The 144,179-nt window shown below is 36.1% G+C and overlaps 3 protein-coding genes across 3 annotated transcripts; 1 reads left to right on the plus strand and 2 right to left on the minus strand.

The window, feature by feature from the left end:
• The first annotated feature begins 26,690 nt into the window (after positions 1-26,690).
• Positions 26,691-103,709, plus strand: LOC131039541 (exosome complex exonuclease RRP46 homolog). Its single transcript, XM_057972326.2, has 11 exons — positions 26,691-26,902; positions 30,041-30,169; positions 30,307-30,423; positions 44,718-44,818; positions 101,657-101,677; positions 102,004-102,076; positions 102,201-102,268; positions 102,639-102,771; positions 102,889-102,977; positions 103,133-103,184; positions 103,320-103,709. Exons 2-10 carry the CDS (start codon positions 30,046-30,048, stop codon positions 103,160-103,162), a joined length of 756 nt encoding a protein of 251 aa, XP_057828309.1. The 5' UTR covers positions 26,691-26,902; positions 30,041-30,045; the 3' UTR covers positions 103,163-103,184; positions 103,320-103,709.
• A 22,771-nt stretch (positions 103,710-126,480) lies between these two features.
• On the minus strand, positions 126,481-127,787 carry LOC131039551 (xyloglucan endotransglucosylase/hydrolase 2). Its single transcript, XM_057972338.2, has 4 exons — positions 127,519-127,787; positions 127,332-127,432; positions 127,026-127,219; positions 126,481-126,906 (listed from the first exon to the last, which is right to left on the minus strand). The coding sequence occupies exons 1-4, from the start codon at positions 127,712-127,714 to the stop codon at positions 126,558-126,560; spliced, it is 840 nt and encodes a 279-aa protein (XP_057828321.2). The 5' UTR covers positions 127,715-127,787; the 3' UTR covers positions 126,481-126,557.
• A 4,107-nt stretch (positions 127,788-131,894) lies between these two features.
• On the minus strand, positions 131,895-133,191 carry LOC131039550 (xyloglucan endotransglucosylase/hydrolase 2). The gene is made up of 4 exons (XM_057972337.2): positions 132,951-133,191; positions 132,764-132,864; positions 132,440-132,633; positions 131,895-132,320 (listed from the first exon to the last, which is right to left on the minus strand). The coding sequence occupies exons 1-4, from the start codon at positions 133,144-133,146 to the stop codon at positions 131,972-131,974; spliced, it is 840 nt and encodes a 279-aa protein (XP_057828320.1). The 5' UTR covers positions 133,147-133,191; the 3' UTR covers positions 131,895-131,971.
• Positions 133,192-144,179: the final 10,988 nt, after the last annotated feature.

The following is a 144,179-nucleotide window of genomic DNA, read 5'->3' on the forward strand; positions in this document are numbered from 1 at the left end:
AGGGTGATCAACAATCATATAAAAATATACATAAAGTACCAACTAGAGATAACTACTTCTATGTATACTCATTACCTAGTTGGCATTTCAAGCGATCAAGCGTCACAATCTAGAGTGGTGAACTCAAGGTCCTAGTGTGGAAACTAGAGCTCTAATACCAAAATGTAGGGACCCACTAGTCCTAACCTTAGAGAAACTAACATAATTGATTCATAATTAGATCTAATTAAATTTCCAATGCAAGATTTTGGTTATATATTATGCATTTAAACATACAAATAACAATTACCATTAATATGAGTGCATCCATAGAAAAGAATGATATAAAGTAAAATTCATAAGTTATGAATAAGGGATGACAACATAGATAAATACGAATGAGTTAAAATAAAGATAACCACATGTTAATGAAATATGACAAGCATCTGATCCAAGTGTCATGCTTTCGAAGAAACTCATCAAAGATATCCTAGATCTCAAAAAATTAGCAATGAACAAAATGAGGAGAAAGGCCCAAGCAAGTAAAATGGTTACCCAGAAAGCTTGCCAAACTTTGGCACAATAATTAATCTGCCCACTACCAGTGCGTGCCAAGTAGAAAAGGAGGGCAATATTTCTAGAATCAGTTCTTGTAATAGATGCCTCCTTACTCATTGTCCTTAAGGGAAATAATCTTGCCTCAAATTCTATCATGGAAAATTAGCATGTTGAATTCAGTTTTCACCCTATCTTCCTTGGTCCATGTCACTTGTCTCGCAATACTAAAACCTTTACTAGCAAGGTAATCAAGCACAACATTTGATTCCCTATAAATATGGGAAATAACACATTTCTCAAAATATTTTATGATATCCCTTGTAGGAACACAATGGACCACTGATAGGGGGGTGAATCAGTGGTAATCAATAAAATAATTTTCCTTCTAAATATCTAACCAACTATAACATTAATTACAAAACCATGAGCAGAAATGTTTAGCAGATCAATACACACACATAAAGGCACATCACATAACACCAGATGTATGAGGAAAACCCAATGTGGGAAAAACCTTAGTGAGAATAGTTGTTGGAGTCTACTGCTCCAATCCAGCCTCACAATGAAACCACTGGTTACATTTTTTATGGGCACCAACCCAAGAAGATCTAGCCCCTACAATTTATGGGCTACAACCCAAAGGAGCACCAACCCCTAGCTCTAAGAACCCACTCAAAGATTACAATGAGTACAAATAACAAATACAAGTTAGATACCTTGTTGCAAATAAGGTTTTGTAACACCTTACTAATCTGTTCTTGAGATTGATTGACTCACTTTTGTCCTCGAGTCTTTATGCCTCAATCTCATCTCTCTGCCCTCTATCTGTCTCTGCTATTGTTCTCTTCTCTCTACTCCTTCTCCTCTTTTCTCTCCTTTTATTTCTCTTTATGCCTTTTCTCAATCTCTTATTGCCTCTAGCTGTTTTAGCTCTTTGCACTTTGATCATTGCTTTGTCCTCTTCATTGTCTCTTCCTTCTACCTTGCTATTTTGTCTTCTCTAGCTCTACACTTTTTATATCAGGTCTCTTTTGCTCTCTAATTCATTCTTAGGTCTACCCTTCTCATGGATTAGTTGATGCACTCTCTTATCTATTCACTCCTCCACTCTCTACAGGCACACTCCCACACTCTCTTCTCTATTCTAAACTGCTCTCCTCTATTCTATTTTTGCAACATCTCACCACTTTCTATCTACTATGTTTCTACAACCTCTTTTTTTTCATGAAATGATCAGCAGCCCACACACCCCAACATACACTCATATGTCACTGCTTTTGCAACAACTCACAACTCTCTCTTTTCACCCAGAGTCTAACTTCACAACAACTTTTTCACATTTCTCTCGCATCAAGTCAACAACCCCTATCATATCACATTCACTTTCCTGGTCTACTCTTCACAATGATCATCCATTTAGTCAGTTTGCATTCTCCCAGTTGGCAATTCAAGTTCCATGACCTGCCAATCTGTATTCTTCATCAACTTTAAATTTGAGTCATCGATCTTCTAGATTCAACCTTCATTGCTAGCATCATGGCATTTTTACATGCCACATCATCTTTGTGTCCTCTCTTCCTTCTCTCCCACTTGTCCATACAACTTTGACAACTCAGCTACCTCATAGATATCCTCTCTTTGCACGATCATCTATGTATCTGCTCTTCCTTCACTATTTTTTGTCCACACAACTATCCCATCTCAACTAGCTCAACCACCATTGTCAAATCTCATCAAAATGCTTCTTCATTTGGTCAGCTTTATATCTACAAGATCAACTGCCTCACCTATAGCTATCCAATCTCATAACCTGTCTGTAAGATCTGATTGATCATCTTGAGTCGCGCACCTATCTTCTACTAGATCGCCATTAATGAAATCTCCAATTACTTGCCCTATTTGAATCAATAAGTAGCTTCACTTGACCATCAACACCTTGTTCAACATTTCTGCATTTCTGTTCGACCACCTGGAGCACACATGTCATCATATTCGATGTCCAAGTCACTTTGTCAATCGTAATCAACATCTATGTGGACCTCTAAGTCTGTCAGCTTCAACATAATTGATTTGTCCTTCTACCTTTGCATTGATTTGATCGACCAACTGCCTCATTCAACATCCTAGCATATGTTCTTGATCACTTGGGGTACACATGTCTCTGCATTAGTCATCTAGGTCACTTGGTCAAGATAGGTCAACTGCCATGTAGACAATCAGGTTGCTCAGATTAGTAGAACTCCATGTTGTGAATAACCTTCGTGTTATGCAGACATATTGGGTTGACAACAAGCACTTATCCCGATCAACTCTGTCAATTGGATTTTTCTTTCTTCACATTTATCGCCATATTTATCCCCAAGTTATATTTCTTAGAGCTCCATTGGTATAGTTTTAACTATCGGGATGACCACTTGCCTCTACTCTACCTTCACTAGCTATTCTGATGACCATGTGAGCCTTTTGTTCCTTTCATCAGCAAAATACCCTTTCATCGTTCCAACAGGTGTCCTTCGTTTTGTTCCATACACGCCATGTTGTTGGGTCAAACTTGATCAACGATTATGTGGACTAACAGACTGCTCAGATCCTTTGAACTTCATACTATGGTTGATCTTCATATTATACACCTTGGAGTCTATTAGTAGGCATTCATGGCATCAAAAGTCTTCTTAATCATCATCCAGGTCATCTGATCAAACTTGGTTGACCACCACATGAATCTCTGCATCTCGAGGGCCACTATCTTCTTGCCCCACAAGACCATCTGCATGTCCAAGTTCCCTGTTCGTTATAAGCCTACGCAGGATAAGCCTTCATTATCTTTGTGTGATGTGCCTTTGCTTTTGTTAGCCTGTGCAACATTTTGGCAACCTATTAACTCAAGCGGGATAAGGTTTTATTTCTTTTGTCTTTGATTTCCTTATCCTATGGGACCTCCAAACAATCATCTATTGTGTGTGGGATAAGGTTCTTCAAGCAATATCCCTTTGATTTTATTGTTTCACCTCGTAGGATAAGGTCTCTCCTTTTTGTCTTCGCTTGTCAAGCAACTCATTATCCCACAACCCTTTCCTTACCCTGCAAAGACGCACGAGATAAGGAAGCCTTTCTTTTTCCTTTGTAGTCTTATCCCACAACCATTTTCTTATTGTTGTGAACCCTCATGGGATAAGGGTTTCCTTAGCATCCTTCACTTTTTCTTGTCACGTGCAATGTTTGTTTATCACTCTTGACACCGCGGGATAAGAGGGACCACTTTGCTTAAGTTATCTCGCGTGACATTTGAGTGTCACATTTGATACCATGGGATAAGAGACTCTATTAAACATATGTTATTCCACAAGGTCAAAGCTCTCTCTCAGGAACGTCGAGGGATAAGAGGATAGCCCGATTGATAGGTCAACAATGTTATCTCACAAGGTCATACACCTTCAATCGCACATGTTGTTGGACAGCAAGGATCACATAACCTATGCATTATTGACATCCTCTACTATGAGACCAGTACGACCAACCAGTCATGTTATTGACAACCCCGATCACATAACCAACGTGTTATTGACACTACAAACAAATAACCATCATGTTATTCACACTTGTAGACTCATAACCATCATGTTATTCACACTTTCAAACACATAACTATTGTGTTATTGACACTTCCTATCATAGTACATAGTAGCACTTTAGTCATAGCGATAATGATAACCTACGTATTATTGACAACTCGGTTGCATGTTATTGATATCTATAGTTACATCTTTCTTGATTCAAACGAGTTTGCTTGATGCCTTCACCACTGCACTGGAATTTGTCTTCTTAATCCAATTACCTGTCCCAGTGGCACATTCTAGGATTTCCTTCTATATGTCCTTGTGTGTATAACAAGGTGTGTTATATGATGTTGCAGTAGTACTTATTCTCTTGTTCCTCTATCCACCTTAATAAACCTCCATGTATACTAATTTAACTTTACTACCTGAATACAACACTATATCAGCTACTCTGATCTTCCTTTGGGATGTTCATCATTGTTGCATCAGTGAACTTGTCCTCCTGATGTCTCTTCATTCCTCTCCATCTAGTGGGTGTCTTGCATGTCTCTGCATTCCAGTGAGTGTGGAGCTATCACTTGCATATTCTTCTTCAAGCTGCATATGCACTTTATGGCACTTATCATCTCTACATCTTTGTCAATTGCACCATCTCCACTGTTGACATCAATCAGCTTTGTATGCCTACTACATCTTCATCCACTGGATGTCCTATATGTATCTCTGCAACTTTATCAACTCGACCCTGCACACACACATATTGACATCAATGACAATTCAATGCCAACAATCCCTAGCCTTAATTATCCATCCTTTCACGTTCCATGACGGCTTAGAAATACCTTTGAGATAATGTATTATATTCTTGGAATCTCCCTCTATCCAAATATATTTGAAATTATGTTGCCTAGCAAGATTTAGGCCTTGGAATTCCCCAATGGCTTCAATGAAGTGGTTGGACTGGGTTCCCAAGGGGAGTGCTACCACTTAAATGAGCATACCATTATAATCTCTTAACACTCCCCCACATCCAACCAGCCCAAGGTTACCTTTGGTTGCCCCATCAAAATTAATCTTGACCCATCCATGACGGGGCCTGCTCTAGGCTTTAACAATTCTGCATTTGGGATTAGATTTCAAGGCCAAAGAGATATCCAGTTGCACCTCCCAATCCTTGGAAACTCTAAGATCATAGTCACTGCAGCCAATCTACTATTGAAATTTGACTAGGGTTTACAATAGAAAGGTTGTCATTGATAGCCCGGTTGATTTTTCTGAAGACAATATCAAGTTGAAGGTAAGAGCCCCTAAAAATATGATTGTTGAACTCTTTCCAAATACCCCATGCAACATGAGGAAACACAAAAGACCATGGAGTTTGTAAGATATGGTTCTTAGTAGGTGTCTTCCATTGGAAAATAAGATCCTTAACCAGTTCAGGAAAGATCTAGCATAATTCTCATCACTGAAAGACTTGATTCCAAACATCAATAGTGAAAGGGCAGTGCAAAAATAAGTAATCAATAGACTCAACATCTTTCAGGTAGAGATAACACCTTTTAGGAATAGAAAAACCTCTCTTGCAAAGATTATCTATGGTAAGAATCTTCTTTAGGAAAAGAGGCTAGAAAAAGATATTTATTTTCAAAATCAGATGTTTGATCCAAATTTTGGACTACTAAGGAGAAGGAGGCGAGTTAACAGATAGACACACTAATGAGGTGACTGAGAAAGACACAAAAGAAGAATAGCTCCAAACCAGAGTATCCTCAGAGTTAACATCCTCCAAAGAAAAGGAATTCAAAGATGACTGCAGAGGGCCAAGGGTGGGACTAACCAAGGATAGATTAACCTACCCCCATCAACCCAATAATCTGCCACTCTCAAGCCAAATAAGGCAATATACTCCTCTTTGAAAACACCAAGAATAGGATCTAAGTCCAACAGAGTCTTACCAATCCAGCAATCATTCCAAAGGAGAATGCTCCTACCATTTCCGAACTTCTAACAGGACCCCAATAAAGCAACCTCCCTAGTCTTGATGATATTATTCCAAAGATGAGATCCAATTGGGAATTGTGGGGAATTAAGAAGAGCATGAAGGTTATGAAAATCATGAAGGTACTTGTTATGCCACAAAGTGTTCCATTCTTGTCTACAACCAAAAGTTCTCCATACTTGCTTAGCAAGGAGAGCATAATTAAATATTTTGATACTCATGAGCCCCAATCCTCCAAACCTCCTAGGTTTGCACATACACTCCCACACCACCAAAGGGATTCTTTTCCTCTCCTCCACTCTTGACCACATAAAGCATTTTTGAATTATCTCAATGGTGTTTGCATACTTAGAGGGGATCTTGAATAAATTTAATGCATACATCAACATATTTTGAAGTGTTGATTTCAAAAGTTGAACTTTACCACCCTAGCTCAACAAAGAATCTTTCCATCTCGCTAATTTCCTATTGAAAGTGTCAATCAAGGAGAACCAAAAAGAATCAAGAATCTTGGGCCCCAAAGGCAATCCCAAATAAGTAGAGGGAAACCCGCCCACTAAATAACCAAGGACATCAATAATCTTCTTCTATCTAGCCTCAGGAGTGTTGAGAAAAAAGATAGAACTTTTAGCTCTATTCACCATTTGTCTTGAAGCTCTCTCATAGAGACTAGGGATATTATCAGTAACCCTAGCTTCTCCAAAAGTCTAACTCCCCATCAAAATAATATCATCCACAAATTGTTGGTGAGAACAGATCAGGCCAACAAAAGAAGATTTCAAAACTTTTAAGGAACCATTAGCAACCTATTTCTAAATAAATCTCCCCAAACTCTTAGCCATGACGGTAAACATGATAGGAGAGATAGGGTCCCCTTGTCTTAGACCCTGAGAAGAATTGAAAAAATAGGATGAGGAGCCATTAACAATGACTGCCAACAAAACGGTGGAAATAAGATGCCAAATAAGATGAATAACTCTGTCAGAGAAACCAAAGGCAGCAAGAACTTTCTTAAGGAAAGTCCAGTCCACCCTATCACAAGCCTTTGAAATATCAAGTTTCAACAAAAATCCTTGGGATTTAGAGACAATAAGGGAATGAATGTTCTCACGAACTATTATGATAGAATCCAGGATCTGTCTACCTGGAACAAATCCATTATGTAGAGGAGAAATCAAAAGAGGTCAGATCCCCATTAGTATTGAGGTTAACACCTTCGAGATAATTTTATAAAATGAGTTACACAAACTAATAGGATGGAACGCATCAAAGGAATTGGCTACCTATATCTTTAGAATAAGGACTATAAAGGTAGTATTGAGTTCTTTAAGCATAGATTGAGGCCCCCAAAATTCCTTAACAACACTGGTCACATCGGTTTCCACAATATCCTAGATTGTCTAAAAAAAGAACATGGGGGAGCCATCTAGGCTAGGAGCCTTGTTGACATCAAAGGAAAAAACAACTTTCTTGGTCTCCTCATTGGAAGGGATAGCGGCCAGCATTTTGTTCTATTCTTGAATCAAAATTTTTGAGATGGAATCCACAAGACTATTATGTGCCTCCAAGTCTAGCGAAGTATCAGCCTTTAAGAGGTCAACAAAAAACTCCAGAATAGCTTAATTAGTCTCTTCCTCTTGCTCAAGTTTGATTCCTCCTTTAATAATATGATGAATTCTATTTGCATCTCTATTCTTCAAGGTAGTAACATGAAATAATCTAATGTTTTTATCTCCAACATGTAACCAAAGAGACCTAGATCATTACTTCCAAAAAAATTCCTTTCTAGAAATAATATTATGATATTTTGACAGAATGTCACTTTCCTCGGAAAAATTGTCCCCCACATATCCTTCTCTTTAAATTTTTTCTTGAATAAGATTTAGCTCAAACTGAAGGGTATTTTTCATCACAAATATATCACCAAAGGTTTCCTTGTTCCACTTTCTGACTTTCTCCTTCACAACTCTGAGCTTTTTGGCAATACAAAACAACGCAGTACCGTCAATCTCAACATCCCACCAACTCTTAATACAATTATGCAAACTTGGGTGAGAAAGCCACATTTTTTCAAATCTAAAAGGGAACCTCCTCCTCCCACCTTTAGGTTCCAGTAAAAAATTAATTGGAAGTGATCGGATCCAATTTTGAACATCGCATTCAGAGAGCAAAAATAGTGATGTAGCCAATCTGTGGAAATAATCCCCTAGATGAGCTCATCACCCACCCTGTTGGAAATTTACCCTCATCTAGTGACTTCTGATAGTTTCTTATTGGTCTAGGATTATCATCAATGTCAACTCTTCTTGGATATTTGATTCGGTGATCATGATCTCTCTTATCCGGAAGTAGGAGTTAACTAGTAATTCAGGGCTATCTCAGTAATGTTTTGGTTTGAAAAGATTTCCGATGATTGCCATGATTTTTGTGGTTGATTTCATGTTCTCTATGAATGGGAAGATCCTTAGGAAGCGTGTGATCATACTCTTTTGGTTTGGTGCTATGTTTTGTAAAAGATTGAAGTCGACTTTAAGCTACACGTTACACTTCTTGAAGCCAACTTGAAGGAGATTATTTTTGTTAAGCTCGGATATATAAGATCAAATTGCTGATTAGTTTTCTATGTAATACAATTGTGGAGATCAGTTTTGGTATGATTGAGCGCAATTTCATGTGTGCATTTAGTTCACAAATAATCCAGTAGCTTACTAAGATTGGGACAAAGTATTTGTAGAGCAAGGACAATCAGAGATCTAGTGCTTAACCAAATGTCATTCATGCATTGTCAGATGCTACTTCAAAGTTCATTTTATTGCATTTCCTCATTGTAATCAAATTGTAAGTTAGTAAGACTTCCCTGAAGGTTGTAGCCTTACAGATTATTGTAATTGAGCAGTGAGACTGAATGCAAGTACATTCCCCATCTATGTAATATTTATGTACACTTGGCCATAGTATATGAATATTGTGGGTTCTATCCCCACCGTGGTTTTTCCCTTTCAGGGTTTCCACGTAAAAAAAATTATGTTGTGAATCTATGGTTTATTTATTGCTTGTTTATGTTCTTTTTTGTTATGCATTGTTAACTGGTGGATAAAGAACAAGTTTCTAGATTTGATTTTTGGCAGATCGTCGATTCACCACCCCATCTTAGTGATCCCCAATTCTAACTGTCATGCTCATGAAGTCTGATACCTTTCTGCTACAACACAAACACTCAATAGATCATTACAAGCATGGTTAGCAAATTTAAAAGCAAAGAAATATAAACCATGACAAAGCGATATATCACCTCCTAAGAGATGCGAGTGTGGATATGCTCTCAGATCTAGATAAGCAAGCTCCAGTGACTTGAATACACCTAGATGGAGGATTTGAAATGATAATGATGCATTTAAACTAGAAAAGAGATTGATTAAGCTACATGATTCAACAATTATGCTAGAAAATAAGCAAATTAAGCTAGATCTAAGATGCAATTGCCTATAATAACAATGCTCAAATGATATGCTAAGATGAATATGCCTATAATAATAATGCCTAAGATACAAATCAGATGGGATCCTTTGTGCTCCAACAAGGGGGATATTTATAGGATTTCCAAGGCCAGGGGTGAGGTGGCAAGAATCAACGGTCAAGATTGAATCTGAAGATATCAAGGGTGAAATTGGAGGAGGTTGGAGAAGAGGTTGGAGGAAGGGACACTTGTCATCTCTATGGTGACAAGTGTCAAGGAGCCTTGCTCATGAGAGGGCAAGTGTCCAAGAGGGGGAACATGTGGCCCAAAATGCCATGTGTCCCAAGGGGAGAGTATCCAACCCATAGGAGGTTAGGATAAGGAGGTTAGGATGGGGTTAGATGGGATGGGTTAGGTTAAGGAGTGATTAAGTTAGGTGGTTAGAAGTTAGGAGACATGTGGATAATTTGAATTAAAAATTCAAATAATAGGAAAAAGGCTAATTAATTTCCAACAACTCATAAATTGATTTGTTTTAATTAATTAGGGGATTAGAAGAAATGATTTAAATGGGGGGGGGATTAATTAATTTGGATTAATTAATCAAAGGGGTCTATTGAGATGAACCTATTAGATAAATCCTTAGATTTATTAATAAGTAGATGAAATGGATTTAATCAAATTACTAATTAATTCAATTAAATTGGGAAGGGGGATTAATTAAATAATTGCTTATTCAATTTATTATGTTCAGACCATTTTTAGGTGTATACACTAACAATTGGTATCAGAGCCTAGTTTCTCTAAGAAATCTTAACTACTTGAGGAAGATCCGAGAGATTGATTCAATTGATTATGGTTTTCAAAGATAGCTCAATATGGCACTTGAGGATCTTGATGCAACTAGAAATGAGATTTGTACCTTGCAGAGGAACTTGAATGTTGTTGATGATTTCACTAATGACCTAAAGGATCAAGCAAGTGTTTATAGAGAGAAGAGGAAGGAATTAATGGATAAGTTGAAGGAGAAAGAAGATCAGATCATGAAAAACTAGGATAAAGATGATGAAGTTAACAAGCTTGAGAGAGAGAATGTTGCTTTAAAGAATGAGATGCAATCCATTATGATGAGGCTGACTAAGGAGATTGAGGACCAGAAGAAGAAATAAGAGAATCTGGCACAATCATTGAAGGAAAGAGATGATGAATGCTTCAGGATTACCTATGAGAATGATTAGTTGAAGCTTGAGTTGACACAATCAAGGAATAATGGTCAAGAACTTGAAAGACAAATTGCTACCTTGATGGATGAACTTGCTATTGCTAATGAATACAAAGACAAATTCAAAGCTAGTTTAGCAAGGCTTGATGAGATGCTACAAAGTTAGAGACATGGAAAGGATATGCGAGGTCTAGGATTTGAGAAAGGTGAATCCTCCGGGTTTGGACAAGGAAATGCAAAACCTAATCAGAAGAAGAGAAAGAATCCTCTAGTAAGACAACCTAAAGCTCATAAATTCAATGGTAGATGCTTTACTTGCAATAAGTTTGGTCATATGGTAAATCAATGCATAAGTAGGATGAGTAATGGAATGATGAACAACATGAATAATGTTCCTACCTTTACCGATCAGTGTTTTATATGCAATAATTTTGGACACAAGTCAAATATGTGTAGAGTGGTAATGAATAACTTTCAAAACAAGAGATTCTATGCTTGTGTAATGTTTGGACATATTTCTAATCAATGCAAAACAAGACCAAATCAAATGAACTTTATACCAATGCAGAACAATGTTGTTTGCAGAGCATGTAACAAAACCAGTCACATTCAAAGTACTACAGAAGCAAGAACAATGCTCTGCTAGACAAGAACAAATTAGATGAAAAGGGAAAGGCAAAGGTTGATGATATTAGAGATCAGCATAAGAAGATGTGGGTAAAGAAAGATGAATCTAAGGTAGATAGTGGATTTGTACCTGAATCCAGTGCAGAACGCTCTTCCAGTAACTAGGGCTTTTGGCCTTAGTGGGAGGCAAATTCATGCAAATCTTATAGTACCCCTTATGAGATCTTTAGTCGATGGATTACATATGGTAATAACATCTGTACTTCCATATTCCTAGAAGTTATTTCTCCATAATAACATCTATACTTCACTCAATTTCACTCTCATATCTTTCGTATCACTTCACCTCACTTCACATTCATCTGATTTTCAAGTTTTATCATTAAGTTAACTACAGGCATGTGAAAAGGATTTTGGCATACATCATGCCGCATCACTCCATGTATGTTTGAAATTGACGCTTGTATTGTTTCTTGTTAGATTTATTCATTACCTGCATTAAAATTGCCATGCATATTCTGCATTGCCTTGCTATGATTTATCTTCTGCCATGTGAGGAAACTTGGCACATTTTAGGTTGGGGGAGTATACCGTGATTTGATTCATTCCTATGTGTGATTTGACTTCCTACGTGTGATTTGGTTTTTCCATGTCCTACATCATCAATACTTTGTATCTCTTTTTATGAGAACCAAATTTTAAGCGAATAAAATGATTATGAAATTTTATGCACGCCATTTTTTTAAAGCCTTGCACGTGTTGCCTTTCTCGATTAATTCTGCCACCTTTAAGAGTCATAATTGTGCCATCTTGTCACCCTTGTGATTGCAAATCGTTGTTCTCATTTATTTTCTCTCAAGAAGAGTTTTCTTTCAAAATAACAAGTTTTGAGCTACAAGAGACTTTGGTAAGAAGATAAAATAGATGGTTGCAGAATATTGTGTAAACCATACTGAAAGAGCACAATGGGGGGATCTTTGATAAGGCATGAACCCACAATTTATACTTCTATTTTGTAGGATCAAGTATGTGGTTAGGAGTTTTTTTAGAGTGGGTGGTTGATTTACTTTTTGAAGTTGGATGAAATTGATGAAGAAATAACTACCGAGTTTGCCATGACCTTGTCTAATGGAGAAGCAAATGTTAAAGGACTGAGAGTTTTGGCCACTGAAGAAAGAATTACATAAGTGATTGGTTTACTTGTTGAAGGAGCAAAGTATCTAGAATAAAAGGATGCTAGGAGTGCCTGAGTGGAGTTTACAAGACCTGGAGATCGTCCACTAATTGTTGATAAGTAGGGGGCATAATAATTTCTTTACTAGATAAATGGGTGGCAGTGGTTATTCACATAATCAAGTATTTAACATGTGAAGGGTGGCAGTAATGTTTGCATTCAATACACTTCACGCTTCTTATCCATCTTAGACATGGAGTTAGGATGAACATTCCAAATGTGTTGTATAAACTCCCGATTATCATGGTCGTTGAAACCCAAAAAGGTGGGTCAAATTCAGTCTCCCACCATTACTTAATTAAAATATTAGTAGAACGGTCATTGAGGGATGTTTCTTAGTTGTCTTGGGAGGAATTTGTGTCACTATGTGAATTTACGACAAAAAATTATAAGGGTCAGAAAAGGGTTGTGAAAGTAAAGACTAGGGTTTACAAGAAGAAAAGGAAAACCACCCCTGGAGCCTCAAGTTCTAAGGATCTCTCTACTATAGAATTTCCTGTAGCAAAAGAAATCTCGAGCAATGTTGAGCCAGTTCCTGTAGTCACTAGTGGAGATATTTTAATGGACATTCCTAGAAAAACTAGGGTTTCCACTTGAATGGGAAAGGGTAAGCCAGTAAAGTCAACTGAAGTTGAAATTGAAAAAGAAAACCCTAGTATGGAGGACCCTATGAGATTCCAACAGAAGTAAGGTAGAAAACAGAAACTTGATGAGAAATTAGAAGAAGAAAATTTAGCCCTTGGAAGCAAGAAACAGGGAGTTGCAAAACCTCTTTTTGCAACTCTTCAGTTTAAAGAAAATACAAAGAAATCTAAATATGTTAGAACCCATAGGGGTATTCCAAATAAGTTTTAGAGAAGAAGTCATAGGCTTAAAGGGAAGCCCAAGAAAAACTCAAATATGAAATCTAGGGGACCTATTCAAGTTGATTCCTCAAACTCAACTTCTTAAACCCCCGAGTCTGAAGAAAAAGAAGAAAAATTTGGGCAGGAGGGGGAAATGAGTGAAGCTTCTGAAAAGAATTAGAATTATAAAGAGGAACATAACACTGAAGAACAACAAGAAGTTCAGGAAGAACAATATTATGGTGAGGAGAACATGGATGGGTTGGAAACTTTGGCAAAAGCAGTGGAAAAGTTGATTGAATGGGAGAAAGGCATAGAGTCTACAAAAACTATTTCTATGATAAGACAAGAGGGAGCTCCTACAGTAGAAAGGCAAAATTCCGTCATTGAAGAAGAAACACAACAAGAAAAAATGCAACAAACCCCTGAAGTTGAGCAAGAAGTAACTTCTATAGAAGAACAAAAAAATGGGGTAAGGCAAATAGAAACTCCGGCTCATGAACTAGTAAATGTACAAATGACAGAGCAAGGACAATCAACTGAGGAACAGGGGAAGGGTAAGAGGATTCTTCCAGTAGTTAGACATGGGCCTACTCCTTTCTCTTGGATGTCAGTTGCATTTGATTATACCAAGATATGTTGGATAAGGAGGCAGAATGGGAAAATGAGAAGCATCAGCTGCAGAAGGAAATTGAGAAGAAAGATAAGGAGATTGCTACTCTTAAAGGAAAAATAGATACTGTGGTGACTATGGTACCCAACATTCTTGAGTGTAGACCACCACCTAGGGTCTATGAGATGTACTTAAAGGAGCGCTTCCTCACTTTCAATATGTCCTGTGTTCTTTCAGATCGAGATCATTCCTTGGAAACTGCCTAGGAATTTTATCAAGTTTATTAGAACTCTCCTAGTGTGATTAAAAATATGCTTTGTGAATTTTATTTGCACAGCTATGCAGTACCTAATGATAGGGATTAAAATCCTCTGTTATATATTGGTGACATACCTTTGAGGGTACTAATGTCTTGGATCTAGAATGAACATGCAAGGGGTGAAGAAGCTAAAACCTATCAAGAAGAAGAACTTATAATTCCCTTACCAATAAGAGCAAAGAGTGATAGTCCCAGGAGATTGTATTATGATTGGTAGAAACTTTTGTATCGTCTTGATTTTAAGCCCAAAATATTAGCCTTGAGGAAAGAAGCATATAAGGAGTTTGAAGCAATGAGGCCCTCTGAGACATAATCAACTTTAGGTCATGTAGCAAGAAGGTGGAACAGTCTTACAAAAGAGCTATAGATGGCAGAGCCACACTCTTTGCAAAATTATTATGTCACTTTGAAAAGGACTTTATGGTACCTCTAGTTGGGGTGAACAAAATGGAATAATTGGCTCCCTTTACTCTTTCAGCCACCTATACTTTTATGGCCAATACCAAATTGTAACAGGTATGCCAATTCATTTGATGAGACAACTAAAAAACCTAGATGGGATAGGCTTGAAAGAAACAAGGGGTTTTATTGGAATATTGTTATAGGAGGCTCGGGACAAACTCAAGTCATTAATTACAGAGCTTAGGCAAGGGGAAGGAATGCAACATCCTCATCTTCTGGAGGACCAACAAGATTCTAGGTTGGGGGGATGATGAGCCAAAATAATGGATCTATTTTATCTATGTGTATGTGTCATTTCTGGAACATTAGAAGTCTAGTTATGTTTTTTGAGTTTAGAACCTTTGCTAAGTGATAATATTTTATATGCCTTGATGATGATCATACGACATAAACTCATTTGATACATGTTCCTTTTTATGCAATATAATAGGTAATTGTGCTATGAGGAAAATCCATGGTAATGTTGCACGTAGATTTTGAATGTTACTCTAATAGGAATAATTAGGCCTATATTTGTGCACGTTAACAATTTCATGTAGAATTGAAGAAGAATGTTGGACCGGTCTAGGATGTTCAACAATAAAGATTATGGATTTGTTGGTCGAGAAAGGGGCAACAAGGATTGTTGTTGAAGAAGTCGGTTGGTGTTTAGAAGTGGTTCATTATGACTTATCTTTATTGAAGGAGTAGATTTAGGATTGAAGTTATGCTAGATTCTCTTTGTTTCTCCAACAGACTTTGACTGATTCTCAACATTTGTAATTTCACCTTCTTTTTCTCCTTGTTCAATAAAAGCATCCTTCTTAAACATTGGGAGTGGTATGGTAGTTAGTTAGGAATTTCATGTTTTAAATAACTTCCCACGGTCTCTTGTACAATGGTTGAGAAGAAGATAGTTTCAGTTATAGTAATACAGTTCTGAGTTAGAAAGAAACAAACTTTCAGTAATTTGTTATGTTGTCAAGTACTTATAAATCAATAAAGATGATGCTTTAAGCTCCATGCGTTCGATTTAGTTATCCAAATGCTTGCTAAGGGGGCCCACTTAGGAGTATTCTTTTGGCTTATTTCATTAGTCATTTCTTATTCTATACTTATCATTATCTTGATCACAGACTGTTCGTACAATCACTGGAATACTTCCTGTGACTGTTCCTGCAGCCACTATGAACTGAGTAGAATCTCGTTTGTTGATCATGGATAAGTTTTGTTTTTCTTAAATATTTCTTAGAAGGTAGTTAGATTACCTTACAAGTATTTGAGTTATTTATTTCCAGCATTGTATTAGAGCAACATTTCAATTCCAGCAATAGGAAAAGTGGTTATTGTAGTCTTTCTAGTGCATATACCTATCGGCTTGATAATGATGTTTTGGTGTAACGAGTTGATTGGTGGCTTGTTTTATGTTGTCATTGATGAAAACTATGCTTTTATAGTCACACATGTCTTGTAAGCCAACTGATAAATCTTAACCGATAGAGAAGACAGTTTAACAGTGAACCGACAAATAGGTCCTCAATTGGTTAACTGGAACAAAGTTGCATTCAAACAACTGGTACAAGCGATTGATGAAGATTTGGATGATGTGGTTTTATAGGAGTGATGGAGACAAGTATTTGGTGCTATATTCATAACCGCATTAGCAGATTCAAAAGGATGATCGAGATTTGATGTACATATCACGCTATCTAGAAGAACACTTAACCGATAGTGATAAAGTCACTAAGATCAGTAAACTGGTATAGTTTTGTTTTATTTTTGGTTTGTTATGTCGATGGCCTACATAAGTTCGGCGTATAATGTAAGTTTGTCTAGATTCATTGAACCTAGGAAATTGTTCCAAGGTTATGAGCAAACTAAGTTGATGTCTATAAAAAGTATGATGAGTTATGAGATAAGTATGAATGCATGCATGAGATCGAAGGCGAATATTAAGATTTTGATTGTGCGGTGTTTAGTGAAGCTTTGTAATGATGTGTTTTTGAAGTTTTAGAGGAACTGAAGTGGATCTTATTAGACACATAACTGTTATATGAAGATAATTGAATTGTTGTTATCCTAACAGTTACAACAACAAAATCCCTTAACCAGGTAGGTCCCAATAGGCCTTTTAATCTATAAATCCCTTAACAGGGTAGCTCAACATTTGAGTTTAAATCCTCTTGCGAGGTTGCTCCTAATAGGGAATAGCTCCTAACAGGGCTCATCATAGAAAACCCCTTAACTAGGTGACTCCTAACAGGGTCTACTCCTAACCAGGCATATTTGTAAGACCTTAACCGGTCAGAGGTTTGTATTTTGCAGATAGTGAATCTTGTGAGTACTAACTCCCACCATATTTTTTCCCTTTTGGGTTTCCACGTATAAATCATTTTGTTATGGTTGACATGTTTTATGCAGTGTTTTCTTATGTTATTATCTTCCTTGCATGTCTATTGATTTTAAAGTTCTTAAGAGGTGTAATCAGATTCTTAAGGTTTTTGCTTGCATTGATTCACCTCCCCCTCTCAGTACCTTATCATTTTATCATATACCTTTTAGACCCATTTCAAGTATATGCCTTGGGTTGACAACTAAATGAACCTTCATGATGAGAGATGATTACTTAGTTGGATGTCCAATCCCTGAGGTATGATTTCAAGGTCTAATTATTGAACCATTAAGAAGAGCAGTCATATTGTACTCACAAGCTGCCTCTTGTCTCAATCCTTCACTCTTCCACCACACGCCAACACTTGGAAAATGTTGAAACCCACCCACCCACCTTCACATTTAAATGGACTCCAACTCACCCATTTGAAAGGACGTCATTAAATAACATTGCATCTTGCATGAAATACGATAGGAAACTTAGTTCTTTGCCAACTTGATCGTATAAAAATCTTCCCATATTCCAACCCCACCAACTTTACTTAACAACATGTGGCCTTCTTTGAAAGTACATCTACCACATTATTACCCTCCCTTAAAACGTGGGATATTTTAAATGAATCAAAAAATTCTAAATCCTTATGAATAATTTGGATTATTTTATTTTATTTTCATGTATTTGCCTCCCCTTTCGAAAGGGCATTTACCAAAATTTGGCAATCACCTTCAAGATGCAGTTGGGAGACAAACAAATGCCGAGACCCATCCTCATACCCCGCATGGCCCCTGCACCTTCGCCTCATTGTTCGTCATATCAATTAAATTCCTAGCTTCAATAGCCACAATGTTCCCACATCGATCTTAGGCAACAAATCCCACCTTGGATGGATGTGGATTGCCCTTCAATCCACCATCAAAATTCACCTTAATTCAATTGACTTCTGGCCTCTACCATATCATAGTAGACCTAGAACCATCACTTCCCCTCACAATAGTTAGATCTACCCAAGAAGACCCATTAAAGGCCCTTAGGATTTAATTTTTTATAACTATATAAATAATTTTAATCATACACTTTTTTTAATTTTAAAGTTAGAATATATAATATAATTCTAACTTATTAAGTAACATTTTAAAATTTAAAATAATTATACAATAATTACAAATATTTTAATCAATTATATTATAATCCTAATGCTACTTAATTTTAAAGTTTATAATATTTTTTTTTAACTAAATAATTATTAATTAGATTTTTTTGATATCTAACAGGAATCAATAGGTTAACCTAATCACTTCGACCTGAACTCTTTGATGAGGTGAGCCCCATATAACTTCTTAAGGTAATGGACTGAACTAGAACGAACCAATCATCAAATAACTTGAGGAAGAGAATTGATTTTGAGACCTACATAGGACGAACCCAAAACCCTTAACCAACTACGCCACCCCTTTAGGCATTAATTATGTTATTTTTGTATTAAGTATCATAAGTATCATAGAATCACAAAGTTAATTTTTGCTCATTCGAGCATCCACGTTATAAACTTATTACAAATACCAGCTCCTTTCGAGCAAACTCCAAGGGCCACAACTTAGAAGTCCACTTTAAACAATGAGACAAATACAACCAATGGAAGTCCAAGAGTCACAACTTAGAATTCTACACAAAGGTGTCCCTCATGGGAGTTGAACTTGGGTCTCCACATTGAGAACTTAATGCTTTAACCAACTAAGCTCAACCCCTTGGACTCATTAATTATGTTATTATAATTAAAACAATTAATTATAGCATTAATTTTATAATTATATAATGTTATAATTCAAATTCTAATTATTATTGTAGACACATAAAATTTTCCATCTTAATACCGGGTGAATCCATCTCATTTTTCATGCATTTTTCTATCTATTGTTATTATTCATCATTTATCCATTATTAACATTATCATTAATTATTATTATTTATCATTTAATATCATCAATAATATCTATATTATCATTAATATTATTATTATATCACCTATTTATCATCTATCACCTATATATTTTATAATAATATCATTTATCTATTTTCACAAATACATGCATTTGCATTTATACTTTCTCCTCTACCCACTTACATTCACCTCGCACATGTGAGATCAAACTCTCAAGTCCAATATTTTATCCCACATTCATCTCATAACTTGGATTCACCTAGAGAATGCTTATAAAAGTAGAGTCCCTCTCCCATTTTGGGATACATAACTTTTGCATTCAAAATTGGTTGCTTGTATCCATTTTTTGCATTTTTGATAATTTTCCTCAAATCTCCATCTTTCATAACTTCCTATGCATGTGTTTGATAAATCTGAATCTTCTCTCATAAGATTTCAGATCAGATTTTTCTCTCCTACAGTTATAATTCTAAAATCATGGTTAGGATTATAACTAGGGTTATAGTTAGATAAGAAGTAGGTTTAGAAATAAAGTTAGGATAAAATTAGAATAAAGGTTAGAGTTAGGATTAGATTTAAAATAAGGGTTACAATTAATTATAGTAAAAAATGTAAATAATGATATCTTTAATCACATTTGAAAAAATGTTTTAAAGTTGATATTAAAATTATTGTTAGGTTTATGATTATGTTTAGAATACGATTAGGGTTAATGTAAGTGTTAGTATCAGAATTAAGATTAAGATTAGGATTAGAATGTTTTAAAGTTGATATTAAAATTATTGTTAGGTTTATGATTATGTTTAGAATACGATTAGGGTTAATGTAAGTGTCGGGATTAGAATAATGATTAAGATAAAGGATTGGAATTAGGGTTGTGTGTAGGGTTAGATTAGAATTAAGATTAAGACTAGGATTGAAATTGGGTTATGATTATGTTTACAATAAAATCAAGCTTATGATTACACTTAGAATTAGGGCTAGGATTAAAGCTATAGTTAGGATACAATCAAAGTTAAATTAATGTTAGAATTAAAATTATTATTACAATTATAGTTAGGATTAATATTAGAGTTAAGATTATAGTGAGACTTAAGGGTATAGTTAGGATTAAAATCAGAGTTGAGATTATAGTGAGACTTAAGGGTATAATTAAAATTAAAATTATGATTAAAATTGTTTAAGTGCACTCATTTCTTTGAGAAGGGTATTTTGTTGCATTGTGAGTCATTTTAAAAGAATTCCCAATTGTTGTAGAAGTGCTCTCAGTTCTTACAAGTATTTTGTTGTTGCTTTTTCTTTACTATTGTTTCGGTCTTGTCCATCATTCATTTAGGTTACACATCCTACTCGGTATGATTTGAAATCACACAAACCTGCCTAGATCCAAATGTACTCTGCAGTTCAGGACCAAAGCCTGGACCTCCAAACATGGGGCCATTTCTTGCATCTCCAACTTTAGGTCTCTTAGGCTCCGCAAACCATACAATCAAAGGTTGATTGCTCCCTTCATTATGAAAGATCCATGTCATTTGTTAATAGTTGTTGCTGCCATTTCTCTTGATGGATTTTTGAAAAATGCACACCCTCTACTCTAATTTTGTTCAACCTTCATGATATATGTGTCATCAATAGGGCTAAAATCAACAAAGATCTCCTCGATATCCTTTTCCATTGCAATTTTATTCAACGAGCCAACAAACAATTTATGCTCCATCATAACAATTTGTTCACATTCAACATCAGCAAATTTGACTTGTAAAGGACTTGTGTTCCTCAGTAATGTATGTCGATTGTGGAAAACATTGATGGCTCTCGTTGCCTCTACAACAATTGCATAGCAATTGCATACTTCAGTTCTAAGAGATTTCCACAATCCATCATATAATCAAGAGAGCATTTCTGGATTTGATTGTGTGAAAGATTTTAGCATCCTAATGATGGATCAGGAGTGTGATCCGAAACGTTGATGCTAAAATCTTTCACACAATTGAATCCAGAAATGCTCTCTTGATTAATTGCATACTTAATAAAACAACATTAACAACTTTGTTGTTGGACACCGAGGTTCTCAAGTTTCTACCGCATCCACGATGATTACCTTCCCCGTTTTTGGAATCACCTTTCTGCATTGCTTCATCTTTACACAGTCCTCATCCCCCCAATCATGCAATACCCACTATGAAATTTCATGAAAGAAACAAAAAACCCATTGAAAAACCATCTGTAAAAACCCTCATACATAAAAAAATGAGCATCAAATTCGGTTCACTGACCTTGATGAATACAACATCTACTAATGGCACCTCTTTGAACATGTCTCCTCCAACATGCTTGACCCCTGTGTAATGGGAAAAAAAAGATTTGTTGAATCAATAAGAGAAAAACGGAGTCCATTTAAGGCCAACCATTATGTTGTTACAAGAGGTATATTTAAATTATTTATACCTGGAAAATGTGGATTCATAGCTATAACATGGGGGAGATCGTAGTTGATGTCGTTGACAGTTAGATGGGCCTTCACAATCTCTGCCACTGTCCCTCCGATGCCATCTTCAATGTCCACCAAGTAATTCAAGCCCTGAAATCCCTCGTATTTAGACAAGATGGCTTTCATCAAGATAATTCAAGGCCTGGTTATGGTTATTGTGGCCTTGACACCATTGCGCCACCACAACCTCCACCTCCAAGTGCCTTCAAGATGGCCCGAAGAAGGTATGATTTCAAATAACTAAAGTAAACTAGTTTGATAATTATTATCTGTGCATATGAAGCAACACATGCATAGAAACTATTTACCAGTTGTTATCTTTGAACATCTGTCATATGCCATGGCGGAGAACACCAGACAGTATCCTCAAGCTACAAGTGTCACTGTGACCCACATGCTATCAACAGTAATTTTTTCTTATTTTATTTAAAAAATTTGTGCTTGGTTCGTCAATCTGATTATTATTTTATACCAAGATAAATCTCACCATTTTTTTCAATTTTTGTAAATTGTGTCACAAGCTTGCAATACCGAGACCAGTAGTTGAGGGCTTCAACACAACATAATCAAACATAAATGTCAAGCAATTGAAGTTTTATGGACACATCTTCTTATAGGATATATAAAGGGTTTATCTACTAGGAAATGAAGTAATGCAAAATAGTTAACTTTATTAAGGAAACTCTCTTTCAAACTTATTGTAAATCATGATTCACCAAAAAAACAACCCAGCAATTGGAGACACAGTCATTATGATCCCAGCTCCTCCAAATTTAATATGTACTAGTATTAATATTATAATGTTTTGTTTAAACATATAAAATAAATTTAATTGTTGAAAATTAAAATAATATTATTTTATGTTATTATGTTTTGTTGTCTGATTAGGATAACCAGATAAAAGCTTATTTACTTTTAGATCTTTTATGAATGATTTTTTTTGGCTAAAGCCTAAAACTATCCTTCTTCAGTATTGACACTTACATAATGGTTTGTTCAATACACAATATTTCTCTTCATCTTGCATGCGATTTATAATTTAAAAAATGCAACAATTATTTATTTTATTAATTGGGTCTTCTTAACTAATTTGTCTAAGTACAAATGGTTGTTGCATTTATTTATCTTTTGCAAGAAATAGAAAAAAACTATAAACTTCAAATAAACACAACAATTTATATAAGTATTGAATGCAAGTGTTGTCATATAGCCAAATACAAGGTAACATTCGTTGCCAATTTTTAAACTTTTATGTTCTAGCTATCTCCTTTAGTTGCTTTTCTATATCTTAGTATTAAGAACATTTGGAAAAATAACATTTCTTTGAGAAAATCTTACTTTATACTCTCAACTCAAATGCCAAAATTATCTTGTATTTGTCAAATTTAAATTGTTGATTGCACCCATGAAAACTTGTTCAATATACACTATTGCTTTCAAATAATTCTTAATACACAAATCCTTGATAAATAATGAATCTAATTTATTAAATATTTTTTTATATTTATTTTCTAAGTCAAAATAATGAAACTTTGGTGCTTGAAATCTGTGTAAAAATTATGTTTCTAAAATTCCTTTAAATTGGTGTACAAAATGTGTTTTTAAGTTTCTAATTGTTCAATGTATACTTTAAGACTCATCCACGATATGGTTTCACAATAATCAATATGTTCTTTATGCTTCAACACATTTGAATCTATAGGCTATAAATGCAAACAATAATAAATATAGTGTATCATATGGGCTCAACAATCATTTTCTTTGTTAGCATGTCAAAAATCCTCTTTCATTGTATGCCAATCATTTTAACTTCAGCTACTAAAGTATTACATTTTGTATAGGGAATCAAATAAGATGTACAGACAATATGCTAGACCATGTGTATGCTATGCTACATGTTTATAATAATAATTTTCACATCTAGTTTGTCAAACCAATGCAATAGTACACCATTGCAGACAATGACCATTTTTACTTATGATGATAATATGCCATTTGGGGGTTGTTCTTCTACTAAAATAAATCTGCATCCTCCTCCACCTACTCATTGTGGTCAATGACACTCTTAAAATCCAAACGTTATTGACATGCAATTAGTGGTCCTCTTCTACTACTTTGTGTAAGTCAATGTAAAGTGTATATTACACTAGAAAATGTCACTGGAGAACCTCCAACTACAAATTGAGTAGAGTAACAATTGTTCCTCAACTTCTTTGGACAATTTGGTGTAAACTTTGTGTTTTAGCATATAATGTGAATAACCTTCTAATTGCTAATTAAGGACACTAAAGTTGTAGTGAGCTTCACCCCAATGTGTCTTGACATAAAATTTGATTTACATAATCCAAAATTAAAATGGAGAAATTTCTACAACAATCAAGTCCCAAATAGTGTACTAAAGGAAAGCAACTCACTCAACTGCTAAAACTAAATACCAAGAAGTTCGACTAAAGAACACTAGTTGAAAAAGATAAAATTCAACACCAAGCTATTAGAGAAGCTTATAGTGCTTATGATAAAGCAATTAGGCTCATGAAAGGAATCAAAGATGTAGTGCCCACTCTCTTTTTGACTTGTCAGACTCTGTGGTTTTGAGTTTCTGTGTGGCTTAGACCCTATTTGATGTTGGTAGATTTTGACATTGGATATGATGCTTATTATGTCTCATGGATAGTATATATGGTATTCATGTTTTATGATGTATGGATCATCGGATGATGAATTACTTGATGTTGTCTATGATGTTATTTATGTTCAGTTAGACAGATGATTATTTGAGATAGATTATTTATGAGTTTCTTTACGCTTATCGATGTTACTGATTTGACGTATATTACTTATTATCTTCGATGTGCTTGGGTGAAAGGGAAAAGCGCCGCACTACTCTTACGAGTAAGATACATTGCTTCCATTCCCTTTTCATGATATGATGTTATACAGATCATATGTATAAATGCTCGACATATTGTTTATGTAGCTGCAGGTATCGAGCATTGACTCCACCTGAACCTTCAGGTCTGAGTGTGCTCTATGACCCGATGGTAAGGTGAAAAATATGGAGTTATCAGTTAGACCCTTGACATGACCATCGATCATACGGGAACAAGATCCTTGTTAGGTAACTTTGTGGTTGTTGATAGTCTTGTGGTTGTCCGGTCATGTCCTATTAGCCTTTGTGTTTCGTTGGTTTGCAGTTCGTTAGTCTAGGGTGCAATTCTATGTTCATTTAATATTGTGTCAAGAGGACATTAATATTATACATTAATGATTTGATAAATTTAATATATTAATGTTATTAATAAATGGGATATTGTTGCAATGTTATATTAAATTAATTTGTTGAGCTAAATGATTTAAATTAGTTAACTATTTTGAAAACAATTAATTAAAAAGAGAATTAAATATTCATTTTGGTGTTTTTATGTCATGTCCCCACTCTAGCTCAGTCTAGCAGAGACATGTGAGTCAGCTTATTATGGGGTCTTGTAGGCTGACAGGGTTGGACAGAGACCCGGTATGGTTATTCAGTGTTGGAGACTTGGTATTCTAGCAGTTATTGATCAGTTGGGAGACATTCCTTGTTTTTAGGAGGCAGTTCCTACTTTTTAGGAGGTTTGATCATGCCCAAGGTTGGGTCTCCATGAGATGCCTCTTTGGGTTCAGTTTCAGAGAGATTGGGCTTGTTTCCTAAATTTTAGGAGCATCCCTAGATTTTAGGGATGAGACTACCAGTGAATCCTTGATTTCCGACTTCAGTCACAGACAGGTGACAGGATGATTTTAGGGTTTGTAATGTCAGTTGGGCATTTTATGGCTATTTGGGTTATATTTTTAATATTTCCTAAGTTAGCGTTTAATAATTAAATAAGGCTAAGTTGTTAGCCATTTTGGAGTAATAAGGGGATTTTTGGCCTCATCTGGATGCGCACCCTATTGTGTGATAGCTCGTTGGAAAGATCTTGAAATTCTTTAAATCTTTCTCTTTGGTCTCAGGGCAATTCAGTGAGCGGATTTCTGTCTATGAGGAAAAAGGTCATTTTCTAGTAACATGACCACTTTAAAATAAGAAATTATAACATTTCCACTAGACCATGCCACTTGGAGACAATTAGGGTTCGATTTGCAATTGAGAGGGGTTATAAGGGGATAGGAGCTTCATTCTATCATCATCTTTTGCATATTTGACAACTTGTATGAATTTGCTCTGGAGAGCGATTTCTAGACTGGGACGCAAACCCCAGGATTAGGATTGGCTGGGACGTAGCCCTCAGCAATCTTTGGCACCAGACTTATAAGGCATTGTGTGTGGTGATTAAGGACAGAGGCATCAATTCTCAGTAGGGTTTCAGCGTGGCCTACCATCTTTCCAGTGGAGACGTGGTTCATTGCAGCTGGAGGAATGCCATTTGCAGCAAATACACCACGTGGTGTATAGGGTATTGCTTATATTCACTTCCAGTGTATGTGGGGTTGGAGAACATTCTTCATCTTCCAGTTTGACTTTGAATTTGTATGAGAGCTTGGGAAATACATTGGATTCATTGTTTGGCTTTGTAATTCAGACAAATCTGCCTGGTACGATTTGCAATAATTCTGACTTTTGCTGTATACCTCATTTATTTCAGTATTGCTTCATATTTGCTGTTATCTATTCCTTCCTATGCTATTAAACAATCAAAAACACAAAAACAAACAACCCTTTCTGCACTTCTGTCTAGTTCTGTGAGAAAAACTTAAATAAACAGGAAAACAAAATAAAAAATAAAAAAATTACAGCAGGCTAACAGCAAAGATCTATCAGGGATCTTTCATTTTAAATGTACTTATAAAAATCAAATTAATATTTGTTGTTTCAAAATTAAATATGTTAGTGGAGAAGGGAGTTTTAAATATTTGTTGTCTTTTTCAAGTTAGTGAGAGGAATCTTGCATGCAATCTCGTATGAGGAGTTACTTTTCGAAAAATTATATCTCGTACTTTTTCGAAAAAGTAGGAGGAAGAATTTTTTATTCCCATGAAGAAATTCTCCTGTGAATTTTTGGGGAATGGGTTTTGAATTGAACTTAGGGATTTATGAGGGTTCTGGATTTGAATATGGAAAAATAAATGGGTTGTTGAATCTAGTGTAGGATCGAAAGGATTGTAAGGGGCTTTCAGTTCTAGCATTATGGAGGAATTGGTAGATCTCTCTGTAACGCCGAAAACTCTTCATTGAGCGTAGGACTCCAGGTTGGATTCATTCTTGGTCTTGTTTATTTTTCAGTAGATTTTTATGATGTATGTTTCCAATTGGATTGTGCTTTTGAGCTTTCCCCTGTCTCGCTTTGAATTCCTTTCCAAAAATTTTAGTTCCTATCAGTATTGAAATTATCATTGTTTGAAAAAAACTTGCTTGTGAGTTCATAATTTGCATTGCCTTTTAATCTTTCGCAAATTTAAGTCATTTTGGTCTCTGTAATGTGCTGATTTTTGGAAACGATGCACATGCATTCTTTATTCCCTGCTTGTTGCTGAAATTTGGGATGCACCTTTCTTTTTATTATAGATTGATGTTATATGTATGCCCTATTCATTGATTGAATATTTGAACTTGTATGATCTTTGTTAACTGAATGTAAATCGGTGTGCAAGTTCGCTGCAATCCTGTTTTGCGTATTGTCCAATGTTTTGCTGGTTGCCTTAATGTCGTATTGGTTATTGACAATATCCCATTGTTCCTTGCCATGAATTAATATAGGTATGTGTTTTCCTTTCTACCATAGTCATGATTTGTTAATGCACTTTTATTGATAGATTACCATCAGTATGCATTTGTTTAGCATTCAATAATTACCGTGTTGTTCTATTTGTATTTGATCATAGTTGTATTGACCGATCAAATGATCGATATATAGACCCTTGACATCGATTAATTGAAATCAATGTTTTCCTTGTCAACTAGTTTTGTAACAGGTTTGTACCTAGATTGTCTCCTTGCCGTGAGTTGGGCATCACACTGATCGTTTTCTTTTCCTCTGTATCCATTTTGTTTTGGCTCATATTTTACCTCATTGTTCGATTCTCATTTTCGGCAAGTATCCTTGTTAGCCGATTTCTAATCGGTATGAACCCATAGTATAATGTTGTTGTTTCTTAAACTTGGTGGGCTCTTTTCTATATACCGATTGATATCGGTATTCTCTCCCTTAAATATCGATTGGTATATAATCGAAACTTGCTCTATATTGTTACTTTTCGAAAGGATTTTATGGCATTACTTCCCACACCGTTTCTGTGCATATAACAAACTCCTCCTTGACAACTTTGCCTATTTGGTAATGCGAATTAGTAGCATTGCGAATCGTAGGTATATCTATTCATTTATATTTGGATGGTAAAGTGATTACGTATGTATTTGGGTGCAAATATATATATATATATTATTTTATCCTTGTTTGCAGAAATATATATACATATATATGTACATGTTTGTACACTCTTAGATTTACGTATGTTTTTTTTCTCATAAAATCTCTTGTATGTTCTTAAACATTTGAAGATCCCGAACTTAGTAAATGAATTATAGTTTCTCGCGATGTTATTTTGGCTTATACTAGTTATATCATGTGAATTTTGAGGTATCAAAAGGGTTATTGAAGATCGAGTAATGAGATTTATTAATAGTTAAAAATTAATTAGGAATTAGTTTGAATGTATTACCTGAAGGATTCCTTGTATTTGCTTTTGTATCTTTTGTGCGATATGACGATTAGCTATCATAGTTGGAATCACGAGAATGTTGTTTTATGTTTTGTTTTGGTTCTAGAGGCCAAGGGAATGTTTGAGTCGTCTATAGCATATGGATATTCTTTGTTTCTAATGTAATGTGTTTAGTGTCTTGTATGCCTTTTGTGCTAGTTGGTCATTCCTTGTCTGCATTGCACTTCTTGTTTTGTAACCTTGTATTTAGCAGGTAAGTCAAGTCTTGCTATGGTTGAGACCTTGTCATCTCATGTATTTGGGTGTCATAGGCCTTGTGATGTATTTTGAATTCCTAGGTGCAAGTCAAGGGGGAGTGGCTCTCATTAGGGGCCAAAACCCAAAGTGGTCGCCAGGGTAACTCAATGAGGGTTTTGTAATCAAGTGGAAATCTAACTAATGAACTTGGGTGGGTAGTTAGGTCACATTAAAAAGATTAATTGTTGCCTCTCTTACTTTCAAATACTTGTTTAGGTTTGAGGTAAGTAGAGAAGGCCTAGAATGGCGTCCACCAATCTCGTCCCTTCGAAAGGTTGGTGTGGTCTACAAGCGTTTGTATGGGGTTTGAGGGTCGGTAGAGGTCACCAGGGTAACCCAGGATGGGGGTCGAGACCTGGTGAAGACTCACCAGGGTAACCCATGATAACCTAGTGATGACACTCTTCCCTATTGCATACCTAGTGGTCTCATATGTTATTTATTTTTCCATGATTGCTTTGGGGCCTCTGGAATTGGTTGGTTTTCTTATGAGTCTCTTGTGATTATTATTTTATGAGTCTCTTGTGAATATAACCTTGCGAGTCTCTTGTGCGTCATGTGTGTACCCTCATATGCTTGCTTTTGTCTTGTGGGTCTGGTTGATATCTCCTAGCACGGGGGGTGGACCTTATGGTACTGCATGGTTGGGTGGAATGCTATTCGCACCCATTGGGTTTTGTTCGTCCTGCATCATGTTCGTGATAGCTCGTGGAAAGATTGAAGACTTTCATATTGATGCAAATCTATGTATTTATTCCTTTATTGTACTCTAGGAGATCATATCCTTATTAATGCATTATAATGTAATTTTATGATCATATGTATATTCTCTTGACAATGTACTGCGCATCATGATCATTTGTAATAAACGATGTTATAATATTTTAATGATGATTCTTATGGTTTTATATGTTGGATTTATGTGAAAATACTTAATTAATGACGTTGTGAGACCTTAAGACTTTTGCTGGATTATTTGTTCATCTCATTCTTCTAACTTGTTGTGGAATGTATCTCAATGCTTACATATAATTTATTTATTTTTTATTTTTTGAAAATTATTTACATTTTCGTTGATTTATTTGTTTAAATAGAAATTAGAAATTTTGACCATTTCACATGAGAGCCATTTCACTTTGTCTACTTGCCCCAAAACCATAAATTGTTGCACATGCGGTTATCACATTCTAAAATAATTCTTCTTACATTTACTTTTCGTCTCTTGTTATTAAAAAAGCTTTGTTTATTTAATAATAATAACGGTAATAAATAATTTCGAATTCTGTTTAACCTCTCAACTCGAAACTTTTCATTTATTCGGTTTACATTCCTTAAACCTTCTGTAAAATCTTTGTCCTCAACGAGCTGTAGGAGCAATGGCGACTCCAATGGACACAGAAATGCCAAGGCCAGATGGTCGATCACCCAACGAGCTGAGAACCCTTGTTTCTTCCAGAGCTCTGCTTCACAGAGCCCACGGCTCCGCCCGCTGGTCTCAAGGTACTATTCATTTTTTTTCTCTCTCTTTCCTCATCAAGTAACTTGAAACTCAAGGTAATAAGTATTACTTGATATATTCCGTGTAATTAGGCATTGAGAGCAGATAAGATTTAATACTTGCTTCGGGTCTGTTGCAGATAACACAATCGTGCTGGCTGCCGTCTATGGTCCCAAAGGAGGAGCCGCTGGAAAAATGGAGAACCCAGAGAAAGCCACGCTTGAAGTTATTTGGAAGCCCAAGACCGGACAAGCAGGTCAGTAATGGGAATCTCGTTATCTATTTCATCTTTCTTTATTTTTTCGTTATCTCCCTTTTTTGGGCAACCTTTGGTACAGTTGCTATCACCGAGGGTGGAAATTTACTGGAAGTTACACCCAGCGAATAGGATGTAATTTTGTACTCGATTTCAACCGTTTATTGTCTTTTGGGCTTTGAACTTGCAGCTCTGGTATAAGAGCTTCGAGGCTTTGCTACTTGAGTTCATCATGTTCAACCCTATTCTTTATGCTTATATACGTTTTCCCCTTTTCTTAATTCTTTTTTCTTTTCTATCAGCGAGGATTAAAAACAGGGACCCATTATTTATAAAGTCAATTGGAAGAAAACTTGAAAGATATGAAAACATTGAAACAGTGAGAGTCTTAAAACCATAGTATAGATACTCTGGGTTTGGCGTGGACTCGAGAGGTCCATTTTGGGCTTGCAAATAGTGGGCAAATTAAAATAACCAAGCTTGTCGAAAACCCTCTAAAAATTAACAAAAACTGAAAAACAGAAAAACAGAAGTGGGCTATTATAGCGAGTGAGGCTTTCATTGAGTACTATGTTTCTTGAATTTAGGTAGATGACTTAAGTTTTAGCTAGACTCATTGAGTTTTCACCAGACTTGCCAAGTCTCATAATCATGAACTAAACAGACCAAGAATGCAATTGCTAGAGTCTGGAAGGAATACCCAATGATGTATACTGTTTACACAGTTCCATAAATGTGGTGCTGACGTACTGATCCCCAAAGAGGCGCATTGAGATGATTGCCTGCAAGCAACAACTGGAAAATAGAATTCTGATACAACAAATATCTGTGTAGAATTCAAAGCAAAATGAACGTATGGACAAAACAGATCAAAAGTGTTAGTGCCATAGTTTGGAAACAGTACCCAGCGACTTTAAATTATAGCTTTCAAATGATGTAAATCATATATATAGTTTCCCTAAAACCCAATGGTGAAGTACCGATTTCCAAAGAGGTGCATCAAACTGATTGGCTGTAAGGAATGGTTGAAAAATGTAGTTATGATACAACAAATGGCTTTGGAGGATCCAAGGCAAAATGAGTGACGCTGCAAATTCTTTCTGTCACTCTTATGTGATTTTTGAATGGCAATTAGAATTGAATTGTTTGCACAACCACATATATTATCCCTTAGCAAACCTAACACTCAGGAAGTTTGTAACTACGACATCTGACCATAAAACTTTTCTATCAGATGATATAAAATAAATCTTTGTTCCCTGACCCTGAGCACTAAAAACAGAATGTGCTTTATGTTTGCCAATTGTGTTAACTTGCATATCTACATTTATTGTTGTGCATATAACCGACATTCAATGAGGCATTTTGTCAAACAATCCAGAGGTGCTGATATTATGAAAAATAGGTTTACCATTGCAGTGTATCTGACAAAACCCACAATGCTTAAGTTTATTGTAGCTCTGTACCAAGTTTTAAGAGTTCTCGATTTTGGACACAATAGGTTTACCCTTGCAAATGTTGTCTTTGCACTTCTCCAATTCAATTTTCCTTAAAATCTTGAAGCAAGATTGTTTTGTGCATACCTACATGATATGAAGCCACTCTTTATTAAAAAGATTAATTTTATGGTTCACACACTTATTTATAGCCAAATCCTTGGCCCATGTCTACCAGGGCAGTCCCAATTACCAGACAAATATCCACATATGTTTGTTATTGTATAGATGTCTCTGCCTTTTTCGAAAGCAACAAGCTTGGCACAAGTCGGGAGCATGTTATTAGCGGGCCAGGAGTCTATCTTTGCACCTGTGTTCCTAAACACAGCAAACAATTTGAGGTATAACATGATTCTCAGAGGTTAGAGCTATTGATGTTTTTTACATCAAAGAACATCCTCAAAGATTGCAAAAGACAGACCAAGGATCTTGGAGGTCAAAAACATTGAACTGTCCAGAGTTGAAGAAAATATTTAACTCTTCCTATGCTTTAGTTATAATCGGGGCTTCAAAGTCTTAGTACTATCTTTCAAATTCTTTGGAGTGACAGAGATTTCAATAGTTGTAGACTGTGGTTTTTATAGTGAAACATCATTATCTACACTTTGCCCTCTTCTTATGATTTCATATGATGTAGTTCCTTCTTCCAACATCTAAGCCATGTGTCACATAAATCCTGGGCTTGTATATATAAAAGTGCGTATGTGTTTATTATTTAATAAATCTTTAGTGAGATTCTTTCATTAAGATTTCAGATTTCTATGTATCTTGTCAAACCCTCTTTTCTTCCATTATTTGATTTTAAGATATTAGTTTGAGAGTTGAATATACCGGAGAATGTAGAGAAACATTGAATAGTGATTGAGAATGGCTCTGTATGCCTCATTTGTTAGTCAATACAAATTATTTTAAGGATGACACTAAAGCTTGCTCGTGTATGTGTCTTGTAGGAGTAGTTGAAACACTTGGACCATGGGTGGGAGAGACGAAAACAAAAACATACATGTTTCAAGCTTGGTTTGATAAGCCCATGTAACTTATGTTCTATAATGTTTTTATTATATACTACAACATCTTGAATGTATGTGTGAATCAATTGTCATTCTTTTGTTTTATTTTTTTCCCAAATTAAAAGGATTCTATTAACTAAATAGAGAAATATAAGAAAGTACTAAGAGACCAAATCACTAGGTAGATTAGATGGACCATCCAACTGCTGATAAGCATAGAAAATGATGTAGATAATTGATATTAAACAAAGGAGTGGAAGACTCCTTAAATAGGTGATTACAAAAGATCTTTCTATGGCGGAAATGATTGAGAACTAAAAAAGGTAAAAGAAAGTTACTAAAAACTAACTAAACGACTTAAATGACCATTATAAGTTAAATATAACAATATTACTTTAATACCCTCCCTTAATGGTCATTTTACTAACTACACCAAGTTTGCCCCTAAATTTGAAAAAATTGTCCTAAATTTGAAAAAATTGTTCGGATTTAGGGACTTGGTAAGAATGTTTGCAGTCTGATCCTCAGTTGAAAGCATAGTTCTAGGACTCGCCAGGACTCGCCAAGTCCTGAGCCTAGTGACCCTAGCCGAGTCTCAAGGACTCGTGACTCTCCAGGACTTGCTCTAAGCAAAAATCACTAGAAATTGGTTTTTTTGCCGAGTTTTGCCGAGTTTTTGTCGAGTCTTGTCGATTTTTTGCCGAGTCCCAAGTTGGGTCAGCCTTGCCGAGTCCGCACCGAGTCCGAGTCTCGTTTCTTTGGTTGAAAGTTGAAACATATTGCAACATCACTGATCCATCTTCAACAAGTCATATTAAGTGACAATGAAGCTCTACATGTTTTGTACACTCGTTGAAGACTGGATTTTTGACAAGATTTAACACCTCTTGGTTTTCATAAAACAAGGGTGAAGGCCCTACTTGAGACATTTTCATGTCATAAAGTATCTTCCGAAGCCATAATGTCTCACATGCTGCTTTGATAGTTCCTCAATACGCTGCTTCTGTAAAGGAAAAAGCTGCTGTCTGTTGCCTCTTACTGGTCCATGTGATTGTACCTGTACCAAGACTGAAAACACATCCAGAAGTAGACTTCCAGTTTTCAACAAAACTTGCCAAATCTGAATTTGTAAAACCAATCAGCTAAGGATCTTTGCTTCTACTGTACAGGATGCCAAAGTCAAGTGTATCTTTCACATATCTCAGTGCTCACTTCGCTGCAGCCCAATATTTTTCCTTAGGGGCTGCCATGAAACAAGAAATGTAACTCACAAACATAACTTAAATTAGGTCTAATGGCTGTAAGATAGATGAGGCTGCCTACTAGTAGCCTGAAAGTTGACTCATTGACCATTGGTGAGTCTGATTTGGTTGAAAGTTTCAGCCCTTTCACCATAGGTGTAGATGAGATTTTGCAATCTGTCATTTTGAACCTGTTTAGCAACTCTTGGCATATTTAGATTGAGAAATAAAAATACTACCACCTGTTTGCCAAACTTCTACACCTAAACGATAATTTAGAAGGCCTAAATCTATCATATCAAAAGCCTAACACAAATTCAATTTGATTTGCTCAAGCAAATGTGCCCTCCTATTAGTATTGATAATATTATCCAGAAAGAAGACAAGAAGAATGATATTACTACTAGTGCTTTTGACGTATAAATTGGGATTTGAAGGGCTTTGTTGAAAACCTTGTGCATACAAATACCTGTCAATCTTTATGTACTAGGCTTTGGGGGCCTCCTTTAAGCCATAAAGGGCCTTAACTAGTCAACTTACTTGATGCTCTCTGCTTGCAACTTTAAAACCTTGAGGCTGCATCATGTATACTTCTTCCTCTTAGAAGGCACTCTTCACATCCACTTGATGGATTTTCTAGCCAAACTGTGCTATAATGGCTAGAACAAGATGGATGGTGATCATCTTCGCTATAGGAGCAAAGGTTTGCTCATAGTCTATGCCTTCTCTTTGCGAGAATCCTTTAACCACCAACTGTGCTTTGTATTTGTCAAGGCTTCCATCAGCTTTGTACACCCATTTGCAACCAATGGGTCTCTTCCCTGGTGGAAGATTTGAAAAAACCCAAGTATTGCTCTTTAAAAGACTATGATGTTCAAATTCTATAGCCTTCTCCCATCTAGGTTTACCTTTTACCTTTGAATAATCTTGGGGCTCATAAACATTCTGAATGTTGGCCATAAGAGCAGAGTTCACTGTACTTTTCTTGCTCTTGCCATTGGATGATGTACTCTCAACCAGTTCATTATCCCAAACATCACCAACCACAAGGTCAGAATTGTCAGAATCGTCCCCCCTTTAGGTGGAGCTAAAGGAAGTTGAATACCCGAGTCTTTAGTCTACAGAGGCTGATCTTTAGGACTCTTGATGTTAGAAGAGATCAGAAAAGGCCCACCTTCTTCATCAATAAAACATCTTTGCTGAAGGTTAGATGATCGGTATCCACATTAATCAGCCGATAGGCCTTATGATTGTCACTGTATCTTGTAAGCATCAACTTTTGACTTTTGGAATGCAGTTTGCTTCTTGTAGCATCTGGAATCCAAATGTATGCAGTGGAATCAAAAACCTTAAGATGTCTGATTCTTGGTTTCCTCCTAGACCAAGCTTCCTCTGGGTGTCATCTTATTGACGGCCTGTGTGGGAGACCTGTTAAGAAGGTATACTGCAGTGTAAACTGCCTCAACCCAGAACTTCTTTGGAACACTCCTATTCTCCAACATACATTTGGCTATTTCCGTAATGGTACAATTTTTTTTCTTAACAACACCATTCTGTTGAGGGGTATAGGGTGTGGTAAGTTGATGTTTGATAATGTTTTTAGAACAAAAGTCAATGAATTCGTGGGATCATAACTCATTGTGATGTCCCCATCAATTTTAGATAAACAAAAATATCTGATTACCTTTACTGTTACACGAGCAAGGACAAGAAGCCCTGATACATCATGTCTAATAATGACTACAAGAGGAACCAGATCTTTGAACCACCGATTCTAATATTTATTTGTTAAATCGAGTGAGATTGGCATATGATTAAACAAATGTGCTGTCCTTGACGATATAAACAGTAGAATTATTATATATAATTATCAGGCGAAATTCATGGTGCGAACTATCAACTATTATAAGCGGAGAAATTATATATTGAATACTGCCGCTGTGTCTTGAATACCATCACAAGCATGCATAATTGCCTATCAATATCTTCCTACACGAGTTGTGATGATCAATAGCAAGTTACGAAACAGTAATGTAAACACCACCGATCACTATTAAGAATTATCAGCGATTAGACATCAATAATTAGGTAGCGTTTGGGTGGTTAAGAAGAGATGCATCTATAAAGAATAGAGTGCTTATCGAAGAGGTGTGACTTTTGATAGGGGTTTCTGAGAGACAACAATCATTGGGTCATAGGGACTGAACAGGATACTCATCGATAAGGGATCAGATTGATCAACAATAAATAATTCATATACCTACATAAAGAAGAGATGCCAGGAACAGGGATCATCCTCTTATCTTCAGATCAATATAAAGTTCATATTTAAATAATAGCATATAGCGATAATATGTGCTACATATTCATAGCTGTCACTACTTGAAGTTAAAATTACAAGAATTAATTACCAAGTCAATATCATAACAATCACTCATTTACGTCAGCACTTTATCTCAGTAGTACATTCATAAGTTCAATATCTACCTATATTTGCACACTTGTATCGACTATATTGTGGTGAAGATATATTATTCCACATAGACATTATTGTGGACCTAAAATAATATCCATTTTATATCTGAATTATGGTTGGGTAATATACGCCTTTTAAAATTGTCATCACTGATCATTAGAATAGAAAGAAGTCTCACTGTAATTTTGGAATTTAGGCAAAAATTTTAGGAACCCATACAAGGGGACATTACACTCACCCCCATTATCTGATCTAAGAGTGATGATTGGACATCTTGACTATTTTTCAACTAAGGCTTTAAACTTCTGAAATTCATTAAACACATCTGATTTTGCTTTGAGGAAAAACAATCACTTTTTCCCACTAAAATCATCAACAAACAAGAGAAAATACCTGGCACCATGTAATGTCCCCACTTTGAAATAGAATTCAATGGTAAATAATAATAATAAAATTAAAATTCAAAAGAATAAAAATTAAATAAAAAATAAAAATATAAAAGAATATAATTAAGTATAATTTAAATTTGATTAAGTTAATGAATGGTCAAAAGACATGGAATGAAAAGTTGTGACTCCCTCAAACATGAGATATAAAAGGGAGAAGAGAACCTCATTTGAGAGGGGGATAATTTGGGAATCAGAAGTGCAGATCTGATAATCAGAGAAATAATGAAGAGTTGCACTCTTTCAAAGGGTGCTAATGGTGAAAGGGTGTGTCTCTTGCCAAAGGGCATACATGATGAAGAAGTGTGACCTCTCCCTCATGTTGAGAGATATCAAGGAAAGGAATCAAAGCAACCAGTGACATCACTATCGATCAGATCACAGCAGAACTGTTATTTAAGTTACAGGCAGTAACATCCTTGTTCTTGGTGGTATAAATGGGGATAGAGATCGACATATTAATCAGTCAGCATTCAAGGGGAGAAATATTCAGCATCGAACAAGAATTGAAGGGAAAAAGGATATGGCATTACGTTTGGAATAATATCGAACAGCAAGAATAACGATAATACAAGCAAGGTTACAATCATTCGTACAATAGTCTGAAGTCTATGATAATATATTAATTTATTGTGAAATGAGAATATGCATTAGCAGACCCAACGGAGCGTAAAATATATATATATAGAGATTGGAATTGCTGTCTAAGACAAACACCCAACCATAAATAATGTTAATGATAATTCGATTAATTTCTAATCTAACCGATACCTGGAATGCACGGCTTAATTATCATTTGACAGCGAATTAATTAAGAGAATAATTGGTGGCTAATAGATGTGAAAGGGTGCAAGGAAAGTGGTGGTTATGAACGGCCAAGAGTCATGCCTTTTGCAACATGACTTTCATTGCCATTGAATAGTATATAAGACAATCGTTCCAACTACAAGAAAGGGCAGTGATAAGTTTGGCTCTCAAACATTCAGTGAAATTGATTTATAGTTGCAAACAGCATACAGTCAGGTATGTGGTATTACTTAATAATTTAAGGAATTCATTATTGAAGATTTATAAGCTAATAATCAATGAGAAATAAAGTTAAGCTGTAAGGCATTAATAAAGCTGAATTTATAATTCAGAATAGGAGCAGAATTTTATAAGGGATTGATAACAGTTATTATATATATAATAAAAACAGAAGTATGAGAGCATATAAATAACGTTAGTATAGCAAACTACATTAATTAGAGGAATATGCATATACATTTATAAGTTGTTATATTCCATATGAGATGTATGCACTTGAAGAAGTGGTTCAATCTATTTGCTGCATCTTGTGGGAAGAGGTTTGAGGTGTAATCCAGTGGTGATGAGGGGCTCACAAGTGGTCATAAGGACCCTTGGAGTCAAGGAACCAGATTGCACTCTCCATGCCGAACTTGCAAGATGCTGTGTGTATGGGTAATGGGCTTGAAGGGCAAGCAACATGGGCTGCCAAGTCTAGCAAGGAGGTTAGAAGCAACCATTCCTTGGGCTTGGTAGACAACGGACCCACGCAACCCCTCTCATGTCTCATATACCAATTTCTATCTGTTTTTTGCATTAGAATGAATTAGGTCTAATTATAATTGAACATGTATGTAGGTGTTTGCTTTTCTTTTTGGGTGCAAGTTGTCCCTCATCTAACATAAGATATGTCTCAAACCTTAATCCTACTTATGTCATTCATAATTTCTTGATTAAGAAATGATTACATTGTAGTGTTGAAATAATGATTTGATTCAAATAATAAGAATAGTAATTGTGTCCTAATTAATCAATTTAAATCATAAATGTATTGAAACAGATTAATTATTATTAAATTGGCCTATATCTAGTAGGGGACATTACACACCAATGATCGACGTAGTATTCATTGGTCCACAAACATCTGCATGAACCAACTGAAGGACCTTCGATGCTCTCCAAGCTCATCCTTCTGATAATGGAGTTCGATGCTACTTCTGTACTTGGCAACGTCCACACACACTATGTGTCTGTTGCTGAATCTCAAGTAAGCCTTCTACCATATTCTATTGAGCTAATTGAGAGATAAGATAGGTTGAGATGCCCATAATGTTGATAAAGAGTATTGAGAGATGAACTCTTTGCAACCAATGCATGCTTCTAAGACTCTCCAATATCAAGCAACCGATACAACCCATGGTCATCGAGGCCAATTGCAACAATTTTCTTGGACTCATTGTCAACAATATGACACTTATGTGCACTGAAGAGGACGTCCAACTTAGGACAGTGACGTGTAATCTGACTTACTAAGAGCAAATTGATCTCCATGCTTAGAACATAGTATACATTGAGGAAAATGAGATTTCTCTTGCCAAAAGTAATTTGAACTTTGTCTTTGCCGACAACTGTATACTCTTTAGCACCACTGAAGATAATGGAATTTGAGCAAGCCTTATACTCTGTGAACCAATCTCTCCTCTGTGTAAAATGCCTAGATGCTCCAAAATCAATATACCATGTAGAAGACTTTGCATGATTTGTTGGTCACTTGGCCATGAGTGCATATAAGATAGACTTCTTGTGCTCTGAATGCTCCAAAACATGAGCAGTTTGTTGAGACCCAATTGGTTGAATTTTTGATCATCCAACCGCCATTTGTATTGCTTCTTCATATGACCAAGTTTACCACAATAATGCCATGTGATATTCTTCAGATTCTTGGAAGTATCCTCAAATTTGCCTTCTCCTTTCTGTTGAGAGGACTTGCCTTCGCCTTTGTCTTTTGTAGTAAAAGCCTATTTGACATCGATTGCATTGTTGCTGCCGCCAAAGTACTTCCATTTGTCCTACTACAAGAGCTTGTTGCATGGATCATCAAACTTTAGATCAACATTGGTAGAGGTGATGATGAGAGTTTTGATGAAGTGCTCATAGGATTGTGGTAAGATTTTTAGTGTGCTAACCGCCATATCCTCTTCTTTCATCCTGCAATCAATGGCCTCCAATTAATCGTGAATGTCTTTGAATTTCATTGAATGATCCTGCAAATACATCTTGTCATCCATCATAATCAAGAATAACATATTTTTAAGGAAGAAAGCTTTGCCTTTACTAAAGTCTCGTGCAAAGTTTTCAAGTGAGTCCAATTTCTGCAGTAGTCTTGCCAGACAACACTTTTTGAAGCATCTCATCGGTGACAGATAACTTGAGCAGCTTAACTTTTTCATGATTACATTCATTGAACTTGTCTTGGTCTTTACTTGGAACTGTTGGATGAGTGTAGGTACCAAGAACAATATGATCAAGACATCGATACTCAAAAATGGTGAACATTCGCTACTTCTAGGTATTATAATTCTTGTTGTTGAATCTTTGGCTTCCTTCCAACATGATGTTGGGTAATGAAGCCATCCTTCTTGCTATACAAAGGCACAAAAAACAAGGTAAAATGCAACTTTTTAAATACTTTTGATTTTTGCTGATAAAAATCAGACTTTTTTTTTGCAAATGTCAAACCCTAGGCAATCTCGAAGAACTTGCAATTGTAGTCACACAAAAACAACGTTTTTAAAAATTTGGGCATGATTTTTAGTAGACAAATGATAGTGACCCACACATGATTTTCAGCAATAAAACCACGGTTTTTGAAGAAAATTGTGTCAGAAATAGGAAGAAGCCGACACATGTAGAACAAATTGTGCAATAAATCGACACCCTCGATTCAGAGTTCGTAGTGTGTAGAAACGACACAGTTTGGAAGAAAACTTGCAATTTGGTGACAGACTACGTCGCTATTTTAAGTAGGAAAAATCCGTGACCTAAAAAGCATACAAAAGACACGAGGTATTTTTAGAAATTCATCACAATTTTACCTTGTGAAAAATCCACAATTTTACCAAATAAAAAACCTTTTAATTTTTAATAGTAATTAAAACCCATGATTTTTATAATAAAATAATTGCCCAAAAACTTCATACAAATGCGTATGGTAGTTATCTACTTCAATCTCGAGGTTTTGCAAACCCTCCCTCTGATACCATGAAATGATAAGCACAAAAAATGATGTAGATAATCAATATTAAACAAAGGAGCAGATTAAATAGGTGATTATAGAAGATCTTTGTTGACTTGGTCAGCACCCCCTTCGGGATTCGCGACATGTGCTTCCTCCCGCGTCCTGTGGATCCTTGTCTCTGGACGCTCTCCCGTTCGTTGACAGCTCGAGCTTTTGGCATAATGGCAGCGGTGATTCCAACAATTGGTATCAGAGCGCTGGGTTACGGGTTTGAATCCCAAGAGGCCTGCTTCATTCCGTTGGTGCGGAACCCTCAGTTGGTGTTGAGGTGGAGATTGTTGACTTTGTCAGCACCTCCTTCGGGATTCATGACATGTGCTTCCTCCCGCCTCCTGTGGATCCTTGTCTCTGACTGCTCTGGTGTAACGGCAGTGGTGATTCCAACAATCTTTCCATAACAAAAACGATTGAGATCTAAAGAAATAAAAGAAAGTTACTAAAAACTAACTAAATGACTTAAATGACCATTATAAGCTAAATATGTCAATATTACTTAATAGGCACCACCCTTACTTTATCGACCAATGCACAAGTAAAAAAAAAAAAGACAAACAAAAACAGACACAACCGGCAAACCACAGAGGGAAAGAATTACTTCTTTTGTTTCCTTAGACTTTTCTTGAGGTTCTTCATCATGCTTCTTTGTATTGTTGCCAAGATTGTTTTCATCCATGAACTGGATTCCATGACAGATGATGAGGTGAGTGTGACCTCTCATATTCTCTATTCTAATATTCAGGATCACCAGATTGTCCAGGATTGTGTCAAAAATTTCCTTGACTCGGTTGAGATCATCAACAACCTCCGTTGGAATTTGTTGATCTCTAAAAGAAGCGGTGGGCTATCATGTCTCAAATGGTCACTGATGGTTGCAATAATAGTAGTATGTCTGAATCACCTGTCTGAGTTACCCAAGTTGTGATTGCATTTCTCTATGGAAGGTAACCATTACCCGCCAATTAGATCAAAATGCTTGTTCATGACCTTCAGGATTTCCATGTTGAGCTTGATAATCTAGCCCATTGCCATTTTTATTCTGCATTGTATTATTTTCCAGGTTCTAACTGTTAATTTTATGATCAGACTGATAACAGTAAACAGAAAATAATAAATGCAACACAAATAACACAGCAATACCATGGGAAAACCTCTCTCTTGGAGGTGAAAAACCCAGCAACAAATATCTCAGATTGTATTAGATCAAAACACAGTAGCAGACTTACAATATTCCCTTGCTAGGACATAACCAAAACTAGGGCAAACTTATCTGTCATACAATAATCTGATCAATTATCCTTCAAGGGCAGATCTTCGTCACTGTGAATTAATTCGGCAGCCCAGAATGAAGGTAATCGCTGATCTAAATGAAGTTCACCAATCTGAATACAAGTTTGCTGTCCTTGTCTGATGAATTCGCTGCACTTTGATCAGTCTGCCAGCCCTAGATAATTCGCCAATAAGGAGATAGTTCCCAGGTCTAGGATGATTGACATGCAGAAGTAAATCGCTGATTGCAGAGATAGGTAATTCGCTGATTGTTTATTGATTGTAGATTGATCACAAATCATCTTGTATATATATGAATTAATGCCTCCAATAGATCATAGTCGGCCTTGTAATTTTGGTGCCAAGAATAGGATCAGACCTTTAATTACAAGTTACATATGACGCCCAATTAGGGCCAGACCAATACATGTTGACAAGCTACATTATAGCACAAGGGGTTCGCCTATTTAGGGCCAGGCCTAATTGCTTTACAAGTTACACAAGTTACCCGCTGCCGCCCATGATTACATATTAAATTATATCATCATTATGGCTAAGGTTGACAGGCCACTTAGCCATCAAACGTGCTAGGTAGGCTCCTAGAAGGCTTCGACCTAGCTATACATCAACACTAACTGGCATTTATTTATGTATATATTTATCATTTCCTATTAGTTTATTTAGTGGACTAAGGGCAGTTTCCATTATCAGGATAAATTAGGATTTACTCAATCATCCTGAAATGACTCTACAACTTTGAGCTTGAACCACATTTTTGAAACTACATGTAAACAACTGTAGCATATTGATTATAGATAAAAATGACTGTTGTGCGATTGAATAAAGGCAGTTTTTTTTAAGTAATAATTTATAACATTATGATAAGTTTGATAACTTTGGAAGACCCGATAGGAGCTCTCGTAGCTGAAGAAAAGAGAACTCTTGCAAGAGATAAAAAAGTGATCCTCAACCTGAGATGCCATTATACTCAAGGCACAATCAATCATAGAAGATCAAATAAAAACAAAAGGGAGACCATATGTTACCATTGCAAGAAAGTAGGTCACACAACTTGGAACTATAGCATTTGAGTCAATGGTGCTCTCATGGGAAAGCTCAAAGTCAAACCAAATGAAATTAATATAGCCATTGTTGAAGTTCCTCCAAATATTGACAGTGATGAAGAATATGTATTTTAAGAAGCCAACACTTTGAAGATGGGAAGAGATCTAGGGTGGATGAAGCTCAACAAGATGGCTGCCCAATTAGTTTGGGGGTTTATGGATTTTGGGAATTATACTCTCACAAGGGTGATGAGAGAATCTGATGGAGCATTGTGGATATAGATCGACATGGATGGTTGTCCAATAATTCAGGAGGTTCATCATTTAGGAGTTTTAGGAGGTGAAATTTTGGAGCTTGAGAATTCAGCTTGGGAGCTATACCTTTATAAGGGTTATGAGGCAGCTTGATGGTGTTCTACCTATTCTTCTATCTGATTCTAAACTTTTTAATTTTCAGTCTGTTTGTTAGTATTTTCTTACAAGAAGATTTAAATTGATGTCATAAGTCTTATCTTTGTAATAAAGTCAGCTTGGGAGCTATACCTTTATAAGGGTTATGAGGCAGCTTGATGGTGTTCTACCTATTCTTCTATCTGATTCTAAACTTTTTAATTTTCAGTCTGTTTGTTAGTATGTTTTTCTTTTCTTGCAATAAGATTTAAATTGATGTGAGAACATAAGGCTTATCTTTGTAATAAAGTCTTAGTGGTGTGTTAGTGTTGTAATTATTGGCTTTAGGCTTGTGGACAATTATCATGTCTTTAAATGTCAGTTACATCTTTCAATCTCTTGTTTAGGAGATGAATCTTGTTGTAATTGTCACTCCAATATCTAATAATATTATTTTGTGCTCATTACTCTTTTTCTCAATAGAGACTTAAGCTAAAAAGCACTCTGATTTTAAGGTGTCTATGGTTGAATGGATTGTGTTGCATGATCGGCCAATTGAATTGGGATAATGAGGTTAGTTGGATAGACTTAAACTAAAAGCTCTCTATGAAATGAAGGTGTGTATTGTGCAATGGGTCCATAGATCACTATTCATCCCTTATGCTAAGTTTATTCAACAACAGTTCACATGTTAAATTGATTGATCCCTCTTTGAATTGGATCACCTTTGTGATGCTTTTTGATTTAGCATTGCTATGTTTCTTGTATCTGCTGCAAAGGTAATGGCAATGCGTATTACTGATGTTATTTTAATTTGTCAGGTAAGGCAGAAAAAGAATGTGAGATGATTGTGAAGAAAACTTTGGAGTACATTTTCCTCTCTACGATGCATCCAAACACTATTACGTCTGTCATACTTCAGGTAACCTAATGTCACAGAAAAATATTTGCTGTAATATGCTATTAGTTGTTTTGTATATTTTGAGTTGGCTGAGGAAATTTTAAAAAAATCAATCTTGAGATGATACATATATTGACAATTTGATTCTATAAATAGAAATTTACGAGACAACTTCCTAGGTACATGGTAGGGAGACAATGAACATTTTTATAAATCTAGCCAAAAACTTTCGCTTGGAAATCTTGTAGACCTATATCTCATAATTTTTATTTATCTTTCTGAAAACACTTATTGACTTTCGGTTGATCTCCTATATTTACTAGGTGAAATCCATGCTTTCTCAAGAGTTGCTTCTGGCATAGTTTGGTTGTGGCCTTCAGTTTAGTATCCAATCTGTCTGATCTTAGTTTTGATGTATTTGTTATTTTTGGTTTCACTCAGCTATGCTTCTTGTTGCTTTCTCACTATGTTTCTGTCACTGTGTTCCTTGTGCTTGTCTGAACTTTTGTTTTCCCCTTGGTTTGGCTCAGTCTCCTTGCTATTTTTAAATTTATTCATCTTAAGTTGTTCTATTTGAGGAGCGTCAAAAGAGAATATTAATGTAATTATTTTTCTTCTCCATTTCATTTCTCTGTGATTATTCCTAACATCCTATTTTTGTATAGAGGTTTGATCAGATTAAGACTGCTTATTATCCTTTTCTTGAGTTTGCTCAGCATTTTGGGTATATTTATCTTGCAATTTATGGTCTTCAGTTTGGAGTCTATTCTTAGTTTTGACAGATTTAATATTTTTTAATCTAAGTTTCAACTTTTCTTGTCAAGCTGGTTTGGATCAGTCTACTCATTTTAAAAAATTTCTTCATTTAAATTGTCCTATTTGAGTAGAATGATTGAAAGATGATTTCAATGCAATTATTTTTCCTCTTCATTTCCTTTCTCTGTCATTATTCCTATTTCTGCTTAGAGGGTGAATCAGATTAAGATTGATTATTTTCCTTTTCATGAGTTTACTTAGCATTTTGGGTATTTTAACTTGAAATTTATGGCCTTTCGTTTATAATGTCTGTTCTTAGTTTTGCCATATTTGGTATACTTTGGTTTTCGTTTCAACTTTTATTTTCCACTTGGTTTGGACTAGCCTACTCACACTTTCTCAATTTCTTCATTTAAGTTGTCCTATTTAAGGAGGATCACAAAAAAATCTCAATGGAATTTTTTCCTTCTCCATTTCTTTTCTGTCATTATTCCTTGTCCTATTTGAGGTTGATCAGATTAAGATTGCTTATTTTCCTTTTCCTGAGTTTGCTTAGCATTTTGGGTACCTGTTGTGACCATTTCACACATCGCCCCATCGCAAATGGGGACCCCCTTTTTTTTTGCTTGTTTTTCGCTCGTTTTCGCTTTTGTTTTTAGGGTTTTGCTAGTTGGTTGGTTGTCTGGATTTAGGGTCAAGCCTTAGGGTTTTAAATTTTGCCTTTTCAAGCCAAAATCCAGTTGTTTTTTGAGAGCTTTTGAGCTTCTTTTCCGGAATGCAAATTTTGAATGCAATAAATTCGCCAAATGGTCTAATTTTCAATTGGAATGTTCATGCAGAGCTTAAACTTGTCTAAGTGTTGACCGTCAATATGAATTTTTGTCCGATTGAATATTTTGACCAAATTTTGACTTTTTTGAATTTTGATCCTGGGCATTGGAATTGATTTGTTTTCGCCTCGTGAAGTGTTAAATGTGAAAAATCTTGTTATTTTGGCCTGTAGGAGCAAAATCGCTCCTGTCCCTCAGTGAAGGACGGGAGCTCATTTTCAAATATCTCATCATCCTTGCAGAGTCCAGACAAATTTTACGTTTGAAGTGATGAAGAACGACGAGATCTTTCTATTGAATATAAATTGAAGATTTTCATGAGCACAGAAAGGCCTCCAGGAGGAAAATCGCTCCTGTCCCTCAGTGAAGGACCGGAGCTACAATTCAAATTTCGCCTTGTCCTTGCAAGATTTCGAGAGTTTAATGATTTGAGGACGTCCGAAGGAAGATACTTTGCCAAATGAATATAATTTGATATGCAAAAAACGAAGGAGAATGACCTACATTGACCAAATCGCTCCTGTCCCTCTCCAAGGGACCAGGGCGAGGTACCTTGTAGCTCTCGTCCCTCTCCCAGGGACCAGAGCGATTTCCTTCATTATGCAAAATCCAGACAAGGGTCAAGGCAAGTTTACGTTCAAAAACAAAGGAGAACATGAGATGAACGCATTGAATATAAATTGAAGATTTTTGGGACGTCCATACCAGTGTCAAATGCCTAGTTCGCTCCTGTCCCTCAGGAAGGGACCAGAGCGATTTTTGATATAATTACCTTTTTTGCAAAATTACAAACAATGTCAAGGCATGGGCGAATAGAGTGAAGAAGGACAAGTCCGTTGAATATAAATTTGGAAGGTGACAAAGTGAAATGAAGGCCACAAGACCCAGATCGCTCCTGTCCCATGGGAAGGGACCAGAGCGATATCTACATAATGGCGTAAATTTCAAAAGGCAAACAAGTTTCGAGCAACCAAGAAGGTCGAAAAGACGTCATTTCACGCAATGAAGATAATTGCAAGTTGGTAAAAATGAGAACAAGCTCGCAATGATGAACTTCGCTCCTGTCCCTCTCCAAGGGACCAGGGCGATGTTAGATGTATTAGTCATTTCAGGCAAAATTTACGTAAGGACAAGATTTCGCAAGGTCTTAGATGGTCCACGGAAAGGTAGAAAGGTGATGCATGAAGATTTCAAACGTTAGATAATCACCAAAATGGACCTAGGGATCATATCGCTCCTGTCCCTCTCCAAGGGACCAGGGCGATTTGCTTTGGATCCTTCGTTTTGCTTCAAGTACGTGCTAAGTCAAGACTCCATAAGGATAAACAAGGTTCAAGCCATCATTTGAAGATAACATACAAGAGTTTTAAACGTCCAAACATTGCTAATCAAGGTAAAAGCTCATATCGCTCCTGTCCTTTGGACAAGGACCAAGGCGATACTATCAAAACACTCGCGTTCCTTCAAAGATCAAGGCGAAGCAAGGTTAGGAAGTGCGAAGGACGACGTTTGAAGGACATTGCAAAGGAGATCGAAGTTTAAAAGTCGCCAAGATCAAGGAGAAATAATAGATCGCTCCTGTCCCTCCCCAAGGGACAAGGGCGATGGTCCCTTTAATACGTCCAAACGCATAATGAAGACAAATGGAGTAAGCGCAAAGGACACAAGCAGTGATATTATTCGCCTTACAATGAAGGTTCGAAGGTCAAAGATACAAGATGAACATAAAAACATGGAGATCGCTCCTGTCCCTCTCCAAGGGACCAGGGCGATAATGGTCATAAGATGCATTTGCTCGCACAAGAAAGAAATTCAAATTCGAAGGACCACCAGATGATCGATTTGGAACATGGAAATGAAGGAGTTGAACGTTGAAAACGCAAGAATCAAGACCAAAATCATGGATCGCTCCTGTCCCTCTCCAAGGGACCAGAGCGATGAGGTACGTCCCTTTATTTTCATATTTTTGGCGCCAAATTAAACGATTCAAATTTCCTTAAATGCTAAATCGATTTAAAATTTGAAAATCCATTTTTATTTGGCATTTAATATGGCGTTATCTCTTGTTAATTATTTTTTGCCTTTATTTAAAATCGAAATTCTCATTTAAAAAAAAAACGCAAGGCATTAATAGTTAATTATTTAATTAATAAAAAATCGAATTGGAGCGCTCATATATGGAGGTCGGCCTTGTCATTTCATTACAAATCATTTAAAAAGATGGTTTTATTTTTATCAAGTCGGCCAAAGGGGTGAAAGATGAGAGCACTATATAAAGGGGGGTGAAAACTATTATTTTCACATCATTATTTTACCTCTCTACATGCGAATTAAGGAAGACGAAGGAAAGTGTTAAGTGTGTTCGAAGATAGTGCGAATATTATCCTAGGTGGCGTAGACACTTCAAAGGTGGTGCGAGTTTCATTCATCCAAGGGTGGCGCGCTTAGCTATCAAAGGTGGTGCGATTCCAAACCAAAGGTGGTGCGAATTTGAAGATCACGCCTAAGGCGAATTTGCTAAAGACTTGGAGATTTATTTGTGCGAACTTGAAGATCCATTTGAGACCACGTCAAAGGCAATAATTGAAGATCACGTTCTCTCCAGATGTGGCAAAGTCAATTTTGAGGAGATCATATTGAAGACTATCTTATACCTCAAATTTTGCCTAGGCGAATTTTGTTTTTGCATTCTAGAGTTAGCTCTCTATCGAGGTATGGCGACCCCAAAGGCGGGAGCATCCACCAGTCGCTCGGCTCTCATGAAAGAAGATCAGAAGACCGAAGAAGTGGAGACCAAGATCGTGTCCAAGTGGAGCAACATTGGAGATACCAACTTGGGGAACTTTAGCACGAAGAAGTTCCGAGAGGTCCCTTACATCGGCAAGCCATCACTTGTCGCCCGGAGAATAATAGAGAGTGGCATCATCAAGGCGGCCGGTTTTCCTCCAGCCATTCAGTGCCACGAGTTAATGATCGAGTGTGCCCGTCATTACAATCCACAGTCCAGGACAATTGTGTCCAATGAGGGAAACACTTTGGCGTACCTTTCAGAGGAAGCCATAAGTGAAGCCTTCCATCTTCCAGAGCACAGGGACATGATATACAAGAGTATTGAAGGAGCCAGATCAGTGTACGATGATGATCCAGATGCTTGCTTAAGCATAATCAACAAGAACTGGCTACTCAAGAGTCGTCCCCGTCTGAGCAAAGTACCGAACACACCACACAGGATTGATTTCCAAGAGGAGTACAGAGATTTGATTACCATGCTCAACAGAGTTATAGGAGCACCTCATGCCTTCTATTTTGAGAAATGGATGTTTTACTTCATCCAGGTGATTGTTCAAGGAAAGGGTACAATACATTGGGCTAGGATAATTAGCCATTGCTTGGACGTACAGTTGAGAAGACTCAGGGCTACTAAGTCCTTCCACATGAGTTCATACGTCATCTATGCCTTAATCAGGAGCGTTGAGTACGCAGGACTACCTCACAGAGGAGTGATTGGAAGAGGACCCGGCGAGGTCAGAGTTTGTGAATCCTATACCTACTTGCATCATCCACCAGGGAAGAACTACAAGTTAATCAATGATACTTTCACGATGAACATCACAAGGACGTTGCAAGGAGGGATTCACAACAGATTATCTCAGGATGCCCAGGAATTCATCAAGAGGTACGGTGCTTGGTTCATTCAGTTTCCCAAGTTCACTTACATCAGAGTGTATGGATGTCCTTTACCTCCATACATGTTGCCGAGGTACCCGACAGACAGAATTGTGTTACTTGAAGTAACAAGGCAGTTGGCAGCATATGTGAAGGCATTCAGACACAGACATCAGAATGGAGTTCAGGTACCTATTATTTTGGGTAATTCAGTTGAGGTATGTCCTACTGTCTTAGCCATGGATGACGCAGAGAAGGAGTTAGCCTTGTATCCTTTTTCATCTTTTGCTTGGAGGAATAGTTTTGATCCCCATGGACATTTAGAGGAGACGGTCGGTAGAAGATTTAGACATGAGTACCAAATTGAAGATTTTATGATGAATCTCCTAGATGATCTCGAAGTGAAACGAAAGATACATTCTAGATTGCCTTTGGATTTCATCAGGAAATGTAAGATTTACAGAGTGGCCGACCAAGCTCAGGACAACGGCAGGCACATCCAATCTTCATATGATAGAGAAAGCAAAACAATAAGTTTGAATTGGAATGAGCCCGAGGCCGTGGATTTAGATGATTTGATGGCACCAGTCTTGTCTTGTACTCGCAGATGGGTAGACGTTCAGCATCAGAAGTTGAGAGAACAAGGCATAGCCATGTCTTTTACTTTGGAAGAAAAGCCAGCCGAAGGTGGAGCCAGTGTTAGTGAAGGCAATCCCAATCCTAGGAATTCAGGTGAAGGTAACCTTCGATGTGCCAGTGAGGGCAATCTCCATTCGAGAGGTTCGAAGAGAAAGGAAAGATCAGAAAAGAAAGAGCCTTCCAAGAAAAAGCAAGGTGCCAACAAAGATCAAGCACCAGGTACTTCTTCCAGACCAGAGGATAGAACAATTCGAGTGGAAGAGTCCATGGAATCGATGGTACAGAATGACAGGCAGGAGGAAGGACAGGCACAGCATGTTTCATCCGATGGATCTCTCCAAGACTATGATTTAGATAGTGATAATGAAGTAACATCTCCTCCCAGACAAGAAGAAATAGTACATAAAGAGATTCAAGTTCAAGAGACAAGATCAAATATCCCAGATTGGTTGAAGGAAAGATTGACTAAGGTGATCGTAATTGAGGACGAGGACAGTGCAATTGATTTAGAGAGCCTTGTTGGACGTTCACATATGACAACAGAGAAGAAGAAGGCTACAAAGATGTCCAAGATGGTTCGAGATGAGACTGGATCTAGAAAACTGCAGATAGCTACACCGGCAGTAGACAAATATGAGGGTGAGATCCTAGCAGAGGACTATCATATACAGACTATTGAGTTAGGACCATCCACAGCAGAGCAGACTTTAGATGATGCCACCGACACATTTGAGGCATTGAAGGACAAGTTTAGAGAAGAAGTAGAAAAGAATAGAAAGCTTGAGAAAGAGGTCGGTGCATGGAGGACATATTTCAGTCACATCAATGAACCTTTGGGACGTCAGGATCCAGTTAGATCACCATTGCAGGCATTGCCCCTTCAATCAATCAATGAAGCAGAAAGATTCAGGAATATGGTCCAGCGTACATGTAGTTGGATGGATAGATCTCATACGGTGGCCATAGAGTTTGTTACAAGGATGTCGAAGATCACCCATCAGGCTATACAAGTTCTTGAGATAATCCACAGATTGATGGCAACAGTAGCCGCATTTGCCCATACCAAGGACGTTGTCATCCCTGTCTTGAAAGTTATAAGACACACATCCAGAAGAATTTTAGCACAAGAGAAGATCTTAGAAGGTGATTCTCACAGTTTGTTTCAGTGGTCAACCTTACTCCATATAAAGAGTGTTCTCTTTGAGGACATCAGTGTTAGATGTGGTCAAGTTGAGGAGGTGATCAATCCGATCCAGGACAGAGTATTTGAGGTACTTCGTACCATTCTTGGCAGAAGGATCGAGGTCGAGACAGATGTGGATTTACAAGAATTTGAGGATAGAATCAAGATCATCTTTCGCAAAGACACAGATGTTACAGATGAGCAGTATGATCAGATGTATGCCACCATGCTCCTGATTGATAGAACAAAGGAACTTGAACCTACTTGGGACACAACTCTTCTAGATGCATTTGATCAGGTTATCCACTTAGAAGAGAGTATCAAGAATCTTCCCGAGATTCCAATCACAGAAATCGAAGGAATCGTGACAAAATTCATTGCATATGCTAAGAAAGAGAATTGGAAAGGGAATAAGATTCTAGATGAAAGGTTGTTACAGATGACATGACATCTTATTTCTCATTGGTTGATACCTCCTAGATTTTTTGTGCCAAATTTAATATTTGGCTATGTATTTAATATTGTTCAGTAAAAAGGAGGTCATTTGTAACAAACCCTAATTAGGGTTTAGGTGTCATGATCTTGTCCATTGATTTACTTTCAATCTGGACCTTTCATTGTAACTGGGGATGCTATTTATACCCCCATTTTTCATTTCATTTGATATAGAATAGAAAAATAGTGAATAAGTGAGAGAGATAATAGTTGATTAGAGTTAGAAGCAATTTTTATTTTGTAGCAAGATTGAGTCTTGAAGAGAGGAATTCAAGCAATTGTTGTATATGATGACTTGGAAATCAATAAAATATTGAAGTTATGGTGTTTTGTTGCAAGTTTCTTAAGTTATCTTCATGGTTGTTGGATGTACTTGAATCACGCTCAATCAAAGTAATTTGTTAATTTGAAAGACTAAGTGTGAGATTTGATATTTGGTAGGATTCGCAATCCAAACCACTAGCTTCTTGCTGATTGTAGGAACGCCTTGCGTGGTCGACTGGAAAACATTTTGAGTCCTTAACCTTCAAGCATTTTCGCATCTAGGATATGTACCTTCGTAGTAGTGTCCTTGGTCTTTGATGCATTGAATACCATTATTACCTTAGAAGATCGCACTAATTTCAATTGAGTTGTTATCTTATGGCAAAATTGAAGTTGGTTGAGTCTTGCCAAATCTCATTCATGCTAAGTCGTTCATAGGGTTAGGCTAGATTAGACTTCCTTAAACCCTATCTCTTTTCCATTTTTTTTGAAAGTTCCTTTTAGATTAGTAAAATCTTCGAGCATTTGGAATCCGTAAGACGCCTTGAAGGAGACAGCAAATCACATCATACCACTAAAAAAGCTTGTCCACACGTGGAGACCCCACTAAAAGAACCTTGGAGTCCATCTAACTGATCCTTTTTGTAGATCTTCAGCAGTTAGAGACTATTTTCTCAAGAGAGGATAAGATACCTATTGGTATTTTATTCTGTGTATGATTGTGTACAAAATACACGTCAACAGTACCCTCATTAGAATTTGAAAGCAATTCTCCCTGGGGACGCATCCCCGTTTCCTTCAGGGGACATTTCGGGGACTGAGAGATGCCATTGGAGACGTCCCCTCCCCGTCCTTAGTCTTGTGACTCAGACTCAAGCTCTGATTTTGATATAGATCTACCAGTGCATCTTCTGATTAGATACAGCCATATATTTTCTATTTTTTTGTCATTTTATAGTTGAATCTGTTGAAATGTGGAGCCTTTGAGCATTTTGTCATATTTATTATATACCAAGTTATTGGGTTTAGCATGAGGAGCCTGGATGTGGGTTCAGGTCTGCTCCCGGTGTAGGGTCCAGTTTGTTACGTTTGACTGTCAGAAATTTTTGCCAGATTATAAGCCATGGGTAATTCGAACAGTCAGAAATTCATTGATTATTATATTCTTGATGCAGTGATTTATTAATAGCGAATGCCTTGCTCCTGTTACCGAGGCCTTCTATGGTGGAGGATATGCTGTACATTATCCTTGATGTGGGTGGGAGGCTACAATAGTTTCTGTCCTTTTCAAAATTTTGTTGAACTGACGAACTGGGTTCTCGAACCTGAACTTGTGCCCAAACCCACACCAGCAACTTAGATTATATAATATGAATGCACATTTACAGTGAAAGCATTTACTTTTTGTTAATTTGTTTGTTAAATCTCATATGAAATCTCAATTCAAGTTTAATGTAATGTATTAATTTTCTACAATGTCTATGATGAATACTTTATCACTGTTATGATATGAATATTTGAAATTTCTATATAGTTTTTAAAATTTCCCTATTTTTAATAGCTGTCCCCTAAAAAATGGCCAAAAAGTACACCCGTACCAGAAACACATTCCGTCACCCCCTTTTGTTCCTTGACAGCCTTGTGCATGGGGAAGAAATCTATTGGTACCATGGGCATGTACATTATTCTAGTTTGCTTGGTTTCAATTTATGAACTTATGTTTTAACAAAGTAACTAAGTCGATTACAAAAAAGACATATTCAAAATGCAAACCTAATAATTAGAACAAGTGGTTGCTTAAATTGAGCCTAACTACAACAAAGAAACATGCAAATGTTTGTAAACATGATATGATCTGAAAAGGATCTAGGAGGTCTCTAGCCTTCAGAGAAGTGGATAGTCAAAAATTGGATGAGTGTAGATACTTTCTGTTTTCTCACAAACAAAACTGCTGGTTGCATTGGAAGCCGATTCTAAAAGCAGTGGTGGTTGAAAGTGTGAATGCTAGGGTGGTTTGGTGAAAAGTGGTGATTCTGTAATCTGTGATAGCAGTTTTGTCATGCTAAGCCATAACAGGAAAGGCAGATGGAAAGGCCAACTCCTCAGGTTCTATGATGGTTAGGCTACTCTAATGTATTAGAGTAGAGCTCAAGAACATACAAGAGTGATGAAGAAAGAGAAGAGAAGGCTTCTGGACAAATAGTGAACATAGAACATTTGGCACAGACCAGGAAGGATGCATACCTAGTTCCACAAACAGATAGGAAGGATATGAACAACAAAGATTAAATCCTACTTTTTGTAATAAGATTTGGCCAGTAATAAATCAGATAAGATTGCTATTTGCCACCTATCAAGTTGGGTTTTTACTCTTGAATTAGGGTTTCCTAGGTGAAAAAAATGTTTAATACATTGAATATGTTGCTTGCATTTATTTGTGGATTTGGGCATAATTTTATTATTAGATTTAATTGAAAGCAATTAGTTAGTTATAATCTCAGTATTTAAGTGATTTCATAATCCACAATCTCAGCCTTTCTAGGTATTATGGATCATTTTGGTTTTAGAGCATATTCATACTCATGAGAATTAGTGTTAAGTGGATTGTGTGGCAATGACAGTGTCTCAAGTGATGGTAATTTAGTCCTAGAGAATCTAGAAATAGGAACTTGCCATTGGAATTGAGAAATCGTAATTGGAAATTTAAATACTAAGGTTTCAGTGTTAGAGAGTCATGTAGAATAGGTGATGAAGCATTAGTAATGGATAACTCGGCAACAAGAGACCTAACCAAATAAGAAGCTCAAATGGTACAACATCAATTATCTACCAATGTCCTAGTTTGAGCTTTGGAAATGAAGTTCAGTATTGGAGACAATGGGGAAGAAGAAGAAAAGGGTAGCCATGATTACATTTGGGGAGAAAGAAAAACTAAGGTAAGAGATGGACCCCATTAAAAGGTGAAACCAAGATAGAAATTAAAGCCTTTGAAGGTCAAGTAGATGCAAAAATTCTAAATGCTTGGATTAAATAGATGGAGGTCTATTGTAGTGTCTACATTGTGAGTGAAGTGATGCAAATTTCATTTGCGCAATTGAATATTAGTGGACATGCTCTTGTATGCTGGGAAAGCTATCTATCTCCATGTGAGAAAAAGAAACCAACCTCCTATGGAGGAAGGTTTTAAAAGTCTTCTAAGAATTTCTATCGGATCAGGTATGAGACTGATTGAATAATAAAGTGGTTTTATTTCATGCAAGCAAGCAGTCAAAGTGTACAAGATTACACAACTGAGTTTCAAAGGCAAGCAAGCGGTCAAAGTGTACAAGATTACACAACTGAGTTTCAAAGGCAAGCAAGCGGTCAAAGTATACTAGTATACTAGACTGCACTACTTTGTTTTGAAGGCAAGCCATAATGCTGAGTATGGACTCAGAAGAAGAAGATATCTTCACCAAGTATCTCAGTGGGCTACATACAAACCTACAAAGAAAAGTCATGATGGTCAAGCTAGCATTGAAATAGAAATTCGAAGTGAAAGTTGAAATAGAGGACAGCTTGAATATTGATGAGAAACTGGGTTGCATAGACACAAGGATGGTCGTGAGTGAGGAAGAACAAGAAGTAATGAACTAACTATTTGTCACATCCCACCTTGTTACTTCCACAGTGTAAAAGATTATCAAAACAATTACATACATAATGAAAACAAGAACAAATAAAGACTAAGAAAATGAACTGGAAGGTCGCGACTTTTTCTGGAGCTCAAGGAAATTGGGCATTTATGGGGTTTGTCTCCTTCCTATGGCTAGGAAACAGCCCAAAGTAATTATGGAAGGCAGGGTTTCCTGAGAAGAAGATTGCAATGTCAATAAGGAATGGCGCATACCTCTCTGGCTGCCCAAAAGTTGCATCTCATGAGGCAAAATGGTGTGCAGGACAAGGTATAGACCATGACCTCAACAAAAACATGGTTTTGACCAGTTGTGGGGAAAGAAAGACCATAGAATGTGAGTAGAAGGGGGGTTGAACAGAAGGAAAAATGTGGTGTAAAGGAAGAGAATGGCGTGAAAAAGAGAGAGCAGAGAGGAAAATGTGAGGAGAGAGGGTAGCATATGCACAAATGGATTCGTTGAAGAAGTTGTGTAAAGTTTAGGCAAAGGTAAATGGTAGGTGAAAAGCTAAACTCCACAACCTTTGGCGACATCCTCCCTACCTGTGCGGAAGTGAGGGCATGGGAACAAGTATGACTTCCATCAAAGCAAAAAGGATAGAGGAAATGATTCCATGGACTCCTTTCACACTCCAATCTTGCAGCCTTTTCTCTACCTTGATCAGTCAAGCTTTCAAGTTGTAAGAGATAATTGATTGAAGTTGATGACAGGCAACTATTGCTTTCTAATAACTTTTTTCATCACTCTTTTGCATATTGCCTTTATTTTACAGTATCAATTCAGCTTCAAACTTTTACAGTTTCAGTGCGGACATGGATGAGATGGCTATAACATTGTATTGGACTCGGACTTCAATTGGCCTCAGTTTTTATTGGGACATCTGTCCTGATATATTGTGCTAAAAATCCTCAGAAGTAACATTTAAAAATAGATCATTATCTGTTCTTGTCATGCTCTCTTAGATTCTATAGATGGAATTACTTCCAATACATAGTGCAATGTGAACCTATGAGCTGATCACCGTAAGTATTGAGGTTCTCAGCCAACAAAACTGCATCTCCATTATCACCCCCTCATCATACCTGGACCAGGACTACTTATAAATTCTACATATATGTCCCACTATGATCACTGTGATATCTTTAACAACACAATATAATCTGGAAAAGGAACTTCTTGACAGAAAAATAATAATGTGCATGCAACTAAATACCCAAGAGGAATGAATAGAGAAGAATGAATTCTAACCCATTTATATAATCCAACACAACCTATATCCATTGCTTTGATTTCCTATATGTAGACCTGCATAACAGGCTAGAACATGCTAATACTATGGGCCCTTGAGATTGACAGAGACTAGTCACATGGTTTTGTAGTCTCTGACCCAAATGTGGTAGAGAGCAGAACAAGTGGCTCCATTGCTCGCAACAAACTTTCTTGTCATTTTTACTATAAAAGGCATTTATCTTTCAGGATAGGAAGTTTGAAAGATTCACCCAGCAATAGAGGTACTATTGTTATTTCAAGGGCTCCAAAATCTCATTAAAATCAGTGGACAAGGGATAAGAGAGGAGTACTCAAATAGAATGATGCTAACTTTCTCTATATTTTTTCTCATGTAAGGTATTTGGTAGTGATGGAGCCTCATAATACACTCTTTTCTTCTCCAACCAGTGGAGAATGCAAATTAGTACACAATCCTAGACAACAAAGTGCTTTATTATATTTGCTTTAGAGCATTGAGTATGACAAAACACAACCTTGGAGATCTTCATCATTTGATATTTGAACAATGGGCTGCCTTGAATAGGCCAGATAATTAAATTTTGATTTGTGTAAATTTGTAGTCAAATTAATTCTTTTTTTTTTGCTTGGTAATAATCTTGTTTTTATTAGCATAATCAAAAAGATGTACAGAAGTCTTTGAAACAAAGTTTACCTTTCCAACACAGCAATTATTTGTCTTCATGGCATTAACCCAGCCTACCCACTATCCGAAAGCGATAATTACAACAATACAAACTTGTCCATATTCAACAAAACTAAACCCCGACCAAAAATAACTAAGTTAACAGTTTTACAAAAAAGCAGATTTAACACCGCAACACCCAAAAAACATTGAGAGTCAGAGAGGCAGCTGTTTCATACGACTTTATCGCCTCCGCAATGAGCTTGCTTCACCACCCGACCCGGAGCCTGCATTCACCTTTCGCGGTTGAAGGACTCTCCTTCTAGCTCCCTCATCCTTTGCCTTTGCTTTCTCGATCACCTCGTCCAATTCTTTGATCTGGACTAGCAGCTTTAATGCTTCCCATTCCCACCGAGCCTCCATTCTATGGTGGAATTTGCATTGCCCGGGCGACCACCTCACAAAAGGAATTATTACCTCTTTAATTTCTTCACCCTCATGTTGCACTCCTTCACTAATGTCAAATCCCACTCTCGGTACTGCCCATTCTAACAAAGAATCCAATTTTCCCAGGTATTCCGAGGGGACCAGCGCCTCCATAATTCTCCTCACCATCCCCATATCATCCCCACACTCCAATCCCCATGCCATTACCAGGGAATACACATCCTTTCTTGTTTTGTCTTGGTGTTTGATCCCTTCAAACGCTTTGCCCACAATTAGAAGTAAACATGGCACCAAATGTTCATCCCAAAACTTGAAGAAGCTCTGCACCCTTCATGAATTCAACTCCCCATGAAAGGGGGACAATTGTTTTTGCGTTCGAAGCGTGAAATTTGCTTCTATGTTGCTACCCTACTCTCCTCTGCCTTCGTTACCCCACCGCTTCACCACCGCGGCACTTAAACAACGCTTTGCAACCTCACTCCACCGCTACCCACTTTGCCTCCGCTTCAAATAACGACAAGAGAAAGTTAGTTAGATAGCAATTAAGACAACTTCGCCCCGGCTCTCACTCCATCTTAATTAACCCGCAAGGCATAAATGCTCGCCGCCACCCAAAGCCTCACACATGCCTTGGTCGTACTCATCAAGTACTCGAAAAAAACATCACAACATTTCTCATTGACAACTCCAAACTATCCAAAATTAAAATCCTCCAGGTTTATTTGCCGCATGTCCTTGACTCTCAATTCCCTGATGACATTAAAATTTAAAGCCCATTTAGACAATATGTCCGCTTCCACATTTCCCGTCCGCTTAACATGACTAACCTTAAAGTCTTCAAATTTATTTAGCTCTTCTACAATATTGATTATTGAGTTTGTAAATGCCACGCTTTGATCAACCCCTTTATCATTGCCTGGATTATCACCAACGAATGCCCTTCTAAATGTAATTTCTCAACCCCAATCTTCCTACAAAAACTAACTGCCATCAAAGCAGCAGAAGCTTCAGCAACATTGTTGGTCCTTGGCTCAAGTTTTTTCGCTCCCAAACACAACACTTTCCCTTTCCAATCTCTGACATTAAAACCCGCACTTGATGGTCCTAGGTTGCCTTTTGAAGCACCGTCAAAATTAACTTTCAACCACCCCTTCGAAGGTTTCTTCCAAAACTCCTTGATCTGAGAAGAAGAGCTGGATTGAACCCAGCCACGCCCATTAATGGGCCAACTTGTAGTCCAATTAATTACTTTCATTTGTTTACACTGTTTATGGCGTAATTTGCTCCTTTGACACCTAAGGATCTCAAGTTTCCTACCTTTTTACTATGTCTAAACTTTTTCAATCCAATGATTGTAGATATCCGTATGACATTGAGTAATGTGAAACTTGACTTTTATTTGATAAGATTGGATATGAAGGGGGTATTAAATGTAAGTTGAACTATATATATATATATATATATATTATTTGATATTTGAACAATGGGCTGCCTTGAATAGCCTAGATAATTAAATTTTGATTTGTGTAAACTTTTAGTCAAATTAATTACTTTCACTTGTTTACGCTGTTTATGGCGTAATTTGCTCCTTTGATACCTAAGGATCTCAAGTTTCCTACCTTTTTACTATGTCTAAACTTTTTCAATCCAATGATTGTAGATATTTGTATGAAATTGAGTAATGTGAAACTTGACTTTTATTTGATAAGATTGGATATGAAGGGGGTATTAAATGTAAGTTGATATCTATATATATATATATATATATATATATATATATATATATGTATATATATAAATGAAGGGGGTATTAATTGTAAGACTATATATATATATATATATAATATATATATACATATAGCCTCTTATCTTATTAGCCTCAGCATAAGATGATACAATAATAATCATAAGCATTGGCATTAACAAATGTTGCATTTCATCCCTTGTGGGAAACTCTAAATGACATGTTGGGTTATGTCCGACTAATAAACTTTTCAAGTTGGGAATATTATTAGACATAATAATAGTGCTGGTCAACTAAGCATGAGAAATTGGGCATATGTCCTTAAGACTATTATAGCCTTGATACAATCGTGTGCTATAAATTAGACAATTGTAAGTGATACTTGACCATAAGTTGGAAGTATTTGATGTCACAAGTGGGTAATAATGTTTATGGAGCTTAATATATATTAATAAGTACGCCTCAAGACTTATTAGTGTCATCACAGTATGATAACTATCGTTTATGTTAGTATCAATAACTTTAGGATTGTACACCCTTTGGAAATATGATTATGGTTATAAGGAACTAGTCTACCTTTTCATTTAACTTAATGGGTTTGTGTGAACCAAGGTAATTTCGTATTGAGAAATAAGCCTAGCCTCCAATGTCACCACGATGAGCCTTGGGATGTTCAAGCTGGATTGTGAATAATAATGGGCAAAGTTGATTAAAGACCTCGATATCCTTAAAGAGAAGTGTTATAATACAGTTTGCCCAATTATGAGCTAAGTTATGATTTCTTACCTATTTTTAAGTGTTATTAATTGAAGGAAAACTTTAATAAAATCTTGTTTATGGGGAACTTGTGCATATGCGTCCTTTAGAGACCTTGTGAGGAAAACTACATGTTATTTGGATCCCCTTTTAAGGCAATCCTTGGGCGAGGTATACCCTTGTGACTTCAAGTCTGTAGGGGGGGGGGTTTAGGGGATAACCCCAATGTTGGGGTTGTTCCTAAACTTGTTTGACCTCCCCTTTTCAGTTTGCTTCAGTTAGAACCTGAAATTTGTATTAAATGGTTATGGTTGAGCTAAAGGAACTTGATAACTCGTATCTTATTATGATGTAACGTCGTGCCAATAGAATCTAATGGGGGAAAACAATGAGTATTTTTATTTGCTATGGATGGTCTACTTGTTGTAGCCGTGTATCTGATTTTGGGTTGAGTTTCAAATAACATTCTCTATGATTGCCTATGGCATCTATAGGCAAAAATTATAAGTAAAATTAAATAAGGCTGGATATTTTGCCTTTGCATCTTTCTAATATAGAATGTGTTTTTGAATAGTCTATTCTGAATAACAAATTGAATGAAGTGAGGGGGTTTGACTAGTTTATAGTTGGTATTTGTTTATTATGACGAGAGGCATCTACAGTCGCAACACACCAGTGTAAATAAAAACTCATCTTTAAGTTGACCTTGAATAATTTTCAAATCTTGCTGGCTGGCGTTACATAGCTGACCGCAGTGGAAGGTTAAGCGGTTTGAATGCTTGTTGGCGTTAAATCATTTAAGAGTGGTCTCTGAGACACAAACCAAAAATTTAAATGGATCACAAGAGGTGCATTGATTTACTATAATTTTAAATACATTGAGGAATGGATGGAAGTGCAGAAGAAGAGTCGGATCTGTGAGCTAGGCTCTCTGCTGTCATTTTTCCTGGTCTTTGCGGGACAAGTGGAAGTAGTGGATCACAGGTGGAACCAGCATGGGCTGGGCTGGGATAACTTCAAAGGGCGATGCAGATATCTTCATCCCGGCCTCCTCAGCCTTCTCCATTGGAGTGGCAAAGGTGAACCTTGGTTGCATCTTGACCCAAGGCAGTCCTATTCTCTGGACTCCCTCTGGTCTCCCTACAATCTCAGTCCAACTTTTTACCGATCGATCTGCTTCCGCCTCTTCAACCCAATTACAATTGTGCTTGGAGATAGTCATTTAAAAGAAAACTTCATCTTTGTATCAGTGAACAATGAGAAGATTGAATTTTCTTAATGCAATCTAATTGCAATAATTGAAGAAAGTTCTTTAAATAATGCTGCTTCCCATAGGCTATTTTTTAACTAGGGAAAAAGTCTCACATAGGTGCACACACATAGGGGAAGAGGGGGGTTATGCCCAATCATAGATTCCATCTTTTATAAATATCATTTTATGACAGAGGATCTAACTGTGCACAAAAATGGTGCGAATACATTCCAACAAAAACAAGTAGGCATTGTTAAAAGGTTAAAACAAAGCCTAGAAATACAATCATTATTTAATTGTGACACATATTTACTATGTGATGCCTTGCTGACTCTATATGGGAGTCATGATCTTGATAGAGCAGGCCTCTGTTTGGCTTAATGTTAGCATATATTGAATTTGAAGGTCTTTCAAAATGCTATAATCAGTAGATTAGTTGTGCATGTCTGATACACTTGAAGGTTCCCTTTAGTAAGCTGCCAAGCATCTGAGAGCTTACTCAATTTATATTTTAGGACTATAGGAAACATTTAACCATGTAATGTCCCCTCCTTGAAATAGAATTTAATAATAAGTGATAATAATAAAATTAAAACATTAAAAATTAAATTAAAATATAAAATAATATAATTAAATATGATTAATTAAAAATTAATTAAGCTAATGAAAAATCAAAAGACATGAAAGGAAAAGTTGTGACTCCCTCAACAATGAGATATAAAAGGGAGAAGAGAACCTCATTTGAGGGGGGGATAATTTGGAAATGAGATGTGCAGATCTGATTATGAAAGGCTGTGTCCCTTTCAAAGGGTAGAAATAATGAAGAGTTGCACTCTTTCAAAGGGTGCCAATGGTGAAAGGGTATGTCTCTTGCCAAAGGGCATACATGATGAAGAGGTGTGACCTCTCCCTCAAATTGAGAGATATAAAGGGAAGGAATCAAAAGCATCTAGTGACATCACCATTGATCAGATCAGATCAGAATTGTTATCAAGTTACAGGCAGTAACATTTGTGTTCTTGGTGGTATGCATGGGGATGTGCTTAGTATATGAAGCCTGATAAAGTTGTTATGCAGAATCTAGTAATAATATTGTTATAAACTGCAATATATATGAGTCGTACTTAATTTCATATATATTCATAATACATGAGAAGTTAGTGTACTTATAGTCTAAATCATGTTATTACTATCAATATTTAAGAAGATGGAGATGAGATGTTCCAAAGAGGGGCAGTCTAAATCCAAGCAATAGGTTAAGTCCCAAGATAGGGTGGGGATCAGCGACCCATAAGCCTTGAGGGTATAGACCCAAGATAGGTAAGGGCTTGGATTTGTAAACTTTGAAGAAGCCTATTGTAATTGGTCTCTAAGCGCTTTGGTAACATACATAGACCCTTCTCCCTTAAAACTGAAGTAGTAGCAGGGTCTGATATCTATATTAAGAACCATGAATAATGAAATTAATCATTTAATGAGGAAAATAAATAAGAACTTGTGAATAACTAATTGAAGAATATCAATCAATTTTAGTATATTGAAATAGATTAGATAGTGGACATTACAAATCTAACATCCCTTATCAGCAAATCTGAATATAAAATTGTTTTACAAAGTAAGACTTAACAATTTTATAAAATTGAACAATGTGCTTTGATCGCCTATAACGTACAGTAGGGTTTGTTAATTATCATCAACCTTAAGGGATCCACCTTTCCTTTCCTATGGTGCAATGATCCTATTCACAAACTATTAGTTAATTAAGAGAAACAGTTCAATCAAACAAGGCATCTCTTAGCAAAAGTCAAATATGAATAGGCAGTGGTCAAAGAGCATGACTCTCTAGCATGGAAGAAGGATATAAAAAGATCGTCTTAGCAATTCAAAAGGGGGGAATGAAAGAAATCAGACTCAGATCATCGTCAGAAAAAGCCAGACAAATTCAGATATCGAGAGCCAGCATACATTAATAATCTATCTGCGATCTGGTATGAAAAGAATATCAGTTAACGATATGATAATGACTACTTGAATTACTCTTTGAACAAAATATGGATTAGTTAAGAAATCATATGTTCATATAATTTTGAGTGTATTAATAGGGGCAACTATGCATAATCTTTATATGTGATCATATAATCTCTTATACTGAATTAAGGCAATAATGCATAATCTGTATATGTTGTTTAATATTGTCAACCATAATTAAGAAATAAAGATTCAAGGAGGGGAAACGGTGGTGAGGTCCTCTCCGAAGTACGCCACCTCATGGTAGTGACTGAATGGTTCCATGAGGCCAAGGGGGCACAAGGAGTGTTTCCCTTGGGTTTAGGAGGGAAGGATCCTCAGGACACCCTACTGCGGTCATCCGAACTTCCCTATCATGATTGGCTATGGGAGTTAAAGAATTCATATTATAGGGCAGAAGATAAAGGTAGTATGGTGAGGGGAACGGCTACGGGATTCCTCACTAGGTACGTCACCCCATGGTAGTGACTGAATGGTGCCATGGGGCCAAGAGGGACAGAGATCTGCTCTTGGGCCTAGGGTAGAGGAACATTCAGGCACCCTAACCTACCCCTTTGTCTTAGTCTCCCTATGGTTGAGATCCATCATTAAGTTTTGTTTATCTTATAATCAAGTTAATGTTCCTAAATCCTAGTAATGAGATCTATGTTTTACTTAGTATATCTAACAATGTTTTGTTTAATTATATTTCAATGATTATCTAACATGTTTTCAGGACCTCAATTTGGGTGATCTAAGTTGGTACATAACCCTACTCCATCTCCTACTTCCTTGGAAATTTGACTTTTAGGCAAACTAGGGCATTTGATAAAAAGGGGACATTACAAACCATCAGCTAATGTTTTTATGCATGTTCAGTATTTTAGTGGAGATTTAGTTGTTTTGCATTTAAATCTCCTTAACACCCTTCAATGCAGAGAGCGAGTGAAACATGTGCATGCTATTTACGTGCATTTTATTCACTTCAAGCATCTGTGAGCTTACTCAATTTATATTTTAGGATTATAGGAAACATTTAACCATCAACTAATGTTTTTATGCATGTTTAGTATTTTAGTGGAGATTTAGTTGTTTTGCATTTAAATCTCCTTAACACCCTTCAATGCAGAGAGCGAGTGAAACATGTGCATGCTATTTACGTGCATTCTATTAACTTCAATTTAACTCTCCTTCATCACCTAGATTCCACCCACAACTTAAAATCAGTCATAGCTATTGCTCAAGTTTTCTGTGAGAAAATGAAATGCATTCCAAGCTGTGTAGATTGAACGTGGATTTCACGCTTGGAATGGAGAAAACCAGCAAATACAAAAATGTGTTGCAAAATAATGCAAACATGTTATGGAATATTTAAATTAAAGAATTGAAGGTTTTAAATTAATGCAACACATGACAATAAATGAGGTGAAGTATCATTTGTTGTTTGTAGTGCATCCAGTCTATATTATGGTAATCCTAGTCTATTTATATGTTTACTTGTGAATTAATGTTGTCATTTTTTATTTGATTTGAGAATTAGGAAAAGATTAAAGGTTTTGTAAGAAATAACAAAGAAAGAATTTTATTCTAATGAAATTCATGGTTTTGATGGGCTACAAGTGTAGTGACTTTTTTGTCCACTGTTGGAGAATGCCAATGAGCTCTATTGACTATTATTTTTCATTGCAATATTCCAATTCCACTATTATTTTTCATTGCAATATTCCACTTTTTTTGGATTTTGCTCAATTTATTATGTTGTGGGGGAGTTCACATGTTAAAGGAAATGTTAACATATGGGGGAGTTCGTATGTTGAAGGAAATTACAGCAAATGGTATTTGTTTGTGTGTACATGTTGAGTAAAGGCCATCTTGTGTGGGTTCAATGTGATTCTTATGTGTTCGTGAAACTTAACTCTAGATTTATAAGATTTTCTATATAGGCTCTTGAATCACTTGATTGTGATATACTTATCTAGGCCCACTTGATTAGTACTAGCAAATCTTGATATGTAAGAATCCCACAAGTATGCACCTCTAGGATGCTTGGGTGGTGACAAGTGGTCTTGGATTGTGCCAATGATTGATGCTTGGGCTACCACAAAGGATTAGTCGACATTCACCTAGTTTAGAGAGGTGAAGGATTGCGAAGGGCTACCCTAGTTATGATACAAGAACAATTGAGCAGGTAGTTACCCTATTGGGTGGGTAACAATAACCAGAGCCAATTGTTATGTTGGGAGGGTAAGAAGATTCACTTATACCGTAGGGGTGATCGATGCCAAGTGCTATTTATATTGTGAAGATAGCTAACAATATTACTAAGATCACAAGGTGGTATGTGTTAGAAGCTACTTCTTTTGGTGGATAGACTTGTTGCCACTCACTTAAGGGCAATTGAAGTTGGAATCCACTAGGATGGATAGGTTCACTAATTGTGAAAATCTCACTTGTGCCTATATGACCCTTGGGATGGAGGGTGGACCCTTGGTGTAGTATGGGATACATCCAATCCTCTTCCTAGTTGTTTGATAGCGTCGCAATTAGTATGGGATGGTTGCCATCATCATGATTGGTGTAGAAGACTAGGAAAAAAGATGGACCCATGGTCTAGTGTGCAATGACATTCCTTATCTATTTGGGATGCACCAAAAGTGTAGGTGTTAGCAACTCCTTGTGTATATGATAGTCACTTATTTAGTTGTGTAAATGGCCCCATGTTTTATGCACATTGTTTCAAATGCCTTTGCTAGTGGTGACATTGTCATCATAGATGGTGGTGGATTGAGAAAAGGAGGGGATTGACAATGTAGTATGAGATGTACCAAGATACCTTTTCCAAGTGAGATTTTCTTACGGGCTTATGTGATTGTGAACCATTTAGTGGAATGATGTATGCAGTAGGTTGCATCCATTTCCACTTCACTAGTTCTTTATGTGAATTCGTGATGTACGCTAGTCATTGTTATTTTTGTTATCTGTGTATGAGTTAGTCATTGTTGTATTTGTGAATTGCATATGAACTAATGAGATAGTCATTGTTGTACTTGTGATGTGTGTATGAGCTAGTCGTTGTTGTATTTGTCTTATGCGTATGAACTAGTCATTATTGTATTGTGATGTGTAGGAGGTAGTCACTTTATGTATATATGATGTATGCTCAAGACAATCATTGTATGCGATCATGGGATTATGAAATGATATGAACCCTATGTGAATTTGTGTGTTTGTACATTAATGTTTAGTATGGAACAAATAGTTGATAGCAAATTGTCATTGTTCTATTATAATTTATAAGTTAACAATTATTTTTATTTTGTATTTTATGAAGTTCAATATTTTTTATTTTATGTTTTGAAAAACAAAGATCAATTTGTTTAACAATGTTAAACTATTTTGATAATTTTGTGGATATATTATCTATATTTTTTTTAAAATTAAATTTATATAAGCTGAATTTAACGTGGATTTTTTTTTTCAAATTTTTTCCCCTTTTCGAACTCATTTGGATTTTATTGTTTCCGAATTCGAATTTGATGTTGGACCTTGTGACTTAGCTTGTAGATCTTAGTTTTCAATGTAATTTAATTTCAGCTGATATAGTTAAGAGGCTTGGTTTGAAGATGTATGATCTTTACCGGCCTTATCCATTGAGTTGGTTTAAGAAGGGTAAAGAGATTCAAGTTAATAAAAGGTGCAAATTTAGTTTGCTATAAATGGTCAATATGTGGATGAAGTAGAAGCAGGTGTGATTTCTCTTGATGCATACGACCCTGTAGCATCATAAATTGTACTTGCTTACAATCTTGTCCTCACCTTGGCGCTTCAGCTTCCGAGGCCTAATAGCAATGCTGATTCTGCTCACACCGCATGTAATCCTTCTTTTTCACCACCTTCTCTGCCATCCCTCCAAGATTGAGTCCTAATAGGTGCCTTGGTCCTCTCAATTAGGGCCCATTTTTGGCCCTCACAACAATCATCTCAAATGAGTGGGAAATTTGATCCCCAGTTGGTCTACTTTGAAAATTTAATTTGTTTTTGAGCAGTCAAGTATAAAAGGAGATCCACCCCTCATCTGAAAACTAAGGATCAAACCTCAATCAAGATCTGGATTACACTCAAGCAAATTCAAGTGAGCAAGCAATCGAGCATTCATTAAGTATTGGAGCAGAAGTGAAGTCAAGTTCAAGTATTGAAGATGGCATCCATAATCAATGTTTTATGAAGGCATTCTACATGAAACCCTAAAATCTTTGTGTGAAGGTCAAACAAATCTTTATCTAGGTATACATTGTTGTTTCAAGCATTTCATTTCAGATTCAACCTTTCCCTCAAAAGGAAAGTATTTTATTACAGTCTTTCATTACATTTATCATTTCAATTTCATGGTTAATTCCAAAACCAGAGTTTGACCTAAGTCAAACCTCTATTCCCAACCTTCCCCATCTTTTGGTGTGTAGGGAACAGGTGTAGGAGTTGTAGTTGAGAATTCCAACAAAGTTGACAGTGACAAATAGGCTCAGCTTTGGACGATGTAAAATTTGGAGGACCAAGGTGGATTTGTACCACCTAGTCTTGAAAAATTAGGCAAAACTTCTGGGAGTAGGTTCTAAACATCTTCTTTTGCCCATATCTCAATTTGTGGCTTTGTGGGATATTTGGAGTAGTCCGTTTGCGACGATTTACTTCAATAATATATTGTTTTCCCCTAATTTACAATTATCAATCAATTTCAACTTTGGAAAGAGGAAAAACCCTAATCTAGGTGAATCTAATAAGACTTTCAGCCCTTTATTTGGATTGAGGCTAGATCTATTAGGTTCACCCCTTTCCAATTGTTTTGGTTAATTTGGATTATTACTAGTTTTATTACCTTAATTGATACTCATTCCAAATTAAACCATTATAGACACTATGCTTGGGAGTCTAATATTTATGTGTGAGATGCTATATTTATGAGAAAGGTGAACAATTACTAATGGGTCAAGGACATATTAAATTTATCGTTAAGGGACCCCAAATAAAGTAGGCATAGCCATGGTAAGTTCCAACCATGCCCTTAAACTTATACAAGAACTCATCGAATTTTGTCCTCTACTTTTGAAAGAGCAAGAAGATGGACTTGCTTTCTTCAACGTCTAATGCAGCAAGAGGGCAAAGGAGTTAGAAGAATTGTTGACATTATTTGATGAGTTATTCCTTGAACCAAAGGGGTTGCCTCTAAGAGTTAGAGTATGGATTCACCTACTTACTAAATTTCCTTTACCCAACATAAGTTTGTAGAGACAATCAGTGATGGAGAGTTATGAAGGCAAACGTCATCAAGAGTTGCTAGAGAAGGGTGTTTTGTTTTCCAATAGTTTGCCATTTGTATCTCACATAGTGATGGTAAGGACAACTCTTGGAGAATGTGCAAATATTAGTGATCTAAATAACTATTAGGAATTGATATCCTCTCCCAAGCATAGATGACAATTATTAGAAAATTGGATCTAAAATTCTGATAACATCAAGTGAGAATAAAAAGGATATTTGAAAAACTACGTTCAAGAACAATCAAAGTTTGTACAAATGGCTTCTTCTTCATTCTGGATGGCATTTAATAATCGATGCATTGAGAATGTTCATAGCTACGTGTGTCATAGCGTATCTAGATGACACTTTTACTATATTAGTGCAACATTGGAGATAGATTTGGAAGTGTTAAAAAGAAAACAACTAGTGTGCAACTTGAAGTGTGAGTTTGGCAAAGAAACATTGACATATCTAGGTCATGTGGTTGGAGTTAGTTGAGAGTAGATCCTACATAAGTGGAGGCTATGAAAATTAGTCCATGCCAAGGAGTACCACAAAAAATAAGTTTCATAGGTGCTACACAATATATGCACAAGTTCATTCCAACCTTCTTTTTCATAGCTGCCCCTCTATATAGTTACAACATTTGGTGAACACTTTCATGGAGTAGTATATATGATAGAGCTTTTGAAACATTGAAGGATAAAACTTACGAAGGTCTTGTGTTATCCCTACCTAGTTTGTAGATACCCTTTGAGACTGAGACAGATGCTAGTGAGTATGCCATGGGAGCCATTTTGTTGCAAGGTGGCAAATTGGCATGCTACGTTTCAAAGGACTTCACTTAAACTGTGAGGGACTATTTGGTGTATGACAGGGAGCTTCATGCATTAGTCCAAGAAACCAAGGAATGGAGACACTATCTATTTGGCAGGAAAATAGTTATTCACATGAACCACAAACCTTCACAATATTTGTAGGTTTAGAATAAGTTGCAATGAGTGTGACATTAAAAATGGATTATTTACAATACTTTCATGGTGATCAAATACCAAAAGAAAGCTACAAATGTAGCGATAGACGTGTTTAAGCCACTTATTGAAAGCCATATCCTCATTAGCTATGATTACAAATTGCAGCCATTCATTAGAGAATACATGAATAGCATGAGAAAGAATCAACTTTTGGGTAGAAGTACAAATAATTCCAAGAACAAGATTATGTGAAAAAAGGGAATGACTTCTACCTCAAAGACAAGCTAGTGCCAAAGTTACAATGTCTTCTACTTATGAAGGAGGTTTGTACCTCCAAACTGTTGGGTCATTTTGGTGTTGGAGAAATGGTGACTCATTTGCAAAGGTATACAAAATCTGTTGCACTTGCAGATCAAAGATGTGGAAATAAGAAATAAAGGCCTCTTTTGGTGCCTATTAGACCATGGGAAAGTGTTTCCATGGATTTTGTGGGTGGATTATGAACTATCAATTGAAGTAATATTGTAATATTAGTTTATAATGGTCAATGAAGTCATTAAAATTTAAGATAGATTTTAGAAATATTCTTTATTCTTTTAGTTATCATCTGCTTTCTTAGTTGTTGATCTTATAATTATCGTATAGATTGTTTGTAGCTCTTATTTAAGGAGACTTGCACTCCTTTGTTTCTATTGAATATCTTGGTAATCATTCTTAGTCATTGATTTTTGTAATATTGTATTCAAGCTTGGGTTTTGAAAATTCTTGGGATCGTTGAATGTGTGTTTGTGACAAAATTTATTGAAGGATGCTACAAGGTTTTTTGGCGATTTTTTTCAATAAACTCATAGGTCTATTTTCTGCAGTTTTTTGGTGGATTTTTTTTTAAATGTGGGTTTTTTTTGTTTAAAAATTGTGACTAGGGTTTTATCAAAAAATTGTGGACTTTTGATTGAAGTAGTATGTGAGTTTTTTTAATGATATAATTATGAGGGGTTTTTGGTGCAAATAGAGAGTTTTTTCAATCAGAAAACACGTACCAAGGGTTTCCTAAAATCATGTGTAGGATGATGTTTGCAGATGCATGATGATGTGGTAATAAAAAGTCGATAATTTTTGTTGTTATAGACCATTTCAACAAGTTTGCTTCCATTTTTAAATAGTGTGACATTGAATTTTTGGCATATTTTTTGGCGACAGCTAGGGTTATTACACGTGTTTGACGATTGCCCTCAAAATCATGAGTTTAGCAATTATTTTTTCCAAAACAATTGTGGCTAGTAATTACACTTAGGGTTTCTAGGTCTTTTTTCATCCTTTTTTGGTGATCTTTGACAAAATCGTGGTCATCTAGGGTTTTGATTTTTTTCTAAACCTAGGGTTTCTATTGTTGCAAGAGGAATGGATTCATTGACCAACATCATGTTGGAAGGCAGCCAAAGGTTCATTAGCAAAAATTACAACACCTAAAAACAAATGATGCTCACTATCTTTGAATACAAGTGCATTGGTCAAAGCGTCCTAGAGATTGACACCCAACCAATAGTTGTGGGTAAAGACTAGGACAAGTTCAATGAGCATAATTGTGAAGTGGTTATCCTTATTAAAATATTAGTTGCATATGAAATGCACTTGCAAATTCCTTTAGGCAAATTTTTAATGGAGATTTGGAAACACTTGCCAGATCTACACGAGACATCAGACAAAGGCAACAATGCCTTCTTAAAAAAATCATGTTCCATGGGGACACATCCCCTGGCTTGGTACTGCTATCTTTGTACCCGAAATGTTTTGGGGACTTAGGGATGGTGAGGAAATGTCCCCTTGTTGTCCCTCTTTTCAGCCAAAAATCGAAAACGTTTCAGGGACATCCAAGAAATGGCTAGGGGATGGCTAGCCATCACCAAGACAATTAGGGGACATTCAAACACCCCCCATCTGCCTTGGGGATGGCTGGTTGTCCCTTGACATACACAAGCACAATTTTATGTAATTAAAAATAAAACTTACAACCTTCCAATGCTTGTTTGGTTTATGACATGCCTGCTAGGATTTACAAAAAAATATGGAAATGGTGTTTTCCATGATGTGTTTGCAATGTATGGCAAGGAAATGTCCCCTCCTTGTCCCTCTTTTCAGCTAAAAATAAAAAATGTTTTGGGGACGACCAAGAAATAGACAGGGGATAGCTAGTCGTCACCAAGATAGCTAGGGGATGTTCAAACAATCCCCATCTGTCTTGGGGATGGCTAGTCGTCCCCTAACATACATGGCACAATTTTATGTAATTACAAAAAAACTTACAACCTTTCAATGCTTGTTTGGTTTATGACATGCCCACTAGGATTTACAAAAAAAAAAATGAAAATGGTGTTTGCCATGGTGTGCTGCCCATGGACCTTGTGAGGTGTGCTACCCATTGACCTCGTTAGGAGCGATAACTCGTTGGGGGCATCGCCCCCAAACCCCCCAATCAAACTATAAGTCTAACCAAGTATTAGACCAATGATAAATCATGACCACAAAATCTGCAAAATACATATCCCCTATTGCATATCTGGAAATCTTCATAATCAAAGCCACAATCTAGGATTATCTTGTTTCATACAATGTACAACTTGTTTAGTATACAATGATTGCCATAGACAAAGTTGGCATGCTATATTTAATGTTCATTCTACTGTTGAATACAAGTTAAGTCATAGTTGGCAAGCAATGCCATTTTCATAATGCAAAAATACTAAAATAGTAATACCCACAATTTTTTATCAATTACCCATGCTCACAAAGCTTGTGTAATGTATATGATGAATGCTTTATCAATGTGCTGTATGAATATTCAAAATTTTGCTATATTTTTAAAAATTTCCCTACTTTTCAGCAGCCATCCCCCTATTGTTCCCTAAAAATTGGCCCAAAAGTACGCCCATACCAGAAACATGTCTCGTTGTCCTCGTCCCCAAAACTCCGTGGAACATAGTTACAAATATGTTGTTCTCAATCATGATGGATGAGAAGATGTATTTGCATGATTGTTTGATGAAGATCAAAGACATTTGCGATTAGTTAGCTGCTATTGATTGCACTTTGGAAGTAGACATGGTGGTTATAACATTGAATATATTACCACAGCCATACGAGCATGTCACAGAAAACTCAACATCACATCTACTAGTGTTGACCCGAAGTTTGTGATTTGTGCAACAAATTCTTGCATCAGGATAGGTGGAAGAAGCAGTTTAGTGTGTAGAATATGTCTTTACAACCAAGACAAGGGCAAAGGTAAGTGGCCTCACAAGAAAGGTCAAGGACAAAATGAAGATCCTTCGAAGAATTTAAAGACTATCACGTGCCATTAGTGTGGTAGACTTAGTAACATGCAGAAGCATTGCAAAAAGAGGTTGGCCGATCAAAAATCCAATCAGAGAGGGCCTCCACCAAAGGCTCATGTCACAGAGCATTTTGAGAAGCATGAGTCAACCATCAATGCTTTTATGGCCAAATGACCAGTGGAACACACCACACAAGGAGGATTGGTTCACGTAGTACAACATGGCTTGCTCAAATTTAGTTATCTTTGATGGTGGTGGTAAGTATATGGTTCTAGATGCAATGTTAAAATAATCTTTGGACGAAAATCTCTTATTTTTCTCACTGTATACTATGTTCTAGGCATGGAGCTTAATTTGCTCTTACTGAGCCAAATTATGCGCTACTGTTCCAAATTGAACATTATTTTCATTACACATAGGTGACATTGTTGACAAGGTTTCCAAGAAAACCATCACACTTGGAATAGAAGATCATGGTTTGTATCGGCTTGTTGACAATGGAAAGGTCTAGGAGCATGCATTGGCTACAAAGAGTTCTTTTGCTATCAGTAAGTACTCTTTGGCATTAGCTTAATGGGAATCTCAATCTTTCTTATCTCTCCTAGTTGGCTCTTGAATATGGTTGAAGATCTACCGAGAGAGATATATGGTTGAAGGTTTACTTGAGATCTAGCAATAGATATAGTAGGGTGCTTGCGGATCTTGCCAAGCAAGGAAGCAACTCAAAAATCCATTTTTCAAAAGGTCCTTCAACTGGTTCATGCAGATGTATGTTATATAGAATTAGTTACTATTGCTAGGTATTTTCTCTTGTTTGTAGATGATTTCAGTAGGAAAATGTGGGTGTTATTCCTAAAATCAAAATTAGAAGTGTTTAAAGAATTTCAAAAGTTAAATTCATTAGTAGAAAAAGAGTCAAGATGTGCAGTTATAACTCTTAGGTCTGATAATGGGGGTGAATTTTGTTCAAATGAATTCATAGACTTGTTTTAAACATAGTATCAAACGCCAATTCGCAACACCCTATACCCCTCGGTAGAATGTAGTTGAAAGAAGGAATTGTACTATTACGGAGATGAAGTGATGCATGTTGGTATCAAAGTGTTTCAATTTTTTTTTTGATGCAATAGAGGGTGAGAACTAATATTCAATCACCTTTTCCCTAACTCTCTCATAGGGTCTCTTGTCAAAGAGACATCAGTAAACTTCCTAACCTAGCACATGAAGATGCTAGGTTCAAAGTTGAAGAGAGTCAATCCCCTCTCCACCTTTTGCTGCTATACCTAATTCTACCAATAAACTAAACCTACCACGACCCATTCCACCTGAAAATATCTACAGTATGATGGAATGATGGTTGTTTATGCTACGTTCTAAGAAAACCTCTTAAGTTCCTAACTACGAGCACTTCCTGTCACTGATATGACAGTATTTATGAACTTCTTTAACCGGATACACCTACAGACTCAAAAGAACACTAGACCTTCACATAATTAAAAGATTGCAATTCTAGATTGTAATAGACCATGCAGGTCGTATGTGATGAACCCTTGCTGGTTCAACTCTTCAGCTTGCTATAATTTGTAGGTCTTTGTAATTTTGATTATTAAGATGGTCTTTCAGAAATAGACAGAAGTTGCAGAAGGGGGTTTCTTTAATTTGCAACACATATTGAAATAATACATGAAATTAATCAACTGAAACAATAAACTGGAGGGTTTAGAAGCATACCCGTAGGTCCTTAGCCAATTTATTGAATTAAAAGAATTCAATCAACAACTTACAAAGTTCTGATTTTTATTCTGAAATAATTCAGATCTGCTCTTATTTAATACTAAGACACCCAAACAGTGGAAGATGGTGCCAATAAATGAGCAAGCTGTGTGTTTGGGAAAAAGAAGCCTCCAAACCACAAAAGAATTAACAACAAACAGTAAATAGGAAACCTACAACAAATCTGCCTTGTAAGAAGCCAAATCTGCCCCAATTTAATTCAATTTGACTTTTGAAGGAAGCCAACCAAGCTGCAACAATTCGATTGATCTTTCACAATCTCAAAGCTACTGAATTCTAAAGAATGCATGCTCTCCAAAACTGGTCCAAACCCTAGCCGCCATAGCCAAGTGCTCAGAAGAAATGTCAAATGCTCAATATCAATGAATGAGGTTTAATTTCCATCTTGGCTGCCTAAATACCCAAAAAGTACGATTTTTGGCAATTAGGGATTTAAAAATCATAACTTGCTTTTAGGGTTCTCAACTTAACCCTAAAAGCAACGCCTAACTTAGGAGATATTAATTTTTCACTTAAATAAATTTAAGTGATGCACTTTGTGGTTTTATATTAATATTTCATTAAAATATTAATTGCTTGTGGAACCACTTAAAAATTCATATCTCTCTCATTATTGCTCGGAAACTGAATCTGTCAGAAGTTGGGGCCACAATTCGACATGCCAATGAAAATAGGACCATGTCTATTTTTAGCAGTTTTTCCCTAAAAATTAGGAAATGCTCATATAATGTCAGAAACTGATGAAACGAAGACCGGAACTGAACTCAACACTGAACTAGAACAAATAGACAAACCACTCCTCAAGATATTGCATTATTGATCCCCTTATCCATACCTTGTTAGCCTACAAGGGTCCAAAAATAGGCTAACTCCTCAAACCAATGTCCCTGACTAGGATGGGGACATTACATCGTACAAGCCAAAGGAAAGAATATAGAAAACAACAGTTTAGCAGCAGAAAATGAACAGTCTTTATTCGTTCTCCCTTTAGTCTCTCACAACAATGTAGCATTCAACAACGTCCCTTGTCTCATAGCTGTCGAGGCATATAAACAACTTTAGAATTTGGACACCAACAGACATACCATTACTGTTGGTGTTCCAATTACAACCGATCAAGTTTCCTTAAATTCCATTATCAAGATTGACACAAAACCGACCCTACAAGAAACATAATAATTAAGGAAATACCAAAACGGTCGCCATGGACCTTTATTCAAACCAAAAATAAAACAAAGTCCTCTAATTTTCCTAAATCACACTTAAGCCAAAATGATGACAAGTCGGTGCTCCTGCACCAGTTTTGAGTAGAGATGGTTTACACTGCAGTGTATCTTCTCAACATGTCTTTGACTTAGGCAGTATAGGAGAAGAACCTAGGGGAAGCATGGTCCCAGAGGAAATCATGAGTGAGCCATCTCAAGGTTTTTGGTTCTACTACGTATGATTGGATTCTAGATGCTAAGAGAACCAAACTAGACTATGGGAGTCAGAAGTTAATGTTTATAGGGTACAATGACAATCATGAAGCCTATAGGTTGATTGATGTGGATGCTGACACATTGACATTCAACGAGCTGTGGTGATTGATAGAGAAGTTGGACCTTTTCAGCTCTCTTTCAACATCATGAATATTGAAGATCAGCCTTTGAAGGCTAAAGATTTAGGTGTTCAACTTCCATTAGCTACATCTGAAGGGGAGGACCATGATAATTTTGCACATATGGACTCACCCAAGAAGGAGCCAACACTAGAAGATTTTCTTTAGGAGGACTTGGGTCAACATCCAAATGATATAATACTAGGCAGCCGAAGTCATGATGACCATGCTGATTTCGATGGAGGGGTTTCTACAAAGAGACCTAAATGGTGGGAAAAAATTGTTGGTGATGTTCGAGATGATGAAATGATTGAATGTAGTTCATGTAGATGTAAGAGCAAGTAGAATACAATCATGCTCTTATGGTTAATGTTTAGGGTATTTATGAACCCTATGATTTTGTAGAGGCAAAAAGGTAAACGTCAATGGGAAAAGGCCATGGAAACCAAACATCAAAGTCTTATAAAAAATAAGACTTGGGTTTTTCAGATCTTCTACCAAGGAAGAAACCCATTGGCTGCAAATGGGTGCACAAAGTCAAATGCAAAGTTGATGGTACGTTTGACAAGTACAAATCACAATTGGTGGCTAAATAAAGTATTCTCGCAGCGAGAACTTATTGATTATGAGGAAATCTTTGCTCCTACAACAAAGATGAGTGGCATCCAGCTAGTTTTGGCCATAACAACAAAGTTTGGCTGGAATGTCCATGAAATGAACATAAAAAGTACCTTCCTCAATGGAGACTTGGAGAAAGAAGTGTACATGATTCAGCCTTAGGGATTTTAGGTTATAGGAAAAGAACATAAGCTCTTTATGGCTTGAAGTAGGCTCCTACAACATGGTACATAAAGAATAATAGGTATTTGGTTCAACCACGATTTCAGATAAGTCCTTCAGATCCAAATATATACGTCAAAAGCATAGGCAATGAAATCATTCTTCTTGTCATTTATGTGGATGATATCATCATTACAGGTAGTAAGGCACATTTGATTGAGAAACTTAAATGTAATTTATGTAAGGCTTTTGACATGATAGACTTAGACCTCCTACATTATTGTCTAGGTGTAGAGGTTTGGTAGACAAGTGGTGGTATTTTCATTTCTTATTCTTGTCATTTATGTGGATGATATCATCATTACAAGTAGTGAGGACATTTGATTGAGAAAATTAAATGTAATTTGTGTAAGGCTTTTGACATGATAGACTTAGACCTCCTACCTTTTTGTCTTGGTGTAGAGGTTTGGTAGACAAGTGGCGGTATTTTCATTTCTTAGCCTAAATATGCAGTAGTTTGCTACACAAGTTCAGAATGACAGATTGCAAGATCCCGTCTACACCTATGGGAAAGGGCTGAAGCTTTCAGCCAAAACAAGCTCAAGGGTGATCAATGAGTCAACATTTAGGCAACTAGTGGGCAACCTTATCAATCTTACAACTACTAGGCCTGACTCAAGCTATGTTGTAAGTTAGATTTTCAGATTCATGACAATAGCAATGAAGAGGGTGTTGAGATATGTGAAAGGGACACTCGACTTTGGCATTCTGTATAAAAGAAAGGATCCTATGTTCGTTGGGTTTACAAATTCAGATTGAGCAGGTTCCTGTCAATGATAGGAAATCCATTTTTGGATATGTTTTCCTATCTTTTAATGGGTGTAGTCACATGGATCAATAAGAAGCATTAGGTAATAGCTTTTTCCTCGATAAAAATAGAGTATCGAGGAACCATCAAAGCATTATGTGAGGTAGTATGGCTATAGAGGATGCTTTCAAACATGCAAATGTCTTAAACAAGGACTCCATCCATGTTTTTTGACAATCATGGGGTGCTAAAGCTTGCCAAGAGTCCAGTCTTCCATGAGCATACCAAACATGTGGAGCTTCATTGTCATTTCATACGACAACTTGTAGAAGATGGATCAATGATGTTGCAGTACGTTCCAATTGAGGATCAAGCTATAGACATTCTTACCAAGTTCTTGAGTCTAGACAAATTTGTAGACATTTTGGGATAAGCTTGGTGTAATGAACAAATTGACCATTAAGGGAGAGTATTAAAGTAATAATAATTTATTATGGTCAATTAAGTTGTTAGGATGGGATATGTTTTCTAGTCTTCATATGGGTGTAGTCACATGGACCAATAAGAAGCAACAGGCAGTAACTCTTTACTCGACAAAATTAGAGTATCAAGGAACAATCAAAGCATCATGTGAGGTAGTATGGCTACAGAGGATGCTTTCAAACAAGCAAATGTCTCAAGCAAGGCCTTCACCCATGTTTTGTGAAAATCAATGGGTGCTCAAGCTTGCCAGAAATCCAGTCTTCCATGAGTCTACCAAACATGTGGAGCTTCATTGTCATTTCATACAACAATTTGAGAAGATGGATCAATGATGTTGTAGCATCTTCCAATTGAGGACCAGGCTGTAGACATTCTTACATAGTTCTTAAGTCTTGACAAATTTGTAAAATTTTGAGATAAGCTTGGTGTAATGAACAAATTGACCATTAAGGGAGGGTATTAAAGTAATAATAATTTATTATGGTCAATTAAGTTGTTAGGATGGATTTTAAGAATATTCTTTCTTCTTTTAGTTGTCATCTACTTTCTTAGTTGTCGATCTCATCCTTATAGTAGGAGATTTTTGGTTCTTTGTTTATATTGTGTATTTTGGTAATCATTCTCTATGTAATTGCTTTTCATAATACTATCAAACATGGCATTGCCTATTTATTTGTTGTGGTGGATAGGTTTAGCAAGACATGCACCCTATCCCCATGTAAGAAAACAATAATTGGGAAAGAGTCAATGGATTTGTTTCCTAATAAAAGTTTGGGTGCACTAAGGACTAACATTTGTGAGCAAATTTTGGTACTTAAAGGGAAAAGATTGATACTAGCTTCAAAAGAGCACAACCTTTTATCCACAATTAGATGGACAAATGAAGGTGGTGAATAGAACATTTGTACAATTCATATGTGGATAAAACAACATGATTCACTAGGGATGAGTCTTTGCCTCATATCCAACACTTATACAAGAAGGCAATTCAATCCTCTATAGGTCAATCACCACTTGAGGTATGTTTGGGATATCTTGTTGGCAAGAGACACGACATAGATGTTCTGGTGTTGTCATTGATGGCAACCCAACTTAGGGATTCCATCCATGTTGTGTAAATTCGTCCTACCGGAAGTCGGAAGTCGAAATTTGCTTAAGTCTGGAAGGTTGAACACAGTGTTCGGTAGTATAAGTGTATCTTGATTGGAATTTCATTTTGGCTGCATATTTTACTTTGCGGTGCTAGAGGTAGTTGGTTAGATGTCTGGAGTAGCTTATTCCAGAATCTTAGGCTTCGATGTTGATTCTTGTGCAAGTTTGGAGATCTGGTAATCAACATTTCAGGAAGAACAATATTGTTTGGCCGACTTGTGAAGTAAATTGTTGTGCGGATCGTGCGGAGTAATTTTGGTGATTGTTTGTGTTTGAGGATGTTAAGCCGACATGTGGGAAGAGTGTGGACAATTTGTTTTGGTCCGCATGATTGTTTTTAGATCGGATTGAGCTGACTTGGGCAACATGTTTCATTTGCGTGTTATGCATTTTTGGGCTGACATATAATAGTTCTAATTTGATGTTGCTGATATATATGAGTGATTGATGTGACCATTTTTGATATCAGTGGTCGTGTGGAAAGTGTGTATGAGCGATTGTGCGTAGTTTCACGTGCACTACCAAAGGATTTGTGCTCCGGAATTTAGCAGAACAGTAGAACTGAGCATTGTTGCAGAACAACGTATTTTGTGCTTAACCGAAACTGTTTCTGGCATTTGTAGATCGTGTTGTTTATTAGTTCAGACATTCCAATTATTATCTGGAATCTTTTGTAAGGCAATGAGCCTTCCGGGGTTGTAGCCCTTATTGTATTTGAGCAGTGAGCTCTAGGCAGTGTGCTTGAATGCATGTGCACTCCCTGTTGTGAGGTATTCACACATCGCCCCGTTGCAAATGGGGACCCCCCACTTTTTTCTTGCTTCCTAGGTTGTGTTTGGGTCTTTTGCTATTAGCCTTTGCATTAGAGAGGTGTAGGTGCTTAAAATGGCTAGGAGTTAGGTGGATAGTCTTGTATAAGTGTGCAGTAGGCTTGCAAAGTCTAGATATCATAAGTTCAACCACGAGTGGAAAAATTGCTCATTTCAAGGGTATTTTAAGTGCTACTCTTGATGATGTGAATTTTCCCTTGAGTCTTTGTTTAAAAATTGGTGTAAGTATGAGCTTGAGCTTTTTGAATGAATAATTCCAAGAATTGAAGTCTTGATAAGCTCATTTGTAATCTACCTCATCTCTTAGTCTTCTCTAGGTTTTAACTTAAGGACTCGCACTTTTGAAGAGAACTTCATGCTTGAGAGGATTGGAGCGAACTTCATGACTTGCTGACTTGAAGCGAACTTCATGTTTGAAGGATATGGAGCGAACTTCATGCTTGGGAGATTTGGAGCGAGCTTCTTCATGTTGGAAGTGGAAGAATGAAGGAGATTGCCTACTTCATGATCAAACACTCAAGAGCAAGTTTCATGAGTTCACCATTTGAATCAAAATTCCTACTTCATGACTTGCCTCCTTGGAGCAAAATCCTTACTTCATGACTTCATGTAGAGGAGTGAAATTCATACTTCATGACTTCACCTTTTGGAGCGAACTTCACAAGTTGGGGTAGTGGAGCGAATTTCACCTTCAACGCTTCATGAGCGAAATGGAAAGATAAAAAGATGAAAGAATCATTTACTTCACATTCAAGCATTCACAAGCGAACTTCAGGAGTTAGCATCTTGGAGCGAACTTCATGACTTTGTGTTTTGGAGCGAACTTCATGACTTTGTAGTTTGGAGCGAACTTCACAAGTTCACCTTTTGGAGTGAAATTCATGATCTCACATTTTCGAGCGAACTTGAACTTCATGAGTTGGACTTTAGGAGTGAAATTCATGAATAGACAGATTGGAGCAAATTACATCTTCAAGCCTTCGTAGGTAAAGATGAGAATAAAGGGATGAAGCAAATTAGAGAATACCAACTTCATGAATTCAACCTTTGGAATGAAATCCTTACTTCATGACTTCACAAGTTGGAGTGAAATCCTTACTTCATGAGTTGACTTCTAGGAGTGAAATTCTTAACTTCATGAGTCGTCATCTTGGAGTAAATTTTTGCAACTTCATGACTTTGCACTTTGGAGCGAAATACATACTTCATGAGTTGGAGTATTGGAGTGGATTTTGTAACTTCATGAGTTGGAGTATTGCAGCGAACTTCATGTTTGAGTGATTAGGAGCGAACTTCATGTTTTGAGGAAATGGAGTGAATTTCACACAAGCAAACTTCACACAAGCAAACTTCATACAAATGAACTTCGTGAGTTAGAGATCATGAGCGAATTTCATAAATTGGAGAGGGAGAACAAACTTGATGAGCTAGATGAGAGGAACAAACTCCACGAGCACACCAATTAGAGTGACCTTCATCCTCAAAGGCTTCATGAACGAATATCAATTTCATGAATCAAGCTACATAAGCGAACTTCATGTAGAGAGCTTCAAAAGCGAATTTCAACTTCATAATCCAAGGTATATGAGCGATTTTTATATTTTGAAGACGAAGAAATTTCATAAAAAGGTGTAGAAGAGCGAACTTCATGAACTCACCCGCATGAGTGAAAATTATGATTTGATCTACATTAGCAACTTCATAATCTCAGTGAGGTGAGCGACTTCAAAAGTCAAGGTATATGAATGAGGCTTAAGAAAATGAAGAAGAGTAAGACAAGGACAACGTCATGAACTTCAAGGGTGGAGTAAACTTCAAGAGCTCCTCTCTAAGAGTGAAAGGCAACTTCAAAGTGCTCCTACATGAAGGCAAATTCATTTTATATGCTCTCATTAAACCTATATATCAAGTGTATTTGATACTTGCTTTGTTTTGCAGAAAACGAAGCAAGATACAAGGAGAACCTCTTCAAGAAGCTTCATCAGCAAACACGAGCATCAAAGAACGATAACGTACATGATAGAAGGATGTTTTACAATCTTGAATTCTCTTTGGGAATCCAAGAATCGAAGTCAGTACAATGAGGAGCTACATTTAACCAGTTGCATCACTCACAAGTATGTCGAGACGAAGAAAGATCAACCAAAGTCATCACAAGACCTACATTGAGCACGATTGAAGAAATAGATAGTTTCAGAAGAGTTAATCAAAGTTTGCTTCTCATTATCATCATCCCTTTGAGCAAGCTAGATAATGTTGAGTATCAAGAAATATCTTCATGATGATGATCTATCAAGCCTTTAAAGTGCGAGTTGAGGTGGAATCCTAGTCATTGTACCAATTGTTGCCGGGAATAATCATTATGTTATGTTGTCATATTAAGTTTATGTTGTCGTCGGTAATAATGAGTTACGACAGTTAGTTAGTCGTCCCGAAGGGCAGTTGGACGCGACGGTTGGTCGCATCCCTTCGGGTATTATATATTGCATACCATTCCTTCTTAGTATCATCATCATAGTCGTATCTAGGTTTAATGTTATAAGCACTTGATGTACATGGATTGTTGAATTAATACAAAGACTGGTTATTTAATATATTTCCATTATGTTCTGTGCATTTACTTTCTGCATTTAATTGTTTACCCGTATGTGGCAAACATTTGGCGCCCTTGCCTAGACATACTCGAGAAAGGAAGGAGCGGATGGCGTAGGACACGATGGGCCTACCCGTCGATGAGATTAACCCAGAGGCCAACGACGCTCAAATGGAACAATCGTTGTGGGACGCAGAGCGTGATGGCAAGAGGCGAAGGGGAAATTGAACCCTGTAATAATCCTGACACACTGTTGATATAAATCGTGGCCGAAAGGCAAAATAATAAAAAAAAAGTTTTTTTTGGTGTACATGGTGTCTGCTTGCTATGTACGGAAGTGATTTATGCCAAATATACTAAATAAGAACACAAATAAAAAGATACAAAGTGACGAATGGGAAGTGGCACAAAGAGCGTTGAATCTTAGACAACAAATAGAAAGAAGCCGTAGGCTAAGGCAGCTTGCCGAGGGACAACCGACCGAGGGGTTGCTTGAAGGGAACCTAGGAGGTGTCACGGAGGTTGCGGAGGCAGAGATAGACAGACATGATTACACTCTCTACACTGTCGTAGGGTTACTCGAAGGGAACCTAGGAGTCACAGAGGGTGCCGAAGGAGAACTCTACAATTCGCCAGAATACCACCGTAGGGTAAGAAGTCGTGAAGAGTTGGTGGAACAAACAAGGCGAAGTCTAAACTTGATCGATGCTACTAGAGACCTACTAAAGAACTTGTCCATTTCGGAGGACAACCAGAGGGAGATGACCGAAGGTGACGGTACGGTCGACGGTGCCAAGGGAGCACAAGGGTACCGTACGGGAGGCAATTTGTTCGGTTCGGGGTCAACAACCTTCTTCGGAGGACCCACGAGTGGAGGGTCAGGTGTAGGAGGCAGAGGCGGAGGATCACCACGTACAAGCACACAAGGCACCAGAGGAGCGAGACCCAACGGTGGGATGGCAAGTAAGCAGAAGCTGCCGAAGTTCAACGGCGATGGGAAGGAAGATCCCGTCCGCCATTGCCGCACTTGCGAAACCATATGGTCAGCGAACAGTGTTACTGACTAGGACGAATGGGTAACCCAATTTCCAGCAACCTTAAGGGGAGTGGCCATCGACTGGTACTTCGATATGGATAAGACCAAAGTCGGCACATGGCCCAACCTATAAAGGAGTTCGAGATAGTTTCGCCTCCTCAGAGACGACAATGAAATAGTAGCTGAAATCTATGGCACAAAGCAGAACAAGAACGAGACTGTCCGAGCCTATAGTCGGCGGCTCAAGGAACTGTTGGGGAAAATGGAGAGTCAACCAATGGATGGGTTGAAAAAGAGATGGTTCGTGGAGGGATGGAAACACTCCATCCGGAAGAAGATGAAAATTGTTCCACCAACCTCGTACGAAGATGCATATAACAGAGCAATGGATCTCGAGAGCGAGACCAAGACATTCAAGAAGAAAAAGAAGAAGGATAGCTCGTCTGAGGATGATGAGTCTTTCGAGGGAAGCAGCAGCGATGGCGAGTCCGGCAAAAAGGTGCAAGCCTTGCAAAAGGACATGCTGAGGATGATGAAAGAGCTGAAGGTTATGAAGGGAGGTCCGAGCAAGATTGACGAAGGGGAGCTTTGGTGCACGGAATGTAAGACGGACAACCACACGAAAGGCTCCTGCCAAAAGAAGGCCTATTGTGATATATGCTAGTTGATGGGGCATCCCACCAGGGAATGCCCCTACAACATGAAAACACGAAACCAACAAGTATTGCTTATGCAGGAACAACCAACTACATCGGGTGGTACCGGCAGCTCCCAGGCGAACAACAATGCAACATCGGGAGGCTACCAAGATAACCGGTGGGGAGGATGAAACAACAATAACAATACAAGGAGCCGGATCCAATACGACTCCAAAGGGCGACCGATGGTACAATGCAGAGCGTGCAACCAGTGGGGGCACTACGCCCGAGACTGCCCGAAGGGAGAGGTCACACAATATTTGTGCAAATGGTGCGGACCAGGAGACCACGAAGACGCCACCTGCCCGAAGTCCGACGTCAACTTGCTCAATATCGAGGAAACCAAAGAAGAGGAAGTGCTGGTCGTAACCCGCGACCAAGCCAGACACGCAATGTGCCCAGACCTAGAGACAAAGAAGGGAAGGGTACGGGAAGCACGAAAATAAATTGAGAAAGAGATACGAGAAAGGGCGAAGGCGAAGGGTACAACGGGTACTTCCTGCCGACTGGAGGCAGAGGAGGCTATACTAAATCAAATTTTAAAACTGGAGGTGCCTGTGAAGGTACACAACATCCTCCAGACGATGCCTCAATTATGAATGACGTTGCTGAATAATCTCTCCCAACCACGCACCAATACCAACCACCGCACAATTGTTCCTGGAGGGTCTGCAATAGACCCCAGGCTGCTGGTAGTTAACACTGGAAGGAACCCGACCATTGTGGAGATGGGTATCCTTGGCACCATTCTAACCGATACCATCGTCGATGGTGGATCAGGAGTGAATCTTCTTCTAGAAGAAACCTGGCGGAAGCTGGGGAAGCCGACGCTGTGGCCATCTACATTCAATCTGCTGGGAGCAGATCAACATGGAATCAAACCCATTGGGACACTGATGGGCCAGCAAGTTACCATCGGGGCGCAACCCTTCATACTGGACTTCGTGGTAATCCCACTAAAGAAAAAAGGGTATGATGCGATCTTAGGGAGAGGGTGGTTGGTGGCAGCCAAGGCCACCCACAACTGGAAGAAGAACACTTTGTCTATGGAGAATGGAGGAAGGAAGTTTATCATAGGCCTTGGGATGTAGTTGGTTAGTGAGGAACTGGCATCATCTTCGGAATCGGAGGGTGAAGGAGAAGGCGACCTGAGGGACGAAGGACGAGGCTGCAGGGAGCCCAACGACGAAGGGATTCTCAAACTAGGAGAGTGCTCTAAGGATGAGACAGGGTCATTGAACGGGCTCTTCCACTGGCAGATGGAGGATTACGAAATGTTCTAGAGATACAGGCTCGAAGTAGAGGAACTAGAGCAAGTAACAGAGGAGGTGTACCTACTGAAATACAAAGAATATTGGAAGGGAGACACCCCAAACCTCGGTGACGTAGATAATCCCAAGATCATTCGTGTCGGCAACGATTGGAACCCTGTGTGGAAGGCCACAGCCTTCAAAATCTTTATTCTTCTTCTTCTTCTTATGTACGGGAAGGAGACCGTGGTTCCTGTAGAATTTATGGTTCCAGGTCTTCGAATGGCCATTGAAAATAGACTTGCCATCAATGGGTCCAAATTGAAACCCTACCACGAGAAGCGTGCAGGGGACTCGAGAGGCTGGAAGGACACCCGAGAGGATGGAAGGGGATTCGAGAGGCCGGGCAGGTGACTCGAGAGGCACGAGACCAAAGCGGGAGACTCTCGGGTGAGGCAAACCGAGAAGAATGAAGGGCGATCCCAGAGGCATGGGACTCGAGCCGAAGACTCTTGACAATTAGTTTAGGAAAAAAAAAAAAAATGAAAAAAAAAAGAAAAAAAAAAAAATTGAGAAAAAAAGTGGTGGTGGAACCACCGTGCTGCAAGACACCGTACGATGGGCACCGTGCGGTGGGACACCGTACGGTGGACCACTGTCGACGAAGGTCACCGGCCTCGGAGGGTGTTCACCTACGGTACGACCACTATCGTACACCCGCACGGCCAAACAGTATCCACCATACGACCTTCCCAGATACCGTACGACACCAATCTTCGGGTGACCCCAGTCGCGGTATGGCTCAGCCACCGTACGACAGACCACTCCATCGTATGGCAACGACGGTTTAAAAGAGGGTGAAAGGAAAAATACCACGGCGCCCCAGGACCCCACGAGGGGCGCTGCCCCTCGACCCCGTTGGGGGCACTGCCCCCAGACCCCCAGTTTATTTTTGAGCTACAATACACTTTTTGGGGTTGGGCGAAGGGCATCCAAGAAGTCATGGTAAGTGTTGGGGTTGTTCCGTATTGTGAGAAAGAAACCTGAAGCTAAGCATTGGCAGGGAAGCCATAAGCCGTAGAGGGAGGCGGATTTGGAGGTTGCGAACAAGCAGAGTTTGAAGGAAGGCATTGCAAGAACGCGAAGTCGTACGGCACCAGGGAGTTTTTCAGTTTAGTTATCAGCCTTTGGGAGTGTGATGGAGGATTTGAGGCGTCTCCTAGCCTTTGTGCCCGAAGGTTGTGGCCCCTTCCCGACATGAATGGTACGCTTTGAGGAACTCGGAGTATGTCTCGGCTGAACGAGAGGTTGCCTTGGTGGATGCACAGAGGGCTCGGGAGGAGCTGAACACCAGGTTGGACGCAGGAGTCACGTGAGACTTAGCTCAGCGTACCAAGGAGTTGGATGCTGAGAGGGCAGCGCGGGTGGCTATTGAGGACAAATTGGCTAGGGAGATAGTATCATTTGAGTAGCAGTTGGTGGAGGTTGAGACTGAAAAGCGTGTTTTGTAGACAAGTTTGGTTTAGGCACAGGAGGACTGTGATGTCAAAGGAAGCACTAATGGGGAAATCCCCACTTGAGCATTGGATGGTAGCAGAAAAGGGTTTTCAGGCGAGGACGCAGCAGGTGTATGAGTTCCATGCTCGACTAGCATTCGCAGTTCCTGCAGTTCTCTACCTTGGTTTTGTTTAATGTCATCTCTATTTTGTATTAAGTTGTCCGGAGATGACTTCTTTTCTTGGGGGGGATGATGATGCCGGGAATAATCATTATGTCATGTTGTCATATTATGTTTATGTTGTCGTCGGTAATAATGAGTTACGACAGTCAGTTAGTTAGTCGTCTCGAAGGGCAGTTGGACGCGACGGTTGGTCGCACCCCTTCGAGTATTATATATTGCATACCATTCCTTCTTAGTATCATCATGATAGTCGTATCTAGGTTTAATGTTATAAGCACTTGATGTACATGGACTGTTGAATTAATACAGAGACTGGTTATTTAATATATTTCCATTATGTTCTGTGCATTTACTTTCTGCATTTAATCGTTTACCCGTATGTGGCAAACACCAGTCACTACTTCAACCAATCAGAGAAGTTCCACATCAGCTCGTCTTGATTCAATGAACCTGATTCACCAGTGATGGCACAAACTCCGAGGCACCTACTCTTGTTGTCTATTGGTTATCCTAAAATGTTGTAATCATTTCATTGGCCTAATTAAGTTTGTTATAACAAACCCTAATTAGGATTTTTATTGTAAAAACTTGGCCATTGATGGAGATTCAATCCCGACCATTCATTGTAAAGGAGCTCTCTATAAAAGCTCAGACTCTTCATTTGTAAAGGTTAATAGTGGGAGAATATTCAATAGATAGTATAAAGAGAATAGAATAGAAGTTAGAGTAGAGTAGGAGGAGAAAGTAGAAATTGTTGCCTAAGTTGTAAATGAACTCTATTTTCATTGAAGTTATGGTGAAGTGAGTTGTTTCTTTACAATGTGCATGGTTTCTTGTTGAATCCTCATGTTAGATGATAAATAAATTAGATTGAATGGAAGAATTTGTTGAATGCATTTGTGTGGAATCCGCCTAATCCATACCACTAGCCTCGTGCTGCTTGTAAGTGCACCTTGTGTGGTCAATTGGAATGATATGAGCTTAACTCCGAATCGTCCTACACATTGCTTATGCATTAACTTGAATGGTGATCAATGTTTGATGGTATTGATTCGAACATCCTTGAAACGTCCTTAGAAGATTGCATTGAGCTTGTGTCAAATTGTTCAAGTTGATGGTGAGACCTCGCTCGGTAGGATTCCATATAGTCATTCATCCATGTTCTTATATTCTAGGCCTTAGAATAAATTCTCTCAACCCTTTGTCTTTTGCCATTTTTTCAATTCAAGTTAGTCTAGGACGAAGAGAATCACCATATTGAAATATGAAATGATCAAGTTCCAGCAAATCAAGCATTCAGGCATTCAAATGTAAGTCCCCTTGTGATTCCATCATAATCACATCAACCAATGGATCTTATCCACACATAGTGACCCTACATTCATGAACCTTGGAGTTGTCTCAAATGATCCTTAAGCTAATCTTCAACATCCGAGAGAGTTTGTTCAAGAGAGGATAAGATACTTAAGGTATTTTATTCTGTGTTTGCATGTGCCTAAAAGACACATCAACAGCCCCCTCATGTAATATTATTATACTTCTAACAAGTTATATTAATATTGTGGGTTTCAATCCCACCGTAGTTTTTCCCTTAATTGGGTTTCCATGTGAAAATCTTGATGTTATGGTGTTGTGGTTATCTACTTTGTGTTCTGCACTCTACTTTTATTCATTTGCATTAAGTGGTTTAAAGGATAGATTAAGAGTGTTAAAAAATGCAGAACATTGATTCACACCCCCATCTCAATGTTCCTTGATTCCAACATATCTACCATCTGATTTATTGGATATTGCACTTGAGCAACTGGGTGAGCAAGAAGAAGAAGTGGACCCAGGTGACAAAAGAAACAAAATTCAATTGATGATCTACGATTTCTAACTCAAGGTATAGACACAACTGGACATAGGTTAGTTGAAGTACAAGGGTAGACATGACCAACATTGTGTGGAGCACGGTCTCAAGGTTGAAGACAACGCATGGTTGGGCAAAAAATAGATGCAAGGACATGCCAAGGAAATTAAACCTCTAAGGTATAGGCCATTTACCATCTTGGAGGTAGTTGAAGGGAAAATGCTAAGGTTAGATCTAGAAAATTCACTGTTGTCAATTTTGAACATCTCTAGTTGTACAACTCATCCATGTTGGATGTATGGCAAGAAGGCAGTACTACTAGAGGGTATTGTACTACAACAGAGTCAAGAGAGGGACCAAGAAAGGTATTCATGAGTTTGGAAAGTGGGGCTCAAAGGACAAACCCTGAACAAGTTCGTTGGTACTCTAAAGGGAAGGTGGGATTATTGTTTCTTCATCTAATCATGTTTTTGAGGGACCAAAAGGCTCTCTATGAAGAGTGGTATGATCTAAAATGGGTCAAGGAGGTTTGTAGCCTTTAGAAAAGCAATTAGTAAACAAATTGAATCTGCGTAAATACTTTTTGTTTGTTACAAACAAAACTACTGTTTTTTTGTAATATCCCCTTTCTTCGAGTGATCACCTAGAGGAGATTATTTGATGCAGGAGCATCCTTGGTCGATGAGCAATCTTGCATCAACCAAAAATATATTTGCTTTTGGTTTTTTTCTTGTTCTGCACTGTAGTTTTTGCCAGTAGTTGTTCCTTTTCCGTTGCGGATCAGATTCTTGGCTTTCAGACGTGTTCTTATTTCTTATTCCAGATTTTCAGTTCATTTGGATTCTTTTCCGGCAAGTTATCGGTTCCGGATTGTCTGTTTCTTGGTTCCCGGAGCAGTTTTGAGTTTAATGGCTAGTTGGAGGTTTCTTCTCGTGCAGAGCGATTTCTTGGCTTACGGATTTGTTTGGCACCACGTTCTATGTTCCTAGGTCCTTGGCCGACCTTCCTTGGTGGTCCGCACTTCGTTATTGTCTTTGGCGAAGGGGAATGTGATTTTTTGTGGCCGACCCAGATGTGTTCCGGATGCTATATATGTTGTTGTATTCAATCCTTTAGCAGACAAGTGAAGATAGTTGATGATTTAGATTTATGATTTGTAATTGGAACTCCTTTGGAGGTCCAGATGGATCATTTTTTGGAATGTAAGCTGTAATAAGGCCTGTAAGCTTGTATGTTTGCCCGCATGTTGCCGACTTGATTTGAATGAATTTATGATATGCGGATGTCTAAATGTGCAATTTCTTCCTTATGTTTTTGTTGCTTCTGTTGTGTTACTCTTGCTACATGATCCAGATTGTTCTCTTTGAGGATCCTCTGGGTCATGGCCGCGTCAGATGGTATCAAAGCTGGTTGCGAATCTTGAGGCATTCCTTTGGGTGAACAGATTACCGATTTGAGATAGGCTGCAAATGTGTTCAATAGATCGCCGACGGAGAGGCAATTGAAACTTTGTTGTCAGATTGCCGAGTTGAGGTAGTTGCACTAGATCAAAGGAGGAGATGCTGCTGAGGAGGATGAACCCTAGAAGGGTAGAGCAGATGATGGAGGATTTCAACAACGAGATGAGGAATGAGATCCGAAATGCACTGGCTGGTTTGTGGAAGAATCCAAGATAAGAGGATGAGTATGAAGAGGCTGGGGAAGAGCTAGAGGTTGAAGAAGTTGAAGGACCAGTAGGTGAGGGAGAAGAAAGATTTCTTAAAGAGCTGGCATAAGTAAGTAAAATTCATAAAGTTGAGGTTTCTAACTTTGCAGGTTCGTTGAATCCGGAAGATTTGATAGACTGGATTAGAGAGTTGGTGGACTACTTCGAGCTTGAAGATGTTAAAGACCCACAAAGAGTCCGGCTAGCACAGATTAATTTGAAAGGGCATGTTGCTTTATGGTGGAAAGAGTTGCAGAGAGATAGAGTGGAGAATGGTGAGATGAAAATCACCTGGTGGAGACAGATGGTTGTGAGATTGAAGGCTAAGTTCATTCTGGGAGACTATGAGTTGGAATTATTCAAAAAGTTGCAGAACTTGAAGCAGAAGGACGTGAGTGTGAAGGAGTATACTAAGGAATTCTACAAGATGTTGATCAGATTTGGTCATCGAGAGATGGATAGTGAGAAGGTGGCTAGATATATAAATGGACTCCGATTTAACATTCAGGATGGGATGAGTATGTTGAAGATTTCTATAGTTGAGGAGGCTTATCAATATGCAGTGAAGGCAGAAGATAAAGTGAAGAGAAGACAATAGAATATTCCTAAGGGAAGAGAGAGACATGCAGTAGACAAAGGCAGTATGGAGAAGTAGACTGTTGAAGAACCAAAATCTAAATGAAAGAACTGGAGTAGAAGACATAGAGGAAAGGAGGTAGCAGTAAGGAGTTCTTGGGTACACGTTTCAAGTGTGGAGAAACCGAACACAAAGCTTATGAATATCCTTAGGGTAACAAGGGGAAGGCAAGGAATTTATTAGCATGTGAAGATCCGGAAACTGGAGTTGCATGAGAGAGCATGATAGCACCGGAGCGGGGAGAATCCCTTATGTTTAGAAGAGTCTTGATGGAGCCGAGCAAAGAAGAAACCAGACCTACTCAGAGAAAGAATCTATTCCAGACTATTTGCAAATCAGGCGGTAAGTGTTGTAAGGTTATTGTAGATAGTGGTGGTATTGAAAATTTGATATCAGAGGAGTTGGTAGAGAAGCTTGGTTTGAAGAGCCTTGAGCACCCTTGTCCTTACAAGGTGAGTTGGTTGCAAGATGATCATGTGGTAGAGGTGAGAGAGCAGTGCTTGGTGAATTTTAATATTGGGCCTTACAAAGATGAAGTCTTGTGTGATGTTGTGCTTATGAGCGCTTGTCATGTTTTGCTAGGTAGACCGTGGCAGTATGATAGAGGAGCTATCTATGATTGTGGGAGAAACCTGGTCACTATTGAGAAGAATGGGCAGAAGTTCACTTTGGTTTCTTTGAAGGAGAAGGAGAAAGAAGTGAAGAATTTGAGTCTTGTGAAGAGTTGCAGTGTTGAGGAGCAGGTTGTAGAGGTTATATCGGATGATGGTACGAATCTGAAGAAGGGTCTTGTGGATGGATTTGTTAGCAAGGTGGTATTGGATGGCAGTAAGGTTAGAGTTATGGTAGCAGACAAGATGAATTCGGGTGGAAGAACTAGATCAGATTTGTAGAAGAAAGAGGGTGGTAATAAGAGATAGAGTACTGGTGTGAAGCATGGGGAAAGAGGAGAAGTGGAAAAGAAGTTAGAAAATTCAGCTGAGTTAGCGGAAGGGGTAAGGAGGAAGAGCTTTGTAGACAAAGAGGACATTTGGATCAGATTTGAGCATGAGGTCTATATTCCAAATCCTTTTCGATGTTCATGAGTTGCCTCTCATGGAACATCTTTTTCTACCTGGGGTGTTTGATGCAGAAGCATCCCCGATTGATGAGCAATCTTGCATCAACCAAAAATATATTTGCTTTTATTTTTGTTCTTGTTCTGTGCTGCAGTTACTGTGCTACTTCTGGAGTTCTCCAATAGTTGTTCCTTTTTTGTTGTGGATTAGATTCTTGGCTCTCAGACGTGTTCTTATTTCTTATTCCAGATTTTCAGTTCGTTTGGATTCTTTTCCGACAAGTTATCGCTTCCAGATTGTCTGTTTCTTGGTTCTCGGAGGAGTTTTGAGTTTAACGGCTAGTTGGAGGTTTCTTCTCGTGCAGAGTGATTTCTTGGCTTACAGATCTGTTTGGCACCACGTTTGATGTTCCTAGGTCCTTGGTTGACTTTTCTTGGTGGTCCGCACTTCGTTATTGTCTTTGGTGGAGGAGATCCTCATGTTTTGGGTCTGACTTATTTTACGTGTTTCATTTTCCTATTTTGGAGAATGTGATCTTTTGTGGCCGACCCAGATGTGTTCTGGATGCTATATATGTTGTTGTATTCGATCCTTTAGCAGAGAAGTGAAGATATTTGATGATTTAGATTTATGATTTGTAATTGGAACTCCTCTGGAGGTCCGGATGGATCATTTTTTGGAGTGTAAGTTGTAATAAGGCTTGTAAGCTTGTATGTTTGTCTACATGTTGCTGGCTTGATTTTAATGAATCTATGATACTGTGGATGTCTAAATGTGCAATTTCTACCATATGTTTTGTTGCTTCCATTGTGTTACTCTTGCTGCATGATCCGGATTGTTCTCTTTGAGGATCCTTTGGGTCATGGTTGCGTCATTATTAGCCTATTTTATTCCCGTGGTCTAATTATATTGATGCAAGGGAATACATTAAATAATTAATGTGAAATGGTCCTAAGTCCTTGGGGTTATTTATATTTAATTAATTAGCAATTGGTCATACTTTATTTTATAAAGTGACTTTATGATAATGTCAATGACAAAATATAAAGTCAAGTCACTTTTGGAGGGAAAAGTAACAAAAAAGAAAGAAATGAAATAAAGTATTACTTCCGAAGAGGAAAAGCATTATAAAAGGAGGAAAAAGTGAAATGAGGATTCATTCTTGAGTTGTTATTTTCAAAGAAACTTTTCCTTGAGAGCTTGAGATCTTTATCTTGTAGGTTCAACAAATCCTAGGATGGAAACCCTAGAGGTTTTGTCTATTTAGACGGAAACCCAGAACAATCCACTTGGTGAATTTATTTTAGGATTTATAGTTGAACATCTTTGATCAGTTTTCATGGAGATTCGATGATCTATCTCACAGATTTTTAGAGGGTTTGTTATTTTATGTATGGAGGCATTCTTGGTATGTGTTACTTGATGGCATTAGGCATTTTCTGATTTTTAAACAGCAGCATGTGTTTGTAAACAGCAATACATTTCTATATCAAAAGAATACCATTGGCTTATTTAGATTCTCTGTATTTCATTAATTGATTTCCTTGAAAATCTATATTGTTCATCTTGCGCGTTCAATCTGCATGTTTGCATGTCACAATATTACATTATGATGAAACAAAACATGAGTAAAAACGAAAACGCAAATCAGATTTGAAGCAATATCCGAGTCTGGGATATTTCAGTGGTATCAGAGCTGGTATTCCTGCCAACCTGTTGTGTTTATCAGTGCATGATAGAGGTTTCAATTTCATGTGAGTTAGCTCCATTTGCATGTCAATTTGGAGGTGACTTAGGCTCTTGCATGTCAGTTTGGAGGTGACCCAAACTCTTGCATGTTAGTTTGGAGGTTACCTAGGGTCTTGCATGTTGTTTCCTATAAGTGCATGTCATCTATTCAAACACCTAGATAGTTGCATGACAGTTTAGATCAGTTTAATGAATTGGGTTTCTTTTGTATGCCATTTTCGAGTAGTACAAATTTGTGGGTTTGATTGCTTGACAATTTTGATTAGTTCCAAAAGGTGGGTTTACTTTGCATGTTAGATTGGAGATTACCTAGATGTTTGCATGTCATTTTGGAGCCTTGCATGTTAGCGGGTTGGAGTTGCATGTTAGTATTTTGACTCATGCGTGATAGTGAAAGAACTCAAAGGTATATTGCTAGGGAATAGAGGAAACAATTTTAGTGGCCTAAACCTTATCTAGAACAAGACACATTATTAGAGGCTGTAGCTGCAAGGTAGGAACATACTGAGATTGGGACATCAAGCAAGATGGGTAACGAGATATTATAGTTCACCACGTGATGATCATAGGGAAGCAAGGGAAATCTTGAGAGGTCTGGGAGCAAGACAACAAGAAGTGACAATTGTTTTACAACAACTTACAACAACCATCCAACAAATGAACATGGGTCCAAGGAGACATAATTAGGAGCAAGCAGATAATGATAGTGCAATTGGTACACCACGTGTGGAGAGGACTCCTATATGTACTTAAAGTTCAGATAGACCTATGTTGCCTACCTTCTTGTCCAGGAATGAAGTAGAAGAGGAGGTTGCTGATGTAGATGATGAGGTGATGTTTACATATAATGTTATGACTATGCGATGAGTGGAATACACTACCTCAACACATCAAGGATGTTTTACCCTTCCATCAGTATATGGGACTATGAAGAGAGAGTATAAGAACAAGGCAAGAACGAAGACCATGACATCAAAACAAGGATCTTAAGCATGCTACAAACAAACATACTCTTCCTACATTTGATGGTAGTGGAAGGACAATTGCTAGAGCTTGGATTCACAAGTTAGACACCTTCTTGACTATTAAGCCAATGAAAGAGGATGGAGCAATCAAGTTTGCAACCATGCACCTAGAGGTATTGTGTATGATTGGTGGCATCATGGTTTGGTCACTCAAAACCATGGTTTGGTTCATTCCTATGAGGAGTTTAAGAACAAATTGATTTCTTGGTTTGATCGTAAGGAAGTGGAGATGTACTATAGAGAGTTGGCACAATTGAAGCAAAGTGGGCACTTGGATTCCTACATTAATGAGTTCCAAAAGATTGCTGTCATGGTACCTGATAGGACTGAAAAAAGGGTGGTAATGTTGTTTATTGAAGGATTGAATGATAAAACAAAGGGATTTGTTAAGGTGCTTAAGCCTAGAACTGTACATGATGCTATCCAATTAGCTTTAGACCTTGATACATCATCTTCTACAATCAGCCACCTAAGAAAAACTTCAAGAACAGCAAACCAGATGAGAGAGTTTCAATCAGCCTAAGTTTACATCACCTGATTTGGACTTTGAGATGAGGAATGAGTTGCGTAGGAAGAAGTTGTGTTTTACTTACAAGGAACCATGGGAGCCTGGTCATAGATGCCTTGGGAAAGGCAAAGTACATTACATTGAGGTCACTTTCGACAATGATGATGTTGTAGCAGACACTAGTTCGGAAAGTGAACATGAGGGGCAGCCACCACCATTGGAGCATGCTGACTTAGCACAAGGTACACTTGCTTTTGTTTTTGGTGTTCCTAGTGTTAGTTTTAATGATCAGATTAACAATTAATGAGCAGAAAACAAAAAATGCACAGTAAGAAGGATACACAACACAACTATACCCTCGGAAAACCTTCCTCTTGGAGGAAAAACCCAGCAACAAAGAATCTCAGATCTGATTAGAATAAGGTAGATGATTAATTACAATTTTGCCCACCCAGGGCAAGAGCAAACTGACTTATCTGATTCTGTTCTGAACTTGAATTGATCTTCAATCACCAGTAGGGCAGGTTCTAGGGCAGGTTAGATGATGTAGCTAACTTTGCTCAGTAGATATGAGGTTTGCTGTACATTATATCAAGTTCGCTGCCCTCAGATGCTGATCGCTGGTCACTAAATGCTGATCGCTGATCTTCTAGGAGTGTTCGCTGATGATCAAGACCAGTTCGCTGATGTCTCAGAGACTAATTCGCTGACCTCTATAACAAATTCGCTGGTCTTCCAGGATCTCGTAGAATCAGAGATGAATTTTCCTTACGACTTGTATATCTTTGTGACTACAAGTCACCTTCCTTTATATGGGATCATACACAAAGGTCAGCCACATATAATTTGGCACCAAGTTACAATAATACAAAATAGATATTCACACATTATAACTTAGGTCTTGCCTTAAGCAAGTTGCATCAAATAGGTCATGACCTATTACAATTACATGAATGCTACGCCCAAATAGGGCCTGACCAATATAGGAAATAATCGCTGAGATATACAAATATCAAGGTCGACAGGCCAATTGATATTTGTGTAGTAGGTCGGCCCCTAGAAGGGATCCGACCTAGCTACAAAAAACAACACCTAGATGTTATCCTTTCATGTTAAAAGGAACTGTTAAAGGACAGAGTTGTGTGTATGGTGGATAGTGGTGCTACACATAATTTTATTGATGAAGGCTTTGTAGTCAAGAAAGGACTACAAGTAGAGGACTTTCCCAGATTCAGCTTCATGTTGGCAGATGGAATCAACTTTAGTTGCACAAAAAGAATGCCAAGGTTGAGTATACAATTAGATGGCTATACATTTGATGATGTACTATGTCGTTGGTATTGGTGGTACTGAAGTGGTATTGGGAATAGTGAATACAATGGTTGAGATCTCTTGGAAGATACATCCAAGATTTCAACAAGATGGAGCTTGAGTCCACACATATGGGTAAGCAAATTATTTTGAAGGCAATCACTGATGAAATACCCAAAGATGTGGCAGCCAAGAGTATGCAAGTTCAATTCAGTGTTGAAGGCTTCAAAGGCAGCACAAGGGAAGGTAATAACAGTCCCAATTTTCTGATTTGGGACAGAAGCATTTTACCTCTGCATAATCATGAGTTAGCAGCCCATTCTCATGAAGAAGACAATATTTTGAAGTACTCCAATGATAGCACTCAAGTTTGGGAAGATGCTCTTGAGATATTGGTTGATGATGCAACTAGTAAAAGGACCGATTTTATACATTTTGGCATAGCTGATGTAAAACGGTCCCAAAGAATGTGTGAAGAGTTGTTAGAGAGAGCTAGGAAAGCCAAGTGGGTTGCTGGCCATGCCAAACTTCATCTTCATAGGATCAAGCATTCGCATAACTCCATGGATCAAATAAAACAAGAGCACTCCACTTTCCATGATTCAGAAATTTCAGTTGGTGTTGGCAACCCCATTGATGAAAATAATGATTTTCTGGAGCATACACTTAGTGGACCAGCCACTAATGACATGTCTTTATGTGTAGATGAAGACACACATAATGCAGATTTGATTGAGACACCTACTTCTTTTGGGTATGCAGCTGACCCAATGCTAGGACTTTTGTCACATAACATGGATACTTTAACGATCAGTGGCTGTCCAACTTGGCTGGTTATAGTGTCTTCAGAATTGTCATGGCTTACATCAGCTTGTTGGTTGTCTTGGAGTGTGTGGGATCATGACTACATTGTTGATAATTGGCATAAGATGGATACTATATCATTACATGGTCTTGGAGACACCATTGACATCATCTTAGGTCTGATTTTCAGTGTGTATGATGCTGACTTGATTTATAACAGTAGCCTGGTATAGGATGATACATTTTCCTATGCACCTATGATGGGTATAATCCACATCCCTATGAGATCATTGAGAGTTAGAGGGATAGTTTTCATTGAGGACATGATGATACACATTAATCTCTTTATTTTTTGTTGGGATGATGGTATAATGATTTGGGATCCTGGCATTGGTTTGATTGGTATACTTCATTATAGGGATCATGGTGAGTTGTTTTACACCTTTGTTTTGGTGATGATTTAGAGAGAAGCAGCGGAAGTTTGGCTAAGTGATCATGCTTCAAAGACTTGGATTTGTATGTCATCCTTCATATTCATGTTGGAGAATAGTTGCTATTGGATTGTACTTTACATTATGTAGGTTTGCAATTGCTTGTGGGCAAGCAATCTTTGGGAAGGGAGGACTGTAATGTCCCCTTTCTCCAAGTGATCATCTAGAGGAGATTATTAGCCTATTTTATTCCCATGGGCTAATTAGATTGATGCAAGGGAAGAAATTATAAAGTAAAGTCACTTTTGGAGGGAAAAGTAAAAAAAAGGAAAGAAGTAAAATAAAGTATCACTTTCGAAAAGGAAAAGCATTATAAAAGGAGGAAAAAATGAAACGAGGATTCATTTTTGAGTTGTTATTTCAAAGAAACTTTTCCTTGAGAGCTTGAGAGCCTTAGCTTGCAGATTCAACAAATACTAGAACGAAAACCCTAGAGATTTTGGCTATTTGGATGGAAACCTAGATCAGCCCACTTGGTGAATTCATCTTAGGATTCACAACTGCACATAATTGATCAGTTTTCATGGAGATTCAATGATCTATCTCACATATTTCTAGAGGGTTTGTTAATTTATGTATGGAGGCATTCCTGGTATGTGCTACTTGATGGCCATTAAGCATTTTCTGATTTGTAACAGCAGCACGTGTTTGTAAACAGCAATACATTTCTATATCAAAAGAATACCATTGGCTTATTTAGATTCTTGTATTTCATTGATCGATATCCTTGAAAATTTTATGGCTCATCCTGCATGTTCAATTTGGATGTTTGCATGTCGCAATATTACATTATGATGAAACAAAACATGAGTAAAAATGAAAACCCAAATCAGATTTGAAGCAATATCCGAGTCTGGGATATTTCATTTTCATTAGGAGGTGATTATTGAAAGTGTTTGTGGTAAAAAATGCGATTGCTGGAGTGAATTTATGAATAAGTTGTGATTCCATCATTGACAGGGGTGGTTGTGTATGATTAGTGGCAATTCTGTCATGAGAAGCCAGGTAAAAAACAGGTAGATGGAAAGGTCGACTCCTTAAATTTGGGCTACCCCAGTGCATGAGAGTGAGCTCAACGACATACAAAATTGAGTAGGAAAGATTAAAAAAGGCTGCTGGACGAGTAGAGAACACAGCGCACTTGGCATAGACCAGGAATGATGCATTTTTCATTCCGCAAACAGACAGGAAGGTTTGGTACAGCAGATTCTATGCCATTTTTGTTACTGAACTTTGGTTAGTAATAAATTAGATAGGATTGCTCTTTGATATGTATCAAGCTGGGTTTTACCTCCCAAATTAGGGGTTTCCTAGGTGTGTTGAATGGGTTACTTGCATTTACTAGTAGATTTGAGTTTAATTACAGTGTTAGATTTATTTGAAAGAAATTAATTAATTGTAGTTTCAGTTTTTGAGTGATTTTGTAGCCACCATGTCAGCCTTTGTAGCGATTACAGATCATGAGAGGTCTATAGCTTATATATGTTGGCTTTATGATTAAAATTTAAAACTAAAATTTTAGAGCATAGGGTGTGTCAGCAGTTACACATTTTGGCATCTGAATGAACTAGCACTTGCTTCTGGATATATTATAGGCTTTTAAACTGCTAATAGACGAATTCTTTCAGATTCTATTATAAATGCATATTAGATCACTAGAAAGTAAGATATGTCCGCTGTTCTAGGATATGACATTTTAAAGTTTTTTTGTTGGCTCATCTGTTCTTGTTGCTTTCTTCTGCTTTTGATGGATTACAGATCTCTGATTTCTGATCCTATGTTTTGCAGGTTGTCAATGATGATGGAGCTGTATCTTCCCCATGCGAATATGTCTTCATCATATTTTCTGTTATGTTTCCCAAATACTTGAAAATTGTTTTGTTTATAATTCAGCTTCTTTAGAAACAAGCTGTATTGTCTAGTTTGAATGCCTTCTTTCTTTTCTGTTTATATGTTTGTACCTTATTTTCTTGAAATAAATCACGGGTTTCAAGTCTTGGAGCGTGCTTTGAGTATAGAGGGGTTAAAAAATACCTTCAGAAGTAATGGTTGGCCTTTCGTAATTGTTTGATTATTATTTTATTTATAAATTAAATATTTCATAAGTCAATTGTACCTTGACATAGTGAATACAGCTACTTGCATGTGCTGTCAATGCTGCATGTGTTGCTCTTATGGATGCTGGGATTGCTTCAAGGAATGTTATTGGTATTGTTTTGTCTGTTACTAATCCTTAAATAAGTTTCTCTGGTGTTTAAGGTTTTGTTCATCCTTATATTGCTCCCTTTTCTGACTGTAGTTAGATTACTAAGCACGCTTTCTCTTTTATCAGCTGCGGTTTGCTGTGGTGTGAGAGACAATGGAGAAGTTATTCTTGATCCTACAAAGTTAGAGGAGCAGGTAAGATCATGCTATTCTACTGTTGATTCAAAATATATTTCTCATATTCAATCACATGGTACAGACCAATAGTTACTTCATGTTTGTGTTGTGCAAGGTGATGAGACTTCAAAATACTTCTTGTGCTCTGCATTATTTGTTATTATTGATGGAACTCAACAAATCCTGTTCACAAAATGTTAATGATAAATAACTATTTTAGATGAGTTAGGCTGTTTTATTGCTTGCAGTGTATCTTAAAGTGATAAGGTTAATCGACCGCAAATTTTAATATTTTTTATGCTTTTATATGATAAAAGCTTGCAATGTGTTTGCTTTTTGTTTTGTTGCATTAGCAATGGCTGACCTCAATCTCTTTTTTATTTCTCAGAAAGTTCAGGCGCATGTTTGTCTTATTTTTCCCTGCCGTCCCTTAACTGTTTTGTCTGAAGGGCTTCCCACTGTTGACAGTGAGCCTCTGGAACATGGAATCATCTCATCTGTTACACGTGGAGCAATGATGGGTATTGTAGTGAATTTTGTTGTTATGATCAAAAGAATGAAAGAATCTCAACTTCTTAGGGATCATGCATCTTTGATGATTTCTCTTCTAAAGTTATTGTTACTTTCTTGTCTATTAGTTGATAATTATCTTGATTGTTTGGAACGGAGCCGTGCTGCCAGCATAAAAATTTCTGATTTTATAAGATCAAGCATTGAAAAGGGCCAGGTTGATGACTGCTCCTTCTATATGCTATGTAGCTACAATTGAATGCTGAGTCTTCTTGTTACACAGTAAATAGCTGCCTATTTTAATAGTGTTCTATGTAATCTGTCAGGTCTGATGCGTTTTGCAACTAATTTTCATTGCTTATGCCTTTTCAGCGAGCTAATGATTTGGCAACTTCATCATAGTGCTATCACTATCAGCATAAGCGTAAGTTAAGCCATTGCCCTAGTCTTGTGCATCTGAGCTTTATAGGATAGCAAAATTTGATAGTATAATTGTTCATATATAATTATGAAAAAAAAGCAAATATGCATTTAATAAAGCCGAGTTTGTTTTCCACAGGAATGATGGTGTTGTTTCCAGCAACATCTTATTATTATATGGTGGATGGAAATGAGAACCGACATAGGATTTAAATTGTATCCCGAGGCATACTGCTGGATGAGGACTTAGCACCGTGTGTATGTGGATATTTTTGAAGGTTTTGTATAATTCATATAACTGGAATATGAGCATTGCATTCCAATGTGAGTTTTTAAACGACAAAATCCAGTTAGCAAATGTGTGCCTTAGTGTGCTATTTTCTAGATTCAGAGAGCTAGGGCAAGGCAAAAGAAAGACAAAGAATAGGTATCGACTTCAACAAAAACTTGTATCCGAGCCACTGGAATCTGCATCTCTTCAATTTTAGAGTTGTGGATTAAATTTAAATAGAATTTGTTTTTTGGGAGAGATTCCGAAGTACATTTTTTTTTTCTTCTTCTAGTTTATTGTAAATTATTACCACGTGATTCTAGCTTACTATTTAGGAGGAAATGTTAAGTTTGTCAATTGATCCTGTAACTTTAAGAAAGCAAAGCTTCTATTTTCCTGAATTTAAATTATCTCAGCATGAACATTGAAAAAGCAAAATGATTTTTCACTGCCGATAGAAGGTTTATGTTGCCATTGAAAAAGCAAAATGATTCTGTTTGCTCTGGCTGTGGAAGGAGACACTAACTCTCAGGTGCTAACTAATTCGACAGATGCAAAATGTGGCTCCAATTTATATTATTCCTATTTCATTTGATGTTGATTCTTATCCCGGAGGGATCCAGGATAGTTATGTATGGAGATATATTCTCTCCACATGATAAAGATGAAAGTGATTTCACTATTTCTTTTTTGTGCCTCTTGGTGAAGAGATCTTCTTAAGAATTAAAATAGGAGAGGTAGAGATGATTTTGTACCTCGCTTGTTCCTATGGCTAATAATTCACTAAGTGTAGTATGTTGTCGAGACTCTAAAGCAGTGAAAACTAGAGTACTTAAAAAAAATCTTGATTTTATTAGTAATATAGTTGGCAGTTGTAGTATTTGAAGCTTGGAATGGTCTTCAATAAATGTGATGGTGGAGACAGGTCATACGTGCTCTAGTTGTTTGATAACGATGGCTTCTAGCATCCTTAGTAAAAGTGGGCTGTAGGACCTGTTGAACTGTGAATTATTTAGATACACATTCTATTTGGTCTTTAGCAATCATTGTGTAATATATTATTATAGGTACTATTGATGATGTAAGTCCTATATTCTATGATGTTTCCCAGTCAAGGTTAACAGGAAATATGGGGAATGATTTTCCAGACCATCCAAGAAGACGTCCCTGCCAAGAGAGGGGCAATATAACGAAATCAATCTCAACCTATCATTATCATTGAGCAATCCCTTCCATTACTCTTGCTTTGACAGCTAAACCTTGATGAATACTAGCCATTCCATCCCCACCTAGAGGAGGTTTTGGCTTTCAAATGACTTGAAGCTTATATTGCAGTCTCACATCTGGATCATTGAGCTGCCAATGCTCATTCAATTGAGGAGCATTAGCATCTGAATGCTTAAGTCATATGCGCATTATTATTAATATAGATCTTTACTTTTTAATTATGAAGGAATTATCAAAATGAATCATTGAAAAAAACAGGTTTGTTCAACATCATCAACACTTGTTCGCAGAGGCCTATGGCTGAATCATCGTTCAGGCAGGGTGTAGTCTTTGAACTCTGGAATATGTAACTAAAAAGGACTATGTAGTCTTTTGAACTCTGGAATATGTAACTAAAAAGGACTATGTGAATAGCCTGTACATTGATACTTATTGTTCCGTTAATTGCTAAGCACGGCATTCAACATTAGTGGCAAGCATTACATAAACCACTGCTGATTACAGATTGTGGTTCAATTTTCTTTATAGTATGTTGAAACTCAGTGTGGTATGTCTCTGTATTTATTGTTTTTAAGAACATTAGTGTCTTGTAAAGGACATTAGGAAAAGATCTATTTACAAAAAGTAAAACCGTCAAAAAGAATGGCTATTTTGCTAATTTTTTGATACGTGATTGTATTGGTGGCTAGGGTTTCTCTTCCAAATGCATTAGTTGTTGGATTAAAACTCCATGTTGTTTAGTAAGCCTTCAATTTATATAGCTCGACTGTTAATGTTAATTTTTATTACATGAAATGTTTGATATTCTACGATATAATTATCATGCTATTGCAATGTGTACAAATTTTAAGTTCTTTTGGGTTAGAGTTAAAAATAGAAATGTGAGTGACTTTATTAGTAGTTCCTGTCAAGAATATTATTGTATTCATGATGTTTTTAAATAGTTTAAATAGTTTTTAATCATTGTCTTTGTTAATCAATCAATTTTAAGAATTTTTCAAACTAAAATAAATTTTTATCTTTACAAAAGTTAACATGCAATTTTTTTAACAAAAAATATTTAAAAAATGATTTATTGATCATGTGATTGACTAAAATATTTTGATTATTCTGCCTTTCATTTATTAGACATTTGCAACAAAGAGATTTACCAATTTAGAATTATAGTCAAATTTAGGTTTAGCTTTTTATTTAACATTTATTAAATTTAGGTTTAGCTTTCTATTTAACATATAAAATTATTTTTATATTATTAGAATTATGATTATTTAAATATTTATAAGTTATAAAATCAAATAAATTAGAATCATAGTTGTTACTATAATTAATTTTAATTAAAATAATAAATTTAATCAAATATAAAATAATAATATAATAATATAATTTTGAAATAATAATAATTTATAATTAGATTTAAAATGAAGTTTATTATTATATTTTATTACTAGAATTTTTATCATATAGATTGTTATAATTGCAATTATATAACTTTTTAATTAAATTAGGACCATAACTATAATTAGTTAGAATATTTTTATTTAATGTAAACAAGATTTAATTGTGCCAATTAGATTTAGAGTTAAGTTAGAATTAAAATTAAAATTAAAATTAATATTAATATTATATAGATGATTTTTATTATATACTTATTTAATCTTACGATTTCAATATATACTAATATATCTATCATTAGAAAATTTATGTAAAAAATATCTATGGAGGAGTCATTAATGATATTTTTCTTTATTTACATTTTTTTAATATAAAGGTTAAGTTGAAAATTATTGATTATGTAATATTTTTTAATTTATTTTTAATATTTTGATGGATTAATATGAGTGTAAGTACATTTGAATTTATATTAATAGTAATAATTATTATTTACCATAGAATTAAGTTAATTAAATATTTATTTTTTAAAATACTACAAATTAAATAAAACAAATTCAAAATAGCTATGTATGTTTATATATAAATTATTTATATTTCTAACACCTTTCGTATGAATGTATTTAAGATATCTTGCTAATTTACTCAATTTATTTTTCTTTTTTAGAAAAAATGTTCATTGTAAAAAATTAATAATAAAGTAATTTATAGAATTATTAATTTCTAACAGACATTAAGTTTCCACAATTCATATGTTTTTTATTAAACCACAATTTTAACTAGGGCGCCAACCCTTTACATAGAGACTATCAATAATAGTTTAATAACCAAAAACAAGAGGGTAGATCCTTAATACAAAGTACACAGATAGAGAAACAACCCAAACCCACTCAGTGAAGGGGGAAACATCTAAGACCCCTTCTACTTGCGACAAACCATAGTCTAGGCGATACTATCATTAGGACCAATAAGAGAGTGGTCTAGTGGGGAGGATCTTGTGGGGTTAGAAATAGTAGCGTCAACATAGTGCTGCTACAAAGCAATTATAGATTGTTGTAGAACTGTGATAGAGAGCAGAAACAACATCAACATCAATAGGCGATGAACAAGGCAACAAAGTTGAAGTGATAAGAGTTGAATCCATAGGGGCAAAAGGAGTTGAAGCCACCAGAGCGAGAGGAGCCAAAACTGTGGAATCGACAGTAGCATCAACAACAGTAAGGGTCACCTCATCCTCTCGAGAGGAGCCATCCAAATTAGGATCAACAACATGGATGGTCAAGTGATCAACGGTAGCATCCTTCCACCAAGTAGCAACACCTTTGTGGTGTGAAATAGAGCAGTTCGAAGCAAGATGACCTATATAGAAGCATTTCCGATAGCGAAAGGGGAGGCCCTCAAAATCCAACGGTTGTGTCCAAGGTCGATCCCCCACCATGAGAACCACATCTCTCAGGAGACGTGAGGAGATGTCAATGTCCACTAAGATGTGGACAAAGGTAGTGTGGTCCATTGAAGACATAGCATCATCAACTTTTAAGAAACGTCCAATGGAGTTACCAATAGCATCATAGCAAGATGCTCCCAAAAATGGAGAGAGAGATTTGGGAGGTAGACCCAAACTGGATGCACATTAAGCGGTTTAGTGAGGGTTAAAAGAGGTTGTCCAAAACTTAATAGAGGAGGAGTGCACTTCCCAAGCCCACAACTTGCCTAAAACCAAATCTCGATCAACCAAAGATGTAAAAGAAGCAATGAAAAAACCTTTAGCACAAGGAAAAAGTTCAATATTATGAGCCACCAAAGGCCTCCGAGTGTCACTCACCCAACGATGGAGGTCCGGTAGTGAAGGCCAGAGCCTAGAGAATTTGTATACTAAAGCACAACATTGGTAGAACCCAATGTTGTCCACCACATTTTGTCCACAAACCACAAAAGGGGAGGATTTGGCATAGGAAAGAGGACAAACTCCCTTGGAGGGCTGGGCAACAGATTTGGCCACACGAGAAAAGCTACACCTGCCACCAAAGGAAGGTATGAGCAAGAACTTAGCACTGCCAACATTAGTAGCAGCTGACTGAGAAGCATCACCAAAAGCTAGAGAGTCCACAAGCAACTCCCATCGAAAGGGAATCCACGGGTGAGGGTAGGCACAGACTATTCACCCTACAAGCAACCACGATACCCACCACCGAGGGCAAGTCCCCAAAATTCATATGTTAAGAATCAATGCTTCTAGATTATTAATCTTTTAATTGAATCACTTTTTTATTTGATTTATATTTTTAATAATTTTATATATTAACTATTTAATTATGTTTGTTAAGAGATATATGCCACTATAATTATACCTCTCAATCTAATTACAATTTTTAGTTCCTACCATGGACAATACTTATGCATTCATTCTTTCCATTTTTCAATAATTTAGCCAATCATTGTATAGAGTTAAAAAAATTTGAGCAAAACTTCTATAGTAATATTTAATTCTATATTTTAAATAATTGTAAAAAAACCATTTATTTGTCTTTCTATATGGTATAACCATCTTTTATGCACTAGATTGTAAATGTGCAAAAAAAAATAATCAAACTTTTGATATCAACTTTTTTCATCAATTGAATTCTCCATATTTATCTATCCCTCTACCTAAATCTCTCCCTCTTCCCCCATACTCTACCTTCATCTCTACTTTTATGTACTCTATACTAACCACACTATTGGCAGGAACTTGACACATAACATCCTTTGTTAAAGTCGAATAACTTACAAGTCTATTAAAAATAAGTTCTTATTGAACAGAAAATCTTTCAAAAAACTTTAGACAAGAAATATTAATTTTAACAAAAAAAAAAGAAAGCACGATCTCAAATGAATATTATATTATTTTTTTAGATTTTTTTTTTAAAATCATGGAATATAAATTTTTGATGATACCAATAGGGCTCTTGCCATTTTGCATATTGTGGAGCAATGTTGTATTCTTGGCTAGACAAGGATTATTTGTGAATTTGATTCTCAGGCGGTGGTGACTATTGAATGAGCATCGACTAGATGCTGTTAATTGACACTTAACTTTGGTTATTAGATAGATTCTCAGGTTGTGTGGTTCTTTGGAATTTGTTACTTTTATTCACATTCCTTGGGAGTGGAATGGAGTTGCAGACTATCTGGCAGCCAATGGGCTTTTGATCAAATGCAAGGTTGGAATATAGTTGATAGGGGACAACTATATTTGGAATTGTCTCACATGTTGGACCAGTTGGTGGATAACGATACGGTTGTGTAGTGATCTTTTCTTTGCTTTGTACTCCTTTTTGTTTTGAATAAAATTTTACCCCTTCTAGTAAAAAATATTGTTATAAATTTTTTTAATTAAAAAATCAATCTTCAAAACAATAATTAAAAATATTAGATTAAGTTTTCAATTAATTTATAGTTTACTTTAGTATATTTTAATTGTTAAAATAATATTGTAATTAACATTTTTTTGTTATCTTGATTATATTTTCTACTAAATGGAATAGTATTTGTAGAGGCATAATGTGGGCATAACATCCATCTATTATATGCCTTTTTAGCATTCATAGTTTCTTTCAATTAGAACTTAAGAATGAAAGACAATTTTCCTTTTTAAAGGTAGGTTTGTGTAGTGAATCTTCTACGCCAACACACACCAAAAAAATATAGGAGAGTTCAATATTGTTGTCACTTGATAAAAAGCTAGGTGTTCCCTATACCCATGTTGTATGCAGAGTGTAAAAATAGAAAGTTCTATAGATGTGGAACTTCTCTTACATAGTGACCCTAGAGGTTAAAAGGTTAGCTTGTAATATTTTCAACAAGACTCAATTTATTTGTTTGTAAGAGAAAAAAATAAAAGGGAAAGAATGCAAAAGAAATGTCCTAATCTAAAAAAGGGTGGCACACTAAGAAATTCTCTTTCTATTTCTATAAGATGATAGATATATGAACAGTAGTCAACAAACACATTATTGGTAACACAAAAATATACATTCATTCATAAGATATAGAAACACGATAGAAATAAAGAAGATACAACTTGTATATTGGTATTTCTAAAATAATACAAGTTTGTATGCAAGAAAAGGATTGAAGCCCATACACATGCACAAAATCTAAATCCTATTGAAAAAGGAGGATTTTATATTACAAATATGACTTGATGCCAAGAATAAATGTCAAAATCTAGGCTCTATGTAACTCATATGTATCACTACCTAAACTTGTCGTGAAAATAAAAACAATGATCAAATATCTTGAAATTGTATGGAGAAGTGGCTCTGTGATGATTTGTAAGAGGGCTTGTAGATATCTCAACTTTGTCACCATAATGTAATCTAATCTTCTACAAGCTTGTCTTGAATTACATTGAAATAAATGAGTTAAGGTTTATTAGGAGTTTAGTTAAATAATTTGATTTAGGTTCTCCTTCAAATTTCGTTTCCTTCTTTACATACTCGTAAAAGATTCCTTGAGTTTTTTGGTAGAGTAATTTTTTTCATTTTGCTTTATCCTTGGTAGATAACCTTCCTTTTTCCCTTCGTAAGGTCTTGGGCCATTGATTTCTCTATATCAAATGACTTATAGGAGCTTCCAACACTTTCATTATTTCCTTCCTCTTGGATTTTGTCGACCAAACAAACTATCATATAAGATGCAATCATGAATCTATATGTACTAGAGCTAAAACATATTGTTGTAGTGGGTCCCACGATTATAAAAATTCTATCAATGACAACAATTAGGGGAAAAGCATATATCTCCTTCCTAACTCTTTCCTTTTTGTTAGATCATAATATGAATGGAGCCCAAACAAATAAAAACACCCCACTATAAAAGTTCTTGTGAGCCATTCTATTATAAGAATAAATTGAACAATACTACATATATATGCCATAATAGTGGTGCCAGTTGATTAATTAGAACGACAAGAAACTAACATACCAATGAAACTTTAGACATAAAGACTAACTTGGTAAACTAGTTAAACAAGCAAATCTTTCAAAAAGTGTCTCATTGCTCTCTATCTCATAGGATTCCTCAAGTCAATGGTTGCTCTTAGATCATTGAGCAACTGACCTTTGGAATGACAACTCCAAGAATGAGTGATAATGGATAAAAATGATCTATATATGATAAACTTATTAAGATGAGGATTATGCTATGAAAATGATAATATACTAGGCTAATATGATATATGCTAACACGATAAAATACTGTACTAACAATGCTTCTAAATGATTGAGATGATGGATTTGCAACAAGGAGAGGGAAAATTTAAGACTTTGATAGACTATAACCTGGATGCATAAAAATTGTGATGATCAATAATGAGAGAAATGAGGCCTGTTTATAGAAGAAATGGGCAGTCGGACGGTTAAGATTGAGTAATATTAACAAGGGCTAGGATTTAATTGTGTTGGGTGGGGGTGTGGCCTATAATTTGAACGCTTTTTCAAATTTTGGGCTAAACAAGGCTAGTTTGGATGCGAGTTCTTCTCAGAACAGAGGGTTTCGACTGGAAAGAGTGAATGGTTGTTTGGAAAGGAGTGAACACAAGCTTGTTCTCATGATTCAACCATATACTACAGAGGAAGGTGTCCTCTATCTGTCCAACCATGCCTTAGTCTATAAATTTATGGGAATTCGAGTCTCTTGATTCTCTTTTTGGAATCATGGGCCTATTTATTAAACCTTGGCATGTGGGTTTTAATCCTTACAAGGAATTACCTTTGCATGTTCCAGTTTGGGTGCATCTCCCTTGGTTTCCTCTAGAGTTATGGAAATGTGACATTCTCCATTCGATTTTGTTGCTACTAGGCAAAACAATGGTCCCATTGCAACAAACATGGATAAAAAGGTAATTACCTATGCCTGTATTTGCATTGAAATTGACTTGAGTAAACCTCTTCTAGATTCTTTGGAGATTAGGATTGGGTCCACCTCTTGGATCCAACAACTTAATTATGAAACCCTCATTTTTTGATGTCGAATATGCCATGAATATGGGCATTTGCAGAAGATGTGACCCAAATCTAACTCTGCAGGTCCTGTTAGCTACCTAGCTTCTCGTCAAGCTCCCAAGAAGGACAAAGGGAAGGATCACATGGCAGAGGACAATGATGGCTTTATTCCGATTAAGAATACGAGCAAAGGGAGAGGCCAAAAAATAACTTTAAGGGATAAACAAATTGATGAAATGTCTAATTGGTTTGATGCCCTAGATGATCCAGATAGATTTGATGAGGTTCTAGCTAGTATGCCTATGAGACATGAACCACAAAATATGGAGGAATTGGTTGATGAAAGGGATACCAATCTGTTGAATGCTCCTTAGAAAGATAATCTAGATGGTCAGATGCACACTGAGACCCCCTTAGTTACTTCTGAGGAGGGGAAATAATTGCATGCAAGGAAGGAATGGAAGCTCCAAGAATTGTTAGTCCAGGGATTAATCTTAAGAAAGTTATCCAAGATTGTAGGAAAAGTAAAGGTAACCCATGTTGGTATTTTGGATATGTTGATATGGTTTTGTCATTGATGTCAACACCTGTCATCATTTGTCAACACTTATCAACACTTGGAGATCTTTGGTTATGTTCACTGGCAAGTCAGAGACTTATGCACAGTCACGGGTATTTGGTTCACCAACAGATTATATTGTTTTCTGGGACCTAACAACCCATATGTGTTAGGCATTCAACAAAAACTTCTTAAGGGGGCACTTGAGAAATCCCTTAAGCTGGGAAGGAAGAAAGATTAGTAAAAAGTAAAATTAATTGGTGAGACTTTGGTGGAGTCGGGTTCAATTAAGACCATTGACTCACACTTCTCTCCAGTTCATAAATGATTTTTCTTTCTTGGAATGTTAGGGGTATAAATAAAATCCCTTGAAAAAAATCTATTTGGAATATGATTTGTATTCATTCTCCAAACATTGTTTTCATTCAAGAAACTAAATTTTTTATGGAAGGTATGCTGAGCTTGGTCCCTAGGATTTGGGCAAGAGGATAGTGTCAGTACATTGGACTTTTGGGAACTTTAGGGGTGTGGCATGTCTTTGAGATCCTCACAAGGTTGTTCCTTTATGGTGGATCTCTATTAGAAGTTCGTTAGTGGTTGTTGCTTCATGCCTTGAGTCTAGTGAGGTTAGCCACTTTACCAATGTGTATGCTCCAACAAATTTTTCAGGTAAGAATCAACTTTGGATGCATATTAGGGTGGTTAGATCCTTGGCACCCTTTCTTCCTTGTATTTTTGTTGGGGATTTTATTGCCACCACAAGTATGGATGAAAAAAGGGGTGGACTACTCAACTTGACCAATCTTCAAAGCTGCTAAAAGATAATTTGGACTACTCAAATCTTGTGGATATTAAACCTTTTAATGGTACTTTCATTTAGAATAACATAAGGTGGGGAGTGGATGCCATCTTTGAGAGTCTCGATAGATTCTTGGTCTCTTATTTTTGGGTTGGAGATAGTTGGACTATTTCCTCAAAATTCCTGGATTGGAGAGGTTCAAAGCATTAGCCGATCAAGCTCTCTGCTACAATTCATAAGATTTTAAAAAGTACGCCTTTCAAATTCTAGCTTAATGTGGCTTCGTGATCTTTCCTTCCGAGATCTGATTGCTGAATGGTGGTGCAAGGGGAAGCCATATTTTGGCACTACTATGTTCCCTTTCTTTAAGCAACATTAAGGTGGAATAGGTAGAGCTTTAGTAATTTTTTCTTAGCGAAGGTTATGGCTCAATCGTGTCTGGATGATATTACTCAGAAATTTTAAAACCAAGGCCTTACAAAGAACCTTTTTCATCTTGAAGTTGAAGATTTGAAAGATCTAGAGGAATGGGAGCTTTGAGAGGAAATATTCTAGAAACAAAAGTCCCACATTGAAATCTGCAGGAAGGGGATGGAAATACTTCCTTTTTTCATAATTTAGTAAAGGATTGAAGACATGGGAATCTTAGATCCTTGAATGAGATTCAAATTTCCTGTCACAAGGAGATTTATAGGGAGGTTGTTCATTATTTCTCTTATTTATTCACCAAAGATACTCTACCTTTTGTTGAAGAGGAGGCCTCTATCTTGGGCTGCATCCCTTTGCTGGTATCTATTGAGATGAATAATTATTTGACCAAATCAATCACCATGGATGAGTTGGAAAAGGTTGTGTTTTAGATGATAAAATGGAAAGCCCTTGGGCCTGATGGATTCCCTATTGAGTTTTTCCAAGAATACTGGGATTTCCTTAAGTTGGACTTTTGGAGGTGGTTTTGGAATCCCAAAGGAACAAATAGATGTTGAAGGCCCTGAATGCTACTTTCCTTGCTCTCATTCCTAAAAGAGAAGGGGTTGATTCTCTGGATCTTTTTATACCTATAGCTTTGTGTAATATTGTTTACAAAATTATTACTAAGTTGATTGATGAGAGACTCAAGCCTTGGCTTAGTATTATTATTTTTGAAGAACAAGGTGGTTTTGTTGCTGACAAATAGATTTTGGATGGGGTTGTTGTTGCCACTGAGGCTATACATTTCATGGCTATTTCCAAAGAAAAATCTATGTTTATCAAGCTTGATATGGCCAAAGCTTATGATCGGGTCAACTAGACTTTTTTAACAAAGGTTCTGGCTGCCTTTGGTTTTGACAAGGACTAGATCAACCGGGTTATGAGTTGTGTTACTTCACTCTTTTATCCTTATTAATGGTGAGTCGTTTGATTTGTTTGGAGCTTCTTGAAGTCTTCGTCAAGGTAATCTCCTATCCCCTTATTTGTTTATCATAATGATGTAGGGCCTGGGGAGATTTATTAAGTCTAGGATGAGGTGTGGAATTATTTAGGGTTGGAATTGGGACGATAGAGTCCTCTCCCATTCTTATTTATAGTTTGTTGATGACACGACTCTAATGGTTCTTGCGATAGTTAGTGAGGCAATTAAAATTTGAAAGTATTCTGGATATTTATTTAGCTTCTTCTGAGCAAGAAATCAATGAAGATAAGTCTTCTATTTTCTTCTTTAATACTTTTAAGCCCATTCAAATAAAGATTGCTAAAATTCTTAGATTCCAAATTGGTACCCTCCCCTTGGTGTACTTGTGTTTACCTATTGCCAGGTCAAATCCTTGCCTAGCCGAAATTGACAAGATATTTTGGACAAGCTTCATAAGAGAATCTCTCATTTGACAAATAGATGGCTCTCTTCTGCTGGGAGGTTAATGCTTCTTAAGTCCATGGTTCGAGGCTTCCCTTTGTACAAATTCTTTGTGCTAGCGGCTCCCTCTAGTTTTATTCAAGAGTTCGATTCTCTCTCCCACAAATTCTTATGAGTTGGTAGTTTGAGAGATACAAAGTGGATTTTGGTGAAGTGGGATCTAGTTTATAGACCGAAGTAGTTTGGCGGCCTCGGTATTCGTAAAAATAGTCGTAATGGACAAGCTTTGGTTGCCAAACTCTATTGGAGATGGTGTCAACATCAAGATCCAAGTTGGTCCCAAATTATCACTACAAAGTATTTGAATGGTGTGGAGAGGGAGGATATTCCTCGGTATAGCCTTGAAGGAAAATGTTCTATCATTTGGAACACCCTCAAATGTGGTGCTAAATTAGTTAAGAATGGCCTTTATTGGATATGCAATCATGGATATGAGGCTTTGTTCCAGTTTGACTCTTGGGATGGCTAATCCCTGATCATCTCTATATAACCTCATCTAAGACCTTTGTATAATATATTTTTGGTTGTTGGCTAGTGTAAAGTTAGTGATTATAAAACTACTCAGATGGTTGGAGAGGTTGAAGTGGCTAGATGGAAGGATCCTCATGAGTGGCCTCTGGGAGGTTCTAATAAGGATAACCAAGAGCTTCATAGTATTATGTTTGGCAGAGCTTGTAGCTCCTTGGAGGAAAGGGATATTCTTGCTTGGGGTTTGGACCCAAAGGGTAAATTTTCTGTGGCCTTGGGCTATAAGGAGCTTGATAGACAAACTTTTGGGGAGGTGGGTGTCCCTTGGTGGAAACATGTTTGGAGAAAATTCTCATGGTCTAAATGTATTTTTTTCATGTGGTTGCCTGCTGTGAATCAATGTCTCACTTGGGATAATTTGAGAAAGGGGATTCCAGAGCCCCTCTAGGTGCTTTTTGTGTGATCGAAGTTAAGATAACTCTCATCATATCTTTTTTTCTTGCCTCTTTGCTACAAAAATTTGGCATTGTTGGTGGGGGATATGGAACACTAAGCTTGTAGTCATGCTTCATCCCTAGTATATTTCTGGAACTCTTTAAGGAGTGTGTCATCTACAACTTTGTTTCTACAGATTGCTTGGAATATTGGCCCCTCTTTCATCCTTTGACAATTATGGCTGGAAAGGAATAGGAAAAATTTTCAAGATAAAAGAATGCTTAGGAATCAGGTTTGGATGAGAATTATGAGTGGTTTACAAGAAAATTTGATAGATAAATTTGATTTGTCTTTACATGTGAAGCCTAGGGATTTGGTCTTCATGCAAAGGCTGGGCTTGCAGGGTTGTAGCTTGAGGACTCATCCTTTGAGGAGTGCTAGTCAAGTTAGGGGTAAAATTCAAAGGGATGGATGTTGGTCTCCTCCCCCATAGGATGTTTTGAAGATAAATATAGATGTTCATCCAAGGGTAATCAGGGACATTGTGGGATTGGTGGGGTGGCCATAGATAGTTTGAGAGTGGTTTAGTTTTTCTTTTCCTCATACAAGGGGTGTCATACTAATAATTATATGGAAGCTCTTGCTATCCTTTGGGCTCTGGAAAGATGTTGTGCTTTGGGTTAGAAAAACATCATCTATGAATTTGATTCATAGATTGTAGTGGATATGTTGCTCAAAAGACTATTGTATGGGGCAAATTAGCAGTTGGCCTCGGTGGTCAATCAGATTATGAGATTTTGTAGATCCCTTGACTCAGTCACCTTCTTTCATATATCTCGGGATTGGAATAGGTTGCTGATTGTTGGCTAGATGGGCTTCTTATCACATGAGAGAGTGGAGTGTTCGAGATTGAGGGAAATTGCCTGTTGAGTACTCCCATAGTTTGGAAGAATTAGTTATAGAAGATATGAGAGATTATTTGGGTGGCTTGGGAGTTCTTTAAATTGTTGTTGTGGTTGTTGCTTTACTGGTTGGTGGCTGGTGTTTTGTAATGCCCTTTTGTGATCAATAAACTTTTACCCTTGTTATTTTTAAAAAAAAACTTTAGTTTTTTATATTTTGTTTCTTAATAAGGATTTCTTATCCTTCTTTCTATCCAAGTTATCACTTGAATTCTTAGAAACATTTTTTTGGTTTTGTTTTGTTGACATCTAGTTAATTATTAATTCTTTTACTTTGATCTTGTCATGTAATTTTCTATCTTATTGATAGTTTTACTCTTATTATTAGAAAATCGTTGCTTATTTTAATTTTTTTAATTTCTAAATTTTCTTGATTTTGGACTTCACAATATTTTACAAGTAGTATGATGCTTGGCCTAAATTACCACAACATAGAGGGGTCTCTATGTGGCTTGGGGAATTTGTTAGTGAGGATGCGAGTTGTAAATGAGATTGATATGGGACGGTCATTATCTACTCCTCTCTGTGTATGTGATCTCTTTTATGCCCTTCTCTTAGAGGATACCTCACACAAACAAACAAGAGAAAGATACTAGAAAATGTATAGGGGGTTTTTAGTATGGGCCCTAATACCATATTTCTTCTTGGTTCTATCATTACTAGTTATATATCACTTGGTTACTAGATCTTTGGCTCTTGCTTGCTTAACCCTATTATGACATTTAACATCCCTATGAGATGATGTTTTGAACAATGTGATGTGAGAACTTTGTGATGTTTATTATTTATGATATGCATGTGATGCTAGTGAACCTCTAAACTTATTGTTAGAACAATATGTTAGGGATTGAGTTAAAGTTTTGAAAATATATAAAATTGAATTAATATGCATTAATTGAAGAAATTATTATCATTTAAATTTTAATATCAAGATCATATGCCATGTGATTAGTATAAAATGTTTTTAATAATAATAATAATTATATGAATTGTAATTACTTTGGGTAGTTTATCCTTTATGTCCCTTTTAATAGCACATTGAGCTATGATTAGTTGGAATTTACACCTACCTTGACTACTTTTGATTGAGTGACTCTATCTTGTTGGATCTAGATACCTTTGAACTAGTTTGTCTTGCTACCTTGCACCATACATGTTTGTGGTGGAGATATAACCATGTGACTACAAATTAAATTTTGGGAAGTACCTTGTAGACAAAGGCAAATATTTGTTGAGATTGGGAAGGACCCAATCCTATTAGCATAACATGATCATTTTAAGGGGTATATAACTTAAATTAGGTTTTCCCTATATTCCATCATAATTTCCTTCAAAGAAGAAGTCTTATTTAAGGGGAGGCAGCCATTTTTTGATCCTAGTAGCACTCCATATACTTTATTATTGTGATACTTTTAGCCACTTGTTGAACATTAATATACAATATTTTTAGTTTTGATTTGCTAGATTAATATTGGTCACCATGCAATGCTAGAAAGTAATGTATGGTTATTCATCTTAGTAAATATTAAAATTACTTTTCCTTATGATTTTAAATTAAACATAGATAAAGAAACTTAACCCTAATTGTAGGGGTTAATATGGATTCGATGAATGAGGTAGAAATTTATACCATTATTACCTTCTTATAATCATGGGTTTTGTTGATGTGGTTACCTCCTAAAGAAGGATTTTTCATTTGATTGTATTCTTGATCTAATTTATTTTTGGGACAATTTGGATATTTAGAGTGGTGACATTTTCTTTCTTTGTAGTGCTTCAAATCACTCTTACTTTTGTTAAATTTTCTTTATTGCTAGCCATCTCTAGTGGATATACAATATTGTGATGAACTTTATTTAATCCTACATAGTGGCATTCCCAATGTTGATGTAGGCAAAACTCTTAGTAAGTGAATTTGGTCATATTACTTGATAGTCATAAATTCTCATATGTAGTTAAATAATGATATGAAATATCATTGCTACCCCGAGTCCGTATGTTATTGTTTAAATATGTATATAGTTGTTAAAATGGAGTTGAGAATAATTTAAAAGGATAATAAAATTTATATCTAGACATTCATTTAAGGTTAGATAAAAGGTTTACATATTGAAATTGTGATTTCTTTTGTGAATAATGATTTACAAGTTTAAAATGATGGGATTATAAGTGCATTGTGTATGAGTAAATATTTGTAGCATCACAAATTGTACACCCTTTACAATTTCATGCTAGGTTTAGCACCTATTTTGGTGGTTGTTCTTGAACTTGTCTGAATGTGCCTATCCTAGGTCTCGATTTGCAATATGGGTCATACCCACTAGTGCCTAGCCTCTTGTGTAGACAATCTTGCCAACATGGATCCAATTTTAAATATTTGAATATTAAATTTAGGTCCTTAACAATTGTAATCTTGTTGTTGGCCTCCATCTAAAAGTTGTTTGTGAAAATGTTACTCCCTTTCTATCTACTCTCTCTAGCAGTTCTACTCTACCTATCAAGCAATCAAGGCCTATCAAGTAGAGAAACCTAAATATTATCATCAAGCATACTGATATTTTCTATCGAGCATCATGTATTGCTATTATTATCATTTTGCACTAATATATTGTAGGACTTTATGAGAGAAAGTCGATATCACCTTACATGAGATCCAAGGGTTTTGTTCATTAGATATTCATTTTATTTTATGTTATTTATTTGTCTATGTTCACAAGGAAGTACACAATTGCTATCATTCATCATTGCCATTGTGGAGGTGAGAACACCAACATAAATTTTGACTAAGGCAAACCCTATACAACACAACATTTTTCTCTCTTTTTTGTGTATATGTGTAGATTTGGAAAATTTAATTTGTGACAATAGTACTGACAAATAGACCAAACCGTGAATAATAGTATTAGACATTGTAGAGTTCAAAAACTTAGGATTGTAGTGCCCAATGCTAGTGTCATCGTAATTTTGCACTAGTTTTTTTAGGAAAGTTGCCCAGATACCTTAAATTTTAATTCTCAACATTGACATCTACACTTGTTTGCTTATGGAATATGGTATTACACATCCCTATCCTACAAATTCAACTCCAAATTATAGTCACAAGTTCCTCCCTACACTTCACTTCTATATCCACCTCTCTCTCTCTTCAAGACATCTATTCTAAATTTTATGCATATTGTTAAACATATTTCAATTTATCATCACTAACCTAGTATATTGCACACACTCACTTATTATCTATCACAAAAAACCTCATAATAGAGAAAAGGTGTGGATCTATGGCTATTTCTCTCTCGCTTGAGGATTATTGTCAAACCCATTAACATCTTCTTTCTAATGATTTTGCAAATGTGAAAATAATTGATTCTAGGCTAATGAATATTAGTTTAGGATCACTTTTCACACACATCATTTTGATGAACCCAAACTAGCTTACACTTGCAATCATTATAATTTCATTTGCATTTTTTGCTTCATTTGATTAGATAGTTAATTAATTGCATACTTTCATTAAATATATTAGTTAGAATTTGTAAAGACACCAAGTTTAGTTTAGAAAATAAAACTTTCAAATACTTTCTTTTGACATATCATCTACATTTCCATCTTGTTGTTACTTTCATCCATTTTATTGAGTTTTACAATCATACACATGTTTTGAAACTTATAATTTCTTATGAGTTTCATGACCCAACGTCCCAAATTAAAAATTATTGTTAGAAGTTATCGAATAATAGCCTCTCGTGTTTTGAATATCTCTAGTGTTGAGCATGAGTTTGTGAACACCTTTGCTTTAGGAATTTCAAGAACACAATCATTCTTTGATGCTATTACTACCTTGCTAATGATCTCTTAGTCACAATCACCTTATGACTTTATTGAGATGGTCCACCTTGCTCTTCAGGTTCTCAAAGCTCAAAGTCAAAATCTAGACAAAGAATTGTACAGATTAGAGAATTTCTTGAGCTCAAAATCTTCATTTGGGGAGGATCCCACTCTTGTAGATAATATAACGAGGAAATTAATCAATGATTTTTAAGGTGTAGAAATTTTGCATATCCTAGCTAACGTAGTTGGTAACAATGTTATCTTGTTAGCTAGTTGCACAAAAGTTTTCAACAATGTGTCTCAACAAAAATAAACAAGGACACACGTGTCAATCCACATGTTGACTTCTTGTATTCCAAATTTCACTTCTACTATCATCACCACTACTGCTACTTATACTTTATTACTTAATCCACAAATTTTTTTACTAGCAACAATGAAAGATATAACAATGAAACACCATGCACATAGAACACCAGATTTACGTGGAAAAACCAAATAGGGAAAAACCACGACGAGAGTCAACTCATAATATATGAAATGGTTACAATATAGTTTTGGGCTCACACCCAAGGAAGCAAACTACTCCCTGAAGGACTTGCAGACTAGAAAAAACAACCTTAGTGAAAGATATAAGGCTTGCAGTATAAAGATCACTTCTCTAGAGAAGGATACAATGAATATATGAATCAACGACAATCAGGCCTTTAACAATACTTCCTTTGATAATATCCAAACATGAAGCTATTCTTGAATCTCTGTCTCAAGTAATGAACTCCACAACAATCACCACACATTGACTTTATCAAACATGACTTTTAAAAATGATATTATCATGTAAGCAAAACACACACATTGATCTTCACACACATCTACACTTACTCATTCACTCACACAGGTTTACAATCACTTTGATCTTCTATATATACTATATTCTTCATTGCAAATATCAATTAGGTCAGCCATAATAAAGGACAAGCATAGGTCATATCAAATGAACCACCAATTTAACATAATTGTGTTGAAAGAGTTCCAATCCAAGAAATGGAGAGGACCTAAAAAATATTAACTCTTCTTTCCAAGCAAGTAGGAATAACTCACACTATCAATCATCCTCCAAAGGTTGGTAAAAAGGTAATGTGTAGATACACCAAACAGTATGCCACAAGTCAACCCAAAAAAATATCTTCTAGATGAACAAATCCAATGAAGATCCTCACACGCTGAGGTAGGACCCAAAATCAATGCAACATAAAATTATAAGCAAGTGGTGACATCCAAGGATTCACCACACACTAAGGAACAACATCGGTCGACTGAACCAAAGCAGTTACCTTGAAACACAAATTTCATCACCATGCATCATCAAATAGACCTTGTAGCATTATGTGGAGCACACCATGATGTTCCATGAACATCCAACAACATTATCAAATCCTTCCTTCACTTCTCTACTTCAAGATCATACTAGCACAACATAATTGATACTATGCTCTCCATTTTGAAAAGCTAGTCAAACATAGATAATAATATCATTACTTGCAAACGACAACACCATTTGATAATTGAACTAAGACACAACAAAAATGTTGCAAACATGCCCTCCAAGATGCAACACTAGAAACATCATGCATAGAAATGTAGAGCATTTCCTAGACCACTTTCAACAGAGAACCAAACTATTAGCCAACAAAAATTACTAACCATATCAGTTGCAACACCAAGGACCTGAAAATATAGGAGTGTAATGTCCACATAGCATAAACATTATATCCAAGTCTGCAAGACCATATTTACAAATGTAGAGGAATGCAGATCATTCTTTTGGGCACACATCAATACATACTTCTTTACCAACTTGTTCCGTTGGGCTTCTAGGAACCAAACTATCCCACAAACAACACCTTCCCATTTAGTACATCTTCTTCATTATGTTTTCATTTGTCTAATCCTTATCTTAATATCTCAACCTATCTAAACATTAGCATATCATCATTGCCATTAGTATTATCAACAATATCTATACAACCAACATAGTGCAAACATCAAACACCAAGGAGGTGGACATCCATAGACCAATTACAATCAATATCCATTGGTTCTTCATATAAACCTCAGTCATATAGGTCAACGAGAACACTTGACACACGGTATCCAATGCAATCTCATCATTACATCTTCAATAATCTACTCAACCATACATACAATCATTCATGTTAAACACATCACTCACACATCATTGGTAACAAAAAAATATACATTCATTCATAAAATATAGAAACAAGATAGAAATAAAAGAGTTACAACTTCTATATTGATATTCCTAAAATAACACAAGTTTGTATGCATGAAAAGGATTGAAGCCCATACACATGCACAAAATCTAAATCCTACACTTAATAGATTGAAACGGAGGATTTTATATTGCAAATATTATTTGATGCCAAGAATAAATGTCAAAATCTAGGCTCTATGTAACTCATATGTATCACTACCTAAAATTCTCATCAAATTCAAAACAATGATCAAATATCTTAAAATTGTATGGAGAAGTGGCCATGTGATGATTTCTAAAAGGGCTTGTAGAGATCTTGATTTTGTCACCACAGTGTAATCTAATCTTCTAACATTTTGTCTTGAATTATGGAGAAGTAAACGAGTCTTAATGGTTTATTAGGAGTCTAGTTAAATAATCTGATTTAGGTTGTCCTTCAAATTTCGTTTCCTTCTTTACATACTCATAGAAGCTTCCTTGAGTATTTGGATAGAGTAATGGCTTTCATTGTGCTTTATCATTGTTAGATAACCTTCCTTTTTCCCTTCATAATGTCTTGGGCTATTGATTTCTCTATATCAAATGACTCACAAGATCTTCCAACACTTTCTTTCCTTCCTCTTGGCTTTTGTCGACCAAACAAACTATCGTGTAAGATGCAACCATGAATCTCTATGTAGTATAGCTAAAACATATTGTTGGAGTGGATCCTACTATTAAGCAAATTAAATTAATGACAACCATTAGGGGCAAAGCATATATCTCGTTCCTAACTCTTTACTCTTTGTTAGATCGTAATATGAATGGAGCCCCAAAAAATAAAAGCACACCACTATAAAAGTTCTTGAGAGCCATTATATTATAAGAATAAATTGAACAATACTACATATAACTCCAACATGTTGACAATGTTAGCAACATGTGGGATCCTATGATTGCTTAAATTGAATACTACTACCTATGCCAAGTAAAACATGAAGAAGTAGAGAATAACAAAACAAAGGTCAAACTCCCACAGGTAAGATATAGTATTTCTCATTACACTATATGATACATAAGTGAAAATGGTTCTAATGTTTGGAATGCATCATCATTGATGTCAAGGGCATCGTAGTAATCTAATACATGATACTAGAGGGAAAATGGGCCTCATTTGTTATTAAAACATCACACATTCCTAGGTTATATATCTTTTGGTTGATATAGGAACAATGCATTAATGTGTATTGATGTGTTACCTTGTTATTAGTACTTGATACTAGCTCTTGCTTTGACACCTTTGATTACATGATCTTAGTTCTTGGTACAATATTTGGTATTAGCTCGTGGCAATAGGTTTTGGTATAGGCACTTAAAGTTTCAAGTTCTTTGGAGTTGTAATAATAATTGCAAGATGCATGGTATACGAAGCCATGAGCTGTGAGTATATGTTTATTATACAAACAGTGCAGATTTTGTTGCTAGAGTTAATGCCAAAGAGTTGTGTCTATGCGATTGGGTTACTTGTATATTACTGCAAGGAGTTTTGAATCAATTAGCATTTTTACTCATGAATATTTTTAATCGTGTCATTGAGTTACATTTATGTATTGATGCAGGGAGTTTTGATTTTGTCATATTTGTTACTCATGGAGAGTTTGTGTTGTACCATTGAATTATTGCAAAATCTATTCTTTGTGGGGGGGGGGGGGGGGGGTTGGCGCGCGGGGGAGGGGGTGTAACTCATTTCCATTCATACTCATTGGACATGTTGGTGAAGGATGTTTGGTTGTGAGCTTGTGACATGATTTCTTCCTTGTGGAGGTAGTGTTGTTCTACTATTACATCTAAATAGATTTGGAAAATTACAATGGTAATAGTGATATTCTGAATGATGACATTTGGTTGACATTGCTTTGACTTTAGGAAGGTGCATATGGTCTTCTATATACTTTTGGTGCTTTTGGTGCTAGCACTTGACACATGATGTGTGGCTAAAGAACTAAAAGCAAGTTGTAGGACATGATGGTTTAACACATAATCTATTAAATATCATTTTAGTTAGAGAACAATCATCCCTAACATGTATTGGCATAATCTATTTATAATATGCAAAATGATTAGATCATTAATCTCAACTATTTATTTAAAATTTTCTTATTTGTGAAAAACTTTTGTTTTTAATTTTTTTTTACTTAATAAGGATTTCTTATCCTTCTTTCTATCCAAGTTATCACTTGTATTCTTAGAAACATTTTTTGGGTTTTGTTATGTTGACATTCAATTAATTAAAGCTATGAGATTTCCACAATCCATTATATTATTCATTTGTTACTTCTGGATTCGATTGTGTGAGCCAATTTTTATCATCAACGTTTCGAATCAAGATTCATCATCAGGGTGAAGAAGAATTCTAAGGAGATGAATAATTCAATTAATTATTCATTCATTTACTTTGATCTTTTCATATAATTCTTTAAGTCTAGAAAGAAACAAATTATGTGATGTCACATCAGCGCACATATAAAACATGACTTAGTGCACAACTTTTGATCTCTTTTTTTGTGTTATTTAATACATCAACAAATAGCATGCTGATGTGGTATCATATTTGATGATATGACCCTAAAACCTTGGTTATAAGCCAGTACTTGCCAAATAAGCTATTGTAAATTCTTTTTAAAAATGATTTAGAATTTCTGTACATAAGATTTTGAAAAGCACCTAGATAAAACATGAAAAAAAAACATAAAGAATATAATTGGTGGTCTCAATTGCTATCATAAAACCTTAAAAAAATAGTCTTTTATCTTTACCTATTATTTTGAGTGCTTGTCCACGCTTTGTACTGAGCATGAAACCACCAATAAATATAAGAAATTCCCTGAAGTGGCTCAAATAACTGCTGTATGGGACGGTGCTTCATTATCATAAGGACTGGCAAGATTCGAACTGAACACCTATGGCTGTTTATGTTGTATGGTAACTATTAACAGTATCTAGTAACAGCTAAAGTTAAATGATCTATACAGGGATGCTTAACTTATATTAAATGTCAAGAAGTTTGTACTGTTGATGTTTGGGCAATCACCTAAAAATTAATTTTAGGTTCTATTTATTCTGTTCAAATTTATGAGACCTTTTTTTCTCTCTGCATTATAATCACTCCATTCCCCAAATCAACTGAAATAACAGAGTAAAACACAACACTCAAGCAGAGCAGAGAATGAAAAATGGAAACAGTTTATTAATTTATATACACATACACTGCTGTTTCATAGCTCTAAACTATGCCACAAGCAATTCATGGGTTTATGGTGCATTCTGGGGGAGAGACTGGATATCTTTGTTTGTCATTGCAATAGTCATATATCATGTAGTTTTTCTTCACCCACCACAATTTCTTCTTCTCAGCAGGACTCAGCATATCTGTCTGATATCTTCCATTGAATGAATTATGTGCTTGGAAATTGCGGTAGGCTGCAACAAAGGGAGCATGTGACCAATCTATCTTAACAAGACCCCCCTGAGTTGCCCAGCTATCCCCATTCCATAAGCTTGAATATACTCCCATGGCCTGTCTCTCTGGATATGGAACACCAGCTGCCTTGTTATTCTTGAACACTCTGATGGGCACACCATCCACCATGAACCTGTATTTAAAACAGTCACAACTCAATCATTAAAACCAAAAGAGGCTTGGAGATTTTAGCTTGAAACAATTCTATATAAACAATTGGTTTTTGAATTGTGATTGAGCAATTAAACATACAAGATGTGTTGAGGAGTCCAGAGTACACCATAGGAGTGAAAATCTTTGGTGGGATCAAACCAGAGGTAAATCCTCTGTTCTCTGTCACCTTTCCCACTTGCATACACATTTGTCTGAAGAACATAAGGCTCTCCTGATTTGTTTCCAAGAAACTCAAAGTCCAATTCATCATGGTTCATTCCCTCAGAAGACAACTGCAATAAGATTATGAGGAGTAAAAACATAAGCCCCTTACTTCAAAATGTTAGCAGGCACTCTGTCATGCTACTTCTAGTAGGGCAAACATTATGAGCATATGATACATACATAGTAAGCAGTTACAGTGCCTGCTGAATCTCCTGGAACCAGCTTGATTTGCATGGAGATGCTCCCAAACAGGTACTTCTTCTTGGAAGTGAAGCCTGAGCCTAAAAACATTGAAATTGAAGGCAAACATCAATAAACAAAACTTATCTCTTAGTTAGAATTTACGTATGACATGCTCAAAAAGTACCAGAGTTTTGATCAAGCTTAAGCTGCAGCTCCTGGCCACCTCTGAGGAAATTCACATGATCTGCACCCCATGAGACAGAGAATTCATTTTTCAGACTTGTGGAAAAATGCCCAACACTGGCATTTGCCTTTGTGAAGAATAACAAGAGCAGAAATCCAAGGCATCTAAAACCCATACTCGCTGAATCTGATTGCATCACAGTAGCAAAAATGCTTTCTTCAATGTGTGTGGTTGTAGATAGAAATGGGCTGATTGATTTATATAGGCACTCAAGCTGCAGCTGTGTTGTAATTTAAAAATGTGGATTAGGGAAGCAGTTGTTTTGGTGGGGTTGCATTCTTATGATATATCTCAACATTGGAAGCTTAGCTGTAAACAATTCTACTTGTTAGCTGGCAAAATATTGTATCTAATTCATTCCACATCATTAAATTTCTCTTCATCCACTACATAGAGATTGGCCTAGGATTACCTAGACTACTTTGGGAAATTAATAATTTGGCTTTCAATATTTAAAATTTTAGATTCCTATATGATTGTCACAAACACAGTCAGCACCATTGATGTTTATGGGTCGTATGCTTCCCAACTCATGAGATAAATGAGGACTGATATTGAAGTAGATTGCGAGATGAAAAATTGAAGACATCATTTTAAATACATACTTGCTGCAGAATTAGAATCCATGTTAATCTGTATAAAGTGGGAAAAGTTGCAAATGTTTTTTTTGGGTTAATTTGTAAAATTTTGTCGTACAATTCATTCTTACATATTCTTTTTTAAGGATAGTACTTAAAGTAAAAGTTAAATTACTTTTAAAGCTGACGTATGTTACTATATGTAAATGCCATATTTATTTTGTTTTTAATTGCTATTATATATTATTTTTTCTAAAAGTTAATGATGTAATAAAAGGAATTTTGTTTTGACACGTTTTTGGTGATATTTATATAGTTTTTAAAGTTGTCTAATATTTAATGGACCTCTGTTTTTATAGGGAGGGTAGGCAATCATGGTCATTAAAGTGGTGTTAATGCATTAAAGACTTAGGGGGACTTTTTTTAAAGTAGATTTTATAAAATTGAAATTTGATTTGTATTTTTTTTAAATAATTTGAGAAATGTTGGGGTTGGATTTATGCTAAGAGATAAATAAAAATTTATGTCTTGGTATCTTCTTTTTTCTATGAGTTAAAATTAATATGAGGTTGAAGGTGGAATGTTATTATTAAGCACGGTATTTATGATGTCAAGGGATTGACAATCTTATTTTAGAAACAAATTATTAATATTGATTAATGCTTTGTGCAAAGGTTCTTTCCTTAATTGGAAGTTGAGGTATTGCATGGAAGAGTACTTGGTGCTTGTCATGTTGTTTCACAAACATGGATCTTATTAGTTTCAAATATCATTATTTCTTTGTAGTGTAAGAGACAACACACTTTCGGGAGCCTTTCCTGATCCTTCATCTTTCCTCTAGTTGGGAGAGAGCTTTTTGGCCTGTAGAGCTTCTCATTCTCTTACTTTTTTTTTGGCTTATGGGAGTGTGATGATGGTAGAGTCTCTTTGTATCTTGTGGTATTTCATATGTTCATGGGTATCTTATATGACTTCCTATGTTAGGACCCGTTTTCTTATTCTCTAAATTGCACTTAAGTGGGATTTTGGTCTAATTATATTATATATTACATTTGGTTTACTTAGTTTCAATTATTTACTTAGGTACTTTAAGGGATACGAGAACATATCAATTGTATTGATGGATGGGATATTTTGTCACATCTAGCTATTCATACCCTTAATTGAGGCTACTCAAATGTTGCATCTCATTCATTAGGATGTGTTCACATCACACCTTTGCTCATATAGTTGAGTTACCCCTTTAGTTTATTGTTCTCTTTTGAGCTATGCTCCATAGAGTTTCATGGACTTGGATGATAGGGGACAACAGGACATGTTTCCAATACGAGAGTACTTTGAGCCTTTTTTTAGGGGACAAGGGATGACTATTTAAAAAATATAGAGAAATTTCAAATATGCATATTGGAACATTGATAAAGTATTCATCATAGACATTGTAGAAGCTCAATACATAGCATTGGACTTGAGTTGAGATCTCACATGAGAATCGACAAACAAATTAACAAATTCAAATGCTTTCATTGTCAATGTGCATACATATTAAATATTAGAATTATAACAAAAATGCCCAAAGGCTCCAAGTTTCAACTATAAAATGACATAAACTGTAAACAATAAACATAGATGTCCATAATCAGATGTATATAATAATGAAATGATAGAACTAAAAAAATATATGGCTGACATCCATAATCAACACACGGTAGGTGTAGGAGTCTAAATCAAAACCAAAACCAGAGCTTGAGTTTGAGTCACTACAAATGTGAAAAGGAATCTTTTTCTTCTTTTTGGTTGTTTTATGCTTAGATTAGATTTTGGTACTGTTTAGTGTTTTGGGGGTCCATGTGGGTTTGACCAACCTTTTTTTCAAATTAATTATTATTTTTTTAATAATTTGGTTGTCCAAAAGTGGCCTGGGCCGTAGGGGATGATCAAAAGTCCCTGAGATGGCCATGTGATGCCTGGGGTCCCTTGGTCATCCCAAGGACTTCTAGTCGTTACCTATATCCTTGGTCACTCCCAGAGGCATCCCATAAACGTTTTTCAGAATTCTGTTCGATTTGGGTATAGGTAGGGTACTTCTAAAAGTCATCCTCGTGTCCTTGTACTATCCTTGGTATAAGAACAAGGGTACTAGCACAGGGGATGCATCCCCATGGAGCACAACTTTTGAGACACTTGTCAACATAACTTGTGGATTACTAGGGTCTATATATTGTAGTCCATCCTAAAGACTAATATTTTAATGTCATTTTGTTTGAATTTGAATAAGTGTCATCTTGTTGTTTTGTTCTTTGGGTAATTTAATAATGCATGATCATTGTCAAATCTAATAGAAATCATGCCCACAACTTTCTCTAATAGAGAAAATTAGAAGCATGATCTAGTCTAAGAAGATATAAGTCATGAAACCTCGGCTAATAATGTTTCAATATGTATAATTCAACATAATAGAGTAAGGAGTTTAGGTTTAGATTGAATAATTATATCAAAAGAATGAACCCAAATACTAATGGCACTTGTAGAAGCTACCATGAACGTAGATAAAAAATACAATTTTTAATCTCACTTGATAAATTTTAAAAAGATTATGCTCATATCCTTATTTATGAAAAAATCTGAAATATAAATCTAATTAAACAAAATTATAAATTATAAAATATAAATGAATGATATTCTGATATCTATAATTCAACATAATTTAATTTCAATGAATATATAAAAACCAAAAACAAGTACTAAAATCATATACAATGACACCCATACAAAATAAGATAAAACACAGAGAAAAACATTGCACCAATAGGTGTGACTTTAATACCCATAATTGAATGATATATACCCTTAGTTGTAAAAAGCAGCCAATCATGTGATGCCACACCAATTGCATAAGGATGGAGGCCCCTTATGCATGATTATTGCTGTCATCTTTTTTGGGTTGTTTTGGACGCCCTTGGCAAAAAGCATGCTGATGTGACATCATATTTGATGATGTGGCTCTGAAACCTTAGTTTTATGTAGGGGACTTGCCAAGTAAGCTGTTGTAAAAAATTGGGAGTGATTTGAAATTTTCATGTAGGATTTTGAGAAGCGTGAAGTTAGGGTGCTCAAGTACTAGGTCATCTCCCTTAGTTCCAATAATGGTTCACTCTTTGCACACCCAACCCCCCAATTATTAACTTTAAAGAAACCCACCTATTTTTTAGCTTTGTTAGACAATGTGCATTGCTACTACTCATAAACCGAAATAATAACTATCAGCAGTTAAGTTGCATGCATTTCAAAATCCAATATACAATTTACAATCTGTATTACTGGTACACTTCCCCTGTTTATTATTTTGAGTTATCTGTTTATTATTTTGAGTAATTTGTCCATGCTTTCTACCGAGCATGCAACCACCATAAATATAAGAAATTCCCTCAAGTGGCCCAAATAACTGCTGTGTAGGACTGTGTACATATTCATAAGGACTGGCAAGATTCGAGCTGGACACCTATGGCTGTTTATGGCGCTACAGCATATGTAACTATTAACAGCTAAAGTTTGTTCTATGCATACATACTTTTCTTGTATTAAATGTTAAGAAGGTTTGTGTTGTTGATATTTGGGCGGTCACCTAAAACTTATTTTACTATCTATTTTTTCTGTTCAAATTTAGTAGACCTTTTTCTTTCTGCACTACAATCACTTCATTCCCCAAATCAGAAAAAAGCACACCACTAGAGCAGAGTATGGAAAATGAAAACAGTTTATTAATTTATATACACATACGCTGCCCTTTCATGGCTACAAACTATGCAACAAACAATTCATAGGTTTATGGTGCATTCTGGGGGAGGGACTGGATATCTTTGTTTGTCATTGCAGTAGTCATATATCATGTAGTTTTTCTTCACCCACCACAATTTCTTCTTTTCAGCAGGACTCAGCATATCTGTCTGATATCTTTCATTGAATGAATTATGTGCTTGGAAATTGCGGTAGGCTGCAACGAAAGGAGCATGTGACCAGTCTATCTTAACAAGACCCCCTTGAGTTGCCCAGCTATCCCCATTCCATAAGCTTGAATATACTCCCATGGCTTGACTCTCTGGATATGGAACACCAACTGCCTTGTTATTCTTGAACACTCTGATGGGCACACCATCCACCATGAACCTGTATTTAACACAGTCACAACTCAATCATGAAAACCATAAAGGGCTTGAAGATTTTAGCTTGAAACAATTCTATATAGACAATTGGTTTTTGAATTTTGATTGAGCAATTAAACATACAAGATGTGTTGAGGAGTCCAGAGTACACCATAGGAGTGGAAATCTTTGGTGGGATCAAACCAGAGGTAAATCCTCTGCTCTCTGTCACCTTTACCACTTGCATACACATTTGTCTGAAGAACATAAGGCTCTCCTGATTTGTTTCCAAGAAACTCAAAGTCCAATTCATCATGGTTCACTCCCTCAGAAGACAACTGCAATAAGATTATGAGGAGTAAAAACATAAGCCCCTTACTTAAAAATGTTAGCAGGCACTCTGTCATGTTACTTCTAAGAGGGTAAACATTATAGGAACAACATTACATATGAGTATATGATACATACATAGTAAGCAGTTACAGTGCCTGCTGAGTCTCCTGGAACCAGCTTGATTTGCATGGAAATGTTCCCAAACAGGTACTTCTTCTTGGAAGTGAAGCCTGAGCCTGCAAACATTGAAATTGAAGGCAAAGATCACAAAACAATACTTATTTCTTAGTTAGGATTTAGTTATGACATGCTCAAAGTTTACCAGAGTTTTGATCAAGCTTAAGCTGCAGCTCCTGGCCACCTCTGAGAAAATTCACATGATCTGCAGCCCATGAGACAGAGAATTCATTTTGCAGACTTGTGGAGTAATGCCCAACACTTGCATTTGCCTGTGTGAGGAATAACAAGAGCAGAAATCCGAGGCATCTAAAACCCATACTTGCTGAATCTGATTGCATTAAAGTAGCAAAATGCTTTCTTCAATGTGTCTGGTAGTAGATAGACATGGGCTGATTGATTTATATAGGCAGTCAAGCTGCAGCTGTGTTGTAATTTAAAAATGTGGATTAGGGAAGCAGTTGTTTTGGTGGGGTTGCATGCTTATGATACATCTCAACATTGGAAGCTTAGCTGTAAACAATTTTGCTTGTTAGCTGGCAAAATATTGTATCTGATTCATCCCACATCATTAACATTTTCTTCATCTACTTCACAGAGATTGGCCAAGGATTTCCTAGACTATTATGGTAATTAATAATTTGGTTTTCAATATATTTAAAGTTTTAGATTCGTATATCATTGTCACAAATACAGTCAGCTCCATTGATGAGTAGAGGTTCTATGCTTCCCAACTCATGAATGACAAGGTGACTAATATTGAAGTGGATTGAGAAGTGGAAAATTGAAGACATTATTTTAATGCACATAGTTGCTGCAGAATTAGAATCCGTGTCAATACGAAGAATCTTTGGATAAAGTGGAAAAAAGTTACTATAAAACTTATACAAATGTTTTTTGGTTGTACTTTAATTTTAGGTTTCAAATTGTTTACAAAAGTTTGCCTCTACAATTTATTATACCATTTTCATTCTAAAGATTCTTATAAGTAAAATTTAGGTTACTTTTAAAGCTGGCGTATATACAAATGCCATCTTTATTTTGTTTTTAGTTGTTATAATAATTCATTTAGAAAAGGCTAGTGACTGATTTTTTTATAAAATTAAAATTATTTTCCAGAACTATTTATCATATTTAAATAGTTTTTAAAGTTTGTTATAATATAGGTAACGGGGTAGGAGTAAATAATATTGCAAGCAATTAAAAACATTGAAGTGTTGTTAAAAAATCAAAGAAATGTTAGGGTTGGGTCTGTGTTAAGAGATATAAATGAAAAAATTATGTATGGTGGTTATCGATTCTTAGGAGTTAAAATTAATATTAAGGTTGAAGGTAAAGTGTTAGTAGTAGACATGCCAATTATGATGTTCAAAGAGATTGACAATCTTATTGTGGAAATGGATTCTTGATAATGATTGATGCTTTATTTAAAGATTCTCGCCTTAATTAGAGGCTAAAGCATTATGTAGAAGAGTTCTTGGTGGGAGGCTCTAATTTTGCCAATGTAAACTTACAACACTATAATTTGAATGTTATGGAAGATTTTATGACTATTTTTTTGTGTTGATTAGGAACCTCTTAGGACCCTATATAGCCGTCTTCCTAACTCTTTATAAGGTATATATTAAAATTTAAGATATAAGATGACTCCTTGATTGCTAATTATTTAGTCTTTTTATTTGATGACCTTAAGATCATTATTTTTTGGTGGAGGTTTTTATAATTTGATAAGTGGTAATTATTTGTAAGGGTTTCTTCTTGTTTGCATGTAGGAGTAGGATATGTTTATACAAAGTATTTGATGATGTTATTAGGATGAAAATTTTATTAAACACGTATGCCATGCACAAAATTACTTCTTGATTTATGTTGTGTCTATTTAGCTTGGGGTAAGCTCTCCATATAAGATATCTTGTCTCTCCAATTAGTAGCATGGTTGTTGGGGTTAGTAGCACTTTAGCATTTGCCATGATGATAGAGAGTCCATATTCAGAATTCTTAGCACAAGAGGAAAGTCTTTGATAGATATTTGTACTTCATTTTAATGCTCATATGAATTAGTGCCAGGGTTTGTAAAAGATATCTTATTTGAAGAAGGAATGGGTCTAAGTGGAGCATTGGGGTTGAGGGCTACAACAAACAAGGAATTCATCTGAAATTTGGTAGAAACTCTATGGAATGAGGAACTTAGGTTGTCACTATTATGGATTTTCTTGCCTATGGAATTTGGTGACATGGTGTTTCACTTAGTTATTGAGGTGACACGAATTAAGGAGATGAATAAGTTGTTGATTAAATAACCTAAGAAATTTGGGATAGCTACAAAAGGAAAGGTGGAACCTTATGACGAAAAATATCTACCATGAGGATTTTTTTTAACATAATACCTCTCCTAGTTGATCCTAAGTGTTGATGAAATTTTTCCTCAAGCCTCTATACCATTGCGAGAATTTTCCTTTCAATGTGGTGTCAATGTGGTATCCAATGACTTGATTGCAACATTCTCCTCAATTATGGACTACAGAAAGATTTACAACATCTTTTATATGTTCAACGAGAGTGGTTTGAAATAAAATCTTTTGAGGGAAACTATATATGTATGTCAGCATATTGAGAAAGGTTTAAAGGATTGGCCCCATTAGATTGGACAAAATCTTGATTCCTAAGTGCAAACATAGGAAACATAGGTGATTGATTTAGATGAGTGTAAGAAGGAGGTAATATTGGCCATGAAATCCTACTAAAATGAGGTAAATAATGTTTTTTTATTCAAACACTCAGAATTTACTCAATAATATCCCTCTCCTCCTAAGTGCTGATAACTAAAAATATTCAAAAGACTTCAAACTATCTCTTATGTGCACTCTTCTCATTCACTTGTTGCACCAAATATTAAAAAACTAAAGTGATAGAATCACCAAGCATGTTAGAAATATTTCCAGAAGTAAAAATTATTGATATACATACATTTATCAATAAGAAAATCAAATGAATAAAGGACTATAATATCTAATATGGTCCCATCGAGCATGCCAAAATTATTATAAAGATGAATTGTAACCTCGAGAGAGTAATACGTTAAATATTCCTTTGGTTGATACCGTGAAAACACTCCAAGGCTATATGGTTTACCTATAGATTGGAGTGAGTCTCCGGAGAAGGTTTGTTCCCATTATGTTCCACCTATACTAATCTATCCTACTATAAGGGGAATGCATAAGCATATGCAAATATAGAGGCAATATTAGAATGCTTGAATCGTAACAATTACGTAGGAGTTGAATGAATAGATCGGTTGATAAATGCTAATATAAAAGCAAATATATGGATATGTTCTATAAAGATAGGATGAGTTTAAATGTATAAGAATGCGTACATATAAGTAAATAAAATCTTAGAATAATGATTTAACTTCATACTAGATCGTTTCCTTCATCATTACATACATACAAAAACATTACCTCAAACTAAAGATATAACTAAATAAAAATAACATAAACATGCAATTTTTACCATCACACTTATTTTTCTTTCGAATTTTTACTTTATTAGCATTTATGTATCCTAGGTCTCTTTTTCTATCTGAAATTGAAAGACAGATCTCTCCAACATATAATTCTATTTGGTGGTCATTTTCAAATTATTTTCTCTAAAGTGGTCAAGTTGGCTACATAATTTTATTATGTTTTTTAAGTTTCACGAGCATACTATTGCTGTCCATCACTGAATCATATTATAAATGTGAATCATTCTTTTTTCTACATGATAAAGGAGTCACAATAAACAATTATAATTTGTTTTGACATGACTAACCTAGAAAGAATCAAGGACATCATCTTTTAAAAACTATATAAAAAAACCAGAGGTTCAAAGGACATAGATGCAATGATATGAAACATATGTTTATTATGATAATGAAAGCAATGTTAATTAAATTGTGCACTACAGATCCTATATTCTAACTGTTGGAGATCATTACAGGTCCTATATTCTCACTGTTGAATATCTATTATTGTTTTGGAAAGAATGTTTGTCATTATATTCTCACTGTTGAATATCTATTATTGTTTTGGAAAGAATGTTTGTCATTATACTGTGGGAATCCACAGCAATGGTTTAACAAACAAGCTACTGGTAATGGGATAGGAACATTTGAATCCTTCAATTTTTTTAGTCATTCTTCCATACATGAGTACAACCAATGATTTTGTTTAGCTTTTGTAAGGTGATATAGTATATACTGTGATTCTTTCATCACTTCAACAATTATAGCTATTTTTATGACTGGGTCCTGATGTGATCTTTAATCTGGAATCTTCAGTTTATTCTAATAAAAATTTATTATGAGAAATCATTTTGAAATGGGCATTATAGATATCTTTAGTGTCTAGATTCTGTTCTGATTTGAGTCATGTATTTTATCTGTACTTTACAATTTATTTCAATAAAAAGTAAATTATAATTATTATTAGAGCTCATTTTTAAAGTGGGTATTGTAGTAATCTCTATTGTCCAGAGTCTCTGTATATGACTTCTTTTTCTGATATAGGTATATCCTCCATTGCCTCATTTAAATATTTCTTCAAGTAGCATTTTTATACAGTACCTTAAGCCATAAGTTTATGGGTGGTTTTCAATCATTTCTTAGGGTGAGAAAGTGACGTAGAAGAAGTGATTCTTGATAAATTCAAACTCATTGTCTAATAAAATAACAAAATGAAGATTATATCAAAGTTTCTCTCACATCAAGAATGCCTTGTGTGGAAACTAAATAATTCAGTCCATCAACGGTGATGAAGCAAGACAATGCTTCTCATCATTAAATTATCTTTTAATTGTTGAAAAGTTCAAGCTGGCCTATAGGTTTTTACTCCCTCATTATTAGTCTAGAATTTACCAATATTGTAAGAGATTTTGGTTCTATTAACATTTAGAAAGCATGGAAATCGATTAGTTTTAGTTGATTTATAATAAAAATATTTTTTGAGTTTTTTTCATTGTGTGTTGGTTAAGTGGTGGTGGTGTTGTGATCACCAAGGTTCAAACTTCTGCTGGACCATTTTGATCACAATTTTGTGCCTTGAATGATTTAACGTGCTTGCAGGTTTGAACCCTAGTATTATTAAATGGGGATGAGGTCCCTCGTTTATGGTTGGGTTAAAAAGTTTACTAGGCACTTTAAAAATAATAATAATGAAGACAATTTTAGGGCCGACCTTATTATTAAGTCTTATTTCCTCTAGTGGTTCCTTATAATTGAATTTCATGTCTTTTATCTTGTTAAATTATTATTTATTGAGATTTTGTTTATACTGGTTAAATGAAAGTTACGTTTTGTTTCAATAGTAATAATGAATATGAGTTTATTTTTGAAATTCAAGTAATTGTTCTTAATGAGTTCATTCAAAAAATTACTATTCAATTCTCAGTTCTTGTTGCAACTCTTTGTTCCAAATATATTTCTATCTTAAACAAATAACTTGAAGAAAGGAGGTCTTAATAGGAGGTTGACCCAACCAATCCCAAAAATCAGCCAAAGAGGAGGCATGGAAGTAGGCTTGATTCCGAATTGCCCACCAGAGATGTCGAACCATCCTAGAGAAAGAACATTGAAAGAAAACATGAGAAGAACATTCTACACTATTAAGACATAACACGCAAATAAAAGGTCATTGGAAACCCCATTTACACAAATTATCCCAAGTAAAACATCTGTTTTGAACAACCAACCACAAGAAAAAATTGCACTCAGGCCAATAGAATTTGTTCCACACATATTTCCACCATGAAACTGCTACTCTCCCAAACACCTATTGATCAAGTTACAAGTACCTCGAAGCAACTGAGTACTTACTAGTCAGATCCTTACCCCACACTGGGAGATCTGCCCTTGTAAGAGAATTGCACTCCCTACTACGAATAATTTGAGCTAACTCTTTTCGAGCTACCTTAGCCCACCAAGTGGCCACTCTTGGGTGTCTTTCCATCTGAAAATATCAATTGATCCCAATTGTTGAACAACGTTGTTATTAACTAGCATGTGCCATCAAGAAGCAGTAAAACTATCATAAAGGGACTATAAGTGCATATACATATAAAGAAGAGGAGGGTGACCATCTCAAGAATCAAGCCAAAATGGAGCTTCTGATTCCTTATTATAGATCTAAAAAAGCCCTTGTTTAATGAGCTTTTCCCTTGCCTTTATAGTGCACCAAATCACAAAACCCTTCCCCTCAAGGTGACATTCAGGAACATTTGAGATGACCACTCTTGTTAGATACTTATTAGAAAGTATTGGAGTTGAGGAAAAATCAACTCTATAGCTCCCAAAGATCATCTGCATGCAAACTTGTCACAGAAGGAGATAAGCAAAAAAACTATGGAGGCCAGAATTCAAAGATCCAAAAAAGAGGAGTCATATTGATTGTGCAACAAGAATGCAATTCAATGATTACCGTTGTTATTAAAATACAAAGAGAGAATCCTTATAAGAGGATACTCGAAACCCTAAAGAATTATAAGATTCCTAAGTTTAGCTTAAGCATAGAGTATAATAGACTAATAATTAAATAAATAATTATTAGCTAATAAAAGATTACTCTAACAGAAAGAATTCAAGCCCAAACCTAATCTTGATTGGTGCACCATCACCCATATAATTTAGCTACTAGAGCTTGCCCATTTAGAGTGGCTAAACAAAGACCAAGCCCTCCTTCTTTCTATAGCTGACAAATAGTATCCCAGTTAAATGAAATCCACTTAGAATAATGCAAAGAGCCACTCTAGAGGAATTGTTAGGAAAAAGGTCATCAAATTCCTTAATAAAGTATGAAGGAGCCACCTAAAAATAACACCTGCAAATAGGGAGAGATTGGATCACAAATTTAAGAAGCGTCACCCTTCTAGTAGTAGAGAGCCATCGATGTTCATCTAGTGATTATTCCTCCTACGTAACTTATCCAACAATTGTTGCTAGTACCCCCTAAGCTGCTTGCCCACAACTAGAGGAATTTCAAGATAGACTAGAGGAAGAGAGCCAATTTGAAATCACAAAATATTTTCTATTCAAACTTGAATAGGCACATGACTAGCACACCACATTACAAAGAACAATAGGCCGAAAGTAATCCAGACTATTAGCACCTTCTTTTTTCGGAATAAGAACTAAAGAATTTTAGGGCTAACTTTTTTACTAAGTCTTATTTCCTCTAGTGGTTCCTTATAAACGAATATCATGTCTTTTATCTTATTTAATTTTTATTTATTGTGGTTAAATGAAAGTTACGTTTTGTTTCAATAGTAATGAATATGAGCTTTATCTGTGAACTTCAAGTAATTGTTCTTAATGAGTTCATTCAAAATCCTAGTATTCAATTATCAATTCTCACTGTAAAGATTAAAAGTGGTTTGTTGAGATACATCTTCATTGGTGCAAACTTTTTACAATTCTCACTTCTTTGCTCCACAAATATTTCTCTCTCAATCATTGTCAATCACGGATAAAAAATGATTTCTCCAACTAATGGTTGGAAGCAATGGTTTGAAAAACCATCATTGAACCAAAATAGACTCATTTTTGTTGATTATTCAATTATTTATTGGGAACTACAAATTCATGGTTGCTTGATTCACAAATGGATAACATACCCTTTGTGTCCCTTCTATTATCAAGCAAATACCATTAAGAACCTTTTCAATTTTTTAATTTTACTCAAAATAGAGATGGATGAACATTCTTTTCAATCTCTTTAGTTCGTAATTTTTTCCTTATGAAAAATAGTAGATGTTAAGAGATTCAATCTCTTTTTTTTACATTATTATAGATAAAATTGACATAAATTTCATCCTAAACTATTTTTAAAAATTTGAAACACATAAATGATTCTATATTCAATCACTAGTTATTTATTATTATCTCTTTACAACTCGTAAAAAAATAAATTTTCCAATAATGTTGCTCTTGCTAGCACCTACAAATAATGTATGCTGAAAGGTTACCAAATACCCATAAAGTAACTCATAATTTATTTTGTCATTGACATTGTGCACATAGTAGTGGTAATTATTCTCTTAATTAATAATAATTATCTTGATATGCATTTAGAATTCACCCTACATGCTATAATACACATTATTATAGCAACATCCCAAGATCATATATGAATTCACATGCTCTTTTTGGCTTTTGTAGTGGTTGAGATTCACACCTTTTTTTGATTGAGCTCTCGTGAAAAGCTATTTGTTTTGTCAATGTGTGGTAAAGTGTTGCTCATCAAAGTAATATTTTATTTTCTTTATTATTAAATATTTTTTTTATAATAAAATTATTTATTTAATTTCTATTTGTTCAAGTGGTCAGGCTAGGATAAAAAAGTGAAAAAAAGTTTTTTCCAAATGGATTGTAGCTTATATATCAATTGTAGCATGCAATATTGTGACAACGAAACAAGTCTCAGTTACTTATAGCAAAATTTTATTGTTTGTTCATTGTCCTAGCTTTCTCCATGTTTCATTTTCCTGTTTGTAATTTAAGAAATATTAATGAACCTTAGAAATTTTATTGATAACTAATTATATTGCCTTCTTTATTGTAATGGAAATAATCAGATAGCTTATGAAGATAATAGTGTTCATAGAAAATGAACTTTTGAACAAGTTGCATTCTTTTACGTTCTTACAAGATTTGAAGTTTCTATCCATTTGAATAAGTTTTATGTTTTGATACAACATACTTGCACACAACACACTAAATGATTAATTATTGAAAGAACTTCCTATTTCTTCCTTGTTCATTTGTGACTTTGCAAATTGTAGTTTATCAATATTGATAATAAAATGTTAAATTTTCTTCTAGTTTAAAACCATGGTCTCATCAATTTCCATACAAGCTAATTAGGCTTCTAAGTGGCTATTGAATGTAGCAAGACATTCATGGAAATTGTTATTGTCTATAGAAAGTATTTATTTTGGTTTCACAATTTGATCTATCCAAAATAGGCATGTTGCTCTTGTTAGATCCTTGCTATTCTTTAGTATAACTTGCACCTAAATATTTAGGCATTTGATTAAGTATCAAAATGACCTAATTTTGGTATTCAGAAAGGACTCCTACTGCATTACCCCCCTTTTTGGTTTAGTACTTATTAATATTGTAAGTATTTTTTTATCTCTACAAACATTTAGAAATCTTGGAAATTTATTAAATCTTTGGTCGATTTAAAATGAAGACAATTTTAGGATTGACCTTATTACTAAGTCTTATTCCCTCTAGTAGTTCCTTATAACAACTTCACGTCTATCCTCTTATAGATGTGTGTTTTGATCAAAATTTTAAATTTAATTAGTAGAAGCATTTTAATTATTATTTATTGAGAATTTGTTTATGATGGTTAAAATAAAGTTATGTTTTGTCTCAATAGTAATGAATGTGAGTTCATTTGTGAGATTCAAGTGATGTTTTTGATGAGTACACTTGCAAAATTAGTATTCAGTTTCTACATATTGCAACACATATTGAAGGTGGATAGTTAATGCACGAGAATTCATTAGTGTAAGGCAGATCTTGCATCAGCCAAAAAATTACTTTTATTTCTATTTTATAGGTTACCTTAGTTTTTTTGGAGTCCATGATGAAACTTACGAGGTGTATGACAATTAGAAGTTTGAAAAGACCAAAAATGATTACTTGTTATTTTAAGTAAGTCGTCCCAAGACACATATGGACATGAAAACTTGCCCAAAAAAATGGAATTTAAAAATGAAATTTGGATCATGAAAGAATCATCACAATATCCTATACTTTTTGAGAGAGATTAAAGTTTTCATCCCAAATAAATTCTTCTATAAAGTTTTAAATTAAAATTTTAAGCCCTTGGAAGCCTTGAAAAAGCTCAAAAAGTGGATAAAAGGATCTTTAGATATTTTGTTGTTGTATATCTTTGCGATATTTTAAATGATATATTATAATATCAAATTGAATGCTCGAGTCAAAAGTTGTGGCACTTGGGAGTTTTAGTACCAAAATTTAAATTATAAAGGAAAAAATCTTCTTTGACGAGAAAATGAATAATTGGACCTCTAATGATCAAAAAGGGAACTTGCACTTTCCAAAAAATTCTGAAGTGATTATTGGTATCAACTAAAGAGGTAAACAAAGGTTACATAAAATAGCTCCTTTAGTGCATATTGTGGCTATGAATTGTAGAGTATTCTTAGAGAGTCATTTTTCTTTATGCTAAGTTAAGCCCATGTTGCTATAGCATTGCAATTTCTAAAATTTTCATTCTAGTTTATTAAATAAATATAAAGTGGGTTGTTTTTCTTCTTGCATTTTTTTGTGTTAATATCTATTGTTACATGCTATGTGCCAGTGCTAGGTGGAGTAGCCCTTCATCAATACTTGATAGACCTCTTGATTGGTGTAAACCTTTCTTAATTGACATCTCTTTGCTCCAAATATTTTTTTCCATTTCAAACACTCTCAATTAATGATCAAAATTTAGTTCTTCAACCAATTTTTGGAAGGATGGTTTAGAAATCCATCATTGAATCAAAATAGACTCATTTTGTTACATTCTTTAATATTTCATTAAAAATTGCAAATTGATGTTTTAATGATTCACAAAGGGATAAAACACCTTTGTGTTCCTTCCACCATGAAGCAAATATAAGAACATTTTTTTTTTCTTTACTCAAAACATATATGGATTCACATTCTTTTCAAATACTTTAGTCAATATTTTTTAAATGAAAAATGGTAGATGTTACCTGAGATTTAGCTTCATTTTATATTATTAAAAATAGAAATAGCACATTTTTCATGCAAAGATAATTTTTAGAACTTGAGACACATAAATAAATTTATATTCAATCACATTGTTATTTATTATTTATATGCAACTAGTAAAACTATGAATTTTTTTAATGGCATGTTAGAGAAATTTTGTTGAAGTGTGGAACACCTCTTAAACTTTATTGAACACTAAGGATTTACACCCTATGTGGGTGGCTAAATAGGATATTTCCCACTCTTCTTACCATCATTTTTTTTTCTAATTGGTGATGCCATGATGATTAGGATCATAAAAAGCATTTTTGTACCCACTCTTCACTTCCACCACATTCTAGATGGCCCTTAGGAATTCTTGTAACAACCACTCTTCACTTTTACCACATTCTAGAGGGCCCTCTTCCTAGAGAATTTACAATGGTTTAGATGGTGTTGGGCATAGTGTGTGGTCAACACCATTTCCAAATAAATTTCCTCAACGAGTCTTAACCCTTTCACAAATTCAAGTGTAGGAATAAGAAATACAAGATAATGTTATTTATAGATAGGGTGGGCGCCAATATTGTTGTAGTTGATATTGTTGGT

The sequence above is a fragment of the Cryptomeria japonica genome, chromosome 5, assembly GCF_030272615.1.
Source record: "Cryptomeria japonica chromosome 5, Sugi_1.0, whole genome shotgun sequence".
In the NCBI taxonomy this organism is placed as follows: Eukaryota; Viridiplantae; Streptophyta; class Pinopsida; order Cupressales; family Cupressaceae; genus Cryptomeria; species Cryptomeria japonica.

Excerpts from the sequence above, each read along its gene's own strand:
- LOC131039541 (XM_057972326.2), top strand. The coding sequence starts at position 30,046 with ATGGCGACTCCAATGGACACAGAAATGCCAAGGCCAGATGGTCGATCA. Across the intron at positions 30,424-44,717 it reads GCCCAAGACCGGACAAGCAG|GTAAGGCAGAAAAAGAATGT; the intron begins GTCAGTAATGGG and ends TTAATTTGTCAG. Across the intron at positions 44,819-101,656 it reads TTACGTCTGTCATACTTCAG|GTTGTCAATGATGATGGAGC; the intron begins GTAACCTAATGT and ends TATGTTTTGCAG.
- LOC131039551 (XM_057972338.2), bottom strand. The coding sequence starts at position 127,714 with ATGCAATCAGATTCAGCGAGTATGGGTTTTAGATGCCTTGGATTTCTG. Across the intron at positions 127,220-127,331 it reads GCACTGTAACTGCTTACTAT|TTGTCTTCTGAGGGAATGAA; the intron begins GTATGTATCATA and ends ATCTTATTGCAG. Across the intron at positions 126,907-127,025 it reads TGGACTCCTCAACACATCTT|GTTCATGGTGGATGGTGTGC; the intron begins GTATGTTTAATT and ends TTTTAAATACAG.
- LOC131039550 (XM_057972337.2), bottom strand. The coding sequence starts at position 133,146 with ATGCAATCAGATTCAGCAAGTATGGGTTTTAGATGCCTCGGATTTCTG. Across the intron at positions 132,865-132,950 it reads TAAGCTTGATCAAAACTCTG|GCTCAGGCTTCACTTCCAAG; the intron begins GTAAACTTTGAG and ends CAATGTTTGCAG. Across the intron at positions 132,321-132,439 it reads TGGACTCCTCAACACATCTT|GTTCATGGTGGATGGTGTGC; the intron begins GTATGTTTAATT and ends TGTTAAATACAG.